The sequence below is a fragment of the Eurosta solidaginis genome, chromosome 2, assembly GCF_040869045.1.
Source record: "Eurosta solidaginis isolate ZX-2024a chromosome 2, ASM4086904v1, whole genome shotgun sequence".
NCBI classification, from domain to species: domain Eukaryota; kingdom Metazoa; phylum Arthropoda; class Insecta; order Diptera; family Tephritidae; genus Eurosta; species Eurosta solidaginis.
The window spans coordinates 273,889,169-274,029,562 of NC_090320.1; the positions used below are offsets into that span (position 1 = coordinate 273,889,169).

The following is a 140,394-nucleotide window of genomic DNA, read 5'->3' on the forward strand; positions in this document are numbered from 1 at the left end:
TAGCGGATTGAAGCTCCAAACTTCACCATATGCTTTCGTATATTGCACATATTGTTGACTGAAAAAATGTATGAGATCGGTCGTATATACATGCAGCATATATCCCCCACAACCGATTGTTCAGATAAGAAACTTTTCGTAATTACTGCCCCATTCTAAAAGCTAGAGGCTTCAAATTTCAACGAATGCATACGTATATAGCATATATTGTTATCTGAAAAAATCATAGAGTTCGGTGGTATATATAGTATACTAGCTTATGTCCGTGGGTTTTACCCCACGTTTCTATAAAAATATGCAAGATATGCTTAATTGGCCATAGGTAAAACATGAGTTGGTAAGATTGATTTCTGCTACAGCTAATGACTATTGTTGTATGATATAATGATATTTGTAACAGGATTCCCCTCGCATAGGTGAGGTTGACAATTGAGTTGCAGAAGCTCTGGAGCTATAAAGGTTTGTATTGCGCTCATCAATCCCTTGATTCGCATCTAATGATCATCCTTGAGCTTCATTGATAGGGATAGGAAATTTGAGGCATTTAAAATTGAAAAGACAAATCTATCGGTACCAATGGAATCCTTGGTTTTAAACTTTATTGTTTTCGAAATTTTCCGATAAAATGAATTGCTTCAATGACATCCGTAAAAGTTTTGTAATAAAAAGCCTTGTCCCACTACATAAGCGTGGAGAATCGAAATTACGGAGCATACATATTATGAAATTATAGGCCCTTTTTTAAGGATCAATCGATGGGGAGAAATTTTTGATGGCTCAAAAGAGCTAATAAACTGAATCGGATATGCACAGCTTGGGACTTTTCCATGACTGTGTAATATAGTAATAAGTTGTCTTGGTTCCAGTGATATTAACATCCTAATTTTAAGGTGCCTAAAATACCTTCTCTCAAAGCAATTTATAGTTTGTAAAATAGATTCAATATTTGGAAGAAACATTAGATATTAAAGCTTCAGGCGATGTCATAATTTCAAAAAACTTGCAGGAAAAAGAACCAAATATGTTAGTAAAGGAATAGGAATTTTGCCTTAATTAGTTTCGAGAAGTTGATTAGCAAAAGCTGCTGCTGAAGTGTTTGCGACAAAATGCCCTCTCATATTTCTAAAGAGAGTGAATTCTTGTACGTAAAGCCGTCTATAGACGAAAAAGCACGAATTTATTTCAACTGCGGCTGTTCCAGCAAGTAACAGGAAAACACCGCCTTCGGGATGATCATTACACCTTAAAATTACATAAATTAATATCACATTAAACAGAAATGTTTTTTCCGGTTCCTCCATGCGTATCCAAAAATACCAACCCTAAAGATAACATAAAAGAATACTAAAAGAATAACAGCCAAACCCAACTCTACAATCAAACTTTACGTGTTGAAATAACCTAAGTTTTTAAGGCAGCCATAGTTCTGAAAGTCCCATTTGTCTTGTTTTTTTTTTTTCAATTCCATATATTACTGGTGCTGTTAGGACTTAACGTCATATAGCTCTATATCAATTTTCATTATTCCATTTATATGGCAGGTGCCACGCCCCCTTCTTTTCTTGGTGGCGTTAGGGATTGATTTCATATAGCTCCTTACTGAATTTCAATGTTCTATCATGAATACATTAAAACTGAAAATCCTCCCCGTAAATCCGCCACTGTTTTCAATATATGCAAAAAAGTGTACGAATGAGCTAATTGAACAATACCTGTCTCTTAAAGGTAAATAATTTATTTTTGAAGCTTATAATTGCCTTTTCAAAGCACTTTAAGGAAACCAAAGTAGTATTATGTGTTATTGAATCATAAAATTTAAATGTTTCTCACTTTTATACTCAGCTGAGCAGAACTCACTTGAGTAAATTTTTAGGTATCTTAATGAAATTTGGTATGTAAGTTCCTGGGCACTCATCTCAGATCGCTATTTAAAATGAACGAAATCGGACTATAACCACGCCCACTTTTTCGATATCGAAAAACCGAAAGTGTGGTAATTCATTACCAAAAACGGATCAAGCGATCAAACTTGGTAGGAGGGTTGTAGATAAACTGGGCTGGGTGTTATAGAACTCACCTGTTGTAGGGGTCCTCCTGCTGCAAATACGGTGATGGCGATGATGTGGTGGCGAGGTGATTGAATGAGATGGCGATGGCGCTGACAATAAATCTGGCAAATGCTTTTTGGTGTGCACAAATGAGTACAGGCGTTCGATTGTGAAGAAGCTATTCCCTTGCCGTTTTATCCAAGCTTGTAGGCGTTTATGCGGATTGGTTTAATTTGATAACTTAGCTTTGCACACAATTTCACCCGCTACTAATTAAACGAGAAATATTTGACCTGCTGAAATTTATTGAATAGTTCACCAATGTATATTCGTTTTAATATCTTTATTCGCAACGAATTAGAAACAATGAAATTTAGGTACTAGATATCGCTTATTCAATGTATCTCATTTAAAACATACCTTTCTTCTAATTATCCGTATTTTGGATATAATTCTTATAGGATTTGTATGGATTTCGTTTCGCGAATACAAATGCAAGCCAGGAGTTTATTTAACTTAAACTTGTTATCCGTTCACCAAGATTCACTGAGGGTTTTTGTATTTAGCAGAAAAACTGTGTAGTTCAATACTTTTTGTATATGGAGCAAAAACTCACGATTAAGGTTGATTTGCAAAATTTACAAAAAAGGAAAAACGATTGATTAGTTGTAGAGCACAAATGCACAGCAAACGCAACTTTTTAATAATAATAAATTACAGATATTGCCAAAAGGGTGGTGGTTTTTTGACAGGTAGTGTACTATACTTGCGGCGAATTCCATCTGGTGGATTTGCGCGGTGGAGGCTGCCACACGTCCATGAGGAGGGAATTTAAAGGTAAATACAATGCATTGATTCTAGGGGATAATTCGATACAATACCATTCAATAATCGAATACAGTACAAGATACGGGGTATATATAAATTTATAGATATACGTATGTGCAAGTGGGAGATGGGACGGGCGGCAGCCTACGCCGCGTAAACAGGTTGTCCTTATGACGTAGAATAGAAAATGACGGGTCGGTTAAAAACCACGCCCACTTTTATATATAATAAGTTTAAAAGGGTCGTAGACTAGAATAATAAGCTATAACTTAGCAAAAAATAGTTTTGAATCAATGATATTTCACTTATCATGTTTTATTGTAAGAGGAAATGGCGAGACATTTTTTTTTAAACGGACGGTGCCACGTGTTATGTAGATAAGTAATTTATCTGAAATGAGATGTACAATTGAAGCGTGTATTGAGTATAAAATGATCGGTTGCACCGGAACTTAGCCTTCGTTATTTGTTTTGAATAAATTGTTGTAAATCAAATCAATATTTGTTGCCAATAAAGAAAAAAAATAGTTCCGGAAGGGTCCCTAAATGACCCCGTATCTGTTCGTTGATTTCGGAACAAGTTCAAGATCATTAAAAAAAGTATTTCAAGAGAGTATTGGATCCTCCTTTTTTAAGAACTCCACTCTATCCTTCCTTATGTTTATCACCGTGTGTTTTTTAAAGATTATTTTCTGGACGATCTCGTTATTTCTTTCAAGATCATATCTTGGCATATCGTGCGGACTGGGACGCTTTTAGGCTAGTTTTACGAATATGTGAAAGATGAACAAACATTTAAATCCACAAAAAATTAACGCGTTATTAACACTTAACGAAAGATATTGATTATGTCAGCCCATTTAAGTTCAAGCAGTGTAGTTGCTCAGAATTTCGTGCAATTCTCCCAACTCTGGGTTTTTGCCAGTATACAATAAAAACTATTAGCAGTTTGGAAACAGATAAAACTAATTAAGTGAACCCTTTGTACTTTTCTGTATTTATTCACTAAAAATACAGCCATTATAGAGATATCAATTTGTTAATACAATTCAACTGTGCAAATATAAATATATATAAACAAATAATTACTAGGAAAATTTTTTTTGGAAAAGTATAGCAATATGCTTTGTCAAAGCCACGCTCATTTCATTTCGCTGGCACATGCGTATATTAATTCCGTTTGTTTACTTACTTACTTACTTAATTGGCGCTTAACCGTCTAAACGGTTATGGCCGTCCAACAAGGCGCGCCAGTCGCTCCTTCGCTCCGCCAACCGGCGCCAATTGGTCACACCAAGGGAGTTTAAATCGATTTCCACCTGATCCTTCCAACGGAGTGGGGGCCGCCCTCTACCTCTGCTTCCATAGGCGGGTTCCGATAGAAACACTTTCTTGGCCGGAGCATCATCTTTCATTCGCATAACATGGCCTAGCCAGCGCAGCCGCTGCGTTTTAATTCGCTGGACTATGTTGATGTCTGCGTATAGCTCGTACAGCTCATCATTAAATCTTCTTCGGTACTCGCCATCGCCAACGCGTAGAGGTCCATAAATCTTTCGAAGAACTTTTCTTTCGAACACTCCCAAAGCCGCTTCATCTGCTGTTGTCATAGTCCATGCTTCTGCCCCATATAGCAGGACGGGTACGATAAGTGACTTGTAGAGTATGATTTTCGTTCGCCGAGAGAGGACTTTACTTTTTAATTGCCTACCTAGTCCAAAGTAGCATTTATTGGCAAGATTGATTCTTCGCTGGATTTCAGTGCTGATGTTGTTGCTAGTGTTGATGCTGGTTCCCAAATAAACGAAGTCTTTTACTATTTCGAAATTATGGCTGCCAACAGTAGCGTGGTTGCCAAGGCGCATATGCGCTGACTCTTTGCTCGATGACAGCAGGTACTTCGTTTTGTCCTCATTCACCATCAAACCCATCTTTACCGCTTCTTTTTCCAGCTTGGAGTAAGCAGAACTAACAGCGCGGGTGTTTAGGCCGATGATATCAATGTCATCAGCATATGCCAGTAATTGCACGCTTTTATAGTATATTGTTCCAGTGCGGTTAAGTTCTGCAGCTAGTATAATTTTCTCCAGCATCAAATTAAAGAAATCGCACGATAGGGGGTCACCCTGTCTGAAACCTCGTTTAGTTTCGAACGGCTCGGAGAGGTCCTTCCCAATTCTGACTGAGCTGATGGTGTTGCTCAACGTCATTTTGCACAGCCGTATAAGTTTTGCGGGGAAACCAAATTCAGACATAGCGGCATATAGGCAGCTCCTTTTCGTGCTGTCGAAGGTGGCTTTAAAGTCGACGAAGAGGTGATGTGTGTCGATTCTCTTTTCACGGGTTTTTTCCAAGATTTGGCGCATTGTGAAAATCTGGTCGATGGTAGATTTACCAGGTCTGAAGCCGCACTGATAAGGTCCAATCAGCCGGTTCACGGTGGGCTTCAATCTTTCGCACAATACACTTGAAAGGACCTTATATGCGATATTAAGAAGGCTGATTCCAAGATAGTTGGTGCATTTTGCAGTATCCCCCTTCTTGTGGACTGGGCAAAGAACACTTAGATTCCAACCGTCGGGCATGCTTTCGTTCGCCCATATTTTGCTAAGAAGCTGCTGCATGCGCCTTACCAACTCCTCGCCGCCGAACTTGAATAGCTCCGCAGGCAATACATCAGCGCCCACGGCCTTGTTGTTTTTCAATCTGGTTATTGCTATTCTAACTTCGTCATAATCGGGCGGGGGGACATATATTCCATCATCATCGATTGCGGGATCGGGTTCTTCATCTCTGCGCGGTGAATTGCTGCCTCCATTTAGGAGAGCAGAGAAGTGTTCCCTCCATAATCTAAGCACTCTCTGGACATCAGTTACAAGGTCGCCGTTTTCATTCCTACAGGAGTTTGCCCCGGTCTTAAAACCTTCCGTCTGTCGCCGTATTTTTTGGTAGAATTTTCGGGCGTTATTCCTGGTGGCTAGCAGCTCAAGCTCCTCGCACTGACGCCTTTCTGCTTCTGCTTTTTTCTTCCTGAAAAGGCGTCTCGCTTCCCTTTTCAACTCACGATAGCGTTCACACACTCTTCTTGTCGCGCTCGCTTTTAACGTAGCCCTGTAGGCAGCGTCTTTTCTTTCGGTTGCAACGCGGCATTCTTCATCATACCAGTTGTTTTTTCGTGGCCGCCGGTAACCAATTTTTTCCTCGGCGGCAGTATGAAGTGCTTTGGAGATATGCTCCCACTGCTCCTGTATTCCTTCAGGATGAGTTGTGCCCTCAGAGAGCAGGTGTGAGAGTCGAGTTGCGAAATCATTGGCAGTCTGTTGTGATTGAAGCTTTTCGACGTCTAGCTTTCCTTGTGTTTTTTGTTCCTTGTTTTTAGCCGCGTTGAGGCGGGTGCGTATTTTGACTGCAACGAGATAATGGTCCGAATCGATGTTAGGTCCTCGGATCGTTCGCACATCTAAAACACTGGAGGCATGCCGTCCGTCTATCACAACGTGATCGATCTGATTGCGAGTATTTCGATCAGGAGACAGCCATGTAGCTTGATGTATCTTTTTATGCATGAACCTCGTGCTTGATATGACCATGTTTCGAGCACCGGCAAAGTCAATCAGCCTCAGTCCGTTAGGAGAAGTTTCATTGTGTAGGCTGAACTTTCCGACCGTAGGGCCAAAAACACCTTCTTTGCCCACCCTGGCGTTAAAGTCGCCAAGCACGACTTTTATATCATGACGGGGGCAGCGCTCGTATGTGCGTTCTAATTGTTCATAAAAAGTGTCTTTCACCTCATCGTCTTTCTCCTCTGTCGGCGCATGGGCGCAGATGAACGATATATTAAAAAATTTTGCTTTTATTCGAATAGCGGCGAGACGCTCGTCCACAGGCGTGAACGCCAGCACTTGGCGACAAAGTCTCTCTCCCACCACGAATCCGACGCCGAAACTGCGCTTATTCGCATGGCCACTCCAATATATGTCACAATTTTTGATCTTCTTTCTTCCTTGCTTATTCCAACGCATTTCTTGGATGGCGGTGATGTCAGGTGCATGCCCTCAATTCATTGTCCTTAAAACGTTTGCCATGGTCGTCATCAATAGAAGGTGTATTTATCCGAGGCTTGTTGTTATATTTCATTGGAGTATGGTTTTACGTGGCGGGTCCCAAGCCCAGCGCACAACCCGCTCAGCGGGGGTGAAAATATTACTTGGCACGTTTATATAGCGAGCCGCTTGCTCCAAGACAGACGCCCGCTTGCAGCCGCACCTAGAGGTGTACAGACGCTGCCGATGAAATCTCCCCCGGCTAGCCCTTAAACCGATTATGTCAGAGTGGCCTAGCCAGGTTGTCGCCTTCTCACATTAGCTCACCGCTAAACGGGTGTTTAGCGGCTACCCAGAGGATACTTGGCCGCAAGCGACCGGCAGTAGTGAGCTGCTTGAACCGCATGCAAAAGAATCGCTCTGGCCATTCCCAGGTGAATGGCGGTCAGAAGCTTTCCCCATTTTCGTGGACTTCTACACACGGCCCCACCCTCCAATTCCGTTTGTTTAGCTAATTAAAAATTTCCATTATAGTTCTTAAGTAAATAGGCTTGTTAGGCTCCTATATCACCCAAAAATTTCCACAAGCTGTAATTGATCGAGGCGGCCGCCGTGGTGTTATGGTAGCATGCTCTGCCTACCGCCACGAGGGTCCTGGGTTCAACTCCCGGGCAGAGAAACATCAAAAATGAAGAACAACTTGTTCTAATCGGCGTCGCCTCTAAGAAATGTTTAGCATACGCTCCGAATGTATTTCTGCCATGAAAAGCTCCTCAGTGGAAACTCATCTGACTTGCAGATGCCGCTCGGAGTCGGCGTAAAAGCATGTGTGTATCGTCCTGCCAATTTGGAGGAAAAATTAAAAGCAGCACCACGCAAATTGGAAGATATGCTCAGCCTCGGAGGTTATCGCGCCTTGCATTTATTTATTTATTTTATTTATAATGGATAAAGTGAAAACAAACAAGATTTTTTGTTGCGTAGCCTTGACTTTAATTTAGATGTATTGTTGTTATTTAAAATTCCTGAAATTTTAACTGAAAGGTTATGGCCCCGACTGGATCTCCGACGGGTCGGATACACAAAACCATCAAGAATAGATCTAAGAAGGGTACCGAAAACCAGAAAAATTCCCGAAATTACCACGACGGGATGCCGAACGGATTCCGGAAGCCATCCTCAAATGATGACGGAGGTCTCCTCAGATGATCCCGACATAGACCGCAAATGACCCTGACGGAATCCCTAAAGTCATCCAGAAATAATTCCGGATGGATCCCCAAATGATCCCGACAAAGTCCCGAGATAACTCCGACGGGATACCGGACGTATCCCGAAAATCATTCAGAAATTATCCCGGTCGGGTTCCGAAGTGATCCAGAAAGAGTCCCAAAAAAGTCCCGAAATGATACGGAAGGGATCCCGGACGGATCCCAAAAACCATCCAGAAATGATCCCTTAAAAGTCTCGAAATGACCCTGACATAGTGCAGAAAAAGTCCCGAAATTACCCCGACGGGATGAGGACGGATCCCGAAAACTACTCAGAAATGATCCCGGAAGTGGTGTAGCATTATACGGCATACACACTGTAATGTAGCATTATGCTTCATACCCACTGTAACACACTTGCAATAATACGCATCATGAACTCCAAATATATTTTAGTAATAATCATATTACAATATTTTCCAACATAAATTATTGAACTAACCCATACGGTTAACTAACTTCAATGGAATGCCGAATATGAAACCCTTATCCGTTCACAGCCAATAAATTGCTTAGTACATACAAACCATTATGGGAACCAACTAAAAAGTACTCGCATCGATATGCCAACAGGCGTACAAACTTACAAACTTACGTGTATGTATAGCCTTAACCAAAGTACTCACATTGATCTGCCGACGTTGCTAAATAACATATACAAAACTACATGTATAGAGTCAAGCATAATAACTACATGTATACAAAGACTGTATACAAACATACATAAACTCATACCCCATTTTCAATGTACATATTTTTAGTTATTTGTATTAATATATTTATGAATGTATAGGTTAAGTAAATTACTATATAAGACAAAGAATTTATTGAATAAACAGAGAGTTAATGTTTGCACATCGAAGTCGCAACTTCTTTTAATTTCCAAACTTTTCATGGCGATCCTGCCAGTCTAGGTCAATAACTAGCACAACTGCTAAAAGATCTAGCTGGCCAGAAGAGCCTGTTTGTTTTCAAGTTTAAGTCGCGATAATAAATAAATAAAACAGGATTCGCCCGTAAAATCCTGCCAGTTGAACATTTAAGGCAAAAGTTGCTGATCAAGCAATGCCAAAAGGATTTCATTAACATAAATCCCAACAGTCTGAAGCAAGATCTATCGAAGAAAATCTCAAAGATCCTACCACAAAATTTGAGTCACCAAACAATTTTGAAAGCATACCAGAGCAATTTGTAAGACCAAGGCTCCACGTCAGGCAACCGATTTGAATTTTAAAAAACGAACAAAGGCAAAAGAAGACAATAATCTAGAACAAAAAGGCATACTTCATGGCAAACAGCAAACCGCAATTACCACGCATAAAAAAGGGTGGCATAAATATAATATCTGACTGACGACCGGAGATCAACTATAGCAAACCAGCAGGACCAGATGAGCAGTACGATTGGCAACAAGATTGGCAACGATTTTTACGTATGTTAAGTATATAAAATTTTAGAAATAAATTGGGCGGCCTTTATGGACGCCAAACAATGAGCAAAAACTAAAGTTTTTGCGTAGGATTTTTTTTTGTACTCTTTAAGTAGGATATGAAAGAAAATTAGATTTTTAGAAACACAGTTGTATTAAACGTTGAACAAATTTTTTTCAAAAAAAAAAAACATATATATAATTTACCCCACTAAAATTTAAAGTAAAATTTCTTTATGGAAAAGAAGTAGCAGAAAAATTAAAATTTCTTAAATTCAAAAAATTATCTTAAATTTTTATAAAGAATATGTTAAAGTAAGTTGGAATGATTTTTAATAATCGGGGATTGCCCATATTGCTTTTTTTTTTTTTTTTTTAAATGTATGAAAACATTTATTTGAAGCAATTTTTTTAATTTTATAATTTATTTAATAATTTGGGAAAAATTTTTAAACAACGTGACATCAGGACGGACAAGGCGACAGCTGTTTCGATTATACCTTGTAAATCTCTTCAAAGCCTTTTCTCCCGGGAGTGGGAGTCGAACTCGCACCCCTACGATAGTTGAAATGGTTGTAAACGCATTCAGCTACGTCATGCCTGTTGTGAAGTCTTTCCCAATTGCCTTCTTTTTTTGCATATTTTAATCTTTTACACATTGCATACTTCGTATGCAATTATGTGTTAAAGCTATGCTTGGTACGGCGGTTTTCAAAGAAACTTTGGTTTTGTTGCTGCTTTCGTTCTATTTATAGAACTACAACGAATTAACCAATTTTGTCTGTTTGTATGATTTTTAATAATCGGGGATTGCCCATATTGCTTTTTTTTTTAAATGTATGAAAACATTTATTTGAAGCAATTTTTTTAATTTTATAATTTATTTAATAATTTGGGAAAAATTTAAACAACGTGACATCAGGACGGACAAGGCGACAGCTGTTTCGATTATACCTTGTAAATCTCTTCAAAGCCTTTTCTCCCGGGAGTGGGAGTCGAACTCGCACCCCTACGATAGTTGAAATGGTTGTAAACGCATTCAGCTACGTCATGCCTGTTGTGAAGTCTTTCCCAATTGCCTTCTTTTTTTGCATATTTTAATCTTTTACACATTGCATACTTCGTATGCAATTATGTGTTAAAGCTATGCTTGGTACGGCGGTTTTCAAAGAAACTTTGGTTTTGTTGCTGCTTTCGTTCTATTTATAGAACTACAACGAATTAACCAATTTTGTTTGTTTGTATGATTTTTAATAATCGGGGATTGCCCATATTGCTTTTTTTTTTAAATGTATGAAAACATTTATTTGAAGCAATTTTTTTAATTTTGTCCGTCCTGATGTCACGTTGTTTAAATTTTTCCCAAATTATTAAGTAAGTTGGAATATTTATAATAATCAATCAACTTCAAACATTTCACCTAGCCTCTGGAGAAATCCCATAAAATATTTTAATAAAATTTAAAAATTTAAATTACTCAGTCCACTACTATTAAAATGCAAAGAAATTCCTCAGACTTTCCTCTCTATTGGTGGGATGAAAAAAATTAACAATTGCACTAACCCCAGAGGTTGTGTACGTGACTAGTCCCGGGAAAATTAGAGAAATTCTGCAGAAATATCAAGACGATCCTATTAGTGGTGGCCACCCAGGAATAAATCGCATGATAAAGAAAATCAAACAAAACTATCGCTGAAAAATAGGCGAGGTGACATAAAGAAAAAAGTAAATAACTGCATCCACTGCAAGAAGAATAAAATAAATAAGCATATAAAAGAGCCAATGACAATAACGGAGACACCTCCGAGAGCTTTCGATATAGTACAGATAGATACGGTGGACCATTGCCAAGGTCAATGAACGGAAACGAATACGCAGTTACCATTATATGCGATCTCACAAAATATTTGGTAGCAATCCCAGTCCCCAGCAAACATGCGCTAATAGTTGCTAAAGCTATATTCGAGCATTTCATTTTGATTTATGGCCCCATGAAAACAATCCTAACAGATATGGGATCCGAATACAAAAATAAATTATTCGAAGAACTGTGCAAATTGCTAAAAGTTGAGCACAAAAACTCAACACCATACTATCATCAAACTTTGGGCACTGTAGAGCGTAGTCATAGAACGTTTAATGAATATGTACGTTCATACATATCCAGTGACAAAGATGATTGGGATGAATACCTAAAATATTTCGCGTACTGCTACAACACGACCACATCGACCGTACACATCTATTGCCCTTATGAGCTTATATTTGCGAAAAATCCCCCGATGTACGAATTCTTAAATGAAAATAAAATAAGCCCAGTATATAATCACGAGGCATATGATAAGGAAATTAAATATAGACTCCAAATAGCACAACAAAGAGCTAGAAAATTGGTAAATGAAGCTAAGGAAAAACAAAAAGTTAATTATGATAAAAGTAGCGCCAGTAAGGAAATAAAATTAAGAGATTTAGTTTTAGTAAGAGAAGAAGATAGCCATAAGCTAGACCATAGATATAAAGGACGGTATAAAGTAAAGAAAATTGACGAAAATAACAATTTTACTTTAATACCACATATAGAGGAGTCTAGTAATAAGAACAATAGGGATAAGGAATTAATATTCCATAAAAATAGACTTAAACCCATTTAAAATATCTTTTGGTAATTTAACAAGTAATCATTCCAATTTACCCGATTAATTAAAAATAAATTCTAAAAACAAGCAGATTTTAGATGGGTCGACACATTTAATATCCGGCAATAAAATAATAAAATAAACAAGATAAATAAAATAAGTAAAATTTAAAAAAAAAAAAAAAATAAATATACATTTTTTCTATATCTAAAAACTTAAAATCTTGAAAAAGAACGTATACAAAAACAAAAGAAAAATATAAATAAAATGTAAACATTTCTGAAAAAAAGGGGAATTGCATTAAAATATAAACAATAAAAACATCAAAGTCAGCAGATCAAAAGCAAAGCAAACAACCTCTTTCACTACAATATCAAATAACAATAAAATATCAAAATCAGTGAAAATATGACAAAGAGTCTTATACAATTGTTCACAAAACAATTATATAACACTCTTTTTTCTAAGGCGGATGGTGTAGCATTATACGGCATACCCACTGTAATGTAGCATTATGCTTCATACCCACTGTAACACACTTGCAATTATACGCATCATGAACTCCAAATATATTTGAGTAATAATCATATTACAACATTTTCCAACATAAATTATTGAACTAACCCAGACGGTTAACTAACTTCAATGGAATGCCGAATATGAAACCCTTATCCGTTCACAGCCAATAAATTGCTTAGTACATACAAACCATTATGGGAACCAACTAAAAAGTACTCGCATCGATATGCCAACAGGCGTACAAACTTACAAACTTACGTGTATGCATAGCCTTAAAGCCGGAGTCATTGGTGCCGTATGTCGTATCGCTGTATCCGTATCCCTAACGTAATCAGCTGTTTATCGTTACGACGGTAAACCAAAACCCAGTTGGTTGGCTACGATACGGTTACGACCTTAGCAGCACCAATAATCGATTGCATTGATTCTCATAAGGTTGGTCGAATCAGCTGTTAAAAGATTACCGATACGGTTACCGATAAAGCACCAATGTCTCCAGCTTAACCAAAGTACTCACATTGATCTGCCGACGTTGCTAAATAACAATAACATATACAAAACTACATGTATAGAGTCAAGCATACTAAACTACATGTATACAAAGACTGTATACAAACATACTTGTACTCATACCCCATTTTCAATGTACATATTTTTAGTTATTAGTATTAAGATATTTATGAATGTATAGGTTAAGTAAATTACTATATAAGACAAAGAATTTATTGAATAAACAGAGATTTAATGTTTGCACATCGAAGGCGCAACTTCTTTTAATTTCCAAACTTTTCAGTGGGACCGATACCGAAATACTCCCGAAAAAGTTTCGATATGACCCCGACGGAATCCCGGACGGGTCCCCCAAACCATCCAGAATTGATCTCTGAAGGGTACACAAATGTTCCCGGAATAGTCCAGAAAATTTCCCGAAATTACCCCGACGGGATGTCGGACGAATCCCGAAACCCATCCAGAAATGAAGTCGGAAGGGTCCCCAAATGATCCCGAAATAATGCTGGCGGGATCCCGAAAACCATCCGAAAATGATCCCGGAAGGATTCCCAAATGATCCCAGAATAGTCCCGAAAAGTCCCAAAATAACCCCGACGGGATCCCGGACGGATCCCAGAAACCATACAGAAATGATCTCGGAAGAGTCCCAAAATGATCCCGAATGCTAATTTTGTAAGCGCTCGACTTATTTGACCCATTGATTTGTAATGTTGGTTAAGGTCAGTAAACGTAAGGTTATGTGTAAGGATTATTAAAAAGTAATGGTTCGAAGGTTCGTGGGACTTCCCGCTTTCGAAAAAACTTTCGCCAGTAGCCGTTTTGGCGCCATTCAGTCACAAAGACGAAAAATTACAATAATTAAATTATAACTCTTCCAAAGGGTGGGAACCTCCCTCCTTTTCAAAAACATATAGCTAGTAGATCCTTCTAGACTATTATCTATATGAGTACCAAATTTCATCCAAATTCGTAACATACTCTTTAATACCTTTCATTTCATAACCATTCCAGGGTTATTCTAGGTTCATTTTCCTACATGGTGATTTTCCCTTATTTGACAAAGGATGAAGAAAAATCGTGCCAAAAAACATCACCTTTGGTCTACAATTTGGTCGATATTTCCCCAACATATGTGGTATGGATTTAAATACCACTTATAAGCTATCTACGAAACCAACGCAGCTATAATTAATTTTATTCGCACAACGGTATAAACTAATCGAATAAAACGAATCGATAGCTGAAGAAAGATAGCAAAGGCAAGTGCTCCACTTTTTAGTATGACCATTTGTATGTATCCATGAAAAAGACAATTTTGTCTCCAAAGCTCTCAGCTGTTACGCCAGAACTTAGCCTTCCTTACTTGTTACACTCAACTGACCAGAGCTCACAGAGTATATTAATTTGGTTTGCATAACGGTAATCCGTAACGGCATAAACTAATCGAGATAGATATAGACTTCTATATATCAAAACGATCTGGGCGAAAAAAGATATTCATTTAGCCCTGTCCGTCCGTCCGTCCGTCCGTAAACACGATAACTTGAGTAAATTTCGAGGTATCTTAATGAAATTTGGTATGTTAGTTCCTAGGCACTCTTCTCAGATCGCTATTTAAAATGAACGAAATCGGACATAACCACGCTCACTTTTTCGATATCGAAAATTTCGAAAAACCGAAAAAGTGCAATAATTCATTACCAAAGAAGTATAAAGCGATATAACTCGGTAGGTGGGTTGAACTTATCCCGCAGAATAGAAAATTAGTAAAATTTTGGACAATGGGCGTGACACCGCCCACTTTTAAAAGAAGGTAATTTAAAAGATTTGTCAACTGTAATTTGGCAGTCGTTGAAGATATCATGATGAAATTTGGCAGGAACGTTACTCTTATTACTATATGTATGCTTAATAAAAATTAGCAAAATCGGAGAAAGACCACGCCCACTTCTAAAAAAAATTTTTTTTTAAAGTCAAATTTTAACAAAAAATTTAATTTGTTTGCAGTATATAAATAAATTATATCAACATTCAACTCCAGTAATGATATGGTGCAACAAACTGCAAAAATAAAAGAAAATTTAAAAATGGGCGTAGCTCCGCCCTTTTTCATTTAATTTGTCTAGGATACTTTTAATGCCATAAGTCGAACAAACATTTACCAATCCTTTTAAAATTTGGTAGTGGCTTAGATTCGGGAACGATAACTTATTTCTGTGAAAAAGGGCGAAATCTGTTGAAGCCACGCCCAGTTTTTATACACAGTCGGCTGTCTGTCCTTCCGCTCGGCCGTTAACACGATAACTTGAGCAAAAATCGATATATCTTTACTAAACTCAGTTCACGTACTTATCTGAACTCACTTTGTATTGGTATAAAAAATGGCAGAAATCCGACTATGACTGCGCCCACTTTTTCGATATCGAAAATTACGAAAAATTAAAAAAAATGCCATAATTCTTTACCAAATACAAAAAAGGGATGAAATATTGTAAGGTAATTGGATTGTTTTATTGACGCAAAATATAACTTTAGAAAAAAAACTTTGCAAAATGTGTGTGACACCTTCCATATTAAGTAGAAGAAAATGAAAAAGTTCTGCAGGCTGAAATAAAAAACCCTTGAAATCTTGGCAGGAATACTGTTCTTGGTATATATATATATATATATATAAAAAGAAGTGTACATTTTGATTGTCACTCCTCCATAACTCGAGAACGGATAGTAAGATTGCCATGAAATTTTTAGGAAAGATACAGGAAGGAGAGATGATGGTTAGTTGATGTTGAAACCCCAAATCGGTTTAGCCAATCTTGAGTTAGACTGAGACTCGGAGTGGGACTGGGAACAAATGGGACTGGAACAAAATACATACCACCCTCTGGGACTGGCAATAAGAGATGAAGAAGAAGGAGAAAAACTTGAGAGAAGAGAAAAGAGAGAAGGAGACTGAGAAAGAGATAGAATGAGACGAAGATGGAGATAAAGCGAAAAAGACGGAGTGAGGGGTGAATAAAAAGATTAGGAAAAAGTGTAAAGGGTAGGGCAGAGTTAGACGGAAAAAGCTTATTAAAATGTATGCAAATATGCCAAATTTAGGGCAGAAAAACGTCTGCCTGGTCTGCTTGTTATATATATAAATAAATTAGCGGTATCCAACAGATGATGTTCTGGGTCACCCCGGTCCACATTTTGGTCGATATCTGGAAAACGCCTTCACATATACAACTACCACCACTCCCTTTTAAAAGCCTCAGTAGTACCTTTAATTTGATACCCACATCGTACAAACACATTCTAGAGTCGCCCCTGGTCCACCTTTATGGCGATATCTCGAAAAGGCGTCCACCTATAGAACTAAGCCCCACGCCCATTTAAAATACTTATTAACACCTTTCGTTTGATACCCATATTGTACAAACGCATTCTAGAGTCACCCCTGGTCCACCTTTATGGCGATATCTCGAAAAGGCGTCCACCTATAGAACTAAGGCCCACGCCCTTTTAAAATACTCATTATCACCTTTCGTTTGATACCCATATTGTACAAACGCATTCTAGAGTCACCCCTGGTCCACCTTTATGGCGATATCTCGAAAAGGCGTACACCTATAGAACTAAGGCCCACGCCCTTTTAAAATACTTATTATCACCTTTCGTTTGATACCCATATTGTACAAACGCATTCTAGAGTCACCCCTGGTCGACCTTTATGGCTATATCTCGAAACGGCGTCCACCTATGGAACTAAGGATCACTGCCTTTTAAAATACGCATTACCACCTTCCATTTGATACCCATATCGTTCAAACAAATCCTAGAGTCACCCCTGGTCCACCTTTATGCCGATATCTCGAAAAGGTGGCCACCTATACAACAACCCCCACCCCTTTTAAAACCCTCATTAATACCTTTAATTTAATACCCATATCGTACAAACACATTCTAGAGTCACCCCTGGTCCACCTTTATGGCGATATCTCGAAAAGGCGTCCACCTATAGAACTAAGGCCCACGCCCTTTTAAAATACTTATTATCACCTTTCGTTTGATACCCATATTGTACAAACGCATTCTAGAGTCACCCCTGGTCGACCTTTATGGCTATATCTCGAAACGGCGTCCACCTATGGAACTAAGGATCACTCTCTTTTAAAATACGCATTACCACCTTCCATTTGATACCCATATCATACAAACAAATTCTAGAGTCACCCCTGGTCCACCTTTATGCCGATATCTCGAAAAGGCGGCCACCTATACAACAGCCCCCTCTCCCTTTTAAAGCCCTCATTAATACCTTTAGTTTGATACCCATATCGTACAAACACATTCTAGAGTCACCCCTGGTCCACCTTTATGGAGATATCTCGAAAAGGCGTCCACCTATAGAACTAAGCCCCACGCCCTCTTGAAATACTCATTAACACCTTTCGTTTGATACCCATATTGTACAAACGCATCTTATAGTCACCCCTGGTCCACCTTTATGACGATAACTCTAAAAGGCGTCCACCTATATAACTAAGGCCCACGCCCTTTTAAAATACTCATCAACACCTTTCGTTTGATACCCACATTGTACGAACGCATTCTAGAGTCACCCCTGGTCCACCTGCATATATGGCTTTATCTCGAAAAGGCATCCTCCTATAGAACTAAATCCCAATACCTTTTAAAATGCTCATTAATCCGTTTCGTTTGATACCCTTATCGTACAAACAAATTCTAGAGTCACCCCTGGTCCACCCTTATGGCGATATCTCGAAAAGGCGTCCACCTATAGAACTAAGGTCCACGCCTTTTTGAACTAGTCATTAACACCTTTCGTTTGATACCCATATTGTACAGACGCATTCTAGAGTCACCCCTGGTCCACCTTTATGGCGATATCTCGAAAACCCGTCCACCTATAGAACTAAGCCCCTCGCCCTTTTAAAATACTTATTAACACCTTTCGTTTGATACCCATATTGTACAAACGCATTCTAAAATCACCCCTGGTCCACCTATATGGCTTTATCGGGAAAAGGCGTCCACCTATAGAAATAAGGACCACTACCTTTTAAAATGCTCATTAACCCCTTTCATTTGATAACCATGTCATACAAACAAATTCTAGGGTCACCCCTGGTCCACCATTATGGCGATATCTCGAAACGGCGTCCACCTATGGAACCAAGGATCACTCCCTTTTAAAATACGCATTACCGCCTTCCATTTGATACCCATATCATACAAACAAATTCTAGAGTCACCCCTGGTCCACCTTTATGCCGATATCTCGAAAAGGCGGCCACCTATACAACAGCCCCCTCTCCCTTTTAAAGCCCTCATTAATACCTTTAGTTTGATACCCATATCGTACAAACAAATTCTAGGGTCACCCCTGGTCCACCTTTATGGCGATATCTCGAAACGGCGTCCACCTATGGAACTAAGGCCCACAACCTTTTAAAATGCTCATTAACCCCTTTCATTTGATAATCATATCGTACAAACAAACTCTAGGGTCACCCTTTATGGGGATCCACCTTTATGGGGATATCTCGAAACGGCATCCACCTATGGAACTAAGGATCACTCCCTTTTAAAATACGCATTACCACCTTCCATTTGATACCAATATCGTACAAACAAATTCTAGAGTCACCCCTGGTCCACCTTTATGGCGATATCTCGAAAAGGCGTCCACCTATAGAACTAAGGCCCACTCCCTTTTAAAATACTCATTAACACCTTTCGTTTGATGCCCATATTGTGCAAACAAATTCTAGGGTCACCCCTGGTCCACCTTTATGGCGATATCTCGAAAAGACATCCACCTATAGAACTAAAGCCCACTCCCTTTTAAAATACTCATTAACACCTTTCATTTGATACCCATAACGTACAAACAAATTCTAGAGTCAACCCTGATCCACCTTTATGACGATATCCCTAAATGGCGTCCACCTATAGAACTATGGTCCACTCCCTCATAAAATACTCTTTAATGCCTTTCATTTGATACACATGTCATACAAACACATTCCAGGGTTTCCCTCGGTTCATTTTCCTGCATGGTTATTTTCCCTTATGTTGTCACCATAGCTCTCAACTGAGTATGTAATGTTCGGTTACACCCGAACTTAACCTTCCTTACTTGTTTATATTAAATGTTTAAAATAGTATTAAATGCCAGTTCACAGAGTAAAATTCTTTTTCAGTGTGGGGTGTATAGTTTTTAATAATATTATAGAATAAACTCATAATAATTCAGATAATTAGTTAAGGTTCCGATAGAGAAACAGTTGATATAGTTACAAAAGTTAGATATGGCTAACAACAACGTCCTCAGCAAGGCTTCTAGATCGTAGTGGATAAAACTAATCAGATACATTTTTATTTTATTTTGAAATAGGTTAAAATTTCTTATAACTTGTACAGAAGTAGGGAGAGAGTTGAACATTTTGCACGACGTGTATGTATAAAAAGTTCTGAAGTGAGATGTCCTAGCATGCGGGATTGGAGCAGATTGCTCCTAAGGTTGTAGACTTCAGAAGGATAACTTTCTAAGTACCCCGATCTAATAAAGAACGTTTTTAGGACTTTAAATAAATATAGATAACGACATGGTAGTATATCTAGTCTCCTAAAGGATATCATAGCGTGAGACTTGTCCTGTAGTTTGCGCCACATATGCGTCTTATAATTCCCTTTTGGAGTGTTACAATGGGTAACAACATTGCGTTCGGTAATGAAATTAATGCAAATAATGCAACAAAATGGCTAGTGGAAGAAGCAACTTCCCTAATACGGCAACAAAACACAAGTGTTTCTACCAACACCCCAAGAGAAGTATCGGTCGATAAAAACGAAGTATCTCTCTCGGACCTTCTCGATGAAAGAGTTGCTGAAGCAAAAACAATTTGTCAAAACGCGCCCAATGTCAGTGCAAATATTCAGTTGGAACAATATCTAAGGCAAAATTTTGTTGATCACTCAAATAATCCCCTAGACTATTGGAATCGTAGCCAGTCAACATTTCCGGAACTATATATGCTTTCGAAAAAATATTTACATATGTATACCCGCAGTATCGGTTCCGTCAGAACGAGTTTTCTCGAAAGCAGGGGAAATTAACGACAGGAGAAACCGACTTAAAGGAGATAAACTAGATATGATAATATTTTTGAACAGCAATTTAAACATTGAAGGTATTTTTCATGTCAACTCGATGTACATACTTGTATTATTTACTTTACAATCAATTTTTTTAGGGGTTTAATAACACAATCAGTTGCCATCTCTGCGGCGAAAATTTAGTATAGACCCTCATGCACTATCCGATTTTGGCTAGAACAACTATAGCGACTTTTAGTATTTAAGTGCTTGAAATATTTGTTTTATGTTTCTTTTATAAGTGAAATTTAATGCGCAATTTTTATATTCATTAAACGTGACATGAATTTTGCAAAAAAAAAAAAAAAACAGTAGCTTATGTATATAAGTTAAGGCAATCAATAATGCCTCTGAAACAGATTTGAATAATACAGATAAAAATCCATTTTAAGTAACCTTCTTTCCTGTTGTTGTTGTTGTAGAGACATAAAATCTCCCCACAGGTTTGGGGGAGACCAAAAAACTCAGTGGGTTGCGAACCAAGGTCATTTGCATATCATTCATGCGCTTTGCATAACATGTAACAAAGGCATTTAAATTGAATATTTTCATTATTTACTTGAAGCAAAATTTACACCATTTTAGTCATATTTAACGTCTATCGATAGTTGAATTCATTCGATAGTTCCCAACACTATTTGTTACTGCTGTCGGAGTTATCGTTAGGTTGTTGACCCGTGTATTTGTCTATCTGCTGTTTTTATACTCAGTTGAGCAGAGCTCACAGAGTATATTAACTTTGATTGCATAACGGTTGGTTGTACAGGTATAAAGGAATCGAGATAGATATAGACTTCCATATATCAAAATCATCAGTATCGAAAAAAAATTCGATTGAGCCATGTCCGTCCGTCCGTCCGTTAACACGATAACTTGAGTAAATTTTGAGGTATCTTGATGAAATTTGGTATGTAGGTTCCTGGGCACTCATCTCAGATCGCTATTTAAAATGAACGATATCGGACAATAACCACGCCCACTTTTTCGATATCGAAAATTTCGAAAAATCGAAAAAGTGCGATAATTCATTAACAAATACGCATTAAGCAATGAAACTTGGTAGGTAAGTTGAGCTTATGACGCAGAATTGAAACCTAGTAAAATTTTGGACAATGGGCGTGGCACCGCCCACTTTTAATTGAAGGTAATTTAGAAGTTTTGCAACCTGTAATTTGGCAGTCGTTGAAGATATCATGATGAAATTTGGCAGGAACGTTACTCTTATTACTTTATGTCTGCTTAATAAAAATTATCAAAATCGAAGGGCGACCACGCCCACTTTTTAAAAAAAAATTTTTTTAATTCAAATTTTAAAAGAAAAGTTAATATCTTTACAGCATATAAGTGAATTATGCCAACATTCAACTCCAGTAATGATATGGTGCAACAAAATACAAAAATAAAAGAAAATTTCAAAATGGGCGTGGCTCCGCCCTTTTTCATTTAATTTGTCTAGGATGCTTTTAATGCCATAAGTCGAACAAACATTAACCAATCCTTGTGAAATTCGGTAGAGGCTTAGCTCCTAGGACGATAACTGTTTTCTGTGAAAAAGGGCGAAATCGGTTGAAGCCACTCCCAGTTTTTATACACAGCCTATCGTCTGTCCTTCCGCTCGGCCGTTAACACGATAACTTGAGCAAAAATCGATATATCTTTACTAAACTCAGTTCACGTACTTATCTGAACTCACTTTATATTGGTGTTAAAAATGGCCGAAATCCGACTATGACCACGCCCACAATTTCGATATCGAAAATTAAGAAAAATGAAAAAAATGCCATAATTATATACCAAATACAAAAAAAGGAATGAAACATGGTAATTTTATTGGTCTATTGACGCAAAATATGACTTTAGAAAAAAACTTGGTAAAATGGGTGTGACACCTACCATATTAAGTAGAAGAAAATGAAAAAGTTTTGCAGGGCGAAATCAAAAGCCCTTGGAATCTTGGAAGGAATACTGTACATGGTATAAAATATATAAATAAATTAGCGGTACCCGGCAGATGATGTTCTGGATCACCCTGGTCCACATTTTGGTAGATATCTCGAAAACGCCTTCACATATACAACTAAGGGCCACTCCCTTTTAAAACCCTCATTAATACCTTTAATTTGATACCCATATCGTACAAACACATTCTAGAGTCACCCCTGGTCCACGTTTATGGCGATATCTCGAAAAGGCATCCACATATAGAACTAAGGCCAACTCCTTTTTAAGATACTCATTAACACCTTTCATTTGATACCCATATCGTATAAACAAATTCTAGAGTCACCCCTGGTCCACCTTTATGTCGATATCTCGAAAAGGCGTCCACCTATAGAACTAAGGCCCACGCCCTTTTAAAATACTCATTAACACCTTTCATTTGAACCCATATCGTACAAACAAATTCTAGAGTCTCCCCTGGTCCACCTTTATGGCGATATCTGGAAAAGGCGTCCACCTATAGAACTAAGGCCCACACCCTTTTAAAATACTCATTAACACCTTTCATTTGATACCCATATCGTACATAAAAATTCTAGAGTCACCCCTGGCCCACCTTTCTGGCGATATTTCGAAAGGGCATCCACCTATAGATCTAAGGCCCACTCCCTTTTAAAATACTCATTAGCACCTTTCATTTGATACCCATATCGTACAAACAAATTCTAAAGTCACCCTGGTCTACCTTTATGGAGATATCTCGAAAAGGCGTCCACCTATAGAACTAAGACCCACGCTCTTTTAAAATACTCATTAGCACCTTTCGTTTGACACCCATATTGTACAATCTCATTCTAGAGTCAACCCAGGTCCACTTTTATAACGATATTCCGAAATGCGTCCACCTATAGAACTTAGGCCCACTCGCTTTTAAAATACTCATTAACACCTTTCATTTGATACCCATATAGTACAAACAAATTCTATAGTCCCCCCTGGTCCCCGTTTATGGCGATATCTCGAAAAGGCGTCCACATATAGAACTAAGCCCCACACCCTCTTAAAATACTCATTAACACCTTTCATTTGATACCCATATCGTACAAACAAATTCTAGAGTCACCCCTGGTCCATCTTTATGGCGATATCTCGAAAAGGCGTACATCTATAGAACTTAGGCCCACGTTCTTTTAAAATACTCATTAATACCTTTTATTTGATACCCATATCGTACAAAATAAATTCTAGAGTCACCCCTGGTCCACCTTTATGTCGATATCTCGAAAAGACATCCACCTATAGAACTTAGGCCCACTCCCTTTTAAAATTATCATTAACACATTTCATTTGATACCCATATCGTACAAACAAATTCTCGAGTCAGGCCTGGTCCACCTTTGTGGCGTTATCCCTAAATGGCGTCCATCTATAGATCTATGGCCCACTTCCTCTTAAAATACTCTTTAATACCTTCCATTTGATACACATGTCATACAAACGCATTCCAGGGTTACCCTAGGTTCCTTTTACAACATGGTGATTTCCCTTACTTTGTCTCCACAGCTCTCACCTGAGTATGTAATGTTCGGTTACACCCGAACTAAGCCTTCCTTACTTGTTGATTATTTGTGTTGGTATTAGACGCTTTGTTTTCTCTAGCATTGCCTTGCCCATTTGCATTACCTGAAGTTGCTTTTGCGGACAGTTGTTGTTGTTTTTTGGCTTGATCCAAACTTGTAGATGCCAAATTTTTTTCCAGCGTCGGAGCAGCTTTGGAGGCATTTGCAAGCCCAGATGCAGTCGCTGGCGGTGGCAGAGGCTGGATGGGCAACGATTTACGACGAGCGACACCACAACCATCACATCTAAATTTGGTGTTGTTGCTTCTCATAAAATCGACATCGGATTTATTTAAATTGACGCACACACAATGAAAAATATATTTGCAGTCGGCACAGGTGACTTTACCACCGTCTGCGCGGTCCACTTTTTGATTGCAGATTTTACAATTCATTATTTGAAGTGAAAACTTAGCGTAAATTTTAATAAAACTTGATTATAATAATAGAGTAAAAAGCGATTTCAATTGCGCGCACCCCACACACACTGAAAACACGTCTACTCTTGACGACAGTCAACAAATGCAGTGAATAACGATGGAAATGTGAATGACATCGGTAGCCCGCGACACATGCATGAATAAGGACAGGATGCCATGGCGTACGTCCGCGCTTATGGACCGCTGGATCTGTTTATTACTTTTACATGCAATCCGCAATGGAGTGAAATCAAAGACCATTTGTTTCCTGGACAATCCTCAATTAATCGACACGACATAACTGCACGTATTTTGAATCTAAAACTAAAATCACTTATGGACTTTATTGTCAAACATTGAGTGTTTGGAGAGGTGCGTCGTTATATGTATTCCGTTGAATAGCAAAAGCGGGGATAACCGCACGCACATTTTTTGATTTGGTTGGTTGATAAAATTACTCCGGATCAAATTGATAATATGATATCAGCTGAAATACCGTATCAAACGATTGATCCAGATTTGTTCAAAGTCGTCACAAAAAATATGATGCATGGACCTTGCGGTACATTGAATGTGAACTCTCCGTGCATGATTGATGGAAAATGTTCGAAGCGAGACCCACGAGCATTAATTTCGGATACGGCCACAGTTAACGATGGCTATCCGGCATATCGTCTTCGATCCACTGATGAAAATGCCAAATCAACGATATTTAAGATGGGAAATCAAAATGTTGAAGTTGACAATCGTTGGATTGTTCCATCTTGTCCATTGTTGTCCAAAATATTCAAAGCGCATATTAACGTGGAATACCGTAGTTCCGTTAAATCAATTAAATACGTTTACAAATATGTAAATAAAGGAAGCGATATGGCTGTATTCGGTGCAGTTCAAAATGGCAACGACGAGATAAAAAATATCAAATGGGGCGTTATATAAGCAGTAACGAAGCGATATGGCGAATTTTTTCATTCCCAATACACGAAAGACATCCAACAGTCGTTCATTTAGCGGCTCACCTTGAAAATGGCCAACGCGTTTATTTTACTCTTGAAAATGCAGCGCTTAGAGTAGTAAGTGCACCGTCTACAACTTTGACTGCCTTTTTTCATTTATGTCAATCGTACGATTTTCCAAGAACATTGCTATATGCAGAATTGCCACAATATTTCACATGGGATAAATCCAGGAAAACATTTCAAAGGCGAAAACAAGGAAACCAGTTCAAGGTCATCCTAATGTGTTCTCAACAGATGCATTATGACGCATTTATGCAGTTCATCCAAATAATGCTGAGCGTTTTTACTTGCGCGTGTTGTTAATTAATGTTCGTGGGCCAACATCATTCCAAGCTTTAAGAACAATTAATAGTGAATTTTGCGCTACATATCGTGAAGCAGATCAACAATTAAATTTGTTGTAGGATGATAAGCATTGGGAAGATACGCCTGCCGTTTCAGCTGTAATAACCAGTCCAAATCAAATACGAACATTATTTTCGAAAATAATTGCAATATGCTCCCCATCTAACCCATTGGAATTGTGGAATAATTTCAAAGATTATATGGCAGGTGATATTTTAAACCAAATGCGTCGAAATACTGCAAATTATGAGTTGGAATTCACATTGGAAATTTACAATGAAGCATTGATAAGGATTGACGACATTTGTTTGTCGATGTCAAACAAATCGTTAGTAAAATTGGGCATGCCAGCAGCAAATCGTCCACTGCATGATATGTTCAATCGAGAACTGTAGCGTGAATACCATTATGATTGTAATGAACTAAAAACATTTGTAACATCAAATTAAAAAAAATTGAATGGCCAACAGCAACATTTTCATGATACAATCATGAATAATGTTAGCCATGGAACTGGTGGATTGTTTTTCTTGGATGGTCCCGGGGGAACAGGCAAGACCTTTTGATTTCATTGATATTAGCAACAATTTGATCAGATAATAACGTTGCATTGGCACTCGCTTCTTCCGGAATTGTGGCTACATTACTGGAAGGTGGTCGCCCAGCACATTCTGCATTAAAGTTGCCTTTGAATACGCAGGTAAATTAAACACCAACATGTAATATTTCGAAAACATATGGAATGGCAAAAGTTCTTAAAGTATGTAATGAATGGGATGAGTGCACTATAACACACATAAGCGAAATCATTGGAAGCACTTGATAGAACTTTCAAAGATCTACGAGGAAGCCAAACAGTCTTTGGAAGTGCCATGATTTTATTGGCTGGAGATTTCAGGCAAACATTACCTGTGATCCCAAAATCCACGGCTGCAGATGAAATCAATGCATGTTAAAAACCATCGTATTTATGGAGACATGTAAACACGCTTACACTTACTACGAACGTACGTGTTCAACTACAATACGATCCGTCAGCAACTGAATTTTTACAGCAATTACTGAAAATCGGAAACGGCGAAATGTCTGTCGATCCAACAGGAATGATTACATTGCCTAACAATTCCTGCACTTTTGCACAGTCTAAAGAGGCACTGCTACAGAGTGTATTTCCAAACATAGTTCAACATTACAAAAACTATGATTGGCTCAGCGAAAGAGCAATTTTAGCTGGGAAAAATAAGGACGTCAATGATATAAATGCAGCTATTCTGGATCAAATACCTGGTGACATAGTTGCATGTAAGTCAATGGACACTATTACTGATCAAGATGATGTCGTAAATTATCCAACTGAATTCTTAAACTCACTCGATTTGCCAGAAGACCTATCACCTCATAATTTACGATTAAAAATAGGAGCACCGATTATTATGCTGTGCAACATTAATGTGCCACGACTTTGCAACGGTACCAGACTCGCTGCGAAGAAGCTAATGGGTAACGTTATCGAAGCAACAATTTTGAAAGGGAAGTACAAAGGCGAAGACGTTTTGATACCCAGAATTCCACTGATTCCCACGGATTTACCATTCGATTTCAAACGTTTAAAGTTCACTACTCGCTTTGCCTTCGCTATGACAATTAATAAGTCGCAAGGACAATATCTAAAAATGTGCGGTATTAATTTAGAATACCCAATTTTTTCTCATGTATGTAGCTTGCTCACGAGTAGGCAAACCATCATCATTATTCATTTACGCGAAAGATGGAAAACCAAAAGCGTTGTCTACCAAAAGTTGTTACAATAAAGTTCGAATGAAATTGTATGAAAGCATTTGCTTTGTTTCGTATTAATTTTATTCTCTTTCAGCAAATCATTGAATTTATCGCCTAGCGAATTGGGCGAGGGTACGCTAGTAAAGTTATATTTCTGTGGAAATTTGAAAAAAAAACAACCTAATTCGAGTTATGGTAAAAGTGATATTCTGGCTTGGAGGGTGGGGCCGTGTGTGAAGTCCAAGAAATTGGGGAAAGCTTCTGACCGCCATTCACCTGGGAATGGCCATAGCGATTTTTTGGATGCGGTTCAAGCAGCTCACTACTGCCGGTCGCTAGCGGCAAAGTATCCTCTGGGTGAGCTAATGTGAGAAGGCGACAAGCTGGCTAGGCCACTCTGACATAATCGGTTTAAGGGCTAGCCGGGGGAGATCTCATCGGCAGCGTCTGTACACCTGTAGGTGCGGCTGCATGCGCGCGTCTGTCTTGGAGCAAGCGGCCCGCTATATAAACGTGCCAAGTAGTATTTTCACCCCCGCTGAGCGAGTTGTGCACTGGGCTTGGGACCCGCCACGTAAAACCATACTCCAATGAAATATAACAACAAGCCTCGGATAAATACACTCTCTATTGATGTCGACCATGGCAAACGTTTGAAGGACAATGAATTGAAGGCATGCACTTGGAACGTCCGCTCCCTGATTGGGATTGGTGCAGATGCCCGGCTGGTTGATGTCCTCGTCAAAGCAAAATCTGACATCACCGCCATCCAAGAAATGCGTTGGACGAAGCAAGGAAGATAAAAGATCAAAAATTGTGACATATATTGGAGTGGCCATACGAAAAAGCGCAGTTTCGGCGTCGGATTCGTGGTGGGAGAGAGACTTTGTCGCCAAGTTCTGGCGTTCACACCTGTGGACGAACGTCTCGCCGCTATGCGAATAAAAGCAAAATTGTTTAATATATCATTCATCTGCGCTCATGCGCCGACAGAGGAGAAAGACGATGAGGTGAAAGACACTTTTTATGAACAATTAGAACGCACATACGAGCGCTACCCCCGTCACGATATAGAAGTCGTGCTTGGTGACTTTAACGCCAGGGTGGGCAAAGAAGGTGTTTTTGGCCCTACAGTCGGAAAGTTCAGCCTACACAATGAAACTTCTCCTAACGGACTGAGGCTGATTGACTTTGCCGGTACTCGAAACATGGTCATATCCAGCAAGAGGTTCATGCAAAAAAAGATACACCAATCTACATGGCTGTCTCCTGATCGAAATACTCGCAATCAGATCGACGGCATGTCTCCAGTGTTTTAGATGTGCGCACGATCCGAGGACCTATCATCGACTCGGACCATTATTTCGTTGCAGCCAAAATACGCACCCGCCTCTACGCGGCTAAAACCAAGGAACAAAAAACACAAGGGAAGCTAGACGTCGAAAAGCTTCAATCACAACAGACTGCCAATGATTTCGCAACTCGACTCTCACACCTGCTCTCTGAGAGCACAACTCATCCTGAAGGAATACAGGAGCAGTGGGAGCATATTTTCAAAGCACTTCGTACTGCCGCCGAGGAAAAAATTGGTTAACGGTGACTACGAAGAAACAACTGGTACGATGAAGATTTCCACGTTGCAACTGAAAGAAAAGACGCTGCCTACAGGGCTACGTTAAAAGCGAGCGCGATAAGAGGAGTGTGTGAACGCTATCGTGAGTTGAAAAAGGAAGCGAGACGCCTTTTCAGGAAGAAAAAAGCAGAAGCAGAAAGGCGTGAGTGCGAGGAGCTTGAGCTGCTAGCCACCAGGAATAACGCGCGAAAATTTTACCAAAAAATACGGCGACAGACGGAAGGTTTTAAGACCGTGGCAAACTCCTGTAGGAACGAAAACGGCGACCTTGTAACTGATGTCCAGAGAGTGCTTAGATTATGGAGGGAACACTTCTCTATTCTCCTAAATGGAGGCAGCAATTCAGCGCGCAGAGATGAAGAACCCGATCCCGCAATCGATGATGATGGAATATATGTCCCCCGCCCGATTATGACGAAGTTAGAATAGCAATAACCAGATTGAAAAACAACAAGGCCGTGGGCGCTGATGGATTGCCTGCGGAGCTTTTCAAGTACGGCGTCGAGGAGTTGGTAAGGCCCATGCAGCAGCTTCTTAGCAAAATATGGGCGGAAGGGTGCATGCCTGACAGTTGGAATCTAAGTGCTCTTTGCCCAGTCCACAAATAAGGGGATACTGCACAATGCACCAACTATCGTGGAATCAGCCTTCTCAATATCGCATATAAGGTCCTTTCAAGTGTATTGTGCGAAAGATTGAATCCCACCGTAAACCGGCTGATTGGACCTTATCAGTGCGGCTTCAGACCTGGTAAATCTACCATCGACCAGATTTTCACAATGCGCCAAATCTTGGAAAAAATCCGTGTTAAAAGAATCGGCACACATCACCTCTTCGTCGACTTTAAAGCCGCCTTCGACAGCACGAAAAGGAGCTGCCTATATGCCGCTATGTCTGAATTTGGTTTCCCCGCAAAACTTATACGACTGTGCAAAATGACGTTGAGCAACACCATCAGCTCAGTCAGAATTGGGAAGGACCTCTCCGAGCCGTTCGAAACTAAACGAGGTTTCAGACAGGATGACCCCCTATCGTGCGATTTCTTTAATTTGATGATGGAGAAAATTATACTAGCTGCAGAACTTAACCGCACTGGAACAATATACTATAAAAGCGTGCAATTACTGGCATATGCTGATGACATTGATATCATCGGCGTAAACACCCGCGCTGTTAGTTCTGCTTACTCCGAACTGGAAAAAGAAGCGGTAAAGACAGGTTTGATGGTGAATGAGGACAAAACGAAGTACCTGCTGTCATCGAGCAAAGAGTCAGCGCATATGCGCCTTGGCAACAACGCTACTGTTGGCAGCCATAATTTCGAAATAGTAAAAGACTTCGTTTATTTGGGAACCAGCATCAACACTAGCAACAACACCAGCACTGAAATCCAGCGAAGAATCAATCTTGCCAATAAATGCTACTTTGGACTAGGTAGGCAATTGAAAAGTAAAGTCCTCTCTCGGTGAACGAAAATCATACTCTACAAGTCACTTATCGTACCCGTCCTGATATATGGGGCAGGAGCATGGACCATGACAACAGCAGATGCCTAGTACCGAAGAAGGTTTAATGATGAGCTGTACGAGCCATACGCAGACATCAACATAGTCCAGCGAATTAAAACGCAGCGGCTGCGCTGGCTAGGCCATGTTATGCGAATGAAAGATGATGCTCCGGCCAAGAAAGTGTTTCTATCGGAACCCGCCTATGGAAGCAGAGGTAGAGGGCGGCCCCCACTCCGTTGGAAGGACCAGGTGGAAAACGATTTAAATACCCTTGGTGTGACCAATTGGCGCCGGTTGGCGGAGCGAAGGAGAGAAGGAGCGACTGGCTCGCCTTGTTGGACGGCCATAACGGTTTAGAAGGTTAAGGGCCAATTAAGTAAGTAAGTAAGATATTCTGGCTTCCCAACAGAAATCCGTTAAAGATCTCCCTGTGTTAGTTCCACAAAGCCCTAGCGCCAAATGGCTGCTACAAACTATAGGAAGTTACAATGGTGAATTGTACCCAGTAGAACAGATTAAATATGGAAAAGCACACATACCCCACTAATTAAGTTATATTTCTTCGCAAACAAATAATGTGATCTATTGTATACTGCCATAAAACCACATTAAATACGGAAAAGCACACATACCCCACTAATTAAGTTATATATGTTCGAAAATTAATAATGTGATCTATTGTATACTGCCATAGAACCAGATTAAACACGGAAAAGCACACATACCCCACTTATTAAGTTATATTTGTTGGCAAACTTTATGTGTGATCTATTTTATACTGCCATAAAACCAGATTAAATACGGAAAAGCACACATACCCCACTAATTAAGTTATATTTCTTCGCAAACTAATAATGTGATCTATTGTCTACTGCCATAAAACCACATTAAATACGGAAAAGCACACATACCCCACTTATTAAGTTATATTTGTTCGCAAACTAATTGTGTCATCTATTGTATTCTGCCATAGAACCAGATTAAATACGGAAAAGCACACATACCCCACTAATTAAGTTATATTTGTTAGCAAACTAATAATGTGATCTATTGTATACTGCCATAAAACCAGATTAAATACGGAAAGGCACACATACCCCACTAATTAAGTTATATTTGTTAGCAAACTAATAATGTGATCTATTGTATACTGCCATAAAACAACATTAAATATGGAAAAACACACATATCCCACTTATTAAATTTCAATTGTTCGCAAACTAATTAAGTGATCTATTGTATATTGCCATAGAACCAGATTAAATACGGAAAAGCACACATAACCCAATAATTAAGTTACATATGTTCGCAAAATAATAATGTGATATATTGTATACTGCCATAAAACCAGATTAAATATGGAAAAGCACACATACCCCACTTATTAAGTTATATTTGTTCGCAAACTTTATGTGTGATCTATTGTATACTGCCATAAAACCAGATTAAATTCAGAAAAGCAAACATACCCCACTAATCAAGTTATATTTCTTCGCAAACTAATAATGTGATCTATTGTATACTGTCATAAAACCACATTAAATACGGAAAAGCACACATACCCCACTTATTTAGTTATATTTGTTCGCAAACTAATTGTGGGATCTATTGTATGCTGCCACAAAACTACATTAAATACGGAAAAGCACCCATATCCCACTTATTAAGTTATAATTGTTCGCAAACTAATTATGTGATCTATTGTATACTGCCATAGAACCAGATTAAATACGGAAAAGCAACTATACCCCACTAATTAAGTTATATTTGTTCGCAAACTCTTTGTGCGATCTATTGTATACTGCCATAATACCAGATTAAATACGGAAGAGCATACATACCTCATTTAGTAAGTTATATTTGGTCGCAAACTAATTGTGTGATCTATTGTATACTGCCGTAAAACCACATTAAATACGGAAAAGCACCCATACCCCACTTAATAAGTTATAATTGTTCGCAAACTAATTATGTGATCTATTGTATACTGCCATAGAACCAGATTAAATACGGAAAAGCACACATACCCCACTAATTAAGTTATAGAAAAAATCGGGGCTATTGAAGCAGAAATATCCGTTTTAAAATCAAGTTTATCTAAGTACAAAAATCACGCAGCTGTTTGTGAAGTCCGAGTACACGGGATTCCTCGTGTAGACTCTGAAAACCTGCAAAACATACACAACCATCTTTGTTTTGCTCTAAATCTTCAGCCGCCTCCACTCAAAAGCATATTTCGAGCTCGAACTATTCCTGGCAGCCAAGTTGACCCTGCTGTTATAATTAAATTTCAGTCCCCTACAGAGAGAAATCGGCTACTAAAAGCTGTCGCTGATTTCAGGCGACAAAACAAGAACGGTGGTCTTCGCCTGACGCATGTGGGAATAAATTCCGATGCGCGCATCTACGTCAACGAGTCACTGAGCAAAAGCAACCATGAAACTTTCAAATCAACACTGACCCTTAAAAAACTAGAAAACAATAGTCCGGACAGGGACCGTTCCTTTCGGGTTGAGCCGTACACTTGTGACGATAACCAGGAGCTTGACAAATCTCATCAATAAATATTTTTTATATATTTTCTATCTAGCCGTATTAATTTCTTCTTTTTGTTCATACTTTACCCCCATATTTTATTCGTTAAGTATATACTACATTTTGTTTGAGTTGCATAGCAGTGTAAATTTAATGTTTCTTTTTTTAAGTCCTTTTAGTGACTATGTCCTCTTCTAATGTTATGAGTTCCAAAGACTCTACTTATACTATGTTGCGTGTCCTTGGCAAGCAATCAAGCGGGCTTAATATAATTCATATAAATGCTCAAAGTTTATTTAAAAAGATTGACGAATTTAGATACCTTTCTGAAGATTCGGCAATCGACGTTCTTCGTGTTTCTGACACGTGGTTTATCTCACGCCATAGTAACAGTTTGGTGAAAGTAAGTGATTACAAACTTCACAGAGCTGATCGCTATGGTCATGGTGGTGGTATTGCGATTTATGTAAAGGAAAGCTTGTCCTGTAGATTAAGTTGTGTTTCTAGTGAAGGTGATCCTGTTTGTTGAAATAGTTTCTAATCATGATAAGCTTCTTATTGGATGTGTATACCGACCCAATCGGCAGGTGAATTTTATGGATTTCACCGAATTCTTTCAATCACTACTAGGCAACTACAGTAATATCATAATTGCCGGTGATTTCAACAGCAATTTGCTTGAGGATAACAGTTTAAAACTAAGTATGGAATCTCTTGGACTAGATCCGACAAACACCTCTTCTCCTACTCACTTCACTCGTACTAATAGCACTCTCCTTGATTTATTCTTAATCAGTGACCTCCAAAAAACCCTCCACTATAACCAACTGTCTGCTCCAAGTTTCTCAAAGCATGATTTAATTTTCATGATTTACGACTTCCAGTCAACCAAAAGACCTGTGTCCGTGACTTATCGTGATTTTAATCGAATTGATTATGAGCCGCTTACTGCTGCAGTGGAGTTGGTGGAGTGGAGTCTCATCCGGAGGTTCACATCTGTTGAAGATAAAACAAACTTTCTGCAGGAAAAAATCAACTGGCTTTTCGACTATTATGTCGCTATTAAAACTAAGGTAGTCAATCGGTGCAGTAGGACTTGGTTTAATGCTAACATTAAACATTTAATCAATGTGCGTAATAAAGCATACTCGCGGTGGAAAAGGTACCGTACTGCAGATACGTATAACCAATTTAAATCGGCTCGAATTACTGCTGCCAAAGCAATTAAAAGAGCGAAAAGTTTGTTTTATGATGAAAAGTTTAGCCTGGCAATGAACTCGCGGCAAACCTGGAATACCATACGGGCGATTGGCGTGGGAAAACCCAAAGAAAGCCTACCTGTTCACTCTGACTTAGATGAAATTAACGTTAATTTTGCTAGTTTGCCTGTATCAAACCCTCGTGTTAGTCTTGACAGCTACTGTGAACGTGTAAATGTTGGTGCCAGTCCTTTTGAATTTATGTGTGTTGATGACTGTGATACTGTGCAAGCCATACTCTCCGTGAAGTCAAATGCTACTGGCTTTGATGGAACCAGTGCGAAGTTTCTCAAAATTATATTGCCAAAGATTCTGTCACATGTGACAAATCTAGTTAACTCCATACTAACGACCTGTGTATTCCCCAGGTGCTGGAAAGTTGCTAAAATCATTCCTATATATAAGCAAAATAACGAGTACAGGCCCATTGCTATCTTACCATTTTTGTCTAAAGTTGTTGAGCGTATCCTTCATAAGCAAATAATGTCATATGTGCATGATAACAGACTTCTAACAGACCGTCAGTCCGGTTTCAAACCGAAGCGAAGTAGCATTTCGGCTCTGTTGGATGTTATAGAAAGCATTAGGATGGAAATTGATGGAAATAATATTGATTTTCTAACTCTACTCGATCATTCTAAAGCGTTTGACTCAGTTGATCATGAGCTTCTATGTCGCAAGCTACAAAATCTTTTTAATTTCTCTTCTCGTGCCACTGCTTTGATTAGGTCCTTCCTCGTGCAGAGATCTCAGGCTGTGTATGTTGGTGGCAATAGGTCTAATTTTGTACCTGTACACAGGGGTGTTCCGCAAGTTTCAATCCTGGGCCCTTTGTTGTTTGTGTTGTATGTTAATGACTTACCCAATGCGCTAAGATATTGTAATGTTCATATTTATGCTGATGATGTTCAACTATATGTGTGCTGTCCTCTTGATCGTGTTCGCATGTGTATTAATGATATTAACTCTGAATTGACGAATGTAAGTGCATGGGCATCTGCGAATGGTTTATCAATTAATCCTGCCAAATCTAAATGTATTGCCATTCGCAGAAAAGCCTTCGATACACGAAACTTAGACAAGGTAATGCTAGACGGTGCAGTTATTGAATATGTTGACTCGGCGAAAAACCTTGGTTTGGTATATAATCAAACTCTGACATGGAATAATCATATCATTAGCAGAGTAGGTAAAGTGTATGGAATGCTTCGTATACTATGGTTAACACAGTATTTCACTCCTTTACACATTAGACTTCTTCTTGCAAAAGCGTACTTAATACCTACGCTACTGTATGGCTGTGAGATTTATGCTAATTGCGACTCTGTATGTAAAAATAAGCTTAATGTTGTTTATAACAACATTGCCAGATACGTATTTAGGGTAAAACGATTTGACCATGTGTGTGCGTATGCCGTAAAGTTGTTAAATATTTCTTTTGAAAATTTGTTAAAATTCAGAACAGTGTTGTTCATACATAAGGCTATTCATACGCAGGAACCAAACTATTTATACCAGAGGCTTCAGTTTCTTCAATCGTCAAGGTCGGCACTGCTTATTTACACTAGACGCAAAACTCTGACATCAGAACGTCAATTTTTTATCAACGCGGTACGTCTTTAGAACTCACTTCCAGTTAGTTTAAGGATTATTACTAATACACTGCAATTTACAAATACAGTGTTTAGTTTTTACAATGATTGTTAACCACTACAACTCTATTTTAATACATTCTATATTATTGAATGTGAACTTTCAAATATATTTTTTTTCTCCCTTTGTGTTTCATTTTATAATGTATCCCTATTTCTCATTTTCTTATTTCTCCCCTTTTTTATGTTAAGTATTTTGAATTATCAGAATACCATATTGTATCACACGTGACTGGCACTGTTAAATAATTTTTTCAAAATTGTTGTGTCAGGAAGAAAATATATGTTAATAAATATGTTATATATGTTAAACCTAATAAAAGCGTGCTAATAAAAACAATTGAAGGAGGGCGGATGGCGGGAGGATACGGAGAGCACCACCGATCGTTTTTCCAAAATTGTTTAGATCTCGATCTGTATGAGCCAGATACCAAAAACTATTGATTTAGAAAATTTATATTGAGTTTTAACAATTTATAGATTTTACACCATAAGGTTAGGGAAGGGGGGAGGGGTTACGGAGGGTGTCACTGCTCACTTTGTAAGCCCTCGACTAATTTGACCTATTGAGTTTGTAATATTGGTGGTCAGTAAAGGTAAAGTCATAACGTGTAAAAATTATTAAAAAGTAATTTTTCGAAGGGGTCGTAGGACCCCACCCCCCTTTCCATGTTCGAAAAAAATTTCGCTAGTAGGCTATTGTCTGTGTCCCAAATTTCATCAAAAGCCGTGTAGCCGTTCTGGCGTAATTCAGTCACAAAGACGAAAAAATATAATAATTAAATGTTAACTATTCCTAGGGGGCGGGGACCTCCCCCTTTTGAAAAATATATAGCTAGTAGATCCTTATAGACTATTGGCTATATGTGTGCCAAATTTCATTCAAATCCGTCGAGCCGTTCTTGCGTGATTGAGGCACAAAGCCAAACGTCTGGATATACAAACATCTAAACTTTCCCATTTATAATATACTAGCCTTTACCCGCGGCCCCGTCCGCAAGGAGAAATTTAAATATATGGGCTATTCGCATTAGCCTGCTTATTATCTGTTTAAAATTTTGTTTTCTGTCTAATGCATTTTATTTTTGTAATTGAGTAAAAAAAAGAACTAAATGAGCTGATAACCTGATAGGATCCCAAATGATCCCGAAATTATCCAGAAAAAGCTACGAAATGACCCCCACGCTATCGCGGACGGATCCCGAAAACCATCCGGAAATGCCCCGAAAGGGTCTCCAAAAGTTCCCCGAATAGTCCCAAAAAAAAATGACAGCAACACGATTCTAGACGTATCCAGAGAACCACACAGAAATGATCCCTGAAGGTGTTCCAAAATGATCCCGAAAAGGTTCCGAAATGACCCTGACGGGCTCCCGGGCGGATCTCAAAAACCATCCAGAAAATATCCAGGAAGGGTCCCTAAATTATCCCGACATACTCCAGAAAATGTTCCGAAATGGCTCCGAGGGGATCCACGACGGATCGCGAAAACCATACAGAAATGATTCCGGAAGGATCCCAAAATGATCCCGAAATAGTCCGGAAGTGACCCAGATGGCATCCCGCACAGATCCAGAAATGATCCCGGAAGGGTGCAAAAACTATCCCGGAAAAGTAACAAAAAATCCGGAAATGGCTCCTGCGGCATCCCGGACGGATCCAGAAATGATCTCGGAAGGGTCCCCAAATGATCCCAAAATGGTCCCGAAATTACCCTGATGGATCCGGCAAACCATCAAGAAATTATGCCGAAAGGGTCCCAAAATGATCCCGAAATAATACAGAAAAAGTCACGAAACGATCCCTAGAGGATCCCCAAATGATCCCGTATTAGCCCCGAAAAGGTCCCGAAATAACCCCAACGGGATCCCGCACAAATCCCGAAAACCATCCAGAAATGATTTCGGAAGGGATCCCAAATGATTCCGAAAAAGTCCCGCATTGATTCCGACGGGATCCCGAACGGATACCGAAAATCATCCAGAAGTGATGCCGGAAAGATCCTCAAATGATCACCTAATAGTCCCGAAATGACCCTTAAGGGGTCATGGACGGATCCCATAAACCATCCAGAAATGATCCCGATATAGTCCCGAAGAAGTCCCGAAATGACCTTGACGGGATCTCGAACGCATCCCTAAATGACCCTGACGGGATCCCGGACAGATCCCGAAATCCATCCAGAAATGATCTTGGGAGGGACCCAAAATGATCCCGAAAAAGTCCCGCAATGATTCCGACGGGATCCTGATCGGATACCGAAAACCATCCAGAAGTGATGCCGGAAAGGTCCTCAAATGATCTCCTAATAGTTCCGAAAAGACCCTGACGGGATCCCGAACGGATCCCGACAACTATCTAGAAATGATGCCGAAAGGGCCCGCAAATGAGCCCGTATTAGTCGAGAAAAAGTCCCGAAATGACCCCGACGGGATGCCGGGCGAATCCCAAAAACCATCCAGAAATGATGTCGGAAGGGACCCCAAATGATCCCGAAAAAGTCCGCAATTATTTCGACGGGATCCTGAACGGATACCAAAAATGATCCCGAAATAGTCTCGGAAAAGTCCAGAAATTACCCTGACGTGAGTCACAAAGACAAACGTCTGGACAAACATCCAAATATCCAAACTTTCCCATTTATAATATATATTAGATATTAGATTAGATGATTCTGTCTTAACTCTATGATCTTATTTTATAACTGAAAAATTTATTTGTCTTGTTTTGGCGCTTACTTCGATTAGGATCGGTTTCTCTTATGAGAAACCAACAGTAGTAACCCATCATAGCGACATCCCACAATCCTTGATACCGACTTTCAATCATTTTCATTTGCTGGTGAAACCTTTCGCCATGCTCGTCACTTTCGTCACCAAGATTTTGCGGGAAAAAATTTAAATTGGAGTGTAGAAAATGAATTTTTAAAGACATATTAAATCCTGAAAGAAAATAAAAAAGTAAATTAGTTAAATACATAAGTGACACATTAGTATATAATTTTCTTAGGCTGGATTTATCTTTCAATTCAGAACAAATTTTGTGTTTACATTTTTCTCGTTCTTGTTTGTTCGGAACTAATCGTCCAGTTCACATTTAAACATTTTCATACAAATTTTTTGTTTATCGTTAGTTAGGACTTTGTGTTTGCCCAAAAAAGAAGTCACGACTTCAAAAGAATCCCACGTTGCTGCCTCCACTGGTGACAATAGTTCTTTGAAATGGTTATTGGTCATCATTTTCCTTTGGTCCCACAAAAATCCCTTCCTTTATTTTTGCTTCTGAAATCTCAGGAAAGATTATCTTCAAATGATGAAAAGCTCCGCCTTCTTTGTCCAAATCAAAGTTTTTGATAAGGCCAAGCTTGACGTGGAGTGGAGGTAGAATTATTTCTTCCTTCTTTATAAGTGGGGAGTATTTTATGTTATCCATCCCAATTTGAAATTCGATTCGTTCTAGCCAATCTTTTAGGATGTAGTGGTCTTGACGAGCTCGGCTGTCCCATTTGCATAGAAAGCAGCAGTATTTTGTGTATCCACTTTGTAGATCACATAGCATTCCAACGACTTTAAGATCGGCACATATTCTCCACTCATGCGTTTCTTTCGTATTTACTGCATACGCGATCGGGATAGATGGCTTTTGGTTGCCAATATGCAATAATATGACCTTTAAATTTAATTTGTTGTCGTCTATGAACAATCGCCACCCTTTTCAATCATATGGTTCACCAAACTGTTTGAATAGACCATCAATGCCTTTGCAGTAACAAACACTGTCCTCCTTAGTATAGTACTTGGAAAATTGTTCGTGAAGGGTTCTATAATATGTTACCTTAACATCGGATGAAACAAATTTAAATTATTGCATACGGGAGGCGTATAGTTAGGCCTTTTCCTTTGACAATTCCAAATCCTTTATCCAATCATTGAGTTGTGCTTGTGACAAAGAGTTTATTTCGTTTTCCGTTTAAAATCGAGTACAGCATGATGCCGCGTAATCAGATATTACTGTTGACAATGAACTGGAACCGGAACCAAAGTTAAATTTGATTTTGGCAATTTAACTTCCCTTGAATTTAGTTCTGGTAATGACACTGTAGATACGCTCGCATAGGTTACTTTTCTTGACTTTCCAACTCCAAGTACTTCTGTAGTACAAATATAGCAGTCCGTTGAATGGCAAGTTTGTTCCCTCCACTTCATTGGTGAAATAAATTTCATATGTCGCTTAATAGATAGTTTCAGAAATTTGTCAGCTATGCATGAAAAGGGAGAAAATTCCTAATTTTTACAGCGCACCTTTTTGTTCCGGTTTCCGAAAAAATCAATTCGACTCGACATGTAGTGCACACAGTATTCGGTCTCCATGGTCTTTCATTGTTTTTAGGCTCAATTCCAAAATACTTATAGTATGTAACTTTCAAAGGATTTGAAATCACACGTCGCATCCTTTTAACGATAAATTGACCGCAGATGAAACAGAACATATCTGGATCATTTGTACACTCAAACTCTCGCGCCCTTTTATTCATATTATATTTTTAAGTAAATGGTTGGTTATAAACTACAATTATAAACTGAGCAGTATCCGGCGCATGTACTATTATTTATAATTAGATCAAGTAAAAATTCAAGCCAACCTAGACAAAAAGGTTCCCTAGTTCTGCAAAGAAAACACTACCTGCCTTAAAAATATGCTCATGCTTGAAATGTACTTGGGTTTGAGAAAAGGACACTAACAGTTTTTCGTATCTAATAACCCTTCGAAAATTTACCTGTTAACTAACTGATATACGAATACTAACACACATGTACCAGTAGGGTACTTAAGTATTAAATGTATATATTTACTTGAATGCTTTTAACTTTTGTATTAGTCCATCGATTTTGTTGAACGAAAGTTTATTTTTTTGTATTAAAACACAGCTTAGAGAGAAAAAAAATCTGCAAAAAAATTTAAAGTTTTCGAGATCCTTCTTGGCAAAGTACAATTTTTTTTATATTTTCACAAAACAATTGAAAAAATCCATAAAGATTGTTCGTTATCTTTGAATCAGCAGGGCCCAGCAAAAAGTGTTGTATGCACAGTTTATAGCAAATTTTACTATCTTTTAAAGGCTTTAAACCGTTTTGGAATTGCTCAAATCGTTCTTGAGATATGATTAAGGGGACCCAATTTTTTTTTTTTTGGAGAAAAACGGTAATTCGTAAATATGTCAAAAATGTTACCATAGAACTAAAAATAACCTTGATTTTCGGAATCAGGGGGTGATTTTACATAGGAATTTCATAATGGCGTCTCTGGTGCAGAAAAAAAGTGAAATTTGTGATGTAGTGTAATCTTTATCTGTTGGCGAAAGTGAACTGCAGATGTCTGACCAGATAACACGGTTTACTTGCTTATGGTATCTCCAATACCAATTCCGTGCTTTACCAACAAATAAAATGTGTATGTGCTTACAAATGGCAGTAAAATCGCTGTCTAAAGTTTCATCTGTGAGTAATTTGACTCTATAAATGAATTCTTCCACGCCTAAACCTTCCGAGGATCCATCGAATTGCAAGTTCCATTTTTGCGTTATGTCCGCAGTTTTCCTAACTAAAACTGAGGATACCATGGATGATGGGGCTTCATGTATTGTAGCTACTAATAAGCCTTGCGTATTACCGGGACCTGAACTCGGGCAAGGATTGGTACCCGACCGCATATTCATAGAGGACATAATTTGGTTTATTGATTGTTCAATCATGTTGTTATTCTGACGTGAATTTTGAATTGGCCGCCCTCTTCTTCTATTCATAGTTTGTCTATAACCCTCCTGTTCATGAATAATTTTTCTTCTTAGTTCGCATGGCTGGGTACTCCGGTACCACAAGGCAGTTCATACGTGAGAACTACTAGTGTTACCTGGGTATCCCAGCCAGAACTAGTAATAAAAAACTAATTTATTAAAAAAATCATCTTTATGAAATTATATTTGAAAAAATTGTCTCTCCTTTTTGTAGAAAACTTATTCCCAAACGATGCCACACAATTTTAACTCGTTTCTATTTGTAGATTATTTAAAAGTGCCTTTTGAATATGCAAAAGGTACCCGGGTGCCATATGCATAGGACGATTCCCGCTATTACTAGCATATAAAGCAGATGATTGCATAATACTATTTTCACACAGACGGCTTATTGAATAATAAAGGCAATTTTCTACATTAAGACGCTTATTGAGCTCAATCTTCCCTACAAAATTCGAATCTATTATTATTTCATTAGTAGCTAATCGAATGCCTAATGAAGTCAAAAGCACAATGCAACTCTGTTGGCAGCGTTCCGCTTCCGTTTCCGCTTCTTAGTTTTTGGTGTGTTCAGTGCTTAAAAATGTCATTTGTCAAAGCAAATGTCATTGTCTGCATGGCGGAACGATACAAGTTGGCCGCATCGAACAGCTGATTATAACCTTTATTATTTGATTTGATACATCAACTACCGGCGCAGTACGATTTTGAAATTTGTCCATCGAATTTACAAGTACATGGAATTTTTTTTGTTTGTAGGTATGTCACCATGCCCCATGCCATGCACCTTGTATCGTTCCGCCATGATTGTCTGTCTCATCCTTCACACTAATCGAGCAGTTACTTCTGTGTGAAAGCAAAAAATTTACGATTTCATTAGCAGGTGAAATGAGATCATTAAGTTTCTGTGTGAAAACAGTATAACACTGGGATCGGAATTATGCAATTCCTGTACTTCGCCTGTATTTGACGCTGAACCTAGTTTCAATATCTTGGCCGCGTTTCTAGTTACCATTCGCGTAGCCTCTGCAGCTGACGTAGACGCAGCTTTGGTATCAGGTAGCCAATTTCGCTTACGTGCTTTCAGCTCCTGTGCGGAAGATTGACGAAATCCATCAAAACAAAGTGAGATATAACGCTATGAAAAGTTTTTTACTGCAGCACCAAAATAGATTTGTGACTTCTAACGATATATTTTAAATGTGTTTTTCCAGTACTACCTAACAGCGCTATGTGGTTTGCTACATAGTTCCAAAATTTCTTGATTTATTAAACTCAATTTTAAACCCTTAGCTAGCCTCACACGTTGGGCGCCAAAAATTTATGGAATGAAATTCTGAGTGCAATGTGATATTTGTGCTCGCTGGCCTCTTAATTGTACCCTAAAAATGTAGGTAAGATAACGTGGCTATAGACCGATGTGACCTAGCGCAACGTGATGTGACAATGTGAGAAATTAGAAGAAAGACTTAACACATTATTGTTTCTTTTTATACTCAGCGTGCTTTGCACACAGAGTATATTAACTTTGATTGGATAACGGTTCGTTGTACAGGCATAAAGGAATCGAGATAGATATAGACTTCCGTATATCAAAATCACCAGTGTCGAAAAAAATTTGATTGATCCATGTTCGTCTGTCTGTCCGTTAATAAGATAACTTGAATAAATATTGAGATATCTTCACCAAATTTGGTACACGAGCTTATCTGGACCCAGAATAGATTGCTATTTAAAATGAGCAAAATCGGATGATAACCACGCCCACTTTTTATATATATAACATTTTGGAAACAACAAAAAACCGAATTATTTAGTAAATAATACACATATAATGTTGAAATTTGACGTGTTGACTGATATTGAGACTCCTGATAAAAATAGCCGTGGAACCGCTCACTTGTTATAAAATCAATTTTACAAATATTATTAATAATAAATCAAGAACTGTTAAACCTATCGTAACAAAGTTCGGCAGAGAGGTTACCTTTACTATAAGGAATACTTTGAAGAAAGATTAACGAAATCGGTTGAGGACCACGCCCATTTTATATAAAAGATCTTTAAAAGGATCTGGATGAATAACATAAGCTATATCTTTGCAAAAAAGAGCTTTATATCAATGGTATTTCATTTCCCAATATATAACAATAAATAGGAAAAACTTCAAATTTAAAAAAATGGGCGGGGGACCGCCTCTTTTATTACTAAGCAATTTTCTATGTTTCGTGAGTCATAACTCTAAGAAAAGATAACGCATCGTATTAAAATTGGGTACAAAGATTTTTCCTATAGCAGGAAATATTTCTAGAAAAGAGGGACAAGATCGCTTAAAGACCACACCCACTTTTATATAAAAGATTTTTAAAAGGGTCGTAGACGAAATTAATTAGCTATATCTTAGCGAAAAAAAGTAAGAAGAAAAGTAATTTATCTGAAATGAAACGTCCAATTTAAGCTGACGCTGAGTATATAATGTTCGGTTATACTGGAACTTAGGCACCTTTACTTGTTTTTATACTCAGTTGAGAAGAGCTCACAGAGTATATTAACTTTGATTGCATAACGGTTGGTTGTACAGGTATAAAGGAATCGAGATAGATATAGACTTCCATATATCAAAATCATCAGTATCGAAAAAAAATTCGATTGAGCCATGTCCGTCCGTCCGTCCGGCTGTCCGTTAACACGATAACTTGAGTAAATTTGGGGTATCTTGATGAAATTTGGTATGTAGGTTCCTGGGCACTCATCTCAGATCGCTATTTAAAATGAACGATATCGGACAATAACCACGCCCACTTTTTCGATATCGAAAATTTCGAAAAATCGAAAAAGTGCGATAATTCATTACCAAATACGCATTAACCGATGAAACTTGGTAGGTGAGTTGAGCTTATGACGCAGAATAGAAACTTAGTAAAATTTTGGACAATGGGCGTGGCACCGCCCACTTTTAAAAGAAGATAATTTAAAAGCTTTGCCAGCTGTAGTTTGGCAGTCGTTGAAGATATCATGATGATATTTGGCAGGAACGTTACTCCTATTACTATATGTATGCTTAATAAAAATTTGCAAAATCGGAGAACGACCACGCCCATTTAAAAAAAATTGTTTTAAGTAAAATTTTAACAAAAAATTTTATATCTTTACAGTATATAAGTAAATTTTGTCAACATCCGACTCCGGTAATGATATGGTGCAACAAAATATAAAAATAAAAGAAAATTTCAAAATGGCCGTGGCTCCGCCCTTTTTCATTTAATTTGTCTAGGATACTTTTAATGCCATAAGTCGAACAAAATTTACCAATCCTTGTGAAATTTCGTAGGGACTTGTATTCTAGGCCGATAACTGTTTTCTGTGAAAAAGGGCGAAATCGGTTGAAGCCACGCCCAGTTTTTATACACACTCGACCGTCTGTCCTTCCGCTCGGCCGTTAACACGATAACTTGAGCAAAAATCGATATATCTTTACTAAACTCAGTTCACGTACTTATCTGAACTCACTTTGTATTGCTCTAAAAAATGGCCGAAATCCGACTATGTCCACGCCCACTTTTAATATAGAAAATTTCGAAAAATTAAAAAGAATGCCATAATTCTATACCAAATACGAAAAGAGGGATGAAACATGGTGATTGGATTGGCTGTTTGACGCAAAATATAAATTTTGAAAAAAACTTTGTAAAATGGGTTTGACACCTACCATATTAATTAGAAGAAAATGAAAAAGTTCTGAAGGGCGAAATCAAAAGCCCTTGGAATCTGTTCGTGGTATTACATATATAAATAAATTAGTGGTACCCGACAGATGATGTTCTGGGTCACCCTGGTCCACATTTTGGTCAATATCTCGAAAATGCCTTCACATATACAACTACCACCACTCCCTTTTAAAATACTCATTAACACCTTTAATTTGATACCCATATCGTACAAACAAATTCTAGAGTCATCCCTGGTCCACCTCTATGGAGATATCTCGAAAAGGCGTCCACCTATAGAACTAAGCCCACGCCCTTTTAAAATACTCGTTAACACCTTTCATTTGATACCCATATCGTACAAACAAATTCTAGAGTCATCCCTGGTCCACCTCTATGGAGATATCTCGAAAAGGCGTCCACCTATAGAACTAAGCCCACGCCCTTTTAAAATACTTGTTAACACCTTTCATTTGATACCCATATAGTACAAACAAATTCCAGAGTCAGCCCTGGTCCACCCCTATGGCGATATCTCGAAAATGCGTCCACCTATAGAACTAAGGCTCACGCCCTTTTAAAATATTCATTAGCACCTTTCATTTGATACCCATATCGTACAAACAAATTCTAGAATCACCCATGGTCTACCTTTATGGCGATATCTCGGAAAGGCGTCCACCTATAGAAATAAGCCCACGCCCTTTTAAAATTCTCGCTAACACCTTTCATTTGATACCCATATCGCACAAACAAATTCTAGAGTCACGCCTGGTCCACCTCTATGGCGATATCTCGAAAAGGCGTCCACCTATAGAACTAAGCCCACGCCCTTTTAAAATACTCGTTAACACCTTTCATTTGATACCCATATAGTACAAACAAATTCTAGAGTCACCCCTGGTCTACCCCTATGGCGATATCTCGAAAAGGCGTCCACCTATAGAACTAAGGCTCACGCCCTTTTAAAATACTAATTAACACCTTTCGTTTGATACCCGTATGGTACAAACAAATTCTAGAGTCACCCCTGGTCCACCTTTGTGGCGATATCTCTAAAAGGCGTCCACCTATAGAACTAAGCCCACGCCCTTTTAAAATACTCGTTAACACTTTTCATTTGATACCCATATCGTACAAACAAATTCTAGAGTCATCCCTGGTCCACCTCTATGGCGATATCTCGAAAAGGCGTCCACCTACAGAACTAAGCCCACGCCCTTTTAAAATACTCGTTAACACCTTTCATTTGATACCCATATCGTACAAACAAATTCTAGAGTCACGCCTGGTTCACCTCTATGGCGATATCTCGAAAAGGCGTCCACCTATAGAACTAAGCCCACGCCCATTTAAAATACTCGTTAACACCTTTCATTTGATACCCATATCGTACAAACAAATTCTAGAGTCATCCCTGGTCCACCTCTATGGCGATATCTCGAAAAGGCGTCCACCTATAGAACTAAGCCCACGCCCTTTTAAAATACTCGTTAACACCTTTCATTTGATACCCATATCGTACAAACAAATTCTAGAGTCACCCCTGGTCCACCCCTATGGCCATATGAAAAGGCATCCACCTATAGAACTAAGGCTCACGCCCTTTTAAAATACTCATTAGCTCCTTTCATTTGATACCCATATCGTACAAACAAATTCTAGAATCACCCATGGTCTACCTTTATGGTGATATCTCGAAAAGGCGTCCACCTATAGAACTAAGCCCACGCCCTTTTAAAATCCTCGCTAACACCTTTTATTTGATACCCATATCGTACAAACAAATTCTAGAGTCACCCCTGGTCCACCTTTATGGCGATATCTCGAAAAGGCGTCCACCTATAGAACTAAGCCCACGCCCTTTTAAAATCCTCGCTAAAACCTTTCATTTGATACCGATATCGTACAAACAAATTCTAGAGTCACCCCTGGTCCACCCTTATGGCGATATCTCGAAAAGGCGTCCACCTATAGAACTAAGCCCACACCCTTTTAAAATTCTCGCTAACACCTTTCATTTGATACCCATATCGTACAAACAAATTCTAGAGTCACCCCTGGTCCACCTTTATGGCAATATCTCGAAAAGGCGTCCACCTATAGAACTAAGGACCACTCCCTTTTAAAATACTCGTTAAAACTTTTCATTTGATACCCATATGGTACAAACAAATTCTAGAGTCAGCCCTGGCCCACCTTTATGGCGATATCCCTAAATGGCGTCCACCCATAGAACTATGGCCTACTCCCTCTTAAAATACTCTTTAATACCTTCTATTTGATACACATGCCATACAACCACATTCCAGGGTTACCCGAAGTACATTTTCCTACATGGTGATTCTCCCTTAAATTGTCTCCATTGCTCTCAACTGAGTATGTAATGTTCGGTTACACCCGAACTTAGCCTTCCTTACTTGATTTTTTTAAACTTTATAAATTCATATTTGGGGCTCATTAAACAATTTCTAATTCTAATCTTAGCTAAACAAACTTTTATAACGAGTAACCCTCGTAATTCCCAACATCACTAAATTTCAAACTATATGAATTGATTCTTACTAAAAAAAATTCTCTCATACATACTTATTGGCTTTGCAAGCGGCTAATAAATACGTTTACACTTTAAACTCTTATATCCCTATTGCTTAGGTTCCCTACTCAGAGATATTTATGAATGGAAAGCAAATGCAATTACAAATAGGCAATGAGATCAAACGTAAAAAAATCCAATGCAACTGTCTTTGCCTATTTGACAAATATTACTCTACGTGGGGTTTTTTTATACACAGTTGAGCAGAGCTCACAGAGTATATTAACTTTGATTGGATATCGGTTGGTTGTACAGGTATAAAGGAATCGAGATAGATATATCAAAATCATCAGTATCGAAAAAAAATTTGATTGAGCCATGTCCGTCCGTCCGTCTCTCCGACCGTCCGTAAACACGATAACTTGAGTAAATTTTGAGGTATCTCGATGAAATTTGGTATGTAGGTTCCTGGGCACTCATCTCAGATCGCTATTTAAAATGAACGATATCCGACTATAACCACGCCCATTTTTTCGATATCGAGAATTTCGAAAAACCGAAAAAGTGCGATAATTCATTACCAAAGACGGATAAAGCGTGAAACTTGGTAGGTGAGTTGAACTTATGACGCAGAATAGAAAATTAGTAAAATTTTGGACAATGGGCGTGGCACCGCCAACTTTTAAAAGAAGGTAATTTAAAAGTTTTGCAAGCTGTAATTTGGCAGTCGTTGAAGATATCATGATGAAATTTGGCAGGAACGTTACTCCTATTACTATATGTATGCTTAATTAAAATTTGCAAACTCGGAGAGCGACCACGCCCACTTTAAAAAAAAAAATTTTTAAGTCGAATTTTAACAAAAAATTTAATATCTTTAAAGTATATAAGTAAATTATGTCAACATTCAACTCCAGTAATGATATGGTGCAACAAAATACAAAAATAAAAGAAATTTTCAAAATCGGCGTCTATTTGTGCGCCGCTTGGTACTATATTCGGACAAGCACATGTCCATGCTATCAACTCCACCTTTGGTTTTGTTGTAGTCCAATATAAGCAATGGCTTCTTCTTAGGACCGGACGTTTCTGTTGTATAATGAGAAGTGGACAATAATACAACTGCCTTGTTTTTCTTGGGCACGTACGAGCACATCGTAACGTGATTATAGAACCCAAACATTGACGATTCAGCTTCACGTCCCTTGGGGTTGGCAAATGCTGCTGGCACGAATGTACGCCTTTTGTTGCAAGTACCCAATATAGATAAATTATTGTCTATCATCAAAGATTTTGCCAAGTTGTAGCTAGTGAAAAAGTTGTCACATACAATATTTCTTCCACTTCCATCAAAAAGGTTGATACTTAAATCTTTGACTATTCTTTCACCAACGTTTCTTTCACGTTCACCAGACGGTGCCATTCCTGTATAGATTTGTCCCTGCATTGAAAAATTAAATTCAATTTAGTTATTTATACTTTCAACAATTTTCAACAATATTGATAGTACCTGCAATGGATAGAACGAAATGGAGTCGCACACCCACCACACTTTTATCCCATATTTGGCAGGTTTTGATGGTATGTATTGCGTGAAGCCAGTTCCACCACGATAAGCATACAATTGTTCATCTACGGTGACGTTGGCTCCTGCCACGTAATATCTACGAAGACAGTTGTTTAGCATCAAAAAAACGTCCGATATTGCTGCTGCTTTGTCAGTTTGTTTGCGTTGCTGGCATGTGTTTCCATTATCAAAACGAATGAAGCGGCTAATTTCCCAAAATCGTCGTAAACTCATTGCAGCACGATATAATGGATGTGATTTAGTATTCCACAAATCTTTCGTATGCACGTAACCAGAATGTGTAACGCCACTTAGCAAAAGTACGCCCAAATATGCATCAAATTCACTTTCTGTTATGGGAATCCATGATCTCGGTTCTCTTGTTGGATGTTTTGCATTGTCATCATCAAAGAATTGCCTTGCCTTTCGATTTGATTCACGAATAATTATGTCGCATATTTCGTCTGACGTTATCAATTTGAACGTTTCTGAAATGGTCAAACCTTGCGTTGCCCGTACTGGTCCAGATTGTGCACTTCTTAGAATGTTGTGCGTACGGAATCTTACAGGTTGTGGTTGTATGTAAGACCAAACATTACCATCTCTGGCAGTAAAATATTCCCCAGTTTCAGTTGGTGCATCTTCAAGTTCTTCATCTGAATCACTGCCGTCCTCTGGGTCATATTCTGGTAACGTGGGCTCTTCTAAGTCTGAGTCATCACCACCAATATCACCTACACATTCATCTAAAGCCTCGTCACCAACTACTGAATCGTGGTCACTTATTTCTTCTTGGCTCTCTTCAAGCGTTTGACGAATATATGCTTGCTGTTCTTCGTACGAAAGTGCGCTTAGTTGTCGTGGAGTAAACCATTTACCATCTGCCATTTCACTTTGATTTTATTTTTTTATTTCCACAAAATAAACAGAAACGTCCTTTCACTTCGAATCATACGTGCATGATAAAATCCGTAATACTGGTAAACCCTATTTTATACTTTTTAGCGCAAGTGATTAACGCAGGTACTATCGATTTTTTCAGAGATGTGTACCTGCCGGGTTATAACGGCATGCCATTTGCCATACAAAACGTATGTACATACCCGGGTGTGTTGCTGTTGACGTGCGTAAAAAAGTTCTGCTGTTGACATAAAGGTTAATGAAAATTTAAAATTTCAAAAATTATGGAAAATTAACTTTAAGCAAGGAAAATGTCTGCCGTCATACGTACATATTTATGGCGATATGGATCGGCTGAATAAAAGATTATAACGAAAGAATTAGTTAGAACATATATAACTTACATGCTTACAAATCCGCATTCAACTGCAGCGTTGAAAGGCCTTCCATTGTTATAGTTGTTATGCGATGTTGCTGTATGAGCTGGATTCTATTGGTTCTACTTATCAGCAAGTGTATTTTTCTTTCGTTACAGAAAAATTATCCTAACTTAACATTTCGTTAAAAAACTTATTTATATATATATATATATGTATATCTTCTTCGATTATCCACAGCTAATTATACGAAAATTTTTTGGAATTTTTCTGTTTTAATATGGATTTTTGCTTTTGCTTTTGAAGAGATTGGTTTTGTTTTTGCAACAACAACGAAAAACAATGTGAATTTTGCGTTAGGTATTAATAATGCAATTAAACATCTATGGATGCTTTTACTTTTTAAAAGTTAATATTTAAACAATCTAATTTGCCTTTAGTTCACTATTTTACATTAATTAATGGATCGATTTATTACTTATTTTTTTAACAATTGTATGTTTCCCGATGTCTGTTTGTTGTTGTTTTAACTCTTTTCGTTTCCAAAATCTCTTTGGCTATGTATGTATACTTCTTTCTAACTTTCTGAACTATATCGCTTTTCACTTCATTTAAATTTTCAAATATTTTCCTAACTTTTTCCAAGTTATTCTTGATCTTAACTTAATTTAATTATGTTTATTTCTTTTGCACTTTCTTTCCTATATCATCACTACACATGTTTGTCTCAATTTTTTGATGGTACAGCTTATTCCGTCCGCTTTCAACTAATTACTGAGTTGGGGTTTGTCTTTGCACGTTTTTGGATGGCAAGGCATGGTTGGGCCAAAGTACAACACAAATGTGCGGTTGTGGATGTACATATGTATATGCCGATTGTGCATATTCTGTTTAGAAATTCTTAGGTCATGCACTTCCTATGTGGTTTTAGGTGGAATATAATCAAAATGCTGTTGCTGCCCCCTTGGATACTTTCTGGTTAATTTTCATTTCTACATACCTGGGAAATTAGTAAGTCGGACGTATAAAGTCCAAAATTGCCGGCAACATAATCTTCTACTTCGCCTGCTATATCGATGACTTTGCGGTTCTCCAAAAAAAGTAACTGTAGTGTGGTCAGCCTTTATATAGCTTCTGGAATTGTCCCTCACTAACATTTTAGAAAATCTGTATTGAAGTTAGTTGTAGTTTCTTGTACATTCCCTGCGATATAAGGCAAAGTTAGATCAACTACTAACAGCAGCGCCATCCATTAGTAGAATTAGAAATTAATTTTATCGCATGCTACAATTTTTTTGTCGCGAAATGTATGCGATAAAAGTGTTTAACATTAATTTTGATGGCGACCATTACAAACCCTGCCCTTTTTTGTAATAACGCTTTTTAGTACAATGGCACTTGTGTGTTTATGTTTATTGTTCTGTTATATCTTTATTTTAAAATAAACAGTAGGGAAAACCCCATATCTGAAGGAAAACTGCATTATTACCCGCTTAATGTCACTGGTGTTAGCCTCTGTATCCTTTTTGCTTCTTTTAAACGAAAATTAGTTCAGAATAGAACCATATATATATGTATTATTGCGCAGCTTTGTATGTAACACTATTGAGCACAAAAAACAAACAACAGCATTTCAAGTGTGCAGCTGGTTATGGAACGTTCGGTTTCACCTGAACTTAGACTTCCTTACTTGTTTTAAATGTTTTTATTAAAGAATTTTTTTTTTTTGTTTTTAAATACACATTTTTATAATTTTAATTCATATTTCCAATATTTCACAATTTTTCAATAAAATTATTGACCAATTGAATTGTAGCTTTGTAGTCAAATCGGATGACAACGTTGTATAACAAAGCTGTTTTTTATTGATTTCACCAAAATTTTCTAAGCGAAAACCAAGTTATAGATTGTTATAACGTTGATTTAGTCATTTGCAAAAGATTTGATGTTGGGAATATATGCGAATTTCTGCAGCTTGAATGTCACTTTCTTTATTTTCTAAGAAATAGTTGTTTGTTTACTTTGAACAGGTGATAAATATCTTAAAAACAGTTTTTTTTTTTTCAAATAAATAGGTGATTAATTTTAAAACCTCATAATTGAAACCTTAATTAATGTGTCTGTATTTGCTTTGTATAAACAAATGGCAAAACTAGAAAAATAATAACTTAAAAATAACAAAATATTGCCCTGTGAACCCATAGCAAAAAATAGTTTTAAGGTCAGTGGCTAAAGTTGAAAGCGTTTCGGAACATTCTTTTATATTTTTGTATCCTTCGACCGATCCCTTTCATGGTTATAACTAAATCTTTTACTATTCGAATGAATTAGGTAATTAAATAAACAAATGTAAGCCCAGCCTTTTTTAGACGTTACACAACTTAACAATAGATACCCATAAGAAAATGCATTATCGCTTTTTTATTGAACTTTCGCTGACAACGCACATTCATTCATTGTGCCTATTCATTTATTTAAGAAATTAATTAAATAAATAAATTAAGGGAAGTGTTATTTTTCAACAAACAAAAATGTTTTCCGTGTTAAATGTGATGAAAATTCCCCGAAAATTTATGAAAAAAAAAAACAATAACAATAAAAATCATATGAAAAACAAATCAAAACCAATATATCTAATGCTTGGTTTTCATTAGGTCAAAATGACTGACATCAAAACTGCCTCAAGCTGACCCTGTGGTCAGTTGAGGTCAAAGGCGTTTCTTCTGACACATTACTAACTCAAAGTCGATAAAGAAGCTCATGGTCAAAATCCACGATAAAATTTCGTGTTCATTTATTTGACAACCTATTTCATTATTTTCCGTTGTTTTTCATGCTGTGTTATTATATGATGAACGAAAATAAAATGCCAACATGTTAGCAAATGAAATTTTAATGGTTAATGGGCAACTGTAGTTTTCATTTATTGGAGAACTTAGTTGTCACTTTGTAGTCAAAATGGAAGGCAAACCACATTTGATGTTGTATAAAAAACCGTTTTTGTTGACTTGGTCAAGCATTACAGTGGTTTCCAAATTCAGTTGCATAGCGGGAAAGCGAACTCACTTAAACTTGACACTGCCTTCATTTCATTGATTTCCATGGCTTAACTTTTAAAAATTTCTCTATATATATGGGATAGTCCAAATCCGTATTTTCTTTTTCATTTTATTAGTTAGCTTGCACCTACTTCAACAGAACATAAGGTTGTTGATTTACGAATCACACAATCATACTTCTTGTCATTACAGCACTGTACAAAAATTTAAAGTTAATTTTCCTCTTAAGTAGCTATTTTATAGAGCTACATGTAAGGTTGTTTAAAAGCAAGTTGCAATCTAATAAGTTAAGTAGTGTAAGAGATTACATCTTTCAAAAAATTCAAGACTTTATTATCTATCTATATCTATAAATCTTATAAAAAAGGCCCTAAGTGTCATTGTACGCCCATCACTTCACACAGAATGCTCCGCTTTAAAACGGGTTTTTGCATTTGAAAGCTTAGCAACGTGAGATAGACATTTTCGATATAGAGTGATGGTATATATTATAGGGGCGTGGAAAATTGCCAAAATGTCAGGATAACGCAACATAAATGGTTAAAAGTCATCATAACTTGAAAAACACTCTTTCGTTAAAAATTTGTTTTGTAATGTTTGTGCACTAAGGAGAATTATTATATCTATAAATATACATATAAAGAAGCATGTATGTTTGCAGGCAACTTGTGGACTCCAAAATCACTCTCCGATCAAATTTTGCAGGGTCGCTTGATGGCAGACCTTTTACTTCCCGGAAAGGGGACCCGGGGACGATCTATTCGAACAAATTCTATTCGCGGTTGGATTTGCCTGGAGTTTGGTATTGATGCTTTGTTGTTGATACTTTGCATGGATTAGTATTTACGAGACTTTTTTCATCGGACCAGGGACCGATTGGGTCAAGGAGAGGGACTGGAACTGGGACTGGGACTCTAACTGGAAATGCGACTGGGAATAAGGGATGCATAAGATAAGAAATGGAAAGAGAAAAGAGTGATGGAGAAAGAGACTGAGAAAGAGATGGAGTTAGACGAAGATAGATCGGAAAAGACGGAGAGGGAGAAAGAGATGCATAGAGAGAGAAATGCAGAGGGAGGAGATTCTTGAGGACAAGAAAGAGTGGGAGGGAGAGTTAGAGATAAAAACTTCTTCAAATTTATGTATATAGAAAATTTATGTAGTTAGGGCAGAACAATGTCTGCCGCGTCTGCTTATATTTATAGTTAAAAGAGATGTAAATTGATTTTTTCACCTCTTAGAACTTTTTATGTGCCGCTTGCTTGGCTCATTTTCAATATATGCAAAAAAGTGTACGACTGAGATAAATTAAACAATACGTGTCTCTTAAAGGCAAATAATTTATTTTTGAAGCTTATAATTGCGTTTTCAAAGCACTTTAAGGAAACCAAAGTAGTATTGTGTGTTATTGAATCATAGCAATTAAGGAAGGTTAAGTTCGGGTGTAACCGAACATTACATACTCAGTTGAGAGCTATGGTGACAACATAAGGGAAAATAACCATGTAGGAAAATGAACCGAGGGAAACCCTGGAATGTGTTTTTATGACATGTGTATCAAATGAAAGGTATTAAAGAGTATTTTATGAGGGAGTGGGCCATAGTTCTATAGGTGGACGCCATTTTGGGATATCGCCATAAAGGTGGTTCAGGGTTGACTCAAGAATTTGTTTGTACGATATGGGTATCAAATTAAATGTATTAATGGTGGTTTTAAAAGAGAGTGGTGGTAGTTGTATAGGTGGACGCCTTTTCGAGGTATCGTCATAAAGGTGGATCGCGGGTGACTCTAGAATTTGTTTGTACGATATGGGTATCAAATTAAAGGTGTTAATGCGTGTTTTAAAAGAGAGTGGGCTTTAGTTCTATAGGTGGACGCCTTTTCGAGATATCTTCATAAAGGTGGACCAGGGGTGACTCTAGAATGTGTTTATACGATATGGGTATCAAATTAATGGTATTAATGGGGGTTTTAAAAGGGAGTGGTGGTGGTTGTATAGGTGGCCGCCTTTTCGAGATATTGGCATAAATGTGGACCAGGGGTGACCGTAGAATTTGTTTGTACGATATGGGTATCAATGAAAGGGGTTAATGAGCATTTTAAAAGGGAGTTGGCCTTAGTTCTATAGGTGGACGCCTTTTCGAGATATCGCCATAAAGGTGGACCAGGGGTGACTCTAGGATGTGTTTGTACGCTATGGGTATCAAATTAATGGTATTAATGGGGGTTTTAAAAGGGAGTGGTGGTGGTTGTATAGGTGGCCGCCTTTTCGAGATATCGGCATAAATGTGGACCAGGGGTGACCGTAGAAATTGTTTGTACGATATGGGTATCAATTAAAGGGGTTAATGAGCATTTTAAAAGGGAGTTGGCCTTAGTTCTATAGGTGGACGCCTTTTCGAGATATCGGCATAAAGGTGTACCAGGGGTGACTCTAGAATGCGTTTGTGGGCATTAATTCTATAGGTGGACGCCTTTTCAAGATATCGCCATTAAGGTGGACCAGGGGTGACTCTAGAATGCGTTTGTACGAAAGGTGTTAATGAGTATTTCAAAAGGGCGTGGGGCTGAGTTCTATAGGTAGAAGCCTTTTCGAGATATCGACCAAAATGTGGACCAGGGTGACCCAGAACATCATCTGTTGTATACCGCTAATTTATTTATATATATAATACCACGAACAGTATTCCTGCCCAGATTTCAGGGGTTGTTTATTTCGCTTGCAGAACTTTTTCATTTTCTTCTACTTAATATGGTAGGTGTCACACCCATTTTACAAAGTTTTTTCTAAAGTTATATTTTGCGTCAATAAACCAATCCAATTACCATGTTTCATCCCTTTTTTCGTATTTGGTATAGAATTATGGTATTTTTTTCATTTTTCGTAATTTTCGATATTGAAAAAGTGGGCGTGGTCATAGTCGGATTTTGGCCGTTTTGTATACCAATACAAAGTGAGTTTTGATAAGTACGTGAACTGAGTTGAGTAAAGATATATCGATTTTTGCTCAAGTTATCGTGTTAACGGCCGAGCGGAAGGACAGAAGGCCGACTGTGTATAAAAACTGGGCGTGGCTGCAACCGATTTCGCCCTTTTTCACAGAAATAAGTTATCGTCCCAGAATCTAAGCCCTTACCAAATTTCACAATGATTGGTAAATGTTTGTTCCACTTATGGCATTAAAAGTATACTAAACAAATTAAACGAAAAAGGGCGGAGCCACGCCCATTTTCAAATTTTCTTTTATTTTTGCATTTTGTTGCACCATATCATTACTGGAGTTGAATGTTGACATAATTTACTTATATACTGTAAAAATATTAAATTTTTTGTTACAATTTTACTTTAAAAAAATTTTTTTTTAAAGTGGGGGGTGGTCGTTCTCCGATTTCGCTAATTTTTATTAGGCATACATATAGTGGTAGGAGTAACGTTCCTGCTAAATTTCATCATGATATCTTCAACGACTGCCAAATTACAGCTTGCAAAAATTTTAAATTACCTTCTTTTAAAAGTGGGCGGTGCCACGCCCATTGTCCAAAATTTTACTAGTTTTCTATTCTGTATCATATGTTCAACTCACCTACCAAGTTTCATCGATTTATCTAAATTTGGTAATGAATTATCGCACTTTTTCGGTTTTTCGAAATTTTCGATATCGAAAAAGTGGGCGTGGTTATAGTCCGATTTTGTTCATTTTAAATAGCGATCTGAGATGAGTGCTCAGGAACCTACATACCAAATTTCACCAAGATATCTCAAAATTTACTCAAGTTATCGTGTTAACGGGCGGACGGACGGACATGGTTCAATCAATTTTTTTTTCGATCCTGATGATTTTGATATATGGAAGTCTATATCTATATCGATTCCTTTATACCTGTACAACCAACCGTTATCCAATCAAAGTTAATATACTCTGTGAGCTCTGCTCAACTGAGTATAAAAATCAATAAGTTTTAGAACAAAAACGAATACCCAGCAGAAAAAACGAACAAATGCTGAACGGAAATAAATCGGATGAAGAGCGCGACATTTAGTATTCACACTTGTACGAATAGCACTTAGGTTCGAGCTAGGTATATACATATATTTAAATAAATTAATCAAGGGCTGCGACTATTTCACCACCTGCGATTGAATTAGTTAACGACGCGTTCAAAGGGAAAGTTCAGTGTAGCCTTTTTAAAGCATTCCTAAATGGTTCAGTCTTAGGTGGTTCTGAAATAGTCGCAAACTTTTATTTATTAATTTAAATCCATATTCTTAAGGCTTCAGCGTTGTTAATACAAGTGTGGCTACCCACTATCCCGATATGCATCCGATTAGCACCAGTTCGGAAATAGTCATTGAGGGCCGCTTTACCATATCCAGTTAAATTAGATTTAGATCTGGAGGATAGCTACGATAAGTAGCTTCATTTGACACTTATGTTTTCAACCAAGCAAGGGTTAAATCGATAAATTTGACAATTTTTTAGAACAATGCGTCTTTTGTGAATACACGAAAATTGGCCAAACAGCTTACTTTTTTTTTACACTGTGCACATAACAGAGACGAGGGTATGTGGAAAGTGGAAATTTTTATATGTATCTTAGAAAAAAGTGGAGGACCTAAACCTATTGTGTAACTGTCGCTTTGCGTGACTGTCTCGTTTTTTCTATAGGGTATGTACAATGTTACCCGAACTTAGGCTACATACTGTTCTTGATTTTGTATTTGGAATGGTATAATGTGCTTTGTGTGTGTGTGGAGTTTTCGCTGAAAAAATCGGCTGAGAGTCAAGTATAAAAGGTGTGAAAAATTTTAATATCACATTGTCATTTTTAGTGTCGAAGACGTAAGTGATATTTTTTGATCTTTGTGGTTTGTGATTTGTGTTTTCTTCAACATAATACTATAGAAAATGCTGAAACATCAGTTTGATATGTAAGTACCCAAATTATATTATCCTTTCAGAAAAAAAAATATTGTAAATTAAAAGATATCTTAAGAGTCAAATCGACATATTAGTAAACGACATACTGCTATAGGTCTTTAAATTTTGAGCAACGTCTGCCGCGTATGCTTATATTTATAGATAAAAGAGATGAAATTTGAATTTTTCACTTTTAGAACTTTTTTTGTTCTGCTTGCTTGACTCATTTTCCATACATGTAAAAAAGTGTACGAATGAGATAAATTAAACAATACGTGTCTCTTAAAGGTAAATAATTTATTTTTGAAACTTATAATTGCCTTTTTAAAGCACTTTAAGGAAACCAAAGTAGTGTTGTGTGTTCTTGAACTATAAAAATCAATAAGTTGTAGAACAAAAATGAATAGCCAGCAGAAAAAATTAACGGTGCTGAACGGATGCTAATCGGATGAAGAGCGTGACATTTAGTATTCACACTTGTACGAATAGCACTTAGGTACGAGCTAGGTATAAATATTTAAATAAATTAATCAAAGGATGCGACTATTTCAAACCACCTGCGATTGAACTAGTTAACGACGCGTTCAAAGGGAAAGTTCAGTGTAGCCTTTTTAAAGCTTTTATTTATTAATTTAAATCCATATTGTTAAGGCTTCAGCGTTGTTGATACAAGTGTGGCTACCCACTCTCCCGATATGCATCCGATTATCACCACTTTTGAGGTAGTCATTAAGGGCCGTTTTACTATCTCCGGTTATGCTAGATTTTATCCGCAGGATAGCTACCTATCAGATAGATTCATTTCACACTTATATTTTCACAAGGGTGACAAACCAAAGGTTAAATCGATAAAGTGTAAAATTTTTTAGAATAAACCGTCTTTTGTGAATACACGAAATTTGGCCAAAGAGCTTACTTTTTTTACTCTGTGTTAGGAAGTGCACGTAACAGAGACGCGTGTATGTAGAAAATGGAAATTTGTATATGTATCCTAGAAATAAGAGGCGGACCTAAACCTATTGCGAAACGGTCGCTTTGCGTGACTGTCTCTCATTTTTTCTGAACGGTATGTACAATATTACCCGAACTTAGGCTACTTACTCTTTCTGTTTTTATACTCAGTTGAGCAGAGCACACAGAGTATATTAACTTTGATTGGATAACGGTTGGTTGTACAGGTATAATAAAGGAATCGAGATAGATATAGACTTCCATATATCAAAATCATCAGTATCGAAAAAAAATTTGATTGAGCCATGTCCGTCCGTCCGTCCGAGCGTCCGTTAACACGATAACTTGAGTAAATTTTGAGGTATCTTGACGAAATTTGGTATATAGGTTCCTTGGCACTCATCTCAGATCGCCATTTAAAATGAACGATATCGGACCATAACCACACCCACTTTTTCGATATCGAAAATTTCGAAAAATCGAAAAAGTGCGATAATTCATTACCAAAGACGGATAAAGCGACGAAACTTGGTAGGTGGGTTGAACTTATGACGCAGAATAGAAAATTGGTAAAATTTTGGACAATGGGCGTGGCACCGCCCACTTTTAAAAGAAGGTAATTTAAAAGTTTTGCAAGCTGTAATTTGGCAGTCGTTGAAGATATCATGATGAAATTTGGCAGGAACGTTACCTGTATTACTATATGTATGCTTATTAAAAATTAGCAAAATCGGAGAACGACCACGCCCACTTTAAAAAAAAAAATTTTTTTAAGTGAAATTTTTACAAAAAATTTAATATCTTTACAGTATATAAGTAAATTATGTCAAACATTCAACTGCAGTAATGATATGGTGCAACAAAATACAAAAACAAAAGAAAATTTCAAAATGGGCGTGGCTCCGCCCATTTTCATTTGATTAGTCTAGGATACATTTAATGCCATAATTCGAAAAATATTTACAAATCCTTGTGAAATTTGGTAGGCGCTTAGATTCTAGGACGATAAATATTTTCTGTTAAAAAGGGCGAAATCGGTTAAAGCCACGCCTAGTTTTTATACACAGTAGATCGTCTGTCCTTCCGCTCGGCCGTTAACACGATAACTTGAGCAAAAATCGATATATCTTTACTAAACTCAGTTCACATAATTATCTGAACACACTTTGTATTGGTATAAAAAATGGCCGAAATCCGACCATGACCACGCCCACTTTTTCGATTTCGAAAATCACGAAAAATGAAAAATGCCATAATTCTATACCAAATACAAAAAAAGGGATGAAACATGGTAATTACATTGGTTTATTGACGCAAAATATAACTTTAGAAAAAAACTTTGTAAAATGGGTGTAACACAGATGATGTTCTGGGTCACCCTGGTCCACATTTTGGTCGAAATCTCCAAAACGCCTTCACATATACAACTACCACAACTCCATTTTAAAATTCTTATTAATATCTTTAATTTAACACCCATATTGTACAAACACATTATAGAGTCACCCCTGGTCCATCTTTATGGCGATATATCGAAAAGGCGTCCACCTATAGAACTAAGGCCCACTCCCTTTTAAAATACTCATTAACACCTTTCATTTGATACCCATATCGTAAACAAATTCTAAAGTCACCCCTGGTCCACCTTTATGGCGATATCTCGAAAAGGCGTCCACCTATAGAACTAAGGCCCACTCCCTTTTAAAATACTCATTAACACCTTTCATTTGATACCCATATCGTACAAACAAATTCTAGAGTCACCCCTGGTCCACCTTTATATCGATATTTCGAAAAGGCGTCCACCCATAGAACTAAGGCCCACTCCCTTTTAAAATACTCATTAACACCTTTCGTTTGATACCCATATTGTATAAACGCATTCTAGAGTCATCCCTGGTCCACCTTAATGGCGATATCTCGAAAAGGCGTCCACCTATAAAACTAAGGCCAACTGCCTTATAAAATACTCATTAACACCTTACATTTGATACCCATATCGTACAAACAAATTCTAGTGTCACCCCTGGTCCACCTTTATAGCGATATCTCGAAAAGGCGTCCACCCATAGAACTAAGGTCCACTCCCATTTAAAATACTCATTAGCACCTTTCATTTGATACCCATATCGTACAAACAAATTCTAGAGTCACCCCTGGTCCACCTTTATGGCAATATCTCGAAAAGGCGTCCACCCATAGAACTAAGGCCCACTCCCTTTTAAAACACTCATTAACACCTTTCGTTTGACACCCATATTGTACAAACGCATTCTAGAGTCACCCCTGGTCCACCTTTATAACGATATCCCGAAAATGCGTCCACCTATAGACCTAAGGTCCACACCCTTTTAAAATACTCATTAACACCTTTCATTTGATACCCATATCGTACAAACAAATTCTAGAGTCACCCCTGGTCCACCTTTATGGCGATATCTCGAAAAGGCGTCCACCTATAGAACTGAGGCCAACGCCCTTTAAAAAACTCATTAACACCTTTCTTTTGATACCCATATCGTACAAACAAATTCTAGAGTCACCCCTGGTCCACCTTTATGGCTATATCTCGAAAAGGCGTCCACCTATAGAACTAAGGCCCACGCCCTTTTAATATATTCATTAACACCTTTCATTTGATACCCATATCGTACAAACAACACATTCCAGGATTACCCTAGGTTCATTTTCCTACATGGTGATTTTCCCTTATTTTGTCTCCATAGCTCTCAACTGAGTATGTAATGTTCGGATACACCAGAACTTAGCCTTCCTTACTTGTTTTATTTGGAATGGTATAATGAGTTTTGTGTGTGTGTGTAATTTTCGCTGAAAAACGGCATAGAGTGCAAGTATAAAAGGTTTGAAAAATTTTAATATCACAATATCAGTTTTAGTGTCGAAGACTAAAGTGATATTTGGTTGGGATTTCTACAAGATAATCCTATACAAAATGCAGGAGAATCAGTTTGATATGTAAGTAACTAAATTAATCTTATCCCTTCAGATTTATTGAAAATACAATAGTGTTGTAAATTAAGAGATATTTAAGGGTCAAATCCATATATTAGTAAAGGCCAAACTGCCATATGCCCTTTAGGCTTAAACTTAGAGAAATATACACATCCTGTTTTTGAATTTTTCCTGTGTTTAAATCGGATCTTGAAACTGCTATTTGGTATAGGTCCTAGAATGCTTTATCAAAAGGACGGAGTTCTGGTTTTAAATATTACTTCTCAGTTTGGTCGCTAAACAAACACAATGGACGGATATAAGTAGTCCATGTGGGGTCGGGTCCTAACGGACCAGCCAGATCACCCTAACATGACCTTATTGAGCCCGATGATTTCTGATATGATATTGTCTACATTCAATGCGTTCACACTCAAACAAAATTAAAAAAACCAAGAGGATCGATCCGGCTACGTTATCAAATCAATAGTTTATTTCTGCCGTCGGTTGAAAAACATATCAAAGTTCCCCTGCCAGAAATTATTAGATAATTTCATCGTCTATCTCCAAGAAGTAAATAAGTCAATACGGTTTGCAGGTACTAAGGCGATATAAATATTCATTTCATAAACAAACAATAAATACTTTTTAGAAATTTTTCCTTCATGCAGATATCATCAGCTGCAACGATTAAAATTTTACTTCGTTATTAACAGGCTTTTATTAGCTTGGCCTGTATGTAATGGAATTTTTGAGCATAATTTTCACCGGTTTCTAGAAGTCTGATTAATTTGAAACTTTGCACACGTATCAAGGATCGATGACAATGCATTAATGTGGTGGTGTGGTGACATCAGGTCAACGGTCATAAGGTCAATTGGCCTTATTTCCACTTTGAATGGCCATAAGATTGATTGAAACTTTGCACACGTATCAAGGCTCGATGACAATGCATTAATATGATGGTGCGGCGACATAAGGTCAACGGCCATATGGTCAGTTTGCCTTATTTCCACTTTCAATGGCCATAAGTTTGATTGAAACTTTGCACACGTATCAAGGCTCGATGACAATGCAATGATGTGATGGTGCGGTGACATAAGGTTAACGGAGATAAGGTCAATTGAACTTATGACCACCCCAAATGACCATCGATTTGAAACATTGCACATAATGCGAAAAACGCATTCCTTTATTAATGATAGAAGTGGATGCATGGCACATTTACGAAAGAGCATACTGGAGCCCTTTTTAACACGCTTTTATTAGCTTGGCCTGTATCTATCTGTGTATCTATGTATCCATGTATGTATGTAACGGAATCTGGAGTGGAGGCGAGAGCCCCGGTAATGCAGAGCTCCGAACTCTGTCGCGCCTTTTGAATCAATTTAAGATAGGTACTTTTAGATAGTGCAGGCCACCAGACCAAGGCACCATAAAAAATAACGGGGGCACAATGGCTGTGTAAATCCAGTAGGTCACCTTAAGGGAGAATCCCCAGGAGGTGCCAATTGCCCTCTTGCAGGTGAACAGCTCTGCTACTGCCTTCTTTGATCGCTCCACTATATGGTCACTCCATAATAGCTTCCACTACCTTGAGGCGCGCGCCCGGATATACCACCCCCATCAGCGTGACGGCGGCCCTATAGAGGTTTACCGACCTGGCGTCGTCACAGGCAATTACCTTGAGATTGCCCTGGAACCACCCTGCGTGCGGTGTAAGATGGCGGTGGACCAGGGTTGTCTTTCTTAACCTTAACGGCCACCGTAGCGAGCGCGTCCTCGATCCACTTCCACTGTTGTTTCTGGATCCTGCCATCTTCGCTGCTCTTGTCTATTATGCCAATGATCTGCCGACCCTTGGCAATTTCGGCGAATGACCCCTTTCGGTGCCGTGAGGCCCTTTTCGGTGCCGTGAGGTTTGATTCATCCATGGACCGCTGGCATTTCTAGGTTTCATCACTCTCGACTAAAACTTTTAAAATTATTTGAACTAAAAAATTTAAAATAAATAATAGTTTAAAAAAACTAAAAAAAACACGCTTTTGTAGCTCACAGAACTAAAAAATAGAAAATAATTTTTCAGTTAAAAAGAGTTTATATAACAGTAGTAGAAGGCCAAACAATCATTTATAGTTAATCACCTCAAAATAAAATTATAATAAAATTTAAGTTATTAACAGAATAATTTAATTCACAGTAAAAAGCGTGGGGTGCTTGATGTTGAATGTTACAATCATTCTTAAAATTTTGGCAAATAAATGTGTGCAAGAGTTTTATTTCCTCGTTTTGATGCTTTTCCATATATATAGTTGTCTTCTAAAAATTTTGCTAATTTCAAATAATCTTTGCTCCCATTGCTAATAGCTTCAAAATATTCTGGAATCTCATCAGCGGGAACAAAAGCAAGAGCCTTTAGTTGTCTTATTTGAAGTGCAAAAACCTCATCCGTTCCATATTACCTTTCCAGTTTCTCTTTTTGAAACCTACGCTATAATATCTAGCCAAAATGGAAAAAACAACCTTTATATTTGGCATCGGGAAAATATGATTGAAAAACTTTAACGCTTACTCATTCAAAATCAGAAAGAATAAGGTTGGGCTGATGGGTAATGTTATGACTTGAAGCAACATTTAAGAGTTCATTTACGAACTCAAAATAGCACTGCTCGGTCTTCTCCGACATTAAACAATAAACTAATGGAACTATTTCATTGCAGTTATCGGAACCAATTCGCCCTTGAATGGTAAAAAGTTGCCTTAGTAATGATGGCACAACTTTAAAAGTACCATCTATAATCCATATATTGGATTTCGACAGCAAACGTATGTTCTCGAAAGTAGCCATTAAAATGATGCAGTGGCAATCAAATTTTTCAACTGACAAAATAAATAATTTTTCGTTGACACATTTTAAATGGTGCGGTATTTCTAGCTCTTCAATGCATTGTGGGTTCCTTAATTGCAATTTTTGTCGCGATCTATATATTTTTTGTTGTTGTGCACGCGCTGAAGGCAAATATTTTCTGCTATGTTGTTTGCACTCGGCGGTTATGGTGGAAATTATCTGACATGGTTTTGCTATCGAATCTGGCAGCCTTACGCTTCGTTTTCACTATGTCAAAATCACTGACATCAAATACTGACATAACTGTCGTCATGGCGATTTGGTGTCAAATGTGTTTTCATTACATATTAAAAACTGGCATGAAGTCGATATAGCAGTGTGTGCCAAAGACTGTCATCAAATTGTGGTGTCAGTCGATTGACATCCAGTTTTCACCACTGACGTCAAACGTTAAGTAAATGTTTTTGACAGCGATGGGGTCATTTCGGGACTATTTCGGGATCATTTGGGGTGCCTACCGGCATTATTTCTAGTTGCTTTTCGGGTTCCGTCCGGGATCCCAACGGGGTCATTTCGGAACTTTTTCGGGATCATTTGGGGACCCTTTCGGGATCATTTTGGGTACCTTCCGGCATCATTTCTAGATGGTTTTGGGTATCCGTCCGGGATCCTGTCGGGGTCATGTCGGGACTTTTTCGCGACTAATACGGGATCATTTGGGGACCCTTTCGGCATCATTTCTGGAGGGTTTTAGGGATCCGTCCGGGATCCCATCAGGGTCATTTCGGGACTTTTTCGGGATCATTTGTGGTACCTCCCGGAATCATTTCTAAATGGTTTTGGGTATCCGTCCGGGATCCCGTCGGGGTAATTTCGGGACTTTTTAGAGACTAATACGGGATCATTTGGGGACCCTTTCGGCATCATTTCTGGAGGGTTTTAGGGATCCGTCCGGGATCCCATCAGGGTCATTTCAGGACTTTTTCGGGATCATTTGGGGTACCTTCCGGTATCATTTCTAGATGGTTTTGGGTATCCGTCCGGGATCCCGTGGGGTCATTTCGGGACCTTTTCTCGACTAATACGGGATCATTTAGGGACCCTTTCGGCATCATTTCTGGAGGGTTTTAGGGATCTGTCCGGGATCCCATCAGGGTCATTTCGGGACTTTTTCGGGATCATTTTGGGTACCTTCCGGCATCATTTCTAGATGGTTTTGGGTATCCGTCCGGGATCCTGTCGGGGTCATTTCGGGACTTTTTCGCGACTAATACGGGATCATTTGGGGACCCTTTTGGCATCATTTCTGGAGGGTTTTAGGGATCCGTCCGGGATCCCATCAGGGTCATTTCGGGACTTTTTCGGGATCATTTGTGGTACCTCCCGGAATCATTTCTAAATGGTTTTGGGTATCCGTCCGGGATCCCGTCGGGGTCATTTCGGGACTTTTTAGAGGCTAATACGGGATCATTTGGGGACCCTTTCGGCATCATTTCTGGAGGGTTTTAGGGATCCGTCCGGGATCCCATCAGGGTAATTTCAGGACTTTTTCGGGATCATTTGGGGTACCTCCCGGCATCAATTCTAGATGGTTTTGGGTATCCGTCCGGGATCCCGTGGGGGTCATTTCGCGACTTTTTCTCGACTAATACGGGATCATTTGGGGACCCTTTCCGCATCATTTCTGGAGGGTTTAGGGATCCGTCCGGGATCCCATCAGGGTCATTTCGGGACTCTTTCGGGATTATTTGGGGTACCTTCCGGCATCTTTTCTAGATGGTTTTGGGTATCCGGGTCGGGATCCCGTCGGGGTCATTTCGGGACTTTTTCGCAACTAATACGGGATCATTTGGGGACCCTTTCGGCATCATTTCTGGAGGGTTTTAGGGATCCGTCCGGGATCTCATTAGGGTATTTCGGGACTTTTTCGGGATCACTTGGGGTACCTTCCGGCATCATTTCTAGTTGGTTTTGGGTATCCGTCCGGAATCCCGTGGGGGTAATTTCGGGACTTTTTCGAGACTAATACGGGATCATTTGGGGATCCTTTCGGCATCACTTATGGAGGGTTTTAGGGATCCGTCCGGGATCTCATCAGGGTCATTTCGGGACTTTTTCGGGATCATTTGTGGTACCTCCCGGAATCATTTCTAAATGGTTTTGGGTATCCGTCCGGGATCCCGTCGGGGTCATTTCGGGACTTTTTAGTGACTAATACGGGATCATTTGGGGACCCTTTCGGCATCATTTCTGGAGGGTTTTAGGGATCCGTCCGGGATCCCATCAGGGTCATTTCGGGACTTTTTCGGGATCATTTGGGGTACCTTCCGGCATCATTTCTAGATGGTTATGGGTATCCGTCCGGGATCCCGTGGGGTCATTCCGGGACTTTTTCGAGACTAATACGGGATCATTTGGGGACCCTTTCGGCATCATTTCTGGAAGGTTTTAGGGATCCGTCAGGATCCCATCAGGGTCATTTCAGGACTTTTTCGGTATCATTTGGGGTACCTTCCGGCATCATTTCTAGATGGTTTTGGGTATCCGTCCGGGATCGCATCGGGTTCATTTTCTGGATGTTTTTTAAGATCTGTCCCTGAGCCCGTCAGGGTAATTTCGGAACTTTTCCGGGACTATTTCGGGATCATTTTGGTACCCTTCAGGGATCATTTCTGTGTGGTTCTCTGGATAAGTCTAGAATCGTGTCGTTGTCATTTCGGGTTTTTTGGGACTATTCCGGTAACGTTTGGAGACCCTTTCGGGGCATTTCTGGATGGTTTTCGGGATCCGTCCGCGATATCGTCGGGGTCAATTCTTGGCTTTTTCTGGATATATTCGGGATCATTTGTTGGATCCTATCAGGTTATCAGCTCATATAGATCTTTTTTTTTTACTCAATTACAAAAATAAAGTGCATTAGACAGAAACAATTTTTTAAACAGATACCTTGATAAGCAGGCTAACGTGAATAGCCCATACATTTCATTTTCTCCTTGCGGACGGGGCCGCGGGTAAATGCTAGTATATTTATAAAGAGAAAAGGAACTCACGCGGAAAGACCAGCGCAGGCTGTTCCACTTGGCAGATACCTCAAATCGCGACATCTTTAAAATATCCGCCACATCTTGCCATTGAGCCTCCCTCAAATTCCGGTCCCTGTATAGAGACGAAAGAAAATTCAAGATCCCCTCCCTGACCTCTACTTCCTGCAATAGCCTCTACGTTTGCTCGGCTGTCCATTTTTCAGTCAGTTTTCTCACCCGCTTCCTTTTTTCAGTGGTACTGCCGACTGGATGAACGAAAATTGCAGAATTTGAAGCTGACTTATCCATTACGTCCTCCAACTACTCCAACCCCAAACGGCAACCCTACTCAAAAATGTCCCTATTGTAATGCGGAGTGATATACCTTTCGTTTGATACTCATATCGGCATATCTCATGCAATTTTTTTTAATTTCGAATTGGTGGCAACCCTAAATGGCAACCCTACTCAAAAATTATCCTATTGTAATGCGGAGTGAAATACCTTTCGTTTGATACCCATATCGGCATATCTCATGCAATTTTTTAAATTTCGAATAGTTGGCAACCCTAAATGGCAACCCTACTAAAAAATTACCCTATTGTAATGCGGAGTGAAATACTTTTCGTTTGATACCCATATCGGCATATCTCATGCAATTTTTTTTAATTTCGAATTGGTGGCAACACTAAATGGCAACCCTACTCAAAAATGATCCTATTGTAATGCGGAGTGAAATACCTTTCGTTTGATACCCATATCGGCATATCTCATGCAATTTTTTTAAATTTCGAATAGTTGGCAACCCTAAATGGCAACCCTACTAAAAAATTACCCTATTGTAATGCGGAGTGAAATATCTTTCGTTTGATACCCATATCGGCATATCTCCTGCAATTTTTATACTCAGTTGAGCAGAGCTCACAGAGTATGTTAACTTTGATTGGATAACGGTTGGTTGTACAGGTATAAAGGAATCGAGATAGATATAGACTTCCATATATCAAAATCATCAGTATCGAAAAAAAATTTGATTGAGCCATTTCCGTCCGTCCGTCCGTCCGTCCGTCTGTCCGTTAACACGATAACTTGAGTAAATTTTGAGGTATCTTGATGAAATTTGGTATGTCGATTCCGGGCACTCATCTGAGAACGCTATTTAAAATGAACGATATCGGACTATAACCACGCCCACTTTTTCGATATCGAAAATTTCGAAAAACCGAAAAAATGCGATAATTCATTGCCAAAGGTGGTTAAAGCGAAGAAACTTGGTAGATGGGTTGACGTTATGACGCAGAATAGAAAATTAGTAAAACTTTGGACAATGGGCGTGGCACCGCCCACTTTTACAAGAAGGTAATTTAAAAGTTTTGCAAGCTGTAATTTGGCAGTCGTTGAAGATATCATGATGAAATTTTCCAGGAACGTTACTACTATTACTATATATATGCTAAATAAAAATTAGCAAAATTGGATGAAGAACATGCCCACTTTTTAAAAAAAAAATTTTTAAATTCAAATTTTAACAAAAAATTTAATATCTTTACTGTATATAAGTAAATTAAGTCAAAATTCAACTCCAGTAATGATATGATGCAACAAAATACAAAAATAAAAGAAAATTTCAAAATGTGCGTGGCTCCGCCCATTTTCATTTAGTTTGTCTAGAATACTTTTAATGCCATAAGTCGAACAAAAATTCACCAATCCTTCTCAAATTTGGTAGGGGCATAGATTCTATGACAATAACTTATTTCTGTGAAAAAGGGCGAAGTCGGTTGAAGCCACGCGCAGTTTTTATACACAGTCCACCGTCTGTCCTTCCGCTAGGCCGTTAACACAATAATTTGAGCAAAAACCGATATATCTTTACTAAACTTAGCCCACGTACTTATCTGAACTCACTTAATCTTGGTATAAAAAATGGCCGAAATCCGACCATAACCACGCCCACTTTATCGATATCGAAAATTACGAAAAATGAAAAAATTCCATAATTCTATACCAAATACGAAAAAAGGGATGAAACATGGTAGCTGGATTGGTTTATTGACGCAAAATATAACTTTGGAAAAAACTTTGTAAAATGGGTGTGACACCTACCATATTAAGTAGAAGAAAATGAAAAAGTTCTACAAGGCGAAATCAACAGCCCTTGGAATCTTGGCAGGAATACTGTTAGTGGTATTGCATATATAAATAAATTAGCAGTACCCGACAGATTATTTTCTGGATCACCTGTTCCACATTTTGGTCGATATCGCGAGAACGCCTTCACATATATATCTAAGGGCCACTCGCTTTTAAAACCCTCATTAATACCTTTAATTTGATATCCATATCGTACAAACACATTCTAGAGTCACCCCTGGCCGACCCTAATGGCGATATCTCGAAAAGGCGTCCACCTATAGACCTAATGCCCACTCCCTCTTAAAATGCTCAGTAACACCTTTCGTTTGATACCCATATCGCACAAACATTCTAGAGTCACCCCTGGCCCACCCTAATGGCGATATCTCGAAAAGGCGTCCAACTATAGACCTAATGTCCACTCCCTCTTAAAATGCTCAGTAACACCTTTCGTTTGATACCCATATCGTACAAACATTCTAGAGTCACCCCTGGGCCACCCTAATGGCGATATCTCGAAAAGGCGTCCACCTATAGACCTAATGCCCACTCCCTCTTAAAATGCTCAGTACCACCTTTCGTTTGATACCCATATTGTACAAACATTCTAGAGTCACCCATGGCCCACCCTAATGGCGATATCTCGAAAAGGCGTCCACCTATAGACCTAATGCCCACTCCCTCTTAAAATGCTCAGTAACACCTTTCGTTTGATACCCATATCGTACAAACATTCTAGAGTCACCCTTGGTCCACCTTTATGGCAATATCTCGAAAAGGCGTCCACCTATAGAACTAAGGATTACTCCCTTTTAAAATACTCATTACCATATTTCATTTGATACCCATATCGTACAAACACATTCTAGAGTCACCCTGGCCACCCTAATGGCGAGATCTCGAAAAGGCGTCCACCTATAAACCTAATGCCCACTCCCTCTTAAAATGCTCAGTAACACCTTTCGTTTGATACCCATATCGTACAAACATTCTAGAGTCACCCTTGGTCCACCTTTATGGCGATATCTCGAAAAGGCGTCCATCTATAGAACTCAGGATTACTCCCTTTTAAAGTACTCATTACCACCTTTCCTTTGATACCCATATCGTACAAACACATTCTAGAGTCACCCCTGGCCCACCCTAATGGCGATATCTCGAAAAGGCGTGCACCTATATACCTAATGCCCACTCCTTCTTAAAATGCTCAGTAACACCTTTCGTTTGATACCCATATCGTACAAACATTCTAGAGTCACCCCTGGCCCACCCTAATAGCGATATCTCGAAAAGGCGTCCATCCTATAGACCTCATGCCCACTCCCTCTTAAAATGCTCAGTAACACTTTTCGTTTGATACCCATATCGTACAAACATTCTAAAGTCACCCCTGGCCCACCCTAATGGCGATATCTCGAAAAGGCGTCCACTTATATACCTAATGCCCACTCCCTCTTAAAATGATCAGTAACACCTTTCATTTGATACCCATATCGTACAAACAAATTCTAGAGTCAGCCCTGGTCCACCTTTATGGCGATATCGCTAAATGGCGTCCATCCATAGAACTATGTCCTACTCTCTCTTAAAATACTCTTTAATACCTTCCATTTGATACACATGTCATACAACCACATTCCAGGGTTACCCTAGGTTCATTTTCCTACATGATGATTTTCCTTATTTTGTCTCCATAACTCTCAACTGAGTATGTAATGTTCGGTTACACCCGAACTTAGCCTTCCTTACTTGTTTTATACTCAGTTGAGCAGAGCTCACAGAGTATATTAACTTTGATTGGATAACGGGTGGTTGTACAGGTATAAAGGAATCGAGATAGATATAGACTTCCATATATCAAAATCATTAGTATCGAAAAAAAATTTGAGTGAGCCATGTCCGTCCGTCCGTCTGCCCGTTAACACGATAACTTGAGTAAATTTTGAGGTATCTTGACGAAATTTGGTACGTAGGTTCCTGGGAACTCATCTCAGATCGCTATGAAAAATTAACGATATCGGACTATAATCACGCCCACTTTTTCGATATCGAAAATTTCGAAAAATCGAAAAAATGCGATAATTCATTACCAAAGACGGATAAAGCGATGAAACTTGGTAGGTGGGTTGAACTTATGACGCAGAATAGAAAATAAGTAAAATTTTGGACAATGGGCGTGGCACCGCCCACTTTTAAAATAAGGTAATTTAGCAGTATTGCAAGCTGTAATTTGGCAGTCGTTGAAGATATCATGATGAAATTTGGCAGTAACGTTACATGTATTACTATATGTATGCCTAATAAAATTAGAAAAATCGGAGAACGACCACGCCCACTTTAAAGAAAAAAATTTTTTTAAAGTGAAATTTTTACAAAAAATTTAATATCTTTACAGTATATAAGTAAATTATGTCAACATTCAACTCCAGTAATGATATGGTGCAACAAAATACAAAAACAAAAGAAAATTTCAAAATGGGCGGGGCTCCGCCCTTTTTCATTTGATTTGTCTAGGATACATTTAATGCCATAAGTCGAACAAAAATTTACCAATCCTTGTGAAATTTGGTAGGCGCTTAGATTCTAGGACTATAACTCCTTTCTGTGAAAAATGGCGAAATCGGTTGAAGCCACGCCCAGTTTTTATACACAGTATAATATATCATTACTAAACTCAGTTCACATAGTTATCTGAACACACTTTGTATTGGTATAAAAATGGCCGAAATCCGACTATGACCACGCCCACTTTTTCGATTTCGAAAATTACGAAAAATGAAAAAAATGCCATAATTCTATACCATATACGAAAAAAAGGATGAAACATGGTAATTGCATTGGTTTATTGACGCAAAATATAACTTTAGAAAAAAACTTTGTTAAATGGGTGTGACACCTACCATATTAAGTAGAAGAAAATGAAAAAGTTCTGCAGGGCGAAATCGAAAGCCCTTGGCATCATGGCAGGAATACTGTTCGTGGTATTACATATATAAATTAGCGGTACCGGACAGATGATGTTCTGGGTCACCCTGGTCCAAATTTTGGTCGAAATCTCGAAAACCCCTTCACATATACAACTACCACAACACCCTTTTAAAATTCTTATTAATACCTTTAATTTGACACCCATATTGTACAAATACATTATAGAGTCACCCCTGGTCCACCTTTATGGCGATATATCGAAAAGGCGTCCACCTATAGAACTAAGGCCCACTCCCTTTTAAAATACTCATTATCACCTTTCGTTTGATACCCATATCGTACAAACAAATTCTAGAGTCACCCCTGGTCCACCTTTTTATCGATATTTCGAAAAGGCGTCCACCCATAGAACTAAGGCCCACTCCCTTTTAAAATACTCATTAACACCTTTCTTTGATACCCATATTGTATAAACGTATTCTAGAGTCATCCCTGGTCCACCTTTATGGCGATATCTCGAAAAGGCGCCCACCTATAAAACTAGGCGCAACTCCCTTTTAAAATACTCATTAACAACTTTCATTTGATACTCATATCGTACGAACAAATTCTAGAGTCACCCCTGGTCCACCTTTATGGCGATATCTCGAATAGGCGTCCACCTATAGAACTAAGGATTACTCCCTTTTAAAATACTCATTACCATCTTTCATTTGATACCCATATCATACAAACACATTCTAGAGTCACCCGTGGTCCACCTTTATGGCGATATCTCGAAAAGCCGTCCGCCTATAGAACTAAGGCTTACACCCTTTTAAAATACTCATTAACACCTTTCATTTGATACCCATATCGTACAAACAAATTCTAGAGTCACCCCTGGTCTACCTTTATGGCGATATCTCGAAAAGGCGTCCACCTATAGAACTGAGGCCAACGCCCTTTTAAAAAACTCATTAACACCTTTCGTTTGATACCCATATCGGCATATCTTATGCAATTTTTTTAAATTTCGAATAGTTGGCAACCCTAAATGGCAACCCTACTCAAAAATGCTCTTATTTTAATGCGGAGTGAAATACCTTTCGTTTGATACCCATATCGGCATATCTCATGCAATTTTTTTTTAATTTCGAATAGGTGGAAACCCTAAATGGCAACCTTACTAAAAAATGTTCCTATTGTAATGCGGAGTGAAATACATTTCGTTTGATACCCATATCGGCATATCTCATGCAATTTTTTTTTATTTCGAATAGGTGGCAACCCTAAATGGCAACCCTACTCAAAAATTACCCTATTGTAATGCGGAGTGAAATACCTTTTGTTTGATACCCATATCGGCATATCTCATGCAATTTTTTTTAAATTTCGAATAGGTGGCAACCCTAAATGGCAACCCTACTCAAAAATGTACCTATTGTAATGCGGAGTGAAATACCTTTCGTTTGATACCCATATCGGCATATCTCATGCAATATTTTTTGTAATTTCGAATAGGTGGCAGCCCTAAATGGCAACCCTACTCAAAAATGTTCCTGCTGTAATGCGGAGTGAAATACCTTTCGTTTGATACCCATATCGGCATATCTCAAGCAATTTTTTTAAATTTCGAATAGGTGGCAACCCTAGATGGCAACCCTACTCAAAAATGTCCCTATTGTAATGCGGAGTAAAATACCTTTCGTTTGATACCCATATCGGCATATCTCATGCAATTTTTTTTAAATATCGAATAGGTGGCAACCCTAAATGGCAACCCTCAAAAATGTCCCTATTGTAATGCGGAGTGAAATACCTTTCGTTTGATACCCATATCGGTATATCTCATGCAATTTTTTTAAATATCGAATAGGTGGCAACCCTAAATGGCAACCGTACTCAAAAATGTCCCTATTGTAATGCGGAGTGAAATACCTTTCGTTTGATACCCATATCGGCGTATCTCATGCACTTTTTTTTAATTTCGAATAGGTAGCAACCCTAAATGGAAACCCTATTAAAAAATGTTCCTACTGTAATGCGGAGTCAAATACCTTTCGTTTGATACCCATATCGGCATATCTCATGCTATTTTTTTAAATATCGAATAGGTGGCAACCCTAAATGGCAACCCTACTCAAAAATGTCCCTATTGTAATGCGGAGTGAAATACCTTTCGTTTGATACCCATATAGGCGTATCTCATGCAATTTTTTTTAATTTCGAATAGGTGGCAACCCTAAATGCCAACCCTACTAAAAAATTACCCTATTGTAATACGGAGTGAAATACCTTTCGTTTGATACCCATATCGGCATATCTCATGCAATTTTTTTTAATTTCGAATTGGTGGCAACCCTAAATGGCAACCCTACTCAAAAATGATCCTATTGTAATTCGGAGTGAATTACCTTTCGTTTGATACCCATATCGGCATATCTCATGCAATTTTTTTAAATTTCGAATAGTTGGCAACCCTAAATGGCAACCCTACTAAAAAATTACCCTATTGTAATACGGAGTGAAATACCTTTCGTTTGATACCCATATCGGCATATCTCATGCAATTTTTTAAATATCGAATAGGTGGCAACCCTAAATGACAACCCTACTCAAAAATGTCCCTATTGTAATGCGGAGTGAAAAACCTTTCGTTTGATACCCATATCGGCGTATCTCATGCAATTTTTTTTTAATTTCGAATAGGTGGCAACCCTAAATGGCAACCCTACTCAAAAATGTTCCTACTGTAATGCGGAGTCAAATACCTTTCGTTTGATACCCATATCGGCATATCTCATGCAATTTTTTTAAATATCGAATATGTGGCAACCCTAAATGGCAACCCTACTCAAAAATGTCCCTATTGTAATGCGGAGTGAAATACCTTTCGTTTGATACCCATATCGGCGTATCTCATGCAATTTTTTTTTAATTTCGAATAGGTGGCAACCTTAAATGGCAACCCTACTCAAAAATGTTCCTACTGTAATGCGGAGTGAAATACCTTTCGTTTGATACCCATATCGGCATATCTCATGCCATTTTTTTTTTATTTCGAATAGGTGGCAACCCTAAATGGCAACCCTACTCAAAAATGTTCCTATTGTAATGCGGAGTGAAATACCTTTCGTTTGATACCCATATCGGCATATCTCATGCAATATTTTTTTAATTTCGAATATGTGGCAACCCTACTCAAAAATGTTCCTATTGTAATGCGGAGTGAAATACCTTTCGTTTGATACCCATATCGGTATATCTCATGCAATTTTTTTAAATTTCGAATAGCTGGCAACCCTACTAAAAAATGTCCCTATTGTAATGCGGGGTGAAATACCTTTCATTTGATACCCATATCGGTATATGTCATGCAATTTTTTTTTTAATTTCGAATAGGTGGCAACCTTGTGAGACATTCTGAGTGGCAACACCTAAGTAGAAAGTTTTAGAAGGTGATACATTATCTCTGTGCCAAATTTCATTTAAATCGGTTGAGCCGTTCCCGAGATCGCTCGGTTATATAAACAAACAAGAATTGCTCGCTTAATGAGAGATTTGCCAGCATGTTGGCAAATCTTTTTTGTGTGTCAAACGTTTCCAACAGCGCTGGCAAACTGAAATTTGGTCGTTTTCACTTGGATGGCATTTTGTCTGACAGTGAGCTGTCAAACCTGACTGCAAACGCAACTGACACTATTTGACAGCCCGTTTTCATTATTTTGGCAACATTTGACGACATATATGCCATAATGAAAACGAGGCTTTACCAACATCAAGATCAGCAGCAAAGCGATCATGGCTGTGTTCCAAAATAGAATTAATTAAAGTGTGCACTCCATTCTAATCAATTAAGGTAGTTGCTCTACCTATGCAGAAATTAGTCTTGCGTTTGTCACAACACCAATGCACTCTGCCATCTCGTTGTGTGTCTACATGGTACATATAACTATTAACTCCGAGCTTGATTCCTCCTTTGTTGGATTTTATAATAGTCACTTCGTCCATTATTGCTCTGTAAAAGTATTTATCCTGAATAAGTTATGAGTTTGGGTTTTAGTTTGCAGGCCGTGCCATATATATTTACCTCAATTACAGAAATTACCAAAATATCAGCTCAAATTTTATATATTATTTCTTTTTTGTAGCAAATATCAAACTAAATTTATTTCGCGAGTTTGAATCGAGCTCAAGGCCTAACAATAATTATTTTATCATTATTATTGTTATAATATATTTTTTCTTAATTGAAAAAATTTTTAAATTAGAATAGAAGAAAGAAAAAATTTAGACAACTGCCAAAGCTCGTTGTATAGATCCATTTCGGGAACTGCTAAATTCCTTCATAAAATTCCTTCTTAAAAATTTTTTCAATTAAGAAAAAATATATTATAACAATAATAATGATAAAATAATTATTGTTAGGCCTTGAGCTCGATTCAAACTCGTGATCTTACAAATCAGTAGGCCGATATAACAACAACAAAAAATTGCTAAATTTATTTCGAGAACTTTCGAAGTAATGGCATTTTTCTGATAAGTATTTATGTTAAAACCATATTTAAAATTATAAAGTTATATATAGTGATTTAGAGTAAAGTGTAACACTAGTAACAATTTATGCGACGTGCAATAACGCCAGTGGAATCAAATGGGGCCGCCTACGCAGAAATACTGTAGATCGCGCAGCCGGTGTTGGGTCGCTTAAGGGTTATATTTATGAAGCGCGGCCGAAGGCCTCCTACGCAGTAAAGTATTTTACGCAGATATAATGCGGATCGCGTAGCCGGCGTTGGATCGGCTAAGGGTTATTTTTTTAAAGTGCGGCCGAAAGCCGCCTACGCAGAAGGGTGTACTACGCAGAAGGACATCACCGTGGCGGTAGCCACGGTTATACCACACACCCGGACTTGGCATGGCGTAGGCCAGGGTTATTTTTTATAAGCGCGGCCGAAGGCCGCCTATGCAGAAAGGTGTTCCACGCAGAATTACTATGCATGGCGCAGCCGGATTGGATCGGCTAAGGATTATTTTTATGAGTCTCGGCCGAAGGTAGCCTACGCAAAAGGGGTGCCTAAAATAATTGAATAATACTGAAGATGTGTATTTTTTATTGAATTGTTTTATCACTGAGTGAAAACTGAATCCAGCTTATTCAAAAATACTGACAAACTATATAAAAAATGTTAAAGCACCAATTTACATATTGTCGGGATTTTTTTGTCGGAATTTGGTCGTCTCGGCATTATGTGTTTCAGGATTTAGTGTTTCGAGATTTTGTTAGTTGGATTAAGTTATACACCCATCAGTAAAACGAAAAAAAATTTAATTTCTGTCAAAGATGTTTTGTGTTAAACCGTTGACAAACACATATTTTGGGTTCGGTGAAAATGTAGCATTAGCCCTACATTAAACAATTGTTCAAAGTAAAAATAATTTTTTAATATAGGTTAGGTTAGGTTAAAGTGGCTGCCTCCGCTGTCCGAGCGGAGACTCGCGTAGGGCGTTGTGGCCCGTTGTGCTACCACGCGGGGCCCCTATTTCCTGTTACCCTACTTTTCGAAGAAGAAGAAAGTTTAGACCCCAGTGAGGCTAAACCAATGCGTTTGCCTAATGAAACGCAAGATGTCGTTTGGGTTTATAGATTCAAGCTCCGCAAGGCACCCAAAGGAGTGTCTGTGGAGGCATTGGTACCGGGTTTTTGACAGTGCGGGACAGTGGCACAGATAGTGCTCTACGCTTTCTATCTCCTCTCGTCCCTACAGCTGCAGCAGAAGTCATTTGTCTGCTGGCCCATATAGGCACCGTGAGTGCCCATTAGACAGAGACCTGTAAGAAGGCCTACTAGTGGGCTTATAGAGATACGGTTTAACAATATCACCTCTTGCGATCTCTTTCCATCCAGCTCAGGCCAGATAGCAATTTTCAGCTAGTTTTTTGAGGGTTTATCTGCACTTCAATGCCACTGGTGACGAGGTGTTACTGCATTGCAGGGATTTTATGGCAGCTTTGGTGTCAGAGAAAATTGAAATAGAATTGGTCACCTGCACGTTAGCAAGACAGAGGGCTGCTTCCCAGATAGTTATGAGTTCAGCCTGAAAAACACTGCAGTGGTCGGGTAAGCGAAAGCTCTCACTTAGATTGAGCTTCTCCGAGAATATTCCGCTGCCGACTCTGTTGTTTAGTTTAGAGTCATCTGTAAAAACGGAGATTTCGTGAGATCCCGGCTCCACGCCGTTTGCCCACTCGTTCCTCTCTGGGATTCTTGTGGAAAATTTGTTGTCCCAGCAAGGGGACGATGTTGTATGGTCCAATTTCAAGAAGGTTTCGGGGACCTGCTTCAGGATACGGGTGTGATCAAACCTGCAGTCCCTCCATGGTACGATAGCGTTGAGCCATACCGCGTTGCAGGAGGCACAGTATCTACCATATAGATCAGTTGGGAGAAGGAATAATATGGTTTCAAAAGCTTTGGTGGGAGTGGAGGAGAGGGCACCGCTGGTAAGCATTGCCGCCATCCTCTGCACTCTCGTTACTTTGCTCTTGTTAGATTCGATATCGAGTGCCATCCATCATACGGTGACGGAGTAGAAGAGTATGGGTCTCACCACTGCCGTGTAGATCCAATGGACTATGCGTGGCTGGAGGCCCCACCTTTTTCCAATTGCCGACTTACAAGCGTAGAGAGCCATTGTGGCTTTTCTGGATCGTTCCTCCACATTTCGCTTCCAGTCAAGCTTCCTGCCTAGAATATCTTCGATATATTTAACCTCGGTAGAGAGTTTGATTTCCCTCCCATTTAGGGACGGGAGGGTAAATTCCGGTATAATGCGTTTGCGGGTAAAAAGCACCATCTCAGTTTTTTCACTGCTGATGCCAAGTCCGCATTCCCTAGACCAAGTGTTTGTTAGATTAAGAGCATTTTGCAAGAGTTCGCCAAGCAACGGAAGGTGTTTGCCCGTAACTGTCAAGGCTATGTCGTCGGCATATGCAATGACTTGGCATCCGGTGGGCTGTAGTATAGATAACAGAGCGTTCACCGTCAGGTTCCATAGTAGTGGATAAAGAACGCCCCCATGGGGAGTTCCTCTGTTGGTATGCCTTATTAACAATGAGTTGCCCAGCTCGGAGATAATGCTTCTCTTGTTTAGAAGGAGCTCGGCGAATTTCACACGAGGATCTTCCACCCCTAGTGAACGTAGATATTTTGTGACCGCTGCTGGGAGAACGTTGTTGAAGGCTCCTTCTATGTCGAGAAAGATACCCAGCGTAAATTCTTTAAAGGCAAGACCCTTCTCTATCTTAGTAGTGATAGCATGTAGAGCTGTCTCTACGGATTTGCCCTTAAAGTAGGCTTGTTGGTTGTTGGATATTAGTGCCTTATTTGCCGATCGTCTAATATAGGCGTCCAGAAATCGTTCTAGAACTTTTAGGAGGAAGGAGGTCAGACTTATTGGTCTGAAATCCTTTGGACAGTTGACCGATATCCTGCCTCCTTTGGGTATGAAGACTACCTTTGCCTTGGTCCATTCCGTGGGGATATAGACCAGATTGAGGCAGGCCTTGTAGATTTTAGCTAGCAGCGGGCTTATAAGATCGCTTGCAGCGGGAAATAGTCAGCGGGAAATAGTCCATCCATTCACTGAGATTTGAAGGGTTTAAAGGACTTGATTGCCCATATTACTCCTTTTTCGCTAACTATGTGGTCCAGGGGTCGAAACGGCCCTGGGTTAGATTGCGTGTTTACGAGGTATGGTTGAGAGGTGCAGCCTGGAAAGTGAGTGCTGACCAGGTTATCTAGAATTTTCGTACTAGAAGTGGCCCATTCGCCGTTCGCTGCGCGAATACAGCTGGGAGGTATGGGATTTTTGGAGAGGACCTTTCGTAGGCGATTGGCCTCTGAGACTTCTTCGATGTCTTTGGTGAAGTTCTTCCAGGAGTCCCTTTTGGCCTTCAGGATTGACTTCTTGAAAGATTTTAAGGCGTCCTTATAATGGGACCAGATTCCAGTGCGCTTAGCCTCGTTAAACAGTTTTCTGCTGTTTTTCCTCTGCTCGTAGATTTATTGATTCCACCAATAGGGTTTCTTTTTGCCCCTTACTGTAATCTCCGGGCAGGCTGCTGGGAAGGCAGCGTTACAAGATTTGGTGATAAGATCTACTGCTTCTTCTATTTTGGACAATGAGTCTAGCTCACCGAGAGCAGCAAATGTTGTGTCTAAAGGAGGCGCTTCATCAGTTCTTAGCGGTAGGCTCGACCTACCTTGAGAAGCGTTTCTTAAGAGAGTAGAGGATAGGACTTTTTTATAAAGGTTCCAGTCCGTACGTCTCCTATTCCTGTAAACCACCCTAGGCGGTGTACGCAAAGGCATAGTAAAAGTGATATACATATTATCAGAGTAGGAGTTTTCGAAGGAAACTCTCCAATTTTTGACAAGGTCAGAGAATGGCCCTGAAACTAGAGTAATATCTAGAACCTCCTTTCTATTTGAGTTGATAAAAGTTGGTTTGTCTCCAGAGTTGCATATATTAGATTGTTGTTAATAATAGAATCAAAAAGAGACTCACCCCTAGTGTTAATGTCCGTAGAGCCCCAAGCGGTGTGATGTGCATTGGCATCGGCTCCGATTCGGGCGGTGTCACCAGCTGGTAGGCCTTAGAATAGAGCCAAAAGACCTTGCTGCCAACGACCCAAGGCTCCTGGACTAGAACGACGTCCTCATCTGTTGCGCTGACGCGTAAGGTTAGGGCATCCGAGGCTGCCTTAGAGTGGTGCAGGTTTATTTGAAGTACCTGTGCGCCCGTTAAAGGTCGGCTTCAGCATCGACGTCCATCCTCTGCTGATCCGAAACGTCGGATGCCTCCTCTACGATAGTATCGTCGAATTCGGCATCCGACGGGTCCGACTCCAGCAGAAGCTGCTCGTCCATTCCAGTAAAGAACTGGCCCGCAAACTCAAATACCGAGAGTGTATCGGTCTCGGCATCCGGAGTGCTGCGTGCCAGTTCGATATCGAACCCATGTTCACTTAAGGTGATGCATGGGTCCCCGATATTCGTTGTGGCGGTTGCGGATTCACTCGAGGCGGTATCCCCACCAACCATATCTTCCGACGCGGAGGTCGTTCCTTCATCAGGGCCAGGGGCAGCAGATCCACTCGGGGTGTTTCCGTCTAACTCCTCGCCCTGAGGTAGAGGCTCACCTTCGTCCGGTGCTTCTTCGTTAGTACCATCCCTTCGAATCTTCAACGTGATGGAGTAGAAGCCGTAGCTTAAAACTCCACCACATTCGTCAAGCCAAGGGAGAGAAGCCTCGTTTATGATGAAACCAACATAACGCTGCTTCGCCCTCGTCTCGCCGACCCGGACCACCCTCCAATCACTCGAAGGTAGCCCCTTATTCGATTCTGCGATGGTTTCTAAAATCTCGCCAGGATACGCTAACCCGTCTGGGACCCAGGCCCAAGCTCTCGGTCTCTTCGGAATTTCTTCCAAACCGACCTCATCCAAGCTGGCCCCAGGCCACAGCTGTCCTAGCGATGGCGAGTTTGTAGAGCTTGCACGAGCTCTCATCGGCGCAGGAAACAAGCTTGACCCTGCACTGGTGCCAGCCGGCATCACGAATAGTGGGAGCCGGCCCCGGATACTTGGTCATGATGTCCTTAAAGATCTTGAGAAGGCCGCTTGCACAGGTGGCCGAGAAATATTTTGAGGCCGTGGAGGCCTGGTCGCCGCCGTCTGTGCGGTTCCCGACGGATTGGTTACTTTTTTAACGCATAGTACAAGGGCGGCATCTTTACCCGTGCAGGGCTCCGAGGCTTGGTTTTTTGGCTTATTCATATTAACTGGTTCGTCGGCCGCCTACTAAGATGAGGCCGTTCGGTAGCCTGAAAAAAAGGGAAATGGGAACAATGCGGTCGACTGCGGTAGAGCCCCATGCCGCAGCAAGTCGCCGTTACTCCCAGAGGTGGACCGGTATCCGGGAGGCTCCGTAAAAATACAGTCGGATACCCCTGACTGCACACCATCCAATGGGCACGGAAACGCATAACACCCTGGATTAGGGGTGGACCACCTTTTCAACTGGGCGTGGTCCGGTTCCCACCCTGACACCACGTTTAAAAACCATTTCCATATGCCTGAGCTATTAAGGATCTGGGGCACAGATGGAAATGATTCCCAAACTTAGCTAGCACTCCCCTGGAAGAGGAAACTGTTGACTTATTACCAGCCGGCAACGTCTGGGAGGGTTCAGCCCAAGGATTTTCGCCAGCCCATTTTTTAATATAAAAAAAATATTTTAACGAAAAAAAGTACTAATATGTGTACTTAATATGCCCGAATTATACAAACAAAGCTTAAAAGGTAAATAAAAATTTAAAAAAAGTTTTAAGTTAAACGGTTTTATTGAAAACAATACTTAGATAAAGTAATAATAATACTAAAAGCTAGAAAATAATTAGGTAGGTCCAAGGTACTAGTCTTCACACTCCTCATCAATCTAGGGCGTTGATCAGACAATTAAATAAAAGCATTGGGCGCGTGAAATTTCTAAAAATGTGAGGCGTATTATAACCTGATTAAGGTTCAATTGGTCTTGTACATTACTATCAATAGAAATTTGACGCGTCCAACGCTATTATTTAATTGTCTAATCAGCGCCCTAGATTGATGAGGAGTGTGATGACTAGTACCTAGGACCTACCTCATTAATTTCTAGCTTTTAATATTTTTATTACTTCATGTAAGTATTGTTTTCAATAAAACCGCTTAACTTAAACATTTTTTTTAATTATTTTATTTTCAAGTTTTTAGTCTTTATTTAATTGCCTATTATTTCTCATTATATTTAGTTCATTTAGAGACTCATTGTTACAAGTACTTTACTCGACTCTGCGCCACGTTCTCGAACTCCAAAATATTTTGATATCACTTCTACCGGACCATATGTAATATTTCTTCCAAATACGAGCCAAATTGAACATCATAGGTCGCTTTCTATTGATGTACATATGTATTACGTGTTCCAAATATGAGCCAAATCGGACGACAAATACGATTTTTTTAAATATCTCGATGCTTGCGCTACCTAGCGGCGATTTTTTTTCACAGGTCGATTTCTATTCATGTGTGTATTATGTGTTCCAAATATGAAAAAAATCGGACCACAAATACGATTTTTTGAAATATTTCGATCCATGCGCCACCTATCGGAGTTTTTGCTTATTCATGCTTGTAGCTTCTCGGGAAGTTACTTAAATTTCAATTACAAAATTCGTGCCAGCCAGCCAGCCAGCCAGCCAGCCAGCCAGCCAGCCAGCCAGCCAGCCAGCCAGCCAGCCAGCCAGCCAGCCAGCCAGCCGGCCAGCCAGCCAGCCAGCCAGCCAGCCAGCCAGCCAGCCAGCCAGCCAGCCAGCCAGCCAGTCAAGCTAGATAAAACCGTTTAAAAATAAACTTTATCGGACTAAAGGTAGCGTGAAGATGTGTAAATGTGTGTGAAGTCAATCAAATAGCATCGTGATCAAAATGACTACAGAGTAGCAATTAAATTGACTATTCAGTGAAAACCACAAATTGACCAAAGCTATAGAAAATATGGCTTTTAAAATTTATTTTGCCAACACGTTGGTAATTTTCGTTCGCCAACTGACGTCACACCAATTTAAATGCCACAGCATGTGAAACAAAGGGAAACTGCGAAACAAATGGAAATTGTGAAGCGGGTTTGTAAATAAATGAACACACAAATTTTTAGTTTGGGTTTTCATCACACACTGTTTTATCTACTTTTATTCAATTATGGAACATAATGGAAACTTCTATGACCATTAATAACTAGCGGATCAGTTTTGGGGAGTTTTGATGTCAGTCATTTTGATCAAATGAAAGCCAAGCAGTAACTTATGAAAATGAATACAATTTGTAGTGTGGACAGAATAATGAAAAAAAATTAATACTTGGCACGATTTATTTTGGAGTAGATTTAGACGACGGAGTGTTTACCAAACATATGATTGGTTTTCCTGAGGTCAGAAGGACTGACATCAAAAACTTCCTCAAGTTGACGCGCTGGAGGGTTCGGGTCAAAAGCGATTCCATTAGGACACGAAATCAATAAAGCGGTGCGCAGCCAAAACCCACGTTAAAATCTTATATTCATTTATTTCATAACCCAATTAATAATTTTCATTTAACACGCTTTGGCATTATTTATTGATTGGAGGACTTTGGGCAAACGAAAATAAATTGGCAACATGTTAGCAAGGGAAATTTGAATGTCAAATATGCTGTACCATTGGACAATAGCTTCAAGCCAAAGAAAAAGCAATATCAAAAGCTTTAGAAAAAAGTTTTATTTAATCAGAAAAAAATTTCTTTTTTGTTGATTTGACTGTTGAAACACTTAATTCAGAATCAACAGCTAGTGCGAAGTTTGTTCAACAGCTAATTGTGATGGATAAAAATGTACAACTATATCGGTTTCAGGGACGTGTAACTCGGTTGATTTTACCAGCTTTTTCTTGAAGAAAACTTCTTTGATCAGTGTTGCCGTTGTCACAGAAATTTAGAATTTTCATACGTTTTCTTCTAAATATTGTATTCGGTGACTTGAGTAACTTTTTCCTAAAGAGCTGTCAATTTTGAGACTTATTTTCTCTTTTAAATAATATTTTTTTGAAAAATATCAGTAATTTAAAATGCTTAATATTCTAGTGAAAAAAAAATACGCAAACTGATATCAATTCCAGCTTAAATTTCATTAATATTTGAAAAATCCAAAACTCACCTCTGGTACTATTTGGATCAAGATTTATTAAAATAACAAACAAAAAAAAATGAAGTGTCTTTATTATATTGTCACGGATATTAGCATCACTAAGTTATCCCATCACTAAGGCGATGCTAAGGCCATGCCAAGCAGTATTTACGTTAATAATCAAATCAAGTATACACATATATAAGGCAGCCCAGAGAGAGAAAGAGAGAGAAAACAGATGAATTTACTTATACGCCTATGTGCGCGCGAGAGACTGTAAACTACAAACATTCACATCAATAATTCAATCTTTATATATCTACATAAACGAATAAATAATTGCGTCTACACATATGTACCATGTACGAATACGAGCAGCGGAGAGTCAATGCGCAAACACATGCATATATCTGAGAAGTTTGAGAGCTACTGGACTAGTAGATTCTGGAAGCGCCTAAAAGATGTATAAAATTGTGCAATTTTAGTTATAGCTGAGAAGTTTGAGAGCTCATGGACAATGCTAGTACATTCTGGAAAAATGCGAACGAGGAAACCAAAGGGTATAAATGACAACAGATGAAGAGGCGCTGTAATTCAGTTTGATTTGCGTTGTCAAGCAGTTACGACTAAGACGATATCTAGCGAGCAATAGCAGTATTATTTTGAAAGTCAGTTTCATTTAAGCTATCAGTTTGGTTATTAAGCTATTCGTTGCACAGTTTGAGTGTTATTGTGAAGTATTTTAATAAAGGCCATTTTTCCATTATTCAATATTGGAGTTATTTATTCAAAAGTTTAGCGATACGAACCTAGCAAAAGGGCAAATAAGAGGATTTGCAGCAAATTCGTTACAATATTTTATTGTTTGACTTTTAAATTTTAGCTCTCTTTTTGTTTCTATACCATTTTTTTTTTTTTTCAAAATAGATTTTTTTCTTAAGTTGATACTAATTTTAAATTTTTCTTCTTTTGAGCATTGAGGAGTAATATATTAAAAATATTTAGACAATTAAAACTGATAATGAGACCAGTTCGAAAATCGGCAAAAATTAGCGATTTTTGATGATGTGCTCCAATATCAAACGTATTCCAAGACAAGAAAAAGGATATACAGATAATGAGTTATCCAAATATGTTAAGCAATTCTTGTTTATTATTTGCACAATCTTCAAAATTACCAGACTAACATTCAAACGAGTTCATACTTACCAAAATTCGCAAAACAGATTTACATTTTTGAATAATATTTTAAGGATTATATATGTAAATCAACTTGCTTTTATGTCTTTGTGGTTACAAAAATAAATAAAAATAGCGCGAATTTTAAATTTTTTATATATACAAGTTGGCGGACCCGTCCCTACATGCCTTATGCCGACTCCGAAAGGCGTTTGCAAGCAGATAAGCTTGTAATGGCAGAAATACTAAATTACTGCAAAGGGGTTGCACCGATTGTTTCTATGAAAATCACTTATTTTAAAGATTTTGAAGCTGCATTTTACTGTCCTTAACCACATTCCCTTGTGGGTTAGGGGTTAGAATATGCCCACCGTAGGTATACCGGTCGTAAAAGGCGACAATAATACGATGGCTAACCAATCCATGAGTAAGGTGATTTTACTCGAAAGGGAGCAGGGTATCACCCTGTGGGACCCTAGGCATGGTATTTATAAAAGCTGCTACCGCGGGAGCAGGAAAAGCCAGTTGTTACCCGATGCACTGTATCGTACGATGCTTGTATTCAGGTCTCATCTTCTGTCCTGGGATGGCCCCCTTGTGGGAGCATCGCGGTGGCTGTGGTTTCAAATAAGAGTTCACTTTATGACACGCTCTGAGTAGACTTGTTTTCCATTGGGGCGTACAAACCCCGTACAACCCATGGCAATTCGGTCTCTTGCTTGTCACAGTATACCCAATTTCATTGAAAAACTGACCTGAGGGACAGACGAAAGAGTTGGTCACATCCCATAATTGTGACAACCGGAGTGTAAACCGTTGATAGATGGTGAAACGTATGTCTATCGTCAGCCGAAAACAGTCGATAATTGTACGAGTGGGCCGGTGCTCATCTTGTCTTTTGAGATGTTTGAAGCTGCTTTAGACTGCGTTGCGAATAAGAGGCGTTCGCAGAATGGATGGCCACATCCAAAAAAATGTGGCAGATTTGATGTTATCAGATCACTGCAGTGTGGCCGACCGCATTTGCAAAGATATTGCTGAGGCGGGAAAACCCCCCAACACAGTTATATGGTTGGAAAGGTTGACCACAGCCCTAAATTGTGGATAAACGGAGCGTAATTTTGATGAATAAAGAGGAAGTTTATACAACAAGCGAGTTTATTAGAGTTGTATGCCACAGTAGCAAATAATGATGAATATGTGGGCACGTATAAGTAGCAAATAATGAAGATCACAGTTGCAAATAAAACTGAATGAAACGTTTGGCTGGGTTCAGTAGCAACATGATCTTAAACGCACAAGTACCTGTGACTAACGAGATGTGGTCTTGATGTTTAGTGAAGATGTATCTTGAGAGTGTTTGTGTCGTAAGTAATAGTGAATATCACTGTCTGTCCTCTACCGCACAGATAGTTTTATTCACAAGGAATTATATGACGCTCTCACTCTATGGAACATTTAAACAGCTATTCATTCTTAAGGAAAGATACTTGCGCTGATAGGTTACATCGGTAATTGGTTCACGGCGAACGGGCGTTTTTGATCATAACAAGATGGTGCATAGCGTTGAATGGGGGGTGCCACCTTCAAGTAATGTCTGAGCAAAACCAGTACTGTACATCGTTGTGACACTGCAGGACAGAAAAGGTTGGTCACATTCCTAAATTGCTACAAAAACACAAGATTTCAAAATAAATGAAAGAGGGATACTGATGCAAGCACGGAACTCGCGGTGGAGTTGCCGTGCAACCGGGTGCCATTTAGCCGAAATGGAAGGGGAGGGTGGATAGTCCTCCCCGGCCAAAACAAGGCTGGTCGACTTGAACACCCAGCTCACCGATTGGTACCAACTTGTTAGGCCGAAGGTCAACGGACATTGATCTGTGTTTAACACCGTGGGATAGGTCTTTTAAGATAGGTACCCATGTTAAGCACTAATCGCCTCTCTTTAACCACACGATCTTCGATGTGGTAGGTTAGCACGTTACCATCACACCACGAACCATAAAATAAATAAAAATAATATAAAATAGAAGCTAAAAAAAATATAAACAAAATAGCACAAACTAAAGTAAAATGAAATAAAAACAAGTAAGGAAGCGACTCTCATCGACTGTGCCGAGGACTTCATACTTTTCATGAAAGGGGCTGAACAATAATCTTATCCCATTCGCAATATCCAAATAATCGGCTTATAAGATATGAAATATATGGTGAACATATGTACATACCTAAGCGTTTTTTAAGATAAATTTAAATAAACAAGTAAGGATGGCTAAGTTCGGGCGTAACCGAACATTACATACTCAGCTGAGAGCTTTGGAGACACAATAAGGGGAAATCACCATTTAGGAAAATGAACCTAGGGTAACCCTGGAATTTGTTTGTATGACATGGGTATCAAATGGAAGGTATTAAAGAGTGTTTTAAAAAAGTGTGCCTTAGTTCTATAGGTGGACGCCTTTCGAGATCGCCATAAAGGTGGATCGGGGGTGACTCTAGAATGCGTTTGTATGATATGGGTATCAAATGAAAGCCGCTAATGAGTGTTTTAAAAGGGAGTGGGCCATAGTTCCATAGGTAAACCCATTTTCGAGATATCGCCATAAAGGTGGACCAGGGTTGACTCTAGAAGGTGTTGGTACGATATGGGTATCAAATTAAAGGCATTAATGAGGGTTTTAAAAGGGAGTGGCCCTTAGTTGTATATATGTAATATATGTAATACGACGAAGAGTATTCCTGCCAAGATGCCAAGGGCTTTTGATTTCGCCCTGCAGGACTTTTTCATTTTCTTCTACTTAATATGGTAGGTGCCACACCCATTTTACAAAGTTTTTTCTAAAGTTATATTTTTTTGCCTCAATAAATCAATCCAATTACCATGTTTCATCCGTTTTTTCGTATTTGGTATAGAATTATGGCATTTTTTCATGTGTCGAAATTTTACATATCGAAAAAGTGGGCGTGGTAATAGTTGGATTTCGGCCATTTTCTACGCCAAGATAAAGTGAGTTCAAAAAATGTTTTTTTGCTCAAGTTATCGTATTAAAGACCGAGGGGAAGGGCAGACGGTCGACTGTGTATAAAAACTGGGCGTGGCTTCAACCGATTTCGTCCATTTTCACAGAAAATAGTTATCGTCACAGAATCTATGCCCCTAGCGAATTTCACAAGGATTGGTAAATTTTTGTTAGACTTATGGCATTAAAAGTATTCTAGACAAATTAAATGAAAAAGGGCGGAGCCACACCCATTTTAAAATTTTCTTTTATTTTTGTATTTTGATGCACCAGATCATTACTGGAGGTGAATTTCGACATAATTTAATAAAATTTTTTGTTAAAATTTGACTTTTACAATTTTTTTTTGTTTAAAGTTGGCGTGTTCTTCATCCGATTTTACTAATTTTTATTTAGCACACATATATAGTAATAGAAGTAACGTTCCTGTCAAATTTCATCATGCTATCTTCAACGACTGCCAAATTACAGTTTGCTAAACTTTTAAATTACCTTCTTTTAAAAGTGGGCGGTGCTAAGCCCATTGTCCAAAGTTTTACTAATTTTCTATTCTGCGTCGTAAAGTCAACCCAGCTACCAAGTTTCATCGCTGTATCTGTTTTTGGTAATGAATTATCGCATTTTCTTGGTTTTTCGAAATTTTCGATATCGAAAAAGTGGGCGTGGTTGTAGTCGTATATCGTTCATTTTAAATAGCGATCTGAGATGAGTGCCCAGGAACCTACATACCAAATTTCATTAAGATACCTCAAAATTTACCCAAGTTATCCTGTTGACGGGCAGACGGACGGACATGGCACATTCAAATTTTTTTTTGATACTGATGATTTCTATATATGGAAGTCTATACCTATCCATCTCGATTACTTTATACCTGTAAAACCAACCGTTATCCAATCAAAGTTTTAATGCCCTGTGTACAAGTACAGCTGGGTATAATAAAATGCAATAAAATAATATACTTTGCCAACCATTCCTTTTAATAATATAATATAATTTTTTAATTAATTACACTTTTTTCAGTGCCCCTTTGTCAATTTTAATTTTTTTGACATCATCATGTTTGGTGGCCGGACAAGTTATAAATCCAGGTCCGTGTCGGAAAGATATAAACTATTTGTGCGTGGACTCAACAAGGGTGAGTATTAAGTTCTATATACCTAAATTAATTAATTATCAGCTCTATAAAGCTAGGCCAGTTTTATAGTGCTATGTATAGAGTTTAACATCATTTTATAAGCTTATGTTTTAATTATTTACAGCTCGCAGGTACCTGGTATATTCAATATAGTTATCCCGTCTGGATGGATAAGGATTACCGCTGCCAACAAACTGGGTTCACTCGTGGTCATATAGTAAGCAGCGACATAAGTAATGTTGAGTAAGTATTTTTAATTGCAGGCAAAGCTTTTGGTTTTAGGTGAAAGTTATGTTGCCTTTTGTATTGTTGATTTTTCAACAGGGTGTAAAAGTGAAGACTTTTGTGTCAAAAGAAATTTTTTTCAAATTCCAAGTGCATAGGTAAAATATTTGTTTCCCTTTTCGTTCTCAAAAAATAACACTGAAGATGGCACAACACCGAAGACGGTTCGTATTGAAATCAAATTTGACAAAGAATGATGGAAAATGGTTCCAATATACATCAATTACTTGAATTGGAACCATTTTCCGTTGTGCCATCTGCCACGCAATTTATCGATAACGAAACAAGAACGACAATTTAACTATAAAACTTGATTTTGAAAAAATAATTCTTTCAACCCAAATGACTACACTTTTCTTTATATTATATATATGGCCCGAACTAATAGTTTTCAATGCAAGAGAATTGTCGCAGCGGAGAGGGGTGAGAGCAGAGTACAGTATGCTTTACACTGGGACCTCGAAAACAATTGCTGCCAAATGTTTGCCTGCATAGATGACCTAGACATGCTGGTTAGGGGTAAAATTCTTGTAAAGTTAAAAATTGAGCCACAAATCAGCCAAGCAAACACTGGACTGGAGAGCTGGTCTGCCGAAATGATTGATCTCATCAAGGCTCATGCAGCCCTGATGATTAGGTCTCCGAAAATATTGAATAAGGATCTGACGAATACTCAAAACCTCTTCGTGTTTAAGCTGCATTGAAGATGATGAGATTAAATCAAGGGTTCAGAACTTTTTTCGGCGCTAGGTTATAGTATTTTATTCTCAGTTTAATCAGATCTCCGGAGTATATATCCGTGGTCTAATTTAGTGGTATTTGAAAACACATCTTCGCTACAAATGAGTTATAAAAGTGGAGTTCACTAACTCTAGGTTTTACTTGCTTAATTTGTTTTCAACCGATTTCACAGCTTTGGCCGTCCAAAACGTTGCTCCATTCGATTTTTCATTTGACTCACGGATGCCAATTTTAAAACCAAAGGAATTTAAATCGTTTTCCATCTGGTCCTTCCAGCGGAGAGGGCCGCCCTGTCTGTTTTTTCCTTTAGTTTTGAGCCACTGTACTTCCCGATTCTAGCTATGCTAAAGGTGTTGCTCAACGTCAATTTGCACAGCCGTATAAATTTTGTGCGGAAACCAAATGCAGACATGACGTATATGGGCTGCTCGTTTTCAAGCTTTCGAAGGCGGTTTTAAAATTGACTAAGAGGTAATGAGTGTCAATTCTTTTTTCGCGATTTTTTTTTTAAGATTTGGCGCATAGTCAAACTCTGGTCGATTGGGGATTTACCAGTTTTGAAGCTGCAGTTTGCAGTATTCCACTTTGTGTATACTGGGCAAAGACCACTTGGATTCCAAGCGTCAGACTTGCACTCGTCCGATCATATTTCGCACATCCGATGGTATTTCGCAAAAAGGGTTATACATATGCCTTTTATCAACTCCTCGTTGCCCCGCAGAGAAACCATTAAAGCCCGCGGTCTTGCTGTTTTTTAATCCGGTTATTGATATTCTGATTTCGTCACAGTCGGGTGGAGGAACTTAAATTCCATAAATTCATCGATTGCGGGCTCAAAGTCATCATCTTCCTTGGGCGCTAGGTGCATCGCTACTATCGGAACGTTGGTTAAAAGTCACCGGTTTCATTTTAAAAGTATTTTACCCCGGACTAAGAACCTTTCATCTGTCGTCGAATTGTTTGCTAAAATTTGCAGGCGTCATTCCTGGCGACTAAAAGCGCATGCTACTCGCACTTATGCCTTTCTGTCTATTCTTTTTCCTCCTGCAAAGGCGTCTCACTTCCCCTCTCAGCTCACAGTAGCGTTCACATATTCTTCTTGATGTTTACTTTGAAAATATACACATTTTTTCACATTTATTAGCGGGTCCGAAAGGCTTAAAACCGGAACACTAACATTCCTTGAGGATGGACAACTTCAAATTAAATATAATGGAGAAGATGGTATGTTATTATAATGATATCTTTCTAAGAAATTTAAACTATAACTTTTATTTATATTTTGCAGCTCTTTTTTTCAAAGTTCTGAGTGTTGATTACAACAACTATATTGTCATGTATTCCTGCCTGGATTTATCATCGGGTAACCACGCCGGTTAGTAATTTTTATTTTGAGTAAGCATTTCGATTTGTGTCTATGTCCGATCGCTGCCGACCGAAAGCGAATGGTGAGCGATATAAGTATAAATAGAAGCGGGTCTCTTATTGGTGGAAAATCAGTACCAGTGAAAACCTTTTCGAATCTTAAGTTTTTTGGACAATGTCTTATTTTACTAAAAGTTATTTCAGCCGACTTGTTCTCATTCCCTATGCCATAAAGGCAGTAAAGAAGATATAGGAGCACACGCTAGTGCGACTCTCTCACATACAGGACATGTATTTTAAAATGTATGGCAATGCATAGTTGATCTTGCCGATCCGTGCAATGTATGGAGTAGAAAAAACTGTTTCTACTAATTTTTGTTTTAATTTTATTTAAGAAATATTTTTCATAATTTTTTTTATTATTTAGTTTTGGAAATTTTTTTCACTGACTTCTTTTACTAAATCTTTTTATTTACTATTATTATTTTTATAAGTTTTTTTTCTAAATTATTTCTCTCTTTTTTAAATATTTTTTTTTTGCCAATAATCTTTACTATATTTAATGAAATCAAGTTTTCTATTTTCTTACCTTTTCACAAATTTTGTGAATTTTTAAAATTTTTTTGTTCTTGTTATTAATTACTTATTTTTACTTTTTATACACATTTCACAAAAATGGGTTTTTTACTAATTATTTTCAAAAATTTTCTTTGCTTATTTTTTTTAGTAGTTCTAAATAAAAAGTTGTTTTCCAATTCTTTATACTCAGTTGAGCAGAGCTCACAGAGTATATTAACTTTGATTGGATAACGGTTGGTTGTACAGGTATAAAGGAATCGAGATAGATATAGACTTCCATATATCAAAATCATCAGTATCGAAAAAAATTTGATTGAGCCATGTCCGTCCGTCCGTCTGCCCGTTAACACGATAACTTGAGTAAATTTTGAGGTATCTTGATGAAATGTGGTATGTAGGTTCCTGGGCACTCATCTCAGATCGCTATTTAAAATGAACGATATCGGACTATAACCACGCCCACTTTTTCGATATCGAAGATTTCGAAAAACCAAAAAAGTGCGATAATTAATTAATTGGTAGGTGAGTTGAAATTATGACGCAGAATAGAAAATAAGTAAAATTTTGGACAATGGGTGTGGCACCGCCCACTTTTAAAACAAGGTAATTTAAAAGCTTTGCAAGCTGTAATTTGGCAGTCGTTGAAGATATCATGATGAAATTTGGCAGGAACGTTACTCCTCTTATTATATGTATGCTTAATAAAAATTAGCAAAATCGGAGAACGACTACGCCCACTTTTAAAAAAAGAATTTTAACAAAAAATTTAATATCTTTACAGTATATAAGTAAATTATGTCAACATTCAACTCCAGTAATGACATGGTGCAACAAAATACAAAAATAAAAGAAAATTTCAAAATGGGCGTGGCTCCGCCCTTTTTCATTTATTATGTCTAGGATACTTTTAATGCCATAAGTTGATCAAAAATTTACGAATCGATATATCTTTACTAAACTCAGTTCACGTACTTATCTGAACTCACTTTGTGTTGGTATAAAAAACTGTCGAAATCCGACTATGACCACGCCCACTTTTTCGATGTCGAAAATAACGAAAAATAAAAAAAATGCCATAATTCTATACCAAATACGAAAAAGGAATGAAACATGGTAATTGGATTGGTTTATTGACGCAAAATATAACTTCAGAAAAAAAATTTGTAAAATGGGTGTGACACCTACCATATTAAGTAGAAGAAAATGAGAAAGTTCTGGAGGGCGAAATCAAAAGCCCTTGGAATCTTGGCAGTAATACTGTTCGTGGTATTACATATATAAATGAATTAGCGGCACCTTACAGATGATGTTCCGGGTCACCCTGGTCCACAGTTTGGTCGATATCTCGAAAACGCCTTCACATATACAACTACCACCACTCCCTTTTAAAACCCTCATTAATACCTTTAATTTGACACCCATATCGTACAAACACATTATAGAGTCACCCCTGGTCCACCTTTATGGCGATATCTTCAAAAGGCGTCCACCTATAGAACTAAAGCCCGCTCCCTTTTAAAATACTCATTAACACCTTTCATTTGATACCCATATCGCAGAGTCACCCCAAACAAATTCTAGAGTCAGCCCTGGTCCACCTTTATGGCGATATCGCTAAATGGCGTCCATCCATAGAACTATGTCCTACTCTCTCTTAAAATACTCTTTAATACCTTCCATTTGATACACATGACATACAAACACATTCCAGGGTTACCCTAGGTTCATTTTCCTACATGCTGATTTTTCCTTATTTTGTCTCCATAGCTCTCAGCTGAGTATGTAATATTCGGTTACACCCGAACTTAGCCTTCCTTACTTGTTTTTATCAAAAACTTTTCTTTTTTTCTTTTTATTAACAAATTTTAAAATTTTTAAAATTTTTTACTTTATGAGGTGAGTTTGGTCAAAGGCTGAGGGCTCAAGTCAATCCAGAGTCGGATGGAGGTCCCACTTCCCCCACCTAAATAAATACCCCCGTAAGCCCCGTCTTACTCAGAGGATATAATTACAAAATATTATGGTTGCCCAAGAGGTCGGGGGGAAAATATCATCGGCAGAACCAACCTTGTAACTTTACCCCCCGTCGACCTAAAGGTAGTCCCTGGAATAAGTGTTAGGGCTGCCCAATAGGCCGGGGGGAAGTACCATCGGCAGAACCGACCTTGTAACTTTACCCCCCGTCGACGCAAAGGGAGTCCCTGGAATGCATTTATATTGGCTGGGGCAGTCTGCCAGGGTAGTGGGGAAATCCGCCCCGCCACTGTTCGTGCATTACCTTTCCAGTCGATTGCGGCCGACACGCACTTCACTTACCTACGGCGAAGTGTGCCTGGTATATTCCGGCCAATCATTATATTCATATGTATGACCATTGTATTTAACCTGGACCGGGTAGGAGTGGGTACTCGCAATGCATGATTGGTAGGCGAGTTGCACGTTGCGACGATTGGATAACGGTGGAATCTTTCGTTGTTCCAGATGCCTTTTCACGGCTTCATTGATATATGTCACGGTGGCCCCAGTATAGATCAGGGCGCGGCACATCAATCCTTCGATGGACCCCTGTATGTAAAACGGCCGTCGTTCCCCTTCCCTTTGGCTACGGATGATAATAGTGCGGGTGTTATCGGATTACTTCGGTTCATTCCGTAGCATGCACAATCCCTGGAAAGCGTTCCGTCTCGGCCGCATGTAGAACAAAAAATTCGTCTTTTATTGGTGCAATGGTAGCGGCGGTGGCCGCGTTTCTTGCATCGCCAGCAGGTGTTTCCTGCATCGTAGTGGTCAGTGAATGTGGAGAGGGAGTGCGATATTTGATCATTCTGCTCCTCCAGCAGATTCTCGATTACTACTGTGCTTAAGCTATATGCTAACAGTCGGCTCTGTTTGGCTTCTTCGCTCCGCAGTAGTTCGTACTCGTCGGTGAGCTGCTCTATCGTTTGGAACTCGCCACGCTTCACAAAAAGTCGATACTCCACACGTAGCTCGTCGTATATGCGTTCTAGGATGATCGTCTTTGCACAAAGTCGGGTGGCGGAGAATCATCGTATGGAGGGCGAGGATATAGTCCTTGGCCTTTTCTCTGCTCGTCTGTTTTCTTTGGCGGATAGCGTCCTCTAGCTGGCTAATATTTCGCTTCGGCAAAAAGAATTTTCCGGCTTCGGAGCGGAAGTCAGCCCATGTATGTAGTTGTTGTTTTCGCAGGCGGAACCATTGAAGGGCTTTGCCACGCGGTATTTCTGGAAGGGTTGGGAGGAGTTGATCTGGCTTAAACAGATAGCATTCTGCCAGTTCCTCAATCCTTTCCAGGAAGTCGTATAATGTGTCGCCTCCAGCATAATGTACATCCCAGCGGCGGACTGTATTCATGACCTCCGTGTTACTTATGCCGCTCTGCTCGCGCTGGGGGCATATTGCTTTGATTGTGACGGCCGGCATGATGTTTTGCGTAGATATGACTGGCCTGGCCTCTTCGGCGGCGATCTCCATCTCTACCTCTCTCAAAAGATTTTCCTTTGACTTACGCTTGCGTTGGTCTCGGACGTATGCGCTGAGTGTATTACGCAATTCGGCGACGGTATGTCCTTCGGTGAAGATTCGGTAGCGCTTGCATTCTTCGATTAGCCTCTCCTTCTTCAGCAGGTAAATCCAGCTTAGAGAGTCGACGTTGAGTGTGGTGGTGGTGGTTTCCTCCTCTGAGTAACAGGGGGGTGAGCCCCGTCTTACTCAGAGGAGATGATTACAAAATATTAGGGTTGCCCAATAGGACGGGGGGGGGAGTACCATCGGCAGAACCGACTTTGTAACTTTACCCCCCGTCGACCTAAAGGTAGTCCCTGGAATAAGTGTTAGGGCTGCCCAATAGGCCGGGGGGAAGTACCATCGGCAGAACCGACCTTGTAACTTTACCCCCCGTCGACCCAAAGGGAGTCCCTGGAATGTATTTATATTGGCTCGGGCAGTCGGCCAGGGTAGTGGGGAAATCCGCCCCGCCACTGACGTTGGGACGGGTTTCCTTCCTACCCGAGAAGGCTGCTCGTGCATTACCTTTCCATTGAGTAATAGGGGGTGTAAATCCCGTCTTACTCACCGGAAATGTGGGTAAACCGGCAGGGCGCTCGACAAGCAGGGGCGTACCATCGGTGGAACCGACCTTGTAACGCACCCTCATAACCCAAAGGGCACCCCTTGTCGACCGCCGATGGTGGCCGACACGCACTTCACTTACCTACGGCGAAGTGTGCCTGGAATATTCCGGCCAGTCATTATATTCATATGTAACTATGAACACATTGAGAATTATGCTCGCATTGTCGCGCACAGCGCGCCACGAATGAAAATTCCCAAGCATTGTGCGTTCACCATCGCTGGCTTGCCTAGTGCTTGCGCGATGGTTGTTGGGCCAGTATGTATGTATATGTATGTCGGTACATACAATACTAGAGGTGGGCAGTAAATGGAAAATATAACGTTAGGGGTGGGCGCTAAATTGGAAATAGATATTGTGGCGTAGCATTTGCTACGTTACAACTTCTTTACCAATTGTCTCATAATTTTTTTTTATACTCAGTTGAGCAGAGCTCACAGAGTATATTAAGTTTGATTGGATAACGGTTGGTTGTACATATATAAAGGAATCGAGATAGATATAGACTTCCATATATCAAAATAATCAGGATCCAGAAAAAATTTGATTGAGCCATGTCCGTCCGTCCGTCCGTCCGTCCGTCCGTTAACACGATAACTTGAGTAAATTTTGAGGTATCTTGATGAAATTTGGTATGTAGGTTCCTGAGCACTCGTCTCAGATCGCTATTTAAAATGAACGATATCGGACTATAACCACGCCCACTTTTTCGATATTGAAAATTTCGAAAAACCGAAAAAATGCGATAACTCATTGCCAAAGGCGGTTAAAGCGATAAAACTTGGTAAATGGGTTGACGTTATGACGCAGAATTGAAAAATAGTAAGATTTTGGACAAAATGCGTGGCACCGCCCACTTTTACAAGAAGGTAATTTAAAAGTTTTTCAAGCTGTAATTTGGCAGTCGTTGAAGATATCATGATGAAATTTGGCAGGAACGTTACTACTATTACTATATATGTGCTAAATAAAACTTAGCAAAATTGGATGAAGAACACGCCCACTTTTTGTAAAAAATTTTTTTTTAATTCAAATTTTAACAAAAAATTTAATATCTTTACTGTATATAAGTAAATTAAGTCAAAATTCAACTCCAGTAATGATATGATGCAACAAAATACAAAAATAAAAGAAAATTTCAAAATGGGCGTGGCTCCGCCCATTTTCATTTAGTGTGTCTAGAATACTTTTAGTGCCATAAGTCGAACAAAAATTTACCAATCCTTTTGAAATTTGGTAGGAGCATAGATTCTATCACGTTAACTGTTCTCTGTGAAAATGGGATAAATCGGTGTAAGCCACGCCCAGTTTTTATACACAGTCCACCGTCTGTCCTTCCGCTCGGCCGTTAACACAATAACTTGAGCAAAAACCGATATATCTTTACTAAGCTTAGCCCACGTACTTATCTGAACTCACTTTATCTTGGTATAAAAAATGGCCGAAATCCGACCATAACCACGCCCACTTTATCGATATCGAAAATTACGAAAAATTTAAAAAATGCCATAATTCTATACCAAATACGAAAAAAGGGATGAAACATGGTAACTGGATTGGTTTGTTGACGCAAAATATAACTTTGGAAAAAACTTTGTAAAATGGGTGTGACACCTACCATATTAAGTAGAAGAAAATGAAAAAGTTCTACAAGGCGAAATCAACAGCCCTTGGAATCTTGGCAGGAATACTGTTAGTGTTATTGAATATATAAATAAATTAGCAGTACCCGACAGATGATTTTCTGGATCACCTGATCCACATTTGGTCGATATCGCGAGAACGCCTTCACATATACATCTAAGGGCCACTCGCTTTTAAAACCCTCATTAATACCTTTAATTTGATATCCATATCGTACAAACACATTCTAGAGTCAACCCTGGCCCACCCTAATGGCGATATCTCGAAAAGGCGTGCACCTATAGACCTAATGCCCACTCCCTCTTAAAATGCTCAGTAACACCTTTCGTTTGATACCCATATTGTAAAAACATTCTAGAGTCACCCCTGGCCCACCCTAATGGCGATATCTCGAAAAGGCGTCCACTTATAGACCTAATGTCCACTCCCTCTTAAAATGCTCAGTAACACCTTTCCTTTGATACCCATATCGTACAAACATTCTAGAGTCACCCCTGGCCCACCCTAATGGCGATATCTCGAAAGGCGTCCACCTATAGACCTAATGCCCACTCCCTCTTAAAATGCTCAGTAACACCTTTCGTTTGATACCCATATCGTACAAACTTTCTAGAGTCACCCCTGGCCCACCCTAATGGCGATATCTCGAAAAGGCGTCCACCTATAGACCTAATGCCCACTCCCTCTTAAAATGCTCAGTAACACCTTTCGTTTGATACCCATATCGTACAAACATTCTAGAGTCACCCTTGGTCAACCTTTATGGCGATATCTCGAAAAGGCGTCCACCTATAGAACCGAGGATTACTCCCTTTTAAAATACTCATTACCACCTTTCATTTGATACCCACATCGTACAAACACATTCTAGAGTCACTCTGGCCCACCCTAATGGCGATATCTCGAAAAGGCGCCCACCTATAGACCTAATGCCCACTTTCTCTTAAAATGCTCAGTAACACCTTTCGTTTGATACCCATATCGTACAAACATTCTAGAGTCACCCCTGGCCCACCCTAATGGCAATATCTCGAAAAGGCGTCCACCTATAGACCTAGTGCCCACTCCCTCTTAAAATGCTCAGTAACACCTTTCGTTTGATACCCATATCGTACAAACATTCTAGAGTCACCCCTGGCCCACCCTAATGGCGACATTTCGAAAAGGCGTCCACCTATAGACCTAATGCCCACTCCCTCTTAAAACGCTCAGTAACACCTTTCATTTGATTCCCATATCGTATAACTAGAGACACCCCTGGTCCACCTTTATGGCGATATCTCGAAACGGCGTCCACCTAGGGAACTAAGGATCACTCCTTTTCAAAATACTCATTAACAGCTTTCATTTGATACCCATATCGTACAAACATATTCTAGAGTCACCCCTGGTCCACCTTTATGGGGATTTCTCGAAAAGGCGTTCACCTATAGAACTAAAGCCCATTCCCTTTTCAAATACTCATTATCACCTTTCATTTGATACCCATATCGTACAAACACATTCTAGAGTCAGCCCTGGTCCACCTTTATGGCGATATCCCTAAATGGCGTCCATCCATAGAACTATGGCCTACTCTCTCTTAAAATACTCTTTAATACCTTCCATTTGGAACACATGTCATACAACCACATTCCAGGGTTACCCTACATGTTGATTTTCCTTATTTTGTCTCCATAGCTCTCAACTGAGTATGTAATGTTCGGTTACACCCGAACTTAGCCTTCCTTACTTGTTACATTAAAACTTTTATATTAAGAATTTATTAATTTATTTGCTAATTTTCTTACAATTTTTTTAATTTGATTTAATTAATTTTTTTTGTATTATTATTTTAATTTATTTTTTTAGTAACTAATTCTTTATACAAGTTTTTTCTGCTATTTCTTTTAATAATTTAATTAAATTCATTTGTTTAACAATTTTTTTTACAAAATATTTTTATTAATTTTTTTCAAAAAATATGTCTACTTATCTTTATCAAATACATTTTTAGTAATTTTTCAAACTGCTAACTATTTCCCATTTGAATCAATGACCAAATTGATAGGTAATAAAAATTAATTTAGTTTGTGGAAGCCTTCCGTAGCATAGCAGAGAAGAGAAAAGTCAAGTAGCACCAATACTATTAAAACAAGTTTCAACTGGCAATTTTTCCTAGGAAGCAATAGAACAAAACTTCTCAAAACTTGTAAAAGAATTTAGTTCGAAATTTTATTTTCTGCATTGTTCATCTTTAGAGACCAAGCACTATTTTAAAATTGTTCAAACTTCACCAGAGTTTAAGAAACATCTATGAAAATCGTCTTGATTCCACACTATTCCGACCATGTTTGTGATGGGTATGAGAATTCTAATTGAAAATCCCAAATTAACCTGAGCCTTGTTCGCAACGTTAGCTCTAGAAAAAATCTCAAACAGTAATTGATAAGCAAATTTTTAATATGGAATTTTCACCAACTCTCAAATTAAGATACGCCAAACATTGAGCAATAGACAGCTGTTTTGTTGGGCTTCATGTATTTGTATTTGCAATAGGTTTTAGCTAATTTTTATACAAAACATTCACACTTGCCGATATCACTGGAAGATAAGAGATCACTGCATCCGATGATGAAGGGATGATTAATGCAATTGGTTTGTTGATTTTTATACACGATGGAAAAACAAGGACACTGAAGATGGCCCAACATCGTAATAATTTCGTTAACAAACCAATACCAAAAGGGATGTGGGTAAATCATTCCCACATATATCTTCAACATAGTCCCTGAAGCAAAAGTCTACGTAATGAATTAGAGTTCAACAATCCATTTGTACCTTTAATAAAATTCGAAAAATGCATGACAAATGGACGAACATAAATAATCACAATTCTACATGTCATTCAAAAGTCAAATATAAACATATTTATAACATTATTTTTCTTCCAAATTTAGAATACGTTTTTATTCATACACGAGAACCTAAATTTGACCAGGAAGTTTATGAACTTTACACGGGTGCTTTAAAAACCCAAGGGATTTCCACAAAAGAACTCAAATGGACCAATCAAGAGAATTGCGAAAATTTTGCAGAGCAGCCGAGTAAGAGACATAGATGGTGTTAAATATATTTGATTAATATCTACTCTAAATTTTCATATACTAGTTGTATATTATAAACATCTAGTTGTCATTTGTAATTGTCAGATATTTTATTATAAAATTGAAAATTTTTGAATATGAGTACAATATATAGAATTGTTTTATTACAAGTTAATATTTTTACAATATGTTATGGGCCTGCATTGTGATATTTTTATACTCAGTTGAGCATAGCTCACAGAGTATATTAACTTTGATTGGATAACGGTTGGTTGTACAGGTATAAAGGAATCGAGATAGATATATACTTCCATATATCAAAATCATCAGTATCGAAAAAAATTAGATATTAGTTTGACGACCTTTCTATTTCATAAATTTTTATTTGCCGGCTTGAGGTCTGATATTTTGGAAAATAAAACACAGATGTTTTAAATTTTAATTTTTGTTGGTGTATGCTCACGGCGTGCCTTCCGTTTTTGTATATATTAGTTTGGCGACCTTTCTATTTCATTATTATGGTAAGTGTCATCTGTAATATTCATCATTCGTCTTATACAGCCCATTGCCGTATTTATGATCATGTTTTTGGCATAATTCTACCCGATGTTATGGACTTCTTATACCACATTTACTTCAGTTGATTTCCTCGTCGTATTACTATTGAATCTGGATAGGGTAATTTTCCGTCGTCCTCGAGTTCCGTAGTGAATTTAATATTTTTGTCAAAAGAATCTAGTGCGTCAAGTATGTTTTGTACCTCGTTTTCATTGATTATTGCAAAAAGATCGTCCACGTATTTAGTTAATAATCTTGGTTTTCGTGCTAATTTGTTCTTCGCATTGTCCAACAGTTCTTCCATTACAATATCTGCAATTATTGGGGAGGTTGGTGATCCCATCGGTAATCCTTTTAGTTTTGTATATATTGTTTCATTATATTTAAAATACCGATTATCTTTAATGCAGAACTTTAATATTTCTATGAACATTTTCTTAGGTATTTTCGTATATTTTTCTATTGTTGTCCACTTATTTCTTATTATGTCAAGTGCTAGATGTGTCGGTATACTAGGAAACAATGAAACAGCGTCAAAGGATATCACCTTTTCATCGTCATAAATATAAGAGTTATTGATCTTTTCTTTAAAGTCTTGTGTTTTCTTTATATTATATAATGAACTGGTGGTGACGTTTTTTAAAATATCTGCAACGTATTTCCAGAGTGCTTGTGCTGGTGATCCCGTGGCCGAGCATATCGGTATTAAAATGTTCCTTTCTTGTGGATTTTGGGCAATCCATATATCCGTGGTGGTAGTGCCGTTGTAGTCGTAAGTTTATTTCTATCTGCCTTCGAAATTAATTCCATTTTAAAAAGTTTATCTACAAGACTATTATTTTTATTTTGTAATTTTAAAATGGGATCTTGTCTCTGAATTCTATACATCGTCAGGTCATTTAATATTTCATCCATTTTGTTGTTATAGTCATTGAGTTCCATTGCTATTCTTTTGTTTCCCTTGTCAGAAGTTAAAATACGAATCTTGTCATTTTTATTTAGAAATTTACGTATCCGTCCCACTGTATCTAGTATTGCACGATCTATTGCACTTTGCCGTGTTGTTGTTGTATGATCTTTTATCAATATTGCTAATTTTGTTCGCGCTTCCTCTTGTTGCTCTTTGGTTTTGTGTGTTTGTATTAAATTCTCACCGTCAGCTATGTATTTGAATAATGGAAAGCTCTTATTTTCTATTGGGATCGCGAACTTTGGACCCTTCGATAATAGACCTTTTATATCAGCTGGAAATTCTACTTTGGTTTTGTTTACAAACCACTCATCGCTTTTGCTGCTGTTGTTAACCAAGATGTCATTTCGTTTGTTTCGGAGTTTATCGTGTTTTGTTTCTTGTTTATTTTTCAGTTTCCTTGTCAGTTTGTTGGCAACATTATCTTCTCTCATCGCAACATTATCTTCTCACTTCTGAGCATTTTGAGCAAGTCTCGCAAATTAATCAAACTCGGTCCGCTGGGTAGCTCTTGTACTCATACAAAAAAGGTTGTTGAAGCACATACTGAAACGCATCACTCGATTAACTCGGTGCATCGTCGTGCAGATAGTGCCTTCGCGCTTTACTAACATGCGTAAAATGCCTACATACTACACTAGCACAACACTTTTGTTCGCATGATCTGGAAGTCTCCCATCCACAGTACTTTACGGTAGGACATAGATGTAACGGGATTCAAGGGGTTGTGCAGCGCAATATATAGCTTCTCAAACCCAATTGTCAACCTCACCTTCGAGCGGCGAATCCCGTTTCATTAACAGACGAGGCTCTGGCGACCCCAAGCTCCTCATGGAACTTGGGGGTGGGGAGGGAGGGATGGCCTGAAGGTTTAATGTGGCCATATAAATCGTTCCCGAGATGGTCGGGCCAGCACCTTAATGGTGCTGTGTTACCGGAGCGTATCGGATCTGTATCCGACAAAGGACCATCACATCGATAACACTCCCCAAAGCCTTCGGGGAGTAACCTAATCGCTACAACAACAACAACAACAACAACAACAACATAGATGTAACTATTCTAGATTGCATAGTTCAGAAGACAATTATAAATATTTTAAAATATTTTTAAGTTAAGTATAGGAAAGCCGTAATAAATAAATAAATAAATAAATAAATAGTCGGGCTTGCACTCGCCAGACCATATTTTGCACAGGAATTGATGCATGCGCCTTACAAAGTCCTCACCGCATTTGAATAGCTCCGCAGTCAATCCATCAGCTCCCGCAACCTAGGTGTTTTTTATCTGGTTGTTGCTATTCTGACTTCCTCATAATCGGGTGGTGAGAAGGGGCTACATTAATTTCATCATCATCAATTGCGGGTTCGCGTTCATCATCCCTTTTCGGTACGTCGCTGTCCCCATTTAGGAGAGCATAGAAGTGTTTCCTTCATAATCTAAGTACTCTCGAGACATCGGTTTCAAAGTCGCCGTTTTCGTCTTAAGAAGTTTTCCCCGGACTTAAAAAGTTCCGACCGTCACCGAGTTTTTGGTAAAATTTGCCAGCGTTATTACCGGTGGCAGCTCAAGCTCCTCGCACTCACGCAATTCTCACTCAGTTTTTTTCCTCCTGTAAAGGCGTCTCGCATCCTTTTTCCACTCGTGGTAGTGTTCACACACTCTTGTTGTTGCACTCGCTTTTAATGTCGCCCTGCAGGCAGTGTCTTTTCTTTAGGTTGCTACGCGGCACTCTTGTTGTTGTTGTAGTAGTGCTTCGCCCCATACAATAGGTGCGACCGATCACAAATTGTCATCAATATTCTCTAACGGGAGTCATAATACCAGTTCTTTTAAAGTGGCCGTCTGCATCCAACTTTTTCCTCGGCGGCGGTACGACGTGCTTTGGAGATATGCTCCAACTGCTCCTGCATTCCGTCGTGTTAACTTGTGTTCTCAAAGGGCAAGAGTGAGAGTTGATTCGCGAAATCATTGGCAGTCTGTTGTGATAACATAACATGGAACTCGTGCTGCAAATGACCATGGAGCACCTGCGAAGTCGATCAGTATCAGTGTTTTAGGAGAGATTTCATTGTGGTAGCTGAAAATTCTAATCCAAAAAGGATATGACCACTCTGGCTTTAAAGTCGCCATGCACGACTTTTTAGAGAATGCGGCGCCACCGTCGGTGCTTGAATGCAGATGAATGATATACTAGAAAGTTGTTCGACGAGACGTTTTTCCACAGTCGCAAAAGTCTGTACTTGACGACAAAGTTTCTCTACCACCACGAATCCAGCACTGAAACTGCGCATATTTTAATTAAACATCGCCGCCAGGTGGCGCAAGGATCGAGATATTCACAAAAATCTTATTTGTGGTCCGATTTGGCTCATATTTCGAACACATAATACATAGGTGAATAGAAAGCGACCTATAAAAAAATCGCCGCTAGGAGGCGCAAAGATCGAGATTTTCACAAAAGTCGTATTTGTGGACCGATTTGATCCATATTTGGAACACATAATACATACATGAATATAAAGCGACCTATGATGTCCGATTTGGCTCAATTTGGAACAAAGTCATTGCAGCAATGAGTCACTAATTGAACTAAATAGATTGAGAAATAATAGGCAATTAAATAAAGACTAAAAACTTTAAAATAAAATAATAAAAAAAAAATTTTAGTTAAACGGTTTTATTGAAAACAATACTTACATGAAGTAATAATAATACTAAAAGCTAGAAAATCATTAGGTAGGTCCTAGGTATTAGTCACCACACTGCTCATCCATCTAGGGCGTTGAACAGACAATTAAATAAAAGCGTTGGACTCGTAAATTTCTATTGACAGATTAATGAGGAGTGTAATGACTAGTACCTAGGACCTACCTAATTATTTTCTTGCTTTTAGTATTATTATTACTTCATGTAAATATTGTTTTCCCACCTAGCGGCGATTTTTTATAGTCTTTTTCTATTCGTGTACTTATGAGTTCCAAAGATGATCCAAATCGGACCACAAATACGATTTTTTTGAATATCTCGCTCCTTGCGCCACCTAGTGGCGATTTTTTTCATAGGTGGCTTTCTATTAATGTACGGTTGTCATGCGCTCCGCCAACCGGTGCCAATTGGTCACACCAAGGGAGTTTAAATCGTTTTCCACCTGGTCTTTCCAACGGAGTGGGGGCAGCCCTCTACCTCTGCTTCCATAGGCGGGTTCGGATAGAAACACTTTCTTGGCCGGAGCATCATCTTTCATTCACATAACATGGCCTAGCCAGCGCAGCCGCTGCGTTTTAATTCGCTGGGCTATGTTGATGTCCGCATATAGCTTGTACAGCTCACCGTTAAATCTTCTTCGGTACTCGCCATCGCCAAAGCGTAGAGGTCTGTAAATCTTTCGAAGAACTTTTCTCTCGAACACTCCCAGAGCCGTTTCATCTGATGTTGTATTGGACCATACTTCTGCCCCATATAGCAGGACAGGTACGATAAGTGACTGGTAGAATATGATTTTCGTTCGCCAAGAGAGGACTTTACTTTTCAATTGCCTACCTAGTCCAAAGTAGCATTCATTGGCAAGATTGATTCTTCGCTGGATTTCAGTGCTGATGTTGTTGCTAGTGTTTATGCTGGTTCCCAAATAAACGACGTCCTTTTCTATTTCGAAATTATGGCTGCCAACAGTAGTGTGGTTGCCAAGGCGCGTATGCGCTGACTCTTTCCTCGATGACAGCAGGTACTTCGTTTTGTCCTCATTCACCATCAAACCCATCTCTACCGCTTCTTTTTCCAGTTTGGAGTAAGCAGAACTAACAGCGCGGGTGTTTAGGCCGATGATATCAACGCCTTCAGCATATGCCAGTAATTGCACGCTTTTATAGAATATTGTTCCAGTGCGGTTAAGTTCTGCAGTATAGTTTTCTCCAGCATCAAATTAAAGAAATCGCACGATAGGGGGTCACCCTGTCTGAAACCTCGTTTAGTTTCGCACGGCTCGGAGAGGTCCTTCCCAATTCTGACTGAGCTGATGGTGTTGCTCGATGTCATTTTGCGCAGCCGTATAAGTTTTGCCGGGAAACCAAATTCAGATATAGTGCCTTACCAACTCCTCGCCGCCGTACTTGAATAGCTCCGCAGGCAATTCATCAGCGTCCACGGCCTTGTTGTTTTTCGTTATTGCTATTCTAACTTCGTCATAATCGGGCGGGGGACATATATTCCATCGTCATCGATTGCGGGATCGGGTTCGTCATCTCTGCGCGGTGAATCGCTGCCTCCATTTAGGAGAGCAGAGAAGTGTTCCCTCTATAATCTAAGCACTCTCTGGACATCAGTTACAAGGTCGCCGTTTTCGTTCCTACAGGAGTTTGCCCCGGTCTTAAAACCTTCCTGTATGTATTATGTGTTCCAAATAGGAACCAAATCGGACCGCAAATAATATTTTTTGAAATATTTCGATCCCCGCACCACCTATCGGAGTTTTTTCTCATTACTGCATTGTCATCAGGTTCTGAACAAGTCGTGTGTTTTTTTTTTTTTTTTATCTATAGACGTTTCCGCTTAACCCCCAAGCAGGCGAATTTTTATTACGGGGGGCTACGATGTTGAAAAAATTCACCTAGACTAATTTTACATAGAGGAAAACGGAAACGGGACCATTTTCGGCGCTTGGTGCGTATTTCATCGAGGAAACCGCTTATAAGAGGTCTTGCCTGATGAAGGCATAAATTGGGTAATAATATGATATATTCTCTGACAACTGTATCACTCCTAATAGCAGGAGTCTTAGCCTGGCAAGTGCATGGCACGAGCACAGAACGTGCTCGATTGTTTCCTCCTCCAACCCTCACTTCCTACATCTGCTATTACTGACCAAGCCTAATTTAAAGGCGTGTGACGCCAGAAGGCAGTGTCCAGTCAGAATACCCGTCATGAGTATACAGTCCTCTCTTTTTAATGATAAAAGCTACTGTGTTAGTCTAAAGCAGACATAGGCATTTAGTGGCACAATTGTGCACACTCAATTCACACATATTCTTACTCGGCAGTTAGTCACGAACGTACGTACCAAAAACGTGTCAGCTGACACGATCTATCTTATGAGTGTGCAATGTAAACGAAAACTCACCGACGTGCAACGCCCGTACGTACGTAGCCCGGAACGTAGAAATCAAAACAATTTTGATTTTTTCCGTAAGAACGTGTCAGCTGATCGCTCTCTCACTAGACAGAGTTGCCTAATAAACTTTTGTGCGCTAATTTTTGACCGTTTGCAATATTATGCAAAAACACCTAATTAAAGTTTGAAAAATTGTGAAAATAATTCGAAATAATTATGTAAAAGTGCTGATTATAATTATGTAATCTATTTATACTTATTTAATATGTATTCCGGCCTTTTACAATCTCAAAAATTAAATTGGAACTAACACATCTGCATTTCCAATTTGCCGATGCCTACTTTAGACCAGATGTGTTAGTGAGTGCGCGATAATCGCACACATCACTTGATGCACCGGTCTGCTTAGTTCATTCCCTTATTAGCAAGCAACAAGACAAAATTGTTTGTTATTATATTTTTTATACGCACAATGGGAAGCTCATAGAAAATTATGTCAAAAAGCTGCAACTAAATTTAAATCCTATTTTATTTTGACTATGATTATGCGCCATTGTGTTTGCGCAAAAGGGTTGGTCAACATTAAATATTTTTCGCTTGTGCGAATTGAAAGAATTAACAAATCATGTTTGCTTGTTGCTTGCTAATAACATTCGTCAACAATGCGAGCGACGCACACAGTCGATGTTGCTGCGCCAAATGCTCAGTGACTACTAAACTAAAGAGAATAAGAATATGTGTGAATTGAGTGTGCACAATTGTGCCACTAAATGCCGATGTCTGGTCTAAAGCAGGTATCGGCAAATTGGAAATGCAGATGTGTTAGTGAGAGCGCGATAATCGCGCACATTACTTGATACATCGGTTTGCTTGATTCATTCGCTTATTAGCAAGCAACAAGACAAAATCGTTTGTTATTATATTTTTAATGCGCACAATGGGAAGCAAAAGGTTTATATAATTAAATACATTAGGGGGACTCATGAAAGCATATAAACTTATAAGGTGTAAAATTATATCCAATTACACACGCTGTTATATGAACGCACCTAGTAATATTCTGGATTAACTTAATTGTTTATCAGCTGTATTATTATCAAAAAAATCATTTTTGATTGTTATACAAATTAAAAAATGGCAAGATTAAGTGAAAGATCAAAACTAAAACGTTCTTACTAAGATATACTTGTAAATGACTTGCTGATGTTGGAGATTTCTGATGAAAATACTTGCTGTAATGTCTTTGAGGTTGCGTTCCTTTGAGTTTACCGCTTTTACACAATGAAATGTTCGCGTAAATTTATAGAAATTGTGTAAATGATTTTTCATACAAAATTTGACAGCTTGTTTACGCACTAGATAAACTTATATGTTTACACACTTTATGAGGCATTTATAAGATTACATGAGTCCCTCTATTGTATTTGCTCAAAAGGGTTGGTCAACATTAAATATTTTTCGCTTGTGCGCATTGAAAAAATTAACAAACGATATTTGCTTGTTGGTTGCTAATAACATTCGTCAACATTTCGAGCGATGCACACAATCGATGTTGCTGCGCCAAATGCTCAGTGACTACTAAACTAAAGAGAATAAGAATACGTGTGAATTGAGTGTGCACAATTGTGCCACAAAATGCCGAAGCCTGGTCTAAAGTTGTAAGACCTACACATAATCTTCGACGCTTTACAGCCCTGCGCTTCAACCCACGCCTTCGCTTAATCTCGCCCAGCCTAATTGGGACATCTACGGAGCAAGATTCAGGGCATGCGCCCTCTTTAGCTAGTTCATCCGCTTTTTCATTCCCATATATTCCCATATTCCCTGCGAGCCAATATAGATGTATGCTTCTCCCCGTCCCGATTCTCTGCAGAGACTGCTTACACTCTAACATGCATGTGGATTCTGTGCTATGCGAGATTATTGCCTTAATTGCTGTTTGACTGCCAATATAAAAGTTAATATGGTTGCAGCTTAAGCTATTCTCTTCCAGAGTAGAAACTTTGGTTACGGCTAATATTTCCGCTTGGAATCCGGCAGCCTGTAAGATCTGTTTATTTACGGATCAGCACAGTATACCGCAGACCCTACTCCTTCCACTACATTGCAACCATGTGTGTACACATGTGTCGCCTCGTCCGTCATTTGCGCACTCTTGCGCCGACCGTCCACCTCTATTGCGGCCTTAAGATCTCCCACGAAGCGCAGATAGGGAATCAGGTAGTCTGTTCGTCTTGTGATTGATGACGCTATACTACTATGGCCATAAGGTCGGCGCTCAAGCTGCCCTTTCCTTGCTACCAGGTCTACAGGTGGAATGTGCAGAACGGCATACAGTGCAGCCGTCGGGGTTGTTTTCAGGGCTACCGTAATGCTAAGCATCGATAGTCTGCAAACCCCTTCTACTTTTTTGAGGTATGTTGTTTTTTGTGTGGCTTTCCACCAAACATACTCCATAGTATAGAATAGGGCTTACAATCGCTGTAAAAACCCAATGGGAAAGAGAGGGCGATAAGCCCCACGTACACCCCAGCTTTCCATGCATAGAGTGCCGTTGAGGCCTTCTTGGCCCTCTCCTCCACGTTGAGCTTCCATGAGAGCTTACTGTCAAGGATGATTCCTAGATATTTTGTGCAAGCTTTCTCATGTAAGCTCACCCCTCCTAACTTAGGCCTGGTCCAATTTGGAACCTTGTACCTCTTTGACAATAGGATTTCCGTCTTCACCACATTGACTTTCAAGCCGACATTAGATGCCCAGGTATGAATATCCCGCAGCGCCCGATCCATAAAGAACTAGTCGTTGGAAGGCACTTTCCACTTTTGACAATTGCAACGTCATCTGCGTAAGCCGTAAGTTTTACGGGCCCCTCATAGAATTGCCTGAGCAGTTGGTTGATGACCAGCGTCCACAGCAGAGGTGATAGCACCCCTCCCTGCGGCGTGCCCCTGTCCACTGATTTCGTGGCCTCGTACAATCCCCATTATGAAGTAATCTTCCTACAATTTAACATGCAGCCGATCCATCTGATTAAGGCGGGATGTATTTTAATGTAATTAAGACCATCCATAATCGCCATTTAGAAACATTATTGAAAGCCCCGGCAGTGTTCAAGAAGACTCCTAGAGCATACTCCTTATAATCCAGGAATTTCTCTACGCTAATTACCACCCTATGCAATGCGGTGTCTACCGACTTGCTGTTGGTGTGCCCATGCTGTGTTGTGGAGAGCAGCTTTTCATCCACGTTGGACTTTATGTACACATCTATCAGCCTCTCAAAGGTTTTGAGCAGAAATGTTAAACTAATGGGTCTATAGTCTTTGGGATACACGTGACCGATCTTCCCCACCTTTGGTAAGAAAACTACACGAGCAGTTCTCCAAGAGTGCCGCACATGATTCAGCCTTATGCATCCATCGAATATACCACGACCGCCCTACTTGAAACTTGTAGCATGGCCGGTAATATACCGTCTGAGCCCGGTGATTTAAACTTAGAAAACGTTTTCACTGCCCATTTGATTTTGGTATCGGTCACCAAGCCCGACACTACCCGCTCCGTGATCGAAGTGTGAGTGATGTCTGCTGGCTCTTCTGAACCGTCTCCCGATGGGAAATGTGTGTCGAGAAGCACCTCAAGGGATTCGTCACTATTACGTGACCATTTCCCATTCTCTTTCTTTATTAGTCTCTGAAATATGTTTCCCCTTGCTAGGACTTTTTTCAACCGTGCTGTTTTGCTAGAACACTCTATATCCATACAGAAACTTTTCCATGAAATTTTCTTCGCCCTGGAAATTTCACTCTTGTATATCCTCAGTAGATCCCTGTACTCGTCCCGACACGCTTCGATTTCCTTGGTCTTTGAGAGCTTAAACATTTATTTTACCTGTCTTCTTAGAAGACTCAGCTCATTGCTCCACCATGGCGGCTTTTTCCTCTGAATCTCCTTAGAGGGCAAGCTTTGTTATACGCAGTCATAATCGCCCTTGTTAGGAATTCATTCGACTCCTCCAGTTCCCCCACATTGGCAACCTCTTTTGCTTGTCCCGGTTTTGTTTCTACCTGTTTCTGGAATTTTGTTCAGTTCGTTAACCTAGGGTTTCTAAAGGTTCCTCGCCTAGTGAATCTGCTAACTTGTTTGCGGAATTTTTTAAAGCAAACTTTGCCACTGATCATCCGTGGACTGACGGTGGAGCCATGTTGAATGCTTCAATTTCTCTTAGTTAGTTCTTAATATTGATGACATAATTCTAAGTATTCAGACCATCAAAAACTCAAAACAATGTGATTTTCAACAATTCTTATCGTTCATTCTAAAGCAATGTATTCGTTCCATTGCTGAGCCGTTGTTGCATTTATTCAATTTATCGTTAAGGTCTGGAACTTTCTTAGATGAATGGAAAACTACTTTTATCCAACCTATTCATAAGTAGTAAAAATTTTGTTACCAACTATCGTCCAATATCAAAGATTCCGGTTATTTCAAAACTTTTTGAGAAAACGGTGATGAGTAAATTATTATCATTGGTTAAATGTTATATCTGCCCATATCAGCATGGTTTCATTCCAGGGCGTTCGACAGTTACCAATCTGGCCATTTTTTCAAATTATTGTATCTCGGCTTTCACAGATGGCTGTCAACTTGACTGCATCTATACAGACATATACAAAGCTTTTGATAGAGTATCTCACAGAGCTCTATTGGCAAAATTACAAAAACTGGGTTTCAGTTCCACATTTGTTTAGTGGATATATTCCTATTTATTTAACAGAGTAAATTTTGTTGTCATTGATAATGTAAGATCATCACCATACGTAGCAACCTCAGGTGTACCTCAGGGTAGTACTCTAGGTCCTCTTCTTTTTATTCTTTTTATAAATGACGTTTCAAGCAATGCAGTTATCTCTTCTACGCTGCTGACTTAAAATCCTTTTGAAAATTAAGAATGAGTCCGATGTTCTCACTCTCCAATCAGAGTTAATCCTTCTGTTATATTTGGGCCAATTTGACCCAATTTTAAGTAAAATGTAAGGAAATTCCTAGGTTTGCCTTATCGAATCGTGCTGATTCTTTTTGCATTTGTTTACTGCATCAAGTAGAACAGCTTAACATGCTAATTGAAAAATATATAGTTTTTGTTATTACCAGAAAGTTGTAAATATGTTTTTGTCACACTTATTGCGTTGGTGCGTCAATTTGACCCACCTAGTGCTTTAGTGTACTTTTGCCATACCCCATTGCATATTTCGATCAAAAATTAATGAATATTATTTATTAGACAATTTTTGCCAACATCATGGTGAAATTACAGTATTTCACCATGGCCGGCCCTATTTCTATCAATTATCGAAAGCTTCATAAGTATTACGAAAACTGGGAATCCCCGTTTTAGGCACTTATGAAAAGAGCAATTTCCACATCGCTCAGTTACAATTTTGTTTGCATACAGAGAGAAGCTTCTATATTTTTTATTAAAAATAATTGTAGGAAGATATTACATAATGTCTGAGAGAAAGAAGGTAACTCACATTCTTTTCATTTGTTGCTATAATTTATTTTTTTGAAAATTCGATTTTCATGAAAAGATACTAAGTACTGAACAAATACACCAAATTATAAATGCTGATGAGGAGGACTGTTTTGACGACAGTGATGATGATGAAGATTTTGTACCCATACCAGGAGAAGAAGCTGAGGATTCAAATATTTCTTCCAGCGACAGCGAAGAAGATATTGTGCTTGAAAATTGTAATGCGACAGAAGAAGACAACCTAGGAACTAATTTATCAAAGATAAATGTGTTCTCTGACATGATCAACCACCTTCAATTTCAAAAGGAAGAATCCCTGGTAATCAGATTTTATCTCATTCGCCTGGGCCATGGAAACGTGCTATTTCTATGGTTACAGACATCAAATCATCGTTTGATATATTTATTCCTACGAGTATAAAAAACACGATTATTGAAATGAGCAATGCTAAATGATCGGACATTTTTGGAGACAATTGGAGACTCATAGATTTGACAGAATTGGAAGCATACCTCGGTGCTTCGTTTCGACTCGACTCAAGATAGGGAGGAAAGAAGACAACGCAATAAGCTAGCTCCATTAATGTTTGGGATCAATGGAATCGCCAGCTAAAAACATTTTATCATCTACACGAAAATGTAACAATCGATGAACAGTTAGTGCCTTCTCGTGGTCTTTGCGGCTTCAGACAACACATTCCGCCAAAGCCCGCGAAATAAGGCTTAAAAATATGGGCTCTATGTGATGCAACAAGCAAGTATGCCTGGAACATGGAAGTTTATTTAGGACGAACAAGAAATACAGAACCAGAAAGGAACCAAGGTAATGCCTCTCACGAACCTAAATTATATATGTTTATAAAAGGTTTTGTGATATGCATATATAAACTATACCATCTTAACCTTCCTTGCTTTAGGCGAACGTGTTTTTCATTCCCTATCAGAAGCTCTTCCCAAGGGTCACACTATATCATGCGATAATTTTTTTACCACGTACAATCTACGTACGTATTAATGGCCTTACCACAGCAAGGGGCGCTGCTGTGGCGGACGGTTCTTTCCCCGTATATAATACTGGACCGCCTTGTCGGGCAGGTGGCCAAGATGAACGACTCATTAACTGACTGTAATAAGGACGATGTAAAGAGGAGGACTGAGTCGCAATCCAAGGACGACAAATACGAATGAAGCGATGCGTCGGACTCGGGGAGCGAGAGTAGTGCTGATTCAATGAAATCCGTGTTGGAGAAGCACACAATTGAAAACGGTGTAGAAGAGTGGAGAAGGGTACGGAGCAGAGGAAGTAAAAGAGCTCTCTCGCAGTACCGTGCAGCACTAAGAATTTTTCAACGCTTGGGAGCAGTGGTCGACCCAACAGAAGTGGAGATCGAGCGCTTGGAATGGGCCCATGAAGCGGTGGAAGTAGGTTGAAGGAAGTTCAAAAGGTTTGCTGCGAGAAACACTCGGTTCTGCAACCGGTACGAGGAGGAAGAAGCGTCGAATGGCAGAATGAAGAGGCAACGTTCGGCGGAAGGCGACAAGCCTGCTTTCTAGAGGCAGAAAGGACCCAGTCCTAGAGCCGCGAGGCAGGGCAGTCGCATAGACAAGTCAAGTAGGCCCAAAGCTGTAAGACAGATGGGCTCCAATAGCGAGGTAGCAACTACCTCGAAAGCTGCGAGTCAGAGGGAAGTTCAAATTACGGAAGTAGGAGATAAGCCAAAGGGAGATAACCCTAAGACTCCGGCTTTCTCGGAGGTGCTAAAGGGAGTTAACGCTAAGACTTCTGCTTTCTCGGAGGTGCCAAAGGGAGATAACACTAAGACTCCTGTTTTTCCCGAGAAGATGAGTGATGTGGCAAAGCAGTCACTGACTGTGGCGCTGGTTGATTGTAGCAGTCCTTTCGGACAAATGACTACTTAAAGGTGGAGATCTGTGGAAAGAGAGCTTATTAGCTTAATGCTTAAGATGATGCGGGAACAACCAAGTAAGCCCCTTCCAACCTTTGATTCGGGGGGATGGTATAACGGTGTGAAGATGATAGCGTGCGACAACATCGCGAGCTTGCAGTGGCTGGAGGAAGAGGTTCCAAACCTTCACAGGCAAGGTACGAACGCGCGGTTTGATAGAGCGCAAATCCCCACGGTACCAAAAGTTAAGGTATGGATACCATGCGTGATGAAGTCGGAGGATACACTGCGACTTCTGCAGAATCAGAATCTGAACATACCGACACAGGATTGGAAGGTACTTACTGTATCTCGGCCTACCGAGGATGGTCAGTTCTACATCTTCCAAATAAACAAGCAGGCGTAGGATATTTTGTACACGCAGCTTGGTAAAATGTCCTTTGGCACTGGCAAAATTTACATGCGACTCAGGAAAAGAAGTCCCGAGGATAAAACCCTAACACGCTAGAGGTGGGCGAAGTCGAAAAGAACCTCAAAAACCTAAGGGAAAAAAGACAGGTGGAGGTCCCCGACGTCACCACGAACGTGCTAGAAGAGGACCAACCGCTAAATGGTGCTGTGACTCGCACAGAGTAACACCCTGCACAACAGTCACGAGAGGCTGAAGGGGGCCCCGAATACTCTAAACTAAAAGGGCAAGGGGAGGACAACGACGTCAAGACGAAGGTGCTGGAGGGGGACAAACACCCCAATGGTGCTGCGAGTCCTACAGATAAACCTCCAACACAGTAAAGTGGAGTCGAGAGAACTCCTCCTAACCCTTGAGGAGGGTTCGTTTGACGTGGCGCTGATCCAGGAGCAGTGGCTCTCATCGGGAGGAAAGGTTTCTGGACTTAGCGCGCGCGGGTTTGGCGTTTAATACGCGCAAACGGAAGGACGGGTGCGAGCTGCAGTAATGGTAAGGAAACAGCTGCATTCATATATGCTGCCTAATTACACCACTGAGGATCTCGTAGCGGTGGCCGTTGAGCAAAAGAATAAGCAGGCATTTATCCTGGCGTCCTGCTACATGGCCCGTGCTGCGGAGATCCCACCGATGGAGTGCAAAAGGCTTGTACAGGAGGAAGGGCGCAAAGGGCGGTTGGTCATAGGCGCAGATGCAAATGCGCACCACAATGCGTGGGGAAGAGCAGATACGAACGAGAGAGGCGAATCTCTGTTTTGTTACATCCTGCCAACCAATTTGCAGATAGCCAACAGGGGAAATGTCCCTACATACATTGGTCCAACATCCAGCAATGTTCTGGATATTACATTGAGCTCCGAGCGTGATATATCAAGGTATGATTGGATGGTTCTTGATAGACCATCCTTCTCCGACCATGCGTATATCAGCTTCAACATCCCCCTAAAGAGGGTAGAGAAGGGAGGAACCTTTAGAAACCCTAGGTCAACGACCTGGACTAAATTCCAGAAACATGTAGAAACAAAACTGGGACAACCCAAAGAGGTTGCTAATGTAGAGGAACTGGAGGAGTCGAATGAATTCCTAACAAGGACGCTTATAACTGCGTATAACAAAGCTTTCCCTCTAAGAAGATTCAGAGGAAAAGCAAAGCCGCCATGGTGGAGCAATGAGCTGAGTCTTCTAAGAAGACAGGTTAAAGAAATGTTTAAGGTCGCCAAGACCGCGGAAAGCGAAGCGTGTCGGGACGAGTACAGGGATCTACTGAGGATCTACAAGCGTGAAATTACCAGGGCGAAGAGAAACTCCTGGAAAAGTTTCTGTACGGACATAGAGTGTTCCAGCGAAACAGCACGGTTGAAAAAGTCCTAGCAAAGGGAAACATAGTCCAGGGACTAATAAAGAAAGAGAACGGGGAATGGTCACGTAATAGTGAGGAATCCCTTGAGGTGCTTCTCGATACACATTTCCCATCGGGAGACGGTTTAGAGGAGCCAGCAGACATCACGATCACGGAGCTAGTAGTGCCGGGATTGGTGACCGATACCAAGATCGAGTGGGCAGTGAAGAAGTTTTCTAAGTTTAAATCGCCGGGCCCAGATGGTATATTCCCGGCCATGCTACAAGTCTCAAGTAGGGCGGTCGTGGAATGGCTTAAAATAATATTGGATGGGTGCATACGACTAAATCATGTACCGCACTCTTGGAGAACTGCTCGTGTAGCTTTTCTACCAAAGGTTGGGAAGATCGGTCACATGTATTCCAAAGACTATAGACCCATTAGCTTAACATCATTTCTGCTCAAAACCTTTTAGGGGCTGAAAGATGTGTACATAAAGGCCAACGTGGATGAAAAGCTGCTCTCCACAACACAGCATGCGTACACCAAAGGCAAGTCGGTAGACATCGCATTGCATAGGATGGTAATAAGCATAGAGAAATCCCTGGAATATAAGGAGTATGCTCTAGGAGTCTTCTTGGACATTGCCGGGGCTTTCAATAATGTTGCAAAATGGGCGATTATGGATGGTCTTAATTACATTAAAGTACATCCTGCCTTAATCAGATGGAGCGGCAGCATGTTAAATTGCAGAAAGATTACATCACAATGGGGATTGTACGAGGCCACGAAATCAGTGGACAGGGGCACGCCTCAGGGAGGGGTGCTATCACCTCTACTGTGGACGCTGGTCATCAACCAACTGCTCAGGCAATTCGATGAGGGACCCGTAAAACTTACGGCTTACGCAGATGACGTTGCAATTGTCATAAGTGGAAAGTGCCTTTCAACGATTAGTTCTTTGATGGATCGGGCACTTCGCGATATTCATACCTGGGCATCTAATGTCGGATTGAAAGTCAATGCGGAAAAGACGGATATGGTCTTGTTTACAAAGAGGTACAAGGTCCCAAATTGGACCAGGCCTAAGTTAGGAGGGGTGACCTTACAGGAGAAACCTTGCACAAAATATTTAGGAATCATCCTAGACAGTAAGCTGTCATGGAAGCTCAACGTGGAGGAGAGGATCAAGAAGGCCTCAACGGCACTCTACGCATGTAAAATAATGCTGGGGTGTACGTGGGGCCTATCGCCCTCTCTTTCTCATTGGGTTTTTACAGCGATTGTAAGCCCTATTCTATACTATGGAGTTCTTGTTTGGTGGAAAGCCACACAAAAAACAACATACCTCAAAAAATTAGAGGGGGTATGCAGACTATCGATGCTTAGAATTACGGGAGCCCTGAAAACAACCCCGACGGCTGCACTGTATGCCATTTTGCACATCCCACCTGTAGACCTGGTAGCAAAGAACAAAGCGTTAACGACCGCAACCAGGCTCGGTGCTTCGGCGCAGCTTGAGCGCCGACCATATGGCCATAGTAGTATAGCGTCATCAATCACAAGACGAACAGACTACATGATTCCCTATCTGCGCTTCGAGGGAGATCTTAAGGCCACAATAGAGGTGGACGGTTGGCGCAAGGGTGCGCAAATGGCGGACGAGGCGATACATGTGTACACCGATGGTTCCAAAGTAGTGGAAGGAGTAGGGTCTGCGGTATACTGCGCTGATCCGGAAATAAGCAGATCCTACAGGCTGCCGGTTTACTGTAGCATTTTCCAAGCGGAAATATTAGCCGTAACCAAAGCAGTAGAAACCCTGGAAGAGAATAGCTTAAGCTGCAACCGTGTTAACTTTTATATTGACAGTCAAGCAGCAATTAAGGCAATAATCTCGCATAGCACAGCATTTAAATGCGTGTTAGAGTGTAAGCAGTCTCTGGAGAGAATCGGGACAGGGAGAAGCATACATCTATATTGGGTCCCAATGCATATGGGAATAGATGGGAATGAAAAAGCGGACGAACTAGCTAAAAAGGGCGCATCCCTTGAAGCTTGCTCCGTAGATGTCCCAATTAGATTGGGCGAGATTAAGCAAAGGCCAGAGGTGCACATGATCGACCAAGCGGGAAAGGCGTGGGTTCAAGCGCGGGGCTGTAAAGTGTCGAAGATTATGTGTAGGTCTTACAACCTTAGACTAACACAGTTGCTCCTATCATTAAAAAGAGAGGACTGTAGACTCATGACGGGTATTCTGACTGGACACTGCCTTCTGGCGTCACATGCCTTTAAACTAGGCTTGGTCAGTGATAGCAGATGTAGGAAGTGCGGGTTGGAGGAGGAAACGATCGAGCACGTTCTGTGCTCGTGCCCTGCACTTGCCAGGCTAAGACTCCAGCTATTAGGAGTGATACAGCTGTTAGATCTTGAAGCAGCAAGTGGCTTAAGTCCTAGGAAGCTTCTAGTATTTGCCAAGAGGACGGAGTTATTTTATAACATAGGTCCTGGTTTTTGATAGGTTTTTTCAGTTTGGTCGTTAAAAACAAACTTCTGGTAACACTACGGACTCAATCAGTCTATGTGAGGTCCTCATGGACCGGCCAGTTCAAGCTACCTACCTACAATCTCGCAATGAATTTACTTCGCCGAAATATTACTTTGGTGGGAACTGCGAGAAAGAACAAAGCTTTTCTTCCGAAAAAAATTATCGCCGTTAGAAAAAATAACGTTTTTCATAGTAAATTTTTATTCACGGAAAATGTTACTATTGTGTCGCACGTCCCAAAAAATATATAATTTTGTAGTTGCATTGAGTTCGCTCCACCATTCAGCACTTGTAAGTGATGAAAATAAAAAAATTCTGAAATAATATTTCACTACAATAAAACTAAAGCTGGCGTGGATGCACTTGATCAGCTAGTAGCTAATTATACGTGCAAACGTCAGACCAAACGTTGGCCAGTTGCGTTGTTTTCCAATATGATAGATATATCGGCATACAATGCATATGTTATTTGGACAGAATTAAACCCATCTTGGAACTCTAAAAAGCTTTATAAACGCACACTTTTTCTAGAAGAAATTGCAAAGAAAATGATAGAGCCACATATCGTCCGTAGAGAGAGAATGACACATGGAATTTCCGCGAAGAATATTGTCAAAAATATGCAAAAAAATTATAAATCCACGGAAGCGGCCTTGCCTTCGCGTGTTGCTCCCACGCATGAATCTGCTAAAAAACGTCAACGTTGGTTCTTCTGCCATCACAAAAAAAAATTCAAATAAATATTCAACGGTATGCACCACGTGCCAAAAATTTGTGTGCAAGGAACATAGCAGCTTACTGTGCAAAAACTGCCGCTAAAACATCTATGTATACATTTATTTATATTTTATTTATTTATCTACAATGTTTTCTTAAAGAAATAATAAATGCATTCGCATGAAACTGTATGAAACTTTCCAAAGAAATTGTAGTAGCGGTGAACTTTCATGAGTGGGTCAAATTGACCCAAAACATCAAACGTGTAATTTTTCCTAACATAGCAGAAGAGTTGAATAATTTTAATGGCTGGTGCTGTAAAAGCTTGCTTGCACTTAATGCCAACAAGTGTTACTGCGTAACGTACTCAAAATTATATAATAAGTTGATTTCAACTTATTACGTCAGTGATATGCCTTTAGTTAGGGTGAACAAAATCCGAGTTCTGGCTATTGTATTCGATTCATCGTTTACATTTACTGAGCACCTAATTTTATAATCCCCAAGGCATATTCCTTATTGACCTTTATTAAGAGAAATGGATCTGAGTTTAAGGACCCGTATACTAAAAATTATTGTACAATGCTTTTGTACAATCTATATCAATAAGGTTCCATGATATGGAGTCCCTATTATGAGGTACATAACAAAAAGATTGAACGTGTACAAAAAATATTTATGAAATACTGTTTATCCGATATAAGATTTGATTTGTCCATCCCCTCATATATCTCAAGGTGTAGGCTAATAAATCTGCATACGTTAGAGAGTAGAAGGGTTATCTCATCGATAATATACATCTACGACATTATTAATGGCAATATCTATTGTCCCATGCTTTTGGAGTCTTTGAACTTTTATGTTCCATCACGGAATCTGCGGCAACATAACATGTTTTATATTAACCAGTTTAAGTCTAATTATGCTCTAAATGGGCTGATCACACGCGCTCTAATTTCCATTAGCTCATGAAACAATGATCATTGTATTGATTTTTCTGTATCACGCTTTTGTTTTAAAAATGTGTTATTCTTTTTATTATGTTAATTTTTAACACTTTTTCTTATATATAAGAATGTTTGTTAATATAGTCTGTAAGATTATTGTAAATACTAGACTGTATAAAGAAATATGAAAACCCTAATTAACACCTTTCATTTGATACCCATATCGTACGAACAAATTCTAAATCACCCCAGGTCCACGTATAAGGCGATATCTCAAAAAGGTGTCCACCTATAGAACTAAGGCCCAATCCCTTTTAAAATACTCACTTAGGCCTTTCAGTTGATACCCATATCGTACAAACACATTCTAGAGTCATCCCTGGCCCACCTTTACGGCGATATCTCGAAACGGCGTCCACCTATGGAACTAAGGATTACTGCCTTTTAAAATACTCATTAACACCTTTCATTTGATACCCATATCGTACAAACACATTCTATAGTCATCCCTGGTCCACCTTTATTGCGATTTCTCGAAAAGGCATCCACCTATAGAACAAAGGCCCACCCCCTTTTAAATAATCATTAACACCTTTCATTTGATACTACGTCATACAAACACATTCCAGGATTACCCTAGGTTTATTTTCCTACATTGTGGTTTCCCTTATTTTGTCTCCAAAGCTCTTAGCTGAGTATGTAATGTTCGGTTACACCCGAACTTAGCGTTCCTTACTTGTTTTTTTTTTTATTTGAAACACAAATTTGTAAAGATTTGATTGAATGGTAGTTCACAACAAGTTTTAAAATTTTCAATAAATAAAACAACTTTTTAGAATGAAATGAAATGAAATGTCCAACTCTTGCTTAACAAGCAAGGAAGGCTAAGTTCGGGTATAACCGAACATTACATACTCAGCTGCCAAATTACAGCTTGCAAAACTTTTAAATTACCTTCTTTTAAAAGTGGGCTAATTTTCTGTTTTGCGTCATAAGGTCAACAAACCTACCAAGTTTTATCGCTTTATCCGTCTTTGGTAATGAATTATCGCACTTTTTCGGTTTTTCGAAATTTTCGATATCGAAAAAGTTGGCGTGGTTATAGTCCGATTTCGTTAATTTTAAATAGCGATCTGAGATGAGTGCCCAGGAACTTACATACCAAATTTCATTAAGATACCTCAAAATTTACTCAAGTTATCGTGTTAACGGATAGACGGACGGATGAACGAACATGGTTATTTGAATTTCTTTTTTAGTCCAGATCATTTTGATATACAGAATTCTATATCTATCTCGATTAGTTTATGCCGTTGTATGGCAACCAAGTGAAAACCAATAGATTGTTATAACGTTAATTTTGTCATTTGCAAAGTATTTGATGTTGGGAATAGGTGAGAAGTTCTGCAGGTTAAATACCACTTTATTTAATTTCCAATAAATAATTCTTTGTTTACTTTTAAACAGGTGAAAATATCTTAAGAACAGTTTTTTTTTTTTTTTGTTCAAATAACTAGATGATTAATTTTAAAACCTCATAATTGAAACCTCAATTAAAGTGCTTTGTTTGCTTTGTATATACAAATGGTAAAAACTAGAAAAATAATAACTTAAAGACAAGTAAGGAAGGCTAAGTTCGGGTGTAATCGAATGTTACATACTCAGCTGAAAGCTTTGATGACCAAATAAGGGGAAATAACCATGTAGGAAAATGAACCTACGGTAACACTGGAATGTGTTGTTTGTATTACATGGGTATCAAATGGAAGGTGTTAAAGAGTATTTTAAAAGGGAGTGGGACATAGTTTTATAGGTGGACGCTTTTTCGAGAAATCGCCATAAAGGTGGACCAGGGGTGACTCTATAAAGTGTTTGTACGATATGGGTATCACTTGAAAGGTGTTAATTAGTATTTTAAAAGGTCATAAAGGTCCAAAATTTTACTAGTTATCTATTCTGCGTGATAAGGTAAACCCACCTACCAAGTTGCATCGCTTTATCTATATTTGGTAATGAATTATTGCACTTTTTCGGTTTTTCGAAATTTCCGATATCGAAAAAGTGGGCGTGGTTATAGTTCGATTTCGTTCAGTTTAAATAGCGATCTGAGATGAGTGCCCAGGAACCTACACCAAATTTCATTAAGATAACTCGAAACTTACTAAAGTTATCGTGTTTACGAACAGACAGATGGACGGACGGACGGACGGACATGGCTAAATGCATTTCTTTTTTCACCCAGATCAGTTTGATATATAGAAGTCTATATCTATCTCGGTTAGTATATGCCGTTATGGGGTACCGTTGTGCGAACAAAGTTAATATACTCTGTGAGCTCTGCTCAGCTGAGTATAATAACAAAATATTTCCCAATGCACCCATAGCAAAAAAAAGTTTTAAGGCCAGTGACTAAAGTTGAAAGGGTTTCAGAACATTCTTTTATTTTTTGTATCATTCGACTGATCCCTTTCATGTTTATAACTAAATCCTTTACTGTACGAATGAATTAGGTATATTAACTAAAAAAAATTAAGCCCCATATACTAAGGCATTGAGAACCGGGAATTACCACCCCTTCGCAGCCTTCTGTAGATGTTACACAACTCAATAACAGATTCCCAAATAGATCTTTAAATAGCACCCATAATAAACTGCATTATCGTTTTTTATTGATTAATTAAAATGTTTCCGTGTTAAATGTGGTGAGAATTTCACGAAAATTTAATGAAAAAAAACAATAACAATAAAAAGCATATGGAAAACAAATCAAAACCAATATATCTAATGCTTGGTTTTCATTAGGTCAAAATGACTGACATCAAAACTGCTTCAATCTGACCCTGTAGTCAGTTGGGGTCAAACGTGTTTCATTCTGACACATTACTAACTCAAAATCGATAAAGAAGTTCAGGGTCAAAATCCACGCTAAAATTTTGTGTTCATTTATTTCACAACCTATTTCATTATTTTCTGTTATTTTCCACGCTGTGTCATTATATGATGATGATTTATTTTCTTTTTTGGCCGTTAGTATATACTGTTGTTGTTATTGTTGAGTTCAAGGCCGGTTTATATAAAACCCTTTTATTTTGTTTTTATTTAATTTACTGTCAATATTTCGACCTCAGTCTGAAGTCATCATCAGGACTGCAAAAACCAATACGTATTTATAACAAATATATGTACCTTAAAACTTTAATTAACATATATCATATTAATATAACTGGTGCAAATGCAGCTTAAGACCTCAACGCTTAACAAAGCTCCGCCTATCAACAACTCGGCAAAAGCAAATCCACGCGTCATGCGGATACGCCCCTCGCGACGGTTGGGCGGGCTTTTGAGGGTATTAATCCGTTGGGTATTATTATTATTATTATATATGTTAATTAATGTTTTTAGGTACAGATATTTGTTATAAATACGTATTGTTTTTTGCAGTACTGATGATGACTTCAGACTGAGGTCGAAATATTGACATTAAATTAAAGTTAAACAAAATAAAAGCGTTTTATTTAATTCGGCCTTGAGCTCAACAATAACAACAACATTATATTATGATAGGACACCAGTCGGCAAACGAAAATAAAATTCCAACATTTTAGCAAATGAAATTTGAATGGTAAATGTGCAATCGTCGTTTTCATATTGGTCAACTTAGTTGTAACTTTGTAGTCAAAATGAACGGCAAACCATTTGATGTTGTATGACAAACCGTTTTTAATAACATGATGAATCCATTACACGGTTTGTAAAATGCAGTTGCATAGCGCAAAAGCGAACTCACTTAAACTTGACACTACCTTCACTTTATTTCTTTCGCCATTGCTTAACTTTAAAAATTTCACTATACATATGTGATAGCACAAATTCTTATTTTCTTTTTCATTTTACTAGTTAGCTTGCACCTACTTCAACAGAACATAGGGTTGTTGATTTATGAATCACACTATCATACTTCTTCTCACTACAGCACTTATTTTGCGTTCGTTTGCAGCAATGTTGTACGTAGTTTAAAAAATTTAAAGTTAATTTTCCTTTTAAGTTGCTATTTTACAGAGCTACATGGCAGGTTGCAATCCAATACGTTAAGTAGTATAAGAGATTACATCTTTTCAAAAGTTCAAGACTTTAATTTATTATCTATCTATATCTATAAATCTTATAAAAAGGGCCTTAATGTCATTGTACGTCCATCAGTTCACACAGAATTCTCCGGTTTTTTAATGGGTTTTAGCATTTGAAAGCTTAGCAACGTGAGATAGACATTTTCGATATAATCTGAAGGTATATATTATAAAAAAATAAATAAATGTAAGGCGCGATAACCACCGAAGAGATTTGAGGTCGGGCTTCTCTACCAATTGGCGTAGTGCTCATTTTTAATTTTTCCTCCAAATTGGCGGGACGGGACCTACTTGCATTATGCCGACTCCGAACGGCATCTGCGAGGCAGATGAGTTTTCACTGAGCGCTTTTCATGGCAGAAATACACTCGGAGTACTTGCCAAACACTGACCAGGGGCGACCCCGCTTAGAAAAATTTTCTTCTAATTGAAAACCCTCATTTCTAAAATTTTGTTGTTGCTTTGCCCGGGGTGTGAACCCAAGGCATTCGGTGTGGTAGGCGGAGCACGCTACCATCACACCACTGTATATATTATAGGGGAGTGGAAAATTGCCAAAATGTCAGGATAACGCAACATAAATGGTTAAAAATCATCAAAATTTGAAAATCACTCTCGTTAAAAATTTTGAACATTTCGTTAAAATCTTAAACAAAAGTTCTATTTTTTTTTTTAATGTTTGTGCCTTAGAATATTTAATCTATCTATAAATATACATATAACGAAGGATGTATGGTTGCATGAAGCTTATAGACTCAGAAATCATTCTCCGATATTGATAATATTTCCATGGTCGCTTCATGGCAAACCGAAGAGAAATCCTGTCAAATCCCTTCCTGGAAAGGGGACCCGGGAAGTATCCATTCCAACAAAATTCTATTCACGGTTCGATTTGCATGAAATTAGGTATTTAGGTAGCACGTTGCCTGGATTACTATTTACTAGGCTTTTTCCGGGAAACGGACAAGGGACCGACTGGGATTAGGAGAGGGTCTCCGACTGGGACTTGGGCTTTCACTGCGGCTGGGAATAATGGATGGAGAATAATAAGAACTAGAGCGAGAGGAGTGACGGAGTAAGAGATTGAGAAAGATATGGAGTTAGACGAATATAGAGAAGAAAATACGGAGAAGGAAAAAGAGACGTATAGAAAGAGAAAGGCAGAGGGAGGAGTGAATAAAATGACAAAAAAAGGGGGGAAGTGTTAGAGATAAAAGCTTATGTAGATAGATCAAAGTTAGGGCAGATCAACGTCTGCCAGGTCTGCTTATATTTATAGATAAAAGAGATAAAAATTGATTTTTTCACTTTTTGGAACTTTTTATGTTCCGCTTGCTTGGCTCATTTTCAATATATGCAGAAAAGAGTACGACTGAGATAAATTAAGCAACACGTGTCTCTTAAAGGTAAATAATTTATTTTTGAAGCTTATAATTGCCTTTTCAAAGCACTTTAAGGAAACCAAAGTAGTATTATGTGTTATTGAATCATAAACATCAATAAGTTTTAGAACAAAAATGAATACCCAGCAGAAAAAACGAACAGTGCTGAACGGGTACAAATCGGATGAAGAGCGGGACATTTAGTACTCACACTTGTACCAATAGCGCTTTGGTTCGCTAGCTGCGACTATTTCAAACCACGATTGAATTAGTTAACGACGCGTTCAGTGTAGACCTTTTTAGAGCGTTCCTCATTGGTTCAGTGTTATGTTCTGAAATAGTCGCAAACTTTTATTAATTAATTTAAAGCCATATTGTTCAGACTTCAGCGCTTTTGATACGAGTGTGGCTACCCACTCTCCCGATATGCATCTGATTATCACCACTTCTGAGGTAGTCATTAAGAGCCGCTTTACAATCTCCATTTAAAGTAGATTTTATCTGGAGGATAGCTACCTAGCAGATAGATTCATTTGACACTTATATTTTCACCAACACAGGGTGACCAACCAAGGGTTAAATTGATAAATTTGAAAGTTTTTTTAAAACAAAGTCTTTTGTGAATACACGAAAATTGGCCAATCAGCTTACTTTTTTTACACTGTGTTATGCACATAACAGGGACCAGAGTATGTGGAAAATGGAAACTTGTATATGTATCTTAGAAGGAAGTGACGGACCTAAACCTATTGCGAAACTGTCGCTTTTCGTGACTGTGTCATTTTTTCTGTAGGGTATGTACAATGTTACCCGAACTTAGGCTACTTACTGTTTTTGTTTTTATACCTTTCATGAACATGAAATGGTATATTAACTATGATCCGATGTTTGTAACGATGAGAAATATAGAAAATAGACTCACCATTAAGTATACCGAATTGATAAAGGCGACGAACTGAGTTGATATAGCCAAGTCCGTCTGTCCGTCCATCCGTCTGTCTGTTTGAACTCAAACTAGTCCCTCAAATTTTGAGATATCTCAATGAAATTTGGCACAAGGATGTATTTTCGTATTATATTAGACATTTGTCGGATCCGGTACGATCGGACTACTATAACATATTTCTCCCACACAACCGATCGTTCAGATAAGACGAGTTTGATCATTCCTGCCGCAATTTAGAAAATATAAACATGAAACTCGGTGATATATATTCTAATCTATTATATAAGATATCCTGGAAAAAATCACTTTGATCGGAGCTATATATAGTTATATCCCATTCAACCGATCGTCCAGATAGAAAGAGTTTTGGCCATTTCTCCCTTAATTTTGAAAGTATAAACGTGAAACTGGGTGATATATATTTTAATATCTCAAAGAAGATTTTCTAAAAAAATCACTTTGATCGGAGCTATATATAGTATATATCCCATACAACCGATCATTCAGATAGAAAGATTTTTGGCCATTTCCCCTTAATTTCCAATATAAAAGCGTTAAACTTGGTGATATTTATTCTAATATATCATAGAAGATTTCATGAAAAAATCATTTCAATCGGTGCTATATATAATATATATCCCATACAACCGATCGTTCAGATAAGGGGGTTTTTGCCATTTTTTTATATTTATCTTAAAATCGTTTAGATACGTACATCTGTTCACTATATATTTCTTATCTTATACAGCGCATTATTTGGAGATTACGAATGGGATAAGATTATTGTTCAGCCCCATTCATGAAAGGTATGAGGTCTTCGGCACAGCCGAAGGCAGTCCCGTCCTTACTAGTTTTTATTTGGAATGGTAAAATGTGTTTTGTGTGTGTGGAAGTTTCGCTGGAAAAAACGGTATAGAGTGCAAGTATAAAAGGTGTGCAAAATTTTAATATCACATTGTCAGTTTTAGTGTCGAAGAAGAAAGTGTTATTTCCTTGTGATCCCTTCAAATTAAAGCTATAAAAAATGCTGAAACATCAATTTGCTATGTAAGTAACTAAATTATATTATCCTTTCAGAATAAAATAGTGTTGTAAATTAAAAGATATTTCAAGAATCTAATTGATATATTAGTAAAGGACAAATACAAAATACGTCCTTCTGGATTAATTTAAAAAATAGGGGTATACATCCTGTTTTTGAATTTTTGCTGCATTTAAATCAGATATAGAACAGCTAGTGGCATAGGTCCTAGAAAGCTTTATCAAAAGGACGAAGTTATTTTATAAGATAAGTCCTGGTTTTAAATATTATTTCTCAGTTTGGTCGTTAAACAAACACAATGGACGGACATAGTATATGTGGGATGGGGTGTTCACGGACCAGCCAGTTCAACCTAACATAACCTTATTGAGCCCGATGAATCTGATTTCTGACAGGCTATTGGCTGCATTCAATGCGTTCGCACTCAAACTTAATTTAAAAATACCAAAAGGATCGATCCGGCTACGTTATAAAATCAGTAGCTTATTTCTGCCGTCGGGTGAAAAACATATAAAAGTTCCTCTGCCAGTAATTATTAGATAATTTCATCGTCTATCACCAAGAAGAAAATAAGTCAATACATTTAGCAGTTTCTAAGGCAATATAAATATTCATTTCCTCACGTTAGTATAAATCTTCTTAGCCAATTTCAACTATCCAAAATATCTTATCGAATTAGTTATTTTCGTGATACAGAAATAATATCTTTGTCGACACATTTCGTCTTATCAATCTAGTAGCTTTTATTCCTATAGAAATTATGTTTTAAACCGTTGACGAACACAGAGTTTGGGTTCGGTGAAAATGTAGTATTAGCCCTACATTAAACAAATGTTGAAAGTAAAAATAATTTATTTATATAAACAACTATTTTAACCAAAAACGATACTAATATGTGTACCTAATATGCCCGAACTATACATATTATAAAACAACGGCAGCGTGAAGATGTGTAAATGTGTGATTGGTAAATCAAATAGCATCGTATATCAAAATGACTACAGAGTGGCAATTAAATTGACTATTCAGCGAAAACGGAAACTGCCCAAAGCTACAGAAAATATGGCATTAAAACATTATTTTTCCAACACGTTGGCAATCGGCGGCCACCGTGGTGTGATGGTAGCGTGCTCCGCCTATCACACCGTATGCCCTGGGTTCGCACCCCGGGCAAAGCAACATCAAAATTTTAGAAATAAGGTTTTTCAATTAGAAGACAATTTTTCTAAGCGGAGTCGCCCCTCGGCAGTGTTTGGCAAGCGCTCCGGGTGTATTTCTGCCATGAAAAGCTCTCATTGAAAACTCATCTGCCTTGCAGATGCCGTTCGGAGTCGGCATAAAACATGTAGGTCCCGTCCGGCCAACTTGTAGGGAAAATCAAGAGGAGCACGACGCAAATTGGAAGAGAAGCTCGGCCTTAGATCTCTTCGGAGGTTATCGCGCCTTACATTTTTTTTTTTTAGTTGGAAATTTTCGTTTGCCAACTGACGTCATATCAATTTAAAATACCACATCATCTGAAACAAAGGGAAACTGTGAAACAAAGGGAAACTGTAAAACAAATGGAAATTGAGAAACGGGTTTGTAAATAAATGAACATATAATTTTTAGATTTGGTTTTCATCACACACTGTTTTATCGTTTCATATGTCCATTCAATTATGAAAAACAATGGAAACTCCTTTGACCCTGAAAAGCTAGCGGATCAGTTTTGGGAAGTTTTGATGTCAGTCATTTTGGTTTAATGAAAGCCAACAAGTAACTTATGAAAATGAATACAATTTGTAGCGTGGACACAATAATGAAACAAAAAATGAATACTTGGCGCAATTTATCTTTGAGTAGATTTAGGCGGCGAAGTGTTTGCCAAACTTATGTTTGGTTTTTCTGGGGTCAAAAGGACTGACATCAAAAACTTCCTCAAGCTGACGCGCTGGAGGGTTGAGTTCAAAAACGATTCAATTAGGTCACATTACTGACACGAAATCGATAAAGCAGTGCGCAGCCAAAACCCACGCTAAAATCTTGGATTCATTTTGTTTCACAACCCATCTCATTATTTCTCGTTTCACACGCTTCAGCATTATTTATTGATGGGAGACCTTTGGGCAAATATGCCATACCGTTGGGCAATAGCTGCAAGCCATAGAAAAGCAATATAAAAACCTTTACAAGAAAGTTTTTTTAATTAGAAAAAAATACTGTTTTGTTGATTTGATTGTTGAAACACTTAATTCAGAATCAACATCTAGTGCGCAGTTTGTTCAACAGCTAATTGTAATGGGTAAAAATGTACAACTATATCGGTTGCATGGACTTTAACTCGGTTGATTTTACCAGCTTTTTCTTGAAGAAAACTTCTTTGATCAGTGTTGCCGTTGCCACACAAATTTATAATTTTCATACGATTTCTTCTAAATTTTGTATTCGGTGACTTAAGTAATTTTTTCCTACACAGCTGTCAATTTTGAGACTTATTTTCTCTTTTAAATAATATTTTTTGAAAAATATTAATAATTTATAATGTTTAACATTCTAGTAAAAAAAAGTACGCAAACTGTTATCAATGCCAGGTAAAATTACATTAATATTTGAAAAATCCTAAACCTCTGGTACTATTTGGATCAAGGTTTATTAAAATAACAAACAAACAAAAAAAATTCAGTGTTTTATTCATAGACTTTTAAATTTTAACTCTCTTTTTGTTTCTATAAATTTTTTTGGTTTTTCAAAACAGCTATTTTTCTTAAATTGATACTAATTTTAAACTTTTCTTCCTTGGAACGTTGAGGTGTGATATATTAAAAATATTTAGACGTTTAAAATTGATGATGAGGCCAGTTGGAAAATCGCAAAAATTAACGATTTTCCATGAAATGCTCGAATAATTTCAGATGGTGGCTCGCTTCAAACGTATCCCATATGTATCTGTTGACAAATATGTTAAGCAATTCGTGTTAATTAAATAACCAAACTTCAAAATTACCAGACAAACATTCAAAGAAGTTAATGCTTTACCAAAATTCTATATACTTTTTTAAGAAATAGTTTAGGGATTCTATGTATATAAAAATCAACTTGCTTTTATGTGTTTGTGGTTACAAAAATAAATAAAACTAACGCGCGACATGCCTCCGAGAAGATTTAGGCCGATCTTTACTTCGTGTTTGCGTCGTGCTACTATTAAAATTTGTTATGCAAGCTGGCGGACCTGTCCCTACATGCCTTATGCCGACTCCGAGAGGCATTTGCAAGCAGATGAATTTTCGTTCAAAAGCTTTTCATGGCAGAAATACCAAATTACAGCCAAGGGTTTGCACCGTTTGAAACTTTGTTTCTAGAAAAATCAATTTTTTTCAAAGATTTTGAAGCTGCATTTTACGGTCCTTAACGGTCCTTAACAGGATCTTCGTTGTGGTAGGTTATCAAGTTACCATCACACCACGGCGTCCGCATTACATTGAACTGTTATCAACGTGAACTATAGAAAATTCGAATATTCCTTAAATTTTTGTTAGAAGTATATCGGAGACTGGCGCAAAGTTCCAGATAACCGCCGAAACAAAATAGGAAAATAAAATAAATAAAAATAATATAAAATAGAGGTTAAAAACTGAAAAAAGGAATAATAAATATGAAATCTATATAAATATATATATATATACATAAATCTTATAAAATAATGTCGCTAAATGCCATGTACGCACATAACTTCACACAGAATGCTCCGATTTTAAAACGGGTTTTTGCATTTGAAAGCTTAGCTACGTGAGATGGTACAGTTAATATAATTTGAAGCAAATTGCCAAAATGTAGTAAAAAATCATATAATTTTCGCTTACACAGCTATAACTTATAAATGAATGGATGGATTTAAAAAATTATACTTTTCAGTAAAACTTTGAAATATTTACCTTCGATCTTCATCAAAAAATACTTGTTTCCTTCATTATATCAGCCAAATTGTTTAAACAAACGTAACATTTTTACCAAAAAATGCCTGTGTGTTGTTGTTCGCTGTGAATTGTGCGCGCTAATTACTTTTGAGTGAGGCATGATGCGAAACATACATACGTACATATACAGCATTCGCTGCGTTATTTAACTTCGGGCGTAGGTTTATAGGTATGGATGTACATCACTACATAGTATAAAACAAAGTAATTTTTCTGTCCCTATGTCCCTTTGAATGCTTAGAACTTTAAAAATACGCAACAGATTTTGATGGCTTTTTTTTTTAATAGATAAAGAGTGATTGAAGAGGAAGGAACGGATGAACATATTTGTCTGAAAATTGGTGGCGGGGTAGCTTAGAACCAGGCGACAGACATAAGATAATTTTTATCCCGTTCTTGCTAGGGTATTGAGATCAAAACGTGGACTTTGGTAATCTATGTTTGTAAAATATTGGTATCGAATGAGTACTTTGATACGGGGTATTTTTCGTACCGCGGGTAACTAGCGTCTCGAGATATAAGCGAAAAAGTGGACGCGGATACCCCTAGAATGTGTTTATAGAATATGGATAACGAATGAAAGCTGTTGATGAGTGCTTTAGTACAGGGTAGTTGTCATACCTATTGGTGACTAGGGTCTCGAGATATAGGCCAAAACGTGCATCAAGGTAACACTAGGATATGTATGAGGCAGAGCTAGACGGAAAAAGCTTATTAAAATGTATGGAGATAGACCAAATTTAGGGCAGAACAACGTCTGACGGGTCTGCTAGTAAATCTCATAAAATAAAGTCGCTAAATGCCATGTATGCACATAATGCTCCGATTTTAAAACGGTTTTTTGAGATGGTACAGTTAACATAATTTGAAGATATATATTATAGGGGCGTGGCAAATTGCCAAAATGTAGTAAAAAATCATAAAATTTTTGTTTACACAGCTGTAACTCATAAACGGATGGATGGATTTAAAAAATTCTACTTTTCAGTAAAACTTTGAAATATTTACCTTCGATCTGCATCAAAACAAATACTCGATTCCTTTCTTATATCAGCCAAATTGTTTAAACAAAGGTAACATTTTTACCCAAAAATGTGTTTGTGTGTTTGTTCGCTGTGAACTGTGCGCGCTAATTGCTTTTGAGTGAGGCATGATGCGACACATTCATACGTACACATATAGCACTCGCTGCGTTATTTAACTTCGGGCGTGGGTTTATAAGTATGTATGGATGTACACCACTACATAGTATAAAACAAAGTCGCTTTTTCTGTCCCTATTTTGATGCTCCTTTTATACTCAGTTGAGAAGAGCTCACAGAGTATATTGAGTTTGATTGGATAACGGTTGGTTGTACATATATAAAGGAATCGAGATAGATATAGACTTCCATATATCAAAATAATCAGGATCGAAAAAAAATTTGATTGAGCCATGTCCCTCCGTCCGTCCGTCCGTCCGTCCGTCCGTCCTTTAACACGATAACTTGAGTAAATTTTGAGGTATCTTGATTAAATTTGGTACGTAGGTTTCTGAGCACTCATCTCAGATCGCTATTTAAAATGAACGATATCGGACAATAACCACGCCCACTTTTTCGATATCGAAAATTTCGAAAAACGGAAAAAGTGCGATAATTCATTACAAAAGACAGATAAAGCGACGAAACTTGGTAGATGAGTTGAGCTTATGACGCAGAATAGAAAATTTGTAAAATTTTGGACAATGGGCGTGGCACCGCCCACTTTTAAAAGAAGGTAATTTAAAATTTTGCAAGCTGTAATTTGGCAGTCGTTGAAGATATCATGATGAAATTTGGCAGGAACGTTACTCCTATTACTATATGTACGCTTAATACAAATTAGCAAAATAGGAGAATGACCACGCCCACTTTAAAAAAAAAAAAATTTTTTAAGTAAAATTTTAACAAAAAATTTTATATCTTTACAGTATATAAGTAAATTATGTCAACATTCAACTCCAGTAATGATGTGGTGCAACAAAATACAAAAATAAAAGAAAATTTCAAAATGGGCGTGGCTCCGCCCTTTTTCATTTAATTTGTCTAGAATACTTTTAACGCCATAAGTCGGACAAAAATTAACCAATCCTTTTGAAATTTTGTAGGGGCATAGATTTTATAACTTTAACTGTTTTCTGTGAAAATGGGCGGAATCGGTTAATGCCACGCCCAGTTTTTATACACAGTCTTCCGTCTGTCCTTCCACATGGCCGTTAACACGATAACTTGAGCAAAAATCGACATATCTTTAACGAACTTAGTTCACGTGCTTACTTGAACTCACTTTATCTTGGTATGAAAAATAAACGAAATCCGACTATGACCACGCCCACTTTTTCGATATCGAAAATTACGAAAAATGAAAAAAATGCAATAATTCTATACCAAATGCGCAAAAAGGGATGAAACATGGTAAGGTAATTGGATTGTTTTATTGACGCGAAATATAACTTTAGAAAAACTTTATAAAATGGTTGTGACACCTACCATATTAAGTAGAAGAAAATGAAAAATTTCTGCAGGGCGAAATAAAAAACCCTTAAAATCTTGGCAGGTATTACATATATAAATAAATTAGCGGTATCCAACAGATAATGTTCTGGGTCACCCTGGTCCACATTTTGGTCGATATCTGGAAAACGCCTTCACATATACATCTACCACCACTCCCTTTTAAAACTCTCATTAATACCTTTAATTTGATACCCATATCGTACAAACTCATTCTAGAGTCACCCCTGGTCCACCTTTATGGCGATATCTCGAAAAGGCGTCCACCTATAGAACAAAGCCCCACGCCCTTTTAAAATACTCATTAACTCCTTTCGTTTGATACCCATATTGCACAAACGAATTCTAGAGTCACCCCTGGCCCACCTTTATGGCAATATCTCGAAACAGCGTCCACCTATGGAACTAAGGATTACTCCCTCTTAAAAAACTCATTAAAACCTTTCTTTAGATACCCATATTGTACAAACAAATTCTAGGGTCATCCCTGCTCCACCTTTATGGCGATATCTCGAAAATGCGACCACCTATGGAACTAAGGATTACTCCCTTTTAAAATACTCATTAAAACCTTTCTTTAGATACCCATATTGTACAAACAAATTCTAGGGTCACCCCTGGTCCACCTTTATGGCGATATCTCGAAAATGCGACCACCTATACAACAACCACCACTGCCTTTTAAAACCCTCATTAATACCTTTAATTTGATACCCATATCGTACAAAAACATTCTAGAGTCACCCCTGGTCCGTCTTTGTGGCGATATTTCTAAACGGCGTCCACCTATAGAACTAAGGCCCACTCCCTTTTAAAATACTCATTAACACCTTTCGTTTGATGCCCATATTGTATAAACAAATTCTAGGGTCACCCCTGGTTCACCTTTATGGCGATATCTCGAAACCGCGTCCACCTATAGAACTAAGGCCCACTCCCTTTTAAAATACTCATTAACACCTTTCGTTTGATGCCCATATTTTATAAACAAATTCTAGGGTCACCCCTGGTCCACCTTTATGGCGATATCTCGAAACGGCGTCCAACTATGGAACTAAGGATTACTCCCTTTTAAAATACTCATTAACACCTTTCTTTTGATACCCATATCGTACAAACGCATTCTAGAGTCACCCCTGGTCCACCTTTATGGCGATATCTCGAAAAGGCGACCACCTATACAACAACCACCACTCCCTTTTAAAACCCTCACTAATACCTTTAATTTGATACCCATGTCGTACAAACACATTCTAGAGTCACCACTGGTCCACTTTTATGGCGATATTTCAAAACGGCATCCACCTATAAAACTAAGGCCCACTCCCTTTTAAAATACTCATTAACACCATTCGTTTGATGCCCATATTGTATAAACAAATTCAAGGGTCACCCCTGTCCACCTTCATGGCGATATGTCAAAACGGCGTCCACCTATAGAACTAAGGCCCACTCCCTTTTAAAATACTCATTAACACCTTCCATTAATACCCATATCGTACAAACGCATTCTAGAGTCAACCCTGATCAACCTTTATGGCTATATCCCTAAATGGCGTCCACCTATAGAACTAAGGCCCACTCCCTTTTAAAATACTCATTAACACCTTTCGTTTGATGCCCATATTGTATAAACAAATTCTAGGGTCACCCCTGTCCACCTTCATGGCGATATGTCAAAACGGCGTCCACCTATAGAACTAAGGCCCACTCCCTTTTAAAATACTCATTAACACCTTCCATTAATACCCATATCGTACAAACGCATTCTAGAGTCAACCCTGATCAACCTTTATGGCTATATCCCTAAATGGCGTCCACCTATAGAACTATGGCCCACTCCCTCATAAAATACTCTTTAATGCCTTTTATTTGATACGCATGTCATACAAACACATTCCAGGCTTTCCCTCGGTTCATTTTCCTACATGGTTATTTTCCCTTATGTTGTCACCATAGCTCTCAAATGAGTATGTAATGTTCGGTTACACCCGAACTTAACCTTCCTTACTTGTTTTAATAGAAAAAGAGTGATTGAAGAGGAAGGAACGGATGAACATATTTGGCTGAAAATAGGTGGAGGAGTAGCTTAGAACCAGGAGACAGACATAGGATAATTTTTATCCCGTTCTGGCTAGGGTCTTGAGATCAAAGCGTGGACCTTGGTAATCCTGGGATATGTTTGAACAATATAGGTATCAAATGGAAGCTGTTTATGAGTACTTTGATACGGGGTATTTTTCGAACCCGCGGGTAAATAGGGTCTCGATATATAAGCGAAAACGTGGACGCGGGTACCCCTAGAATGTGCTTATAGAATATGGATAACAAATGAAAGCTTTTGATGAGTGTTTTAGTAGAGTTTTTTTTTGCATACGCCTGGGTGACTAGGGTCTCGAGATATAGGCCAAGACGTGGGCCCGTGTGGATATCAAATGAAAGCTGTTGATGAGTGGTATAGCAAAGGGTAGTTTTCATACATATTAGTGACTAGCGTCTCGAGATATAGGCCAAAACGTGGACC

General features: G+C 38.7%; 2 protein-coding genes across 3 annotated transcripts; one reads left to right on the top strand and one right to left on the bottom strand.

Annotated features, from left to right (window-relative positions):
• Nucleotides 1-49,116: 49,116 nt before the first annotated feature.
• On the bottom strand, nt 49,117-50,893 carry LOC137242794 (piggyBac transposable element-derived protein 4-like). The gene is made up of 2 exons (XM_067770045.1): nt 49,707-50,893; nt 49,117-49,637 (listed from the first exon to the last, which is right to left on the bottom strand). Exons 1-2 carry the CDS (start codon nt 50,649-50,651, stop codon nt 49,155-49,157), a joined length of 1,428 nt encoding a protein of 475 aa, XP_067626146.1. The 5' UTR covers nt 50,652-50,893; the 3' UTR covers nt 49,117-49,154.
• An 8,024-nt stretch (nt 50,894-58,917) lies between these two features.
• On the top strand, nt 58,918-103,943 carry LOC137241000 (apolipoprotein D-like). Of its 2 annotated transcripts, none has more exons than XM_067768110.1 (6): nt 58,918-59,030; nt 91,823-91,937; nt 92,062-92,180; nt 94,108-94,187; nt 94,252-94,338; nt 103,641-103,943. In XM_067768110.1, the coding sequence occupies exons 1-6, from the start codon at nt 59,008-59,010 to the stop codon at nt 103,808-103,810; spliced, it is 594 nt and encodes a 197-aa protein (XP_067624211.1). In that variant the 5' UTR covers nt 58,918-59,007; the 3' UTR covers nt 103,811-103,943. The 2 variants fall into 2 exon arrangements, with proteins under 2 accessions (XP_067624211.1, XP_067624212.1); XM_067768111.1 differs by lacking the exon at nt 58,918-59,030 and adding an exon at nt 62,877-62,946.
• Nucleotides 103,944-140,394: the final 36,451 nt, after the last annotated feature.

What these genes read in the sequence shown, in the direction of transcription:
- LOC137242794 (XM_067770045.1), bottom strand. Translation starts at nt 50,651, where the DNA reads ATGGCAGATGGTAAATGGTTTACTCCACGACAACTAAGCGCACTTTCG. An exon ending in TTTCGTTCTATCCATTGCAG is followed by an intron (nt 49,638 to 49,706) that starts GTACTATCAATA and finishes TTTTCAATGCAG; the next exon opens with GGACAAATCTATACAGGAAT.
- LOC137241000 (XM_067768110.1), top strand. Translation starts at nt 59,008, where the DNA reads ATGCTGAAACATCAGTTTGATAT. An exon ending in AGCGACATAAGTAATGTTGA is followed by an intron (nt 92,181 to 94,107) that starts GTAAGTATTTTT and finishes CACATTTATTAG; the next exon opens with CGGGTCCGAAAGGCTTAAAA. An exon ending in TAAATATAATGGAGAAGATG is followed by an intron (nt 94,188 to 94,251) that starts GTATGTTATTAT and finishes TATATTTTGCAG; the next exon opens with CTCTTTTTTTCAAAGTTCTG.